Genomic DNA, 144,179 nt, shown 5'->3' on the forward strand with positions numbered 1-144,179 from the left:
AGAGATGGGGATGAGAGAGATGGGGAGAGAGAGAGGAAGGAGAGTGGAATAGAAAAATAAATCACTGTTTGTTAAGTGGATTGCCTCATTTGTTTGAATTGAAATCCCACAGAGGGAACGTGTTCATATAAAGCTCAGACAGTACAGTCAATTTGAAAGTCCTTTGTGTCTTCGAGGCAATACATCACTAATAAAATATAAATAAAAGGCTGTATCTCACCTAGGCTACTAACCTAGATAGGCCACCTGTCTCCACCATATTGCTTTCACCTAGGCTACTAAACTAGATAGGCCACCGGTCTCCACCATATTGCATCTCACCTAGGCTACTAAACTAGATAGGCCACCGGTCTCCACCATATTGCATCTCACCTAGGCTACTAAACTAGATAGGCCACCGGTCTCCACCCTATTGCATCTCACCTAGGCTACTAAACAAGATAGGCCACCGGTCTCCACCATATTGCATCTCACCTAGGCTATTAAACTAGATAGGCCACCGGTCTCCACCATATTGCATCTCACCTAGGCTATTAAACTAGATAGGCCACCGGTCTCCACCATATTGCATCTCACCTAGGCTATTAAACTAGATAGGCCACCGGTCTCCACCATATTGCATCTCACCTAGGCTATTAAACTAGATAGGCCACCGGTCTCCACCATATTGCATCTCACCTAGGCTATTAAACTAGATAGGCCTCCTGTCTCCACCATAGAAAAGTTCCGGAACTCCAATTTGAGCAGCAGCAGCTGAAAAATGAGCTCCTACAAATATTGAAATTTACATGGTTTTTAGAGTGAAGTACATCGGAAAAAAGCAAAAGAAAACTGCAAGACTGAATAGGAGAAAAAACAAGCAACAAACAAAGAAGATAGGCTTTTGAAAAATAACTATTTTTCATAAAATTGTAGTTATCTTAGCAAGCTGAATTGTTTACCAGTTGCTAAGCAGTTGCTAGGGACTCTTTTGGAAGAAGCTAGCTAGCTAACGAAGAACAACAAAGAATATCTAGTTAACAGAAGAAAAGAAAGTGAAAATCAGGACAGAAGAAAAAGGATATCAAAGTGAAACAGTTCTCTAAAGACACAGGAGACAATAATACAAGAAACAACACTTCTGTAGCTTGTCAACTATGTGTCTGTCTATCCCTGTTCTCTCCTCTCTGCACAGGCCATACAAACGCTTCACACCGCGTGGCCGCTGCCACTCTAACCTGGTGGTCCCAGCGCGCACGACCCACGTGGAGTTCCAGGTCTCCGGCAGCCTCTGGAACTGCCGGTCTGCAGCCAACAAGGCTGAGTTCATCTCAGCCTATGCTACCCTCCAGTCCCTAGACTTCCTGGCGCTGACGGAAACATGGATTACCACAGATAACACTGCTACTCCTACTGCTCTCTCTTCGTCTGCCCACGTTTTCTCGCATACCCCTAGAGCATCGAGCCAGCGGGGTGGTGGCACTGGAATCCTCATCTCTCCCAAGTGGACATTCTCTCTTTCTCCCCTGACCCATCTGTCTATCTCCTCATTTGAATTCCATGCTGTCACAGTTACCAGCCCTTTCAAGCTTAACATCCTTATCATTTATCGCCCTCCAGGTTCCCTTGGAGAGTTCATCAATGAGCTTGACGCCTTGATAAGTTCCTTTCCTGAGGATGGCTCACCTCTCACAGTTCTGGGTGACTTTAACCTCCCCACGTCTACCTTTGACTCATTCCTCTCTGCCTCCTTCTTTCCACTCCTCTCCTCTTTTGACCTCACCCTCTCACCTTCCCCCCCTACTCACAAGGCAGGCAATACGCTTGACCTCATCTTTACTAGATGCTGTTCTTCCACTAATCTCATTGCAACTCCCCTCCAAATCTCCGACCACTACCTTGTATCCTTTTCCCTCTTGCTCTCATCCAACACTTCTCACTCTGCCCCTACTCGGATGGTATTGCGCCGTCCCAACCTTCGCTCTCTCTCTCCCGCTACTCTCTCCTCTTCCATCCTATCATCTCTTCCCTCTGCTCAAACCTTCTCCAACCTATCTCCTGATTCTGCCTCCTCAACCCTCCTCTCCTCCCTTTCTGCATCCTTTGATTTTCTCTGTCCCCTATCCTCCAGGCCGGCTCGGTCCTCCCCTACTGCTCCGTGGCTCGACGACTCACTACGAGCTCACAGAACAAGGCTTCGGGCAGCCGAGCGGAAATGGAGGAAAACTCGCCTCCCTGCGGACCTGGCATCCTTTCACTCACTCCTCTCTACATTCTCCTCTTCTGTCTCTGCTGCTAAAGCCACTTTCTACCACTCTAAATTCCAAGCATCTGCCTCTAACCCTAGGAAGCTCTTTGCTACCTTCTCCTCCCTCCTGAATCCTCCTTCCCCTCCTCCCTCTCTGCGGATGACTTCGTCAACCATTTTGAAAAGAAGGTTGACGATATCCGATCCTCGTTTGCTAAGTCAAACGACACCGCTGGTCCTGCTCACACTGCCCTACCCTGTGCTTTGACCTCTTTCTCCCCTCTCTCTCCAGATGAAATCTCGCGTCTTGTGACGGCCGGCCGCCCAACAACCTGCCCACTTGACCCTATCCCCTCCTCTCTTCTCCAGACCATTTCCGGAGACCTTCTCCCCTTCCTCACCTCGCTCATCAACTCATTCTTGACCGCTGGCTACGTCCCTTCCGTCTTCAAGAGAGCGAGAGTTGCACCCCTTCTGTAAAAACCTACACTCGATCCCTCCGATGTCAACAACTACAGACCAGTATCCCTTCTTTCTTTTCTCTCCAAAACTCTTGAACGTGCCGTCCTTGGCCAGCTCTCCTGCTATCTCTCTCAGAATGACCTTCTTGATCCTAATCAGTCAGGTTTCAAGACTGGGCATTCAACTGAGACTGCTCTTCTCTGTGTCACGGAGGCTCTCCACACTGCTAAAGCTAACTCTCTCTCCTCTGCTCTCATCCTTCTAGACCTATCTGCTGCCTTTGATACTGTGAACCATCAGATCCTCCTCTCCACCCTCTCCGAGTTGGGCATCTCCGGCGCGGCCCACGCTTGGATTGCGTCCTACCTGACAGGTCGCTCCTACCAGGTGGCGTGGCGAGAATCTGTCTCCGCACCATGCGCTCTCACTACTGGTGTCCCCCAGGGCTCTGTTCTAGGCCCTCTCCTATTCTCGCTATACACCAAGTCACTTGGCTCTGTCATATCCTCACATGGTCTCTCCTATCATTGCTATGCAGACGACACACAATTAATCTTCTCCTTTCCCCCTTCTGATAACCAGGCGGTGAATCGCATCTCTGCATGTCTGTCAGACATATCAGTGTGGATGACGGATCACCAGCTCAAGCTGAACCTCGGCAAGACGGAGCTGCTCTTCCTCCCGGGGAAGGACTGCCCGTTCCATGATCTCGCCATCACGGTTGACAACTCCCTTGTGTCCTCCTCCCAGAGTGCTAAGAACCTTGGCGTGATCCTGGACAACACCCTGTCGTTCTCCACTAACATCAAGGCGGTGACCCGATCCTGTAGGTTCATGCTCTACAACATTCGCAGAGTACGACCCTGCCTCACACAGGAAGCGGCGCAGGTCCTAATCCAGGCACTTGTCATCTCCCGTCTGGATTACTGCAACTCGCTGTTGGCTGGGCTCCCTGCCTGTGCCATTAAACCCCTACAACTCATCCAGAACGCCGCAGCCCGTCTGGTGTTCAACCTTCCCAAGTTCTCTCACGTCACCCCGCTCCTCCGCTCTCTCCACTGGCTTCCAGTTGAAGCTCGCATCCGCTACAAGACCATGGTGATTGCCTACGGAGCTGTGAAGGGAACGGCACCTCCATACCTTCAGGCTCTGATCAGGCCCTACACCCAAACAAGGGCACTGCGTTCATCCACCACTGGCCTGCTGGCCCCCCTACCTCTGAGGAAGCACAGTTCCCGCTCAGCCCAGTCAAAACTGTTCGCTGCTCTGGCACCCCAATGGTGGAACAAGCTCCCTCACGACGCCAGGACAGCGGAGTCAATCACCACCTTCCGGAGACACCTGAAACCCCACCTCTTTAAGGAATACCTAGGATAGGATAAAGTAATCCTTCTAACCCCCCCCCCCCTTAAAAGATTTAGATGCACTATTGTAAAGTGGTTGTTCCACTGGATATCATAAGGTGAATGCACCATTTTGTAAGTCGCTCTGGATAAGAGCGTCTGCTAAATGACTTAAATGTAATGTAAATGTAATGATATTGCATCTCACCTAGGCTACTAAACTAGATAGGCTACCTGTCTCCACCATATTGCTTTTACCTAGGCTACTAAACTAGATAGGCCACCGGTCTCCACCCTATTGCTTTCACCTAGGCTACTAAACTAGATAGGCCACCGGTCTCCACCATATTGCATCTCACCTAGGCTACTAAACTAGATAAGCCTCCTGTCTCCACCATATTGTATCTCACCTAGGCTACTAAACTAGATAGGCTACCTGTCTCCACCATATTGCTTTCACCTAGGCTACTAAACTAGATAGGCCACCGGTCTCCACCATATTGCTTTCACTTAGGCTACTAAACTAGATAGGCCACCGGTCTCCACCATATTGCTTTCACCAATTTGCTCCAGGGTTGACCCTGGACGTGACCCCACTCTCCAAGAATGTTTCCAAGGGGGTTGGGATATGCAAAAAATGCTTTCCCCACGTGAAATAGGACAAATATAAGCACCCACCAAATGATTACTACTGTTGCTTTCACCCATCACGTTCTCTAAGATCAGTGACTATGAAGGAGGAGGAGGCAAGGAGAAGATATTTAGCACTCTTGAGGAGGCAGCAGCAGAAGGTACACCACAATCACCCCCACACCTTGTCAACACCCATCAACACTCTGGGAGGCCCTCTCTGTTGCTAGGTAACAGCAGAGGAGAGTTTCCTCCTCACCCCGTGGGCCGTGGACGCATTAGGCCACGGGCCGTGGGGCTAGGGGCCTTCCCCAGGCCCGCCTGGACCGGCGCCCGCCCCTTATGGTTAGGGAGGTTAGGGGGTTAGGGGTGGGTTAGGGGGGTAGGGTTGCCCCAAGGATCCCTGATAGCACTAACCTTTCTACCATCAAAGATAATTCATATTCATTATCGCAAGTGCAACTGAAAAAAAAGGGGGAAATATTTCAAGAGAAAGAGCTGACTGCCATTACTTAGCAGTGCTACTGAGACAAAAGAGCATCTTTATGAAAGACTTTCATAGTTGGCCTCAATCTATGCTTCTAAAAACTCAAAATAGTTTCGCTTTTAAAGACCTTTTCAAAAATAAAATATTTGCTGTTGCTATTTCTTTCAAAGTGACATTTATGGCACCCTATTCCCTATATAGGACACTGTGTGTGTGAGTGTGTGTGTGCCTGAGATGGTATGTTAATTCATGGCTATCCCCCCAACCCAGAGGAGGAGCAGGGATTAGGTAGGCCTATCTCCCAAGGACACCCTTTCAGGTGTGCGTGCATGTGACTCTCTCTATTCCCCTTTGCGTTCTTTAATCTTGTGAGGAGCGATAGTCTCATCACCCCGAAACCTCCTCAAAACACACAATACAGTATCTCCTTTGTACAACTATTTGAATTTACCATCAGATTCCCTTTATTTCCCCCAGCCCTGAGTTGTGTCAGCTACCTTAAAGCGTCCTACACAATGCTGTTTGAAGACTCTGTTCTCCATCTGTGGGTGAGGATCTGCTGCAGGATGGATCTACTGTGATATTATACAATTACCAAAGAGACAGTATATACATTGAGTACACCAAACATTAGGAACACCTTCCGATTATTGAGTTGCATCCCCTTTTGCCCTCAGAACAGCCTCAATTCCTTTCGGGGCATGGACTCTACAAGGTGTTGAAAGCGTCCCACAGGGATGCGGACCCATGTTGACTGCAATGCTTCCCACAGTTGTGTCAAGTTGGCTGGATGTCCTTTGGGTGTTGGACCATTCTTGATACACACAGGAAACTGTTGAGCATAAAAACCCAGCAGCATTGCAGTTCTTGACACAAACCGGTGCGCCTGGCACCTACAAACATACCCTGGTAGCCATTATTTTGGCTACCATGGCCATGCCTCATAGGATGACATTGTTCCCATCCATAGAGCACGAGTGGTCACTGAATGGTTTGATGAGCATGAAAACGTGTAAACTATATTCCATGGCCGTCTCAGTCTCCAGATCTCAACCCAATTGAACACTTATTGGAGATTCTGGAGCGGCGTCTGAGACAGTGTTTTCCACCACGGTTAAAAAAAACAACATTATGGTGTTGCATCCCTCTAATTGAGATCCAGGCATTTGTAGAATCTTTTTTTAAAGTTGTTTTGGCTTGTGGTGGCCCAACATGTTGATGTATTTTTGTAGTTTTATTGTCACATACACCAGATAGGTGCAGTGAAATGTGTTGCGAAATGTGTTGCTTTACAGGGTCAGCCATATTAGTACGCACCCCTGGAACAAATTAGGGTAAGTGTCTTGCTAAAAGGCACATCGAATGATTTTTCACCATCTCGGCGAGGGTATTCAAACCAGTGACCTTTCAGTAACTGGCCAGATGCTCTAACTGATATAATGTAATATTATAGAAGTATCACAGAGACAAAAGAAGAAGAAGGGTTGGTCTGTTAAATGCCACAGAAGCTGGACACTACGGGGCGATTTCGCAAACACATATTAAGCCTAAACCTAGACTAAATTGCACTTTTAAACTGGACTAACTGAAATTGCATTTCTCAGACATGGTTGAAAATAGTCTCAGATTTGCCCTAGTCTAGATTGAAAAAGTCTGATTACCAGAAGGACGATTAGAGTTAATCTAGATCTAAGTGAAGGTTTAAAGGAAACCTGGCCATCTGTTGGGGCGGTATGCAAATTGGAGTGGGTCTAGGATGTCCGGGAGGATGCTGTTGATGTGAGCCATGACCAGCCTTCAAAGCACTTCATGGCTACCGACGTGAGTGCCACGGGGCGGAAATCATTTAGGCAGGTTACCTTCGCTTCCTCGGGCACAGGGACTATGGTGGTCTGCTTGAAATATGTAGGTATTACAGACTCGGTCAGGGAGAGGTTGAAAATGTCAGTGAAGACACTTGACAGTTGGTCCGCACATTCACAAGGCCGTAGGGCCAGACGGATTACCAGGACGTGTAGTCTGAGCATGCACTGACCAACTGGCAAGTGTCTTCACTGACATTTTCAACCTCTCCTTGTCTGAGTCTATAATACCAACATGTTTTAAGCAGACCACCATAGTCCCTGTGCCCATGAACACTAAGGTAACTTGCTTAAATGAGTACTGACCCGTAGCACTCACATCTGTAGCCATGAAATGCTATGAAAGGCAGGTCATGGCTCACATCAACACCATTATCCCAGAAAGCCCCAACAGATCCACAGATGATGCAATCTCTATTGCACTCCACACTGGCCCTTTCACACCTGGACAAAAGAAACACCTATGTGAGAATGCTATTCATTGACTACAGCTCAGCGTTCAATATCATAGTGCCCACAAAGCTCATCACTAAGCTAAGGACGCTGGGACTAAACACCTCCCTCTGCAACTGGATCCTGGACTTCCTGACGGGCCGCCCCCAGGTGGTAAGGGTAGGTAACAACACATCCGCCACACTGATCCTCAACATGGGGGCCCCTCAGGGGTGCGTACTCAGTCCCCTCCTGAATTCCCTGTTCACTCTTTGTTTACATACTGTGTCCCATGGTGAGGTGGGTGTGGATGTGGGTGGGTTTGGGTGAGGGTGTGTGTGTGTCTGTTTGTGTGTGTGCGTGTGTCTGTTTCGATAAAGAATTAACACAGCATTGTACCACCACATCTAATGACGTAAATTAGTGTGACAGACACGGTGCATTAGGCCAGTGGGATTGTGAATAGAACCGCGTCGCTTCCAGCTCTGACATGGATTATAAGGAAGGCTGCTGAAACATTACATCTCTCTCTCTATTCAATACATTCACACCAAACAGCAGTATGTACTGTAGACTGCCTCACCATTGCTCCAGGGTAAGATGTTTATCCATCTACCTAATGGTTAAGGTTAGATGTAGGTGAGAGAATCTGATCCTAGATCTGTGGTTAAGGCCAATGTCGATCGCAAGCCACAGATAATGATGGTACTGAGGACAGGAGTGGTGTTCATTTACAGCCAAAATCAGATTATCAGGACATGATGTATTCCCACGACCTGAGCATGATGGATGGTTGATGCAGTCTAATCCCCTCCAGGTAGAGAGGGATGGATGGATGGGAGACAGGGATGGAGGGATAACTGCAATTATGTACTAAAACTAAACCAATTAAAACTTTGTGTAATTAAGACATCAAAGTCAGTGGGAAATGTCTGCAGACATTTGACTTCCAGGACACATATCTCTAGAATTCCACACCTAACCAGCAACTGATTTTGACGGAGTGACCATTCTTCTGTACCATGACAAGAACACTTAGAAATGAATGAATAGAGCAAGCTCAAATATGTCCATAGAAGACATGGAGACATTGTGAGATAAGCGACACATTGATTAGAGAGGAGGACGTGTTGTTGTTGTACGAGGAGAACTGTGGAGGTTAAACTACGCCAGGAACAGAGAAGGAGCTCCACTGTCCACACAAGCATTCAAATGTAGAGTTTACAAGGTTTGTTTGTGTTAGCTGAAATCAAATGCAGATCCTTTATACACGCACAGAGGAATCACAAACAGTAGCTAGTCTCTAAAGCGAGTGCATCGATCGGACAATATTGCTTTAGAATATGGAGGTGAGGGGTAAGGGAATAACAGATGTAGAATCAAAACAATGGGGTCAAGCCAGCTGAGAAAAAGTAAATCAATTTTAAATTACAAAAGAAAGATCACACATTCACACTTTTGAACAATCAATGGTTATGCTGCTTTGTATGTGTACTTTTTGCTGGCAGGTAAAATTGCTCAGCTCCTAGTTGTATACGTACGATTAGAACGGCTTTTCTTTCCTACCTGCAGTATCCTTAGATCTGACATGATCAGAGAATGCCTTAGATCTGACATGATCAGAGAATGCCTTAGATCTGTCATGATCAGAGAATGCCTTAGATCTGTCATGATCAGAGAATGCCTTAGATCTGTCATGATCAGAGAATGCCTTAGATCTGACATGATCAGAGAATGCCTTAGATCTGTCATGATCAGAGAATGCCTTAGATCTGTCATGATCAGAGAATGCCTTAGATCTGTCATGATCAGAGAATGCCTTAGATCTGTCATGATCAGAGAATGCCTTAGATCTGTCATGATCAGAGAATGCCTTAGATCTGTCATGATCAGAGAATGCCTTAGATCTGTCATGATCAGAGAATGCCTTAGAACGGTCATGATCAGAGAATGCCTTAGAACGGTCATGATCAGAGAATGCCTTAGATCTGACATGATCAGAGAATGCCTTAGAACGGTCATGATCAGTGAATGCCTTAGAACGGTCATGATCAGTGAATGCCTTAGAACGGTCATGATCAGAGAATGCCTTAGAACTGTCATGATCAGAGAATGCCTTAGAACGGTCATGATCAGAGAATGCCTTAGAACGGTTATGATCAGAGAATGCCTTAGATCTGACATGATCAGAGAATGCCTTAGAACGGTCATGATCAGAGAATGCCTTAGAACGGTCATGATCAGAGAATGCCTTAGAACGGTCATGATCAGAGAATGCCTTAGAACGGTCATGATCAGAGAATGCCTTAGAACGGTCATGATCAGTGAATGCCTTAGAACGGTCATGATCAGAGAATGCCTTAGAACGGTCATGATCAGAGAATGCCTTAGAACGGTCATGATCAGAGAATGCCTTAGATCTGACATGATCAGAGAATGGCTTAGTTGAGAGGGAATGTTAAAAGAAGAAAATATTCCACAGCCACGTCAATCGATAGAATCATACTCAAAAGTCTGAACAAGCAGCACAGCTCCAATAATGTCAGTAGCAGTCTCACAGTAGGGGCTCCATTCCACCTTTGCTAGACAGCTCTCCGCCTCGTTCGAGAATGTTGTGTTTAGGGGCTGGCTGTCTCCTGATAAAGTATCAAAGCACTGCTGTGAAACAAATCACAAAACAAGACGTGTCCATCAACACCAGACTTTTACAACGGGTCATTTCCTGTCCAGAGAGGAAGTGGAATGCAGACATCCACTAGTGCAGTGGTCGTTAGACTGAAATGGATACGGAGTCTCCTTCCTCTGGAGTCTGGACAGTCTCTGTGGTGATGTAAAGGAGTAGGATAAAGTTGACCCTTGACAGACAGATCAAAGCTCCTCTCTCCTTACCTCTCTGACCAGCTGTTTCTGTAGCAGGAAGGAGACGCATCACCATGAGAGACAGGATGGGAAGTGACTGATGGGTGTGACGGCAGACACAGGATTTGAACCAATTTAATGAGATGAGTAAGTGCTGGGCTGGATCAGAAATGTGTGCACCCTCAGGATCCCCCAAGAATAGATGGAGAAACAGTAGATTAGTTGCCAGTACTGAGAGGTGATATTACCTCAGCTATAGTTGCCAGTACTGAGAGGTGATATTACCTCAGCTATAGTTGCCAGTACTGAGAGGTGATATTACCTCAGCTATAGTTGCCAGTACTGAGAGGTGATATTACCTCAGCTATAGTTGCCAGTACTGAGAGGTGATATTACCTCAGCTATAGTTGCCAGTACTGAGAGGTGATATTACCTCAGCTATAGTTGCCAGTACTGAGAGGTGATATTACCTTAGCTTTAAACACAAACTTCTCTCTGGTCAAGGCTGTAACAGTTTGTTCTTCCAGAGGTAATGAGAGAACAGAAATCTGGAGAGAGAGAGAGAAAGACAGATGCAGAGAAAGAACATTGCCGTCCCAGATGGACTGGGAACCATGTGGCATTCCCGGGAACGAGAACAGGAATGGGATCATGGTCTGGTTCAGCCAGGATGTGTGTGTGTGTGTGTGTCCCAGCTGATCTCTGGTGCCAGATATGGGCTTACAGAAACATTCCACTGCCTGGCTATTTATACAGGAGATACACTCACTGACGTGGATACTGTAAATAAAATAAAATGTATTTAAAAGCCCTTTTTACATCAGCATGTCATAAAGTGCTTATCCATAAACCCAGCCTAAAACCCCAAACAATGAAGATGTAGAAGTACATCTGTACGATTCAAAGTGTGTGTGTGTGTATGTAACGCTCATTTATCATGAAAACCCCCAGTCTCAGTTTCTCTAACACCTTCTGAGAAGGGGGGGACTACATCTTGGAGTATATCTATATAATAGTGCATGTTAGAGTCCTGACAGGGGACAGCTCAGTCCTGACTCTGGTCCTGACTAGTCAGGTACAGACCTTTCTCCCTGTTTCAGGGACATGTATAAGAGGTCAGTCTTATCTTGCTCTCCCAAATACATAGGAAGGCGGAGATATATAGGCCTAATCTCAACCCCAACTTTTTTTTTTTTTTTATCTGGTTCCTGTTCAGTAGAGTTCATTGTAAGCTTGGGGATTTACTGTGGTCAGAACTGATACACACAAAACACTTCACAGGTAGTAAATCCAGACAGTGGTGATTGATTTGAATGGAACGACTACTGGGGGCGAGGGGGTCAAAACATTGTCAACAATAAGACAAGCCATAAGGCTGCTGAATAACTAATCAAAAATGGCCGCCGGTCTATTACATTACCCACCCCCCCATTTGTTTTTACACTGCTGCTACTCGCTGTTTATTATCTATGCATAGTCACTTCACCTCTACCTACATGTGTAAATTACCTCTAACCTGTACCCCCGCACACTGACTTGGTACCAGTACCCCCTGTATATGGCCTCGTTATTGTTATGTTACTTTTTTACTTTAGTTTATTTGGTAAATATTACTTCTTGAACTGCACTGTTGGTTAAGGGCTTGTAAGTAAGCATTTCATGGTAAGGTCTACACTTGTTGTATTCGGCGCATGTGACAAATAAAGTTTGATTTGAAATTGTTTAGAGTAATTGGGGCTGTTCCTGTTCCTCCATCCCCCTCTCTTTGTGGTTCCAACTCAAACTTCCTGTCCCCTCTACAGCCCCCCTAGATGCTGTTAACGATAAAAGACAGGAAGAGGAAGGAATCTTCCTATCGTCATCTAACCAAGTAAACTAAAGTGTCCAGCCTGTATCACAAAAAAAGATCTAGGGGAAATACTACTTTTGAATTCCACAGAATCATCTGGAGTGGAATGTTTACATCTCTCTATTAGAAACATCACGGAATATCAGGAGTGATAAAGAACAGAACACTTGGAATACTCCCCAAATACACTAAACACTAACACTGTTTCGAGGAAACAAGTGAGCAGGGAAAAAAAACCTTTCCTTTCTACTACTACTCTCAGTGGATTCATCGTTTCCCAGGAGAGGTCCAGCGTTTCACTCACTTACATTCTGGGATAAAAGAAAGGAAAACAGTGTTTCTCCTTTTTCCACTGATGATGCAGTGTGTAAAATAGCAGAACTAGGAACCTTCAAAAATAAATGCAATTAAACACTACACAAGATCTCCTCTCAAAAAACAAATTTTAATTAAAACAAAAAAGTTCAATCATTAACAAGTTTATAAAACAGTGATTTAGTTACATAAATAAATTGATATTGGTGTATCAAATCTGAATTTTAACATCATGAGCAATGTTGACACGGTTGAAGAAGTACAATCGTTTACCTATCATAATAAATAAAATGGAACATGAACGATATTTGTCTCTGGACAAAGGACCTATGGACAAACCTCTAGGGGAGGAGGGGACAAGAGACACCCCAAAACAAACAGAGGAGAAGGGCTTTTTAAAGCACAGAACACAGAACCATTCCGCTAAAAATGAAAAGACACTAAAAGTTGTAACCAAAGTCGGTTGGCTTTTTCAATTCAATGAACAAAGTTTGGTAGTCAGAACTCCCGTTTGGTTGTTTTAAAGCGTTAAGACAAGGCAAGAAAGAAGGCTGTTCTCGTTGAATAATTCTAGAGAGATAACTAAAAAGTTAAAAAAGGAGAAACATATAAAAAAGCGTAACAAAACAAAATTGAACAGTCAAGACCAACATAGCAACTTTCCGTCCTGCACAGTCAAGGAGTCGACAGAAGAGGCATGTTGTAGGTTCGTTGTAGAGGCATGTACATGTTTTCATTTGTTGTTGTGCATATAATGGAGATTCTTTTTTGTGACTTGAACACTGTGGAAGGAGACATGATGCGTGAACAAACCAAATTTCACCACAGCATATTACTATGCTAATTATTAGTAAAGAGTCAGGGATTATGTCGGATCTACATTTCACGGCTTCGTAGGCACTGGGCCGGAGTTCTCCATTTGTAATGCTAAGGCTCACTGATCGGGCTCCTGGGCAGTTTCTCTCTCTTTCTCTCCTCTTATACCACGCTGCCCAATACAACTGTGTTCAACTGGAGGATACATATATTTTGCTGGTCCATACAAAATACAACATCCATGTCATTTTTTGCAAACAGCCGGATCCTGTCAAGCAGTCCAGTGGATGTCAGTCTGTCTGTCTCTCCGGGGTCGCCCAGCTAACAGTCCTACTGAGATGACCCCTAACCTTTGACCATTGTCCTGGCCCCTGATGACGCAACGCGACACGTTTTAAAAGTCCTTCTGATATGTTTTGGTTATAAAAACCATGGTACTGCAGCTTCAAGTATTTTGCATTACATAGAATATGATTTAATAAATTAGTTAACGTATACATTTGTTTTCAATATTCAGACATATACTATCATATATACAGTACAATAAAATGCTCTCATTCTCTCTTTTTTATTTTCCTTTGCTTTTTTTGTTGAGAAATCCCTGAGAATGTATGTTGATAGTTGCTAAGTTTCCACAAGCGCAAGCACTATGACAGTATAATTGTGTTTTTCTGCAAGTGTGTGTTTACAGGTTGTTTCTGGAACTGCATGAGTTTCTGAATGTGTCCGTTACTATGTGTTTCTGCACGTGTCTAAAGCATCAGGGTAAACAACACTGCAGAGCCTCAGCAGACAGTCAGCCTGGAGTTGGTGATCCCTGTTACTAAAGCCTCAGCAGACAGTCAGCCTGGAGTTGGTGATCCCTGTTACTAAAGCCTCAGCAGACAGTCAACCTGGAGTTGGGGATCCCTGTTACTAAAGCCACAGCAGACAGTCAGCCTGGAGTTGGTGATCCCTGTTACTAAAGCCTCAGCAGACAGTCAGCCTGGAGTTGGTGATCTCTGTTACTAAAGCCTCAGCAGACAGTCAACCTGGAGTTGGTGATCCCTGTTACTAAAGCCACAGCAGACAGTGAGCCTGGAGTTGGTGATCCCTGTTACTAAAGCCACAGCAGACAGTCAGCCTGGAGTTGGTGATCTCTGTTACTAAAGCCACAGCAGACAGTCAGCCTGGAGTTGGTGATCCCTGTTACTAAAGCCTCAGCAGACAGTCAGCCTGGAGTTGGTGATCTCTGTTACTAAAGCCACAGCAGACAGTCAGCCTCGAGTTGGTGATCCCTGTTACTAAAGCCACAGCAGACAGTCAACCTGGAGTTGGTGATCTCTGTTACTAAAGCCACAGCAGACAGTCAACCTGGAGTTGGTGATCTCTGTTACTAAAGCCACAGCAGACAGTCAACCTGGAGTTGATGATCCCTGTTACTAAAGCCTCAGCAGACAGTCAGCCTGGAGTTGGTGATCTCTGTTACTAAAGCCACAGCAGACAGTCAACCTGGAGTTGGTGATCTCTGTTACTAAAGCCACAGCAGACAGTCAACCTGGAGTTGGTGATCTCTGTTACTAAAGCCACAGCAGACAGTCAACCTGGAGTTGGTGATCTCTGTTACTAAAGCCACAGCAGACAGTCAGCCTGGAGTTGGTGATCTCTGTTACTAAAGCCTCAGCAGACAGTCAACCTGGAGTTGGTGATCCCTGTTACTAAAGCCACAGCAGACAGTCAGCCTAGAGTTGATGATCCCTGTTACTAAAGCCACAGCAGACAGTCAGCCTGGAGTTGGTGATCCCTGTTACTAAAGCCACAGCAGACAGTCAACCTGGAGTTGATGATCCCTGTTACTAAAGCCACAGCAGACAGTCAGCCTGGAGTTGGTGATCCCTGTTACTAAAGCCACAGCAGACAGTCAACCTGGAGTTGATGATCCCTGTTACTAAAGCCACAGCAGACAGTCAGCCTGGAGTTGGTGATCCCTGTTACTAAAGCCACAGCAGACAGTCAGCCTGGAGTTGGTGATCCCTGTTACTAAAGCCACAGCAGACAGTCAACCTGGAGTTGGTGATCTCTGTTACTAAAGCCACAGCAGACAGTCAACCTGGAGTTGGTGATCCCTGTTACTAAAGCCACAGCAGACAGTCAGCCTGGAGTTGGTGATCCCTGTTACTAAAGCCACAGCAGACAGTCAGCCTGGAGTTGGTGATCCCTGTTACTAAAGAGAAAAAAAACAAGAAATTGAAGACTGAACTGGATAGTGAACTGTTTGTGTTGTTATTTAACTGTTAACACACACTGACTACACTGAGTGGGGGAAGGAAGGGCTAAGGACAAGGGGGGAATAAAGCTGGCTCCGTACGAGGTACTGGTCACGTCTGATGGAGTTGCTCTGTTTGGTTTTAAGCCTTGTTTGTCTCATTGTCTCTGAGCTGTGAGCATTTGAACAGAGGGGGACAGGAGTGCTATGTGGACATCTCGCCACTGGACAACATATACTCAGTGTAAAAAGATTTTATTTTTCTCTTTAGTCTCTCTCTCTCTCTCTCTCTCTCTTACACTCTTTCACACTGTCTTTATACATAAAGGGACACGCCACACACACACACACACACACACACACACACACTTCCACAACATGACAATTGTATTTTTTGTTCGCTTGTTTGTGAACTAAATAGGGTCTATACACATTAATACCGATGTGGCCTTTGTTGTTTTCAGGTTTTTCTTTCACTTTTTCCATCACTTTTTAAGTTAAAAGGGATACAAAGGCAGAATCAAGTAAAAGGGGGCGTGATCGCTCTCAATCTCCATCTCAATAGATCCATCGACCAATCACAATAGTTTTTAAGTTTAGTCTTTCGTCAACCGAACCTCTCCCGTACGAGCATCATGAGTTTCTTCTTGCCCTTGTAGATCTGTTTGAGGTTGTCTATGAACTGGGTAAACTGGATGTGTCCGTCCTGGGCCATGAGGAACGTCTCTCTGGCCTTACTGAGGAACTCTATAAACTCGCTGTAGTGGCGCGGGCTGATGTGCGTGAGGCGAGAGTGCGTGGTGTTGATGTAGGCTCCGATGGTGGCGTCCAGCAGCTGCCTGAGTGGAGCCTTGTCCAGCGACATCAGCTTCCCAGAGTTCCTGCGGCTGTGCAGCGCCACCATGCCCGGCGTGGTCAATGTGCACCGTCTCAAAATGTCTGACAGCACAGTGGCGCACTTCACACTTTTCACCACCAGGGGGATGACGGCAGCCAGCTCATTCTTCCCCAGAGAGTGACTCAGAGCGCAGGCCCACAGCACGTCGTTGATAGCTGGGTGGGTGTCCTGGTTGTAGCTGAGGTTAAGGTGGGCCATGGCTAGCGTGGCCAGCTTGTATGCCCTCATGGGATATCCTCTGTGCTCCATGTACCTGGCTATCGTAAAGAGCTGTGTGTAGCTCATCCCCGTGACGGCCGCGTCCAGAACGATCTGGTAGGCTGTCTCGAAGGCGATGTGGTCCTTCTCACAGAGGGTGAGGGCGGAGAGGGAACAGTTCTGGGGGTCCTTCATGGCACACTGGAGGGCCAGTGTCCGGGCGGAGGAGGCCAGGTTCTCCTGCTGGTGACAGTCCAGGTGCAGCCGGACGATGGTGGTGTTGGACATGACGGTGGTGGCCACGATGCTGGTGGCCTCGGTCGGGGTGAACAGGGTGAACCAACTCTGCATGATGCTGTCCAACGCATACACACCTACAGCAGTGGAGAGCAGAGGAGAAGGTGGTGAGGTCATGAAAATATGTTCTACACACACATACATCACCATACACCCCAGTTGATACACCACAGTTGACATTATGTAGATTGGAAATCGGAACCCATTCAACAACAGGATACTTCTGTTCGGCAGCCTCACACACTGGAAAACAGCATTTGAATAGTAACTCACCAACTTCTGTGGCACAGGTGACCAGCCACCGTACCATCTCTCTCCTCCTCCAGTTCAACGTGGACAGAGTCATTCTCATCACCTTCAGGGAAGAAAGGAACAGGTACAGGTTAGGGAGGTGTGTTTGTTTGCTTGCTTGCGTGCATGCATATATATGTGTGTGTGTGTGTGTGTGTGTGTGTGTGTGTGTGTGTGTGTGTGTGTGTGTGTGTGTGTGTGTGTGTGTGTATAAATAACTCAGCAAAAAAATAATAAATGTCCTTTTTCAGGACCCTCTCAAAGATAATTCGTAAAAATCCAAATAACTTCACAGATCTTCATTGTAAAGGGTTTAAACACCGTTTCCCATGCTTGTTCAATGAACCATAAACAATTAATGAACATGCACCCGTGGAACGGTCGTCAAAACACTAACAACTTACAGATGGTAGGCAATTAAGGTCATAGTTATGAAAATTTAGGACACTAAAGAGGCCTTTCTACGGACTCTGAAAAGCACCAAAATAAAAAAGCTGCCCAGGGTCCCTGCTCATCTGCGTGAACGTGCCTTAGGCATGCTGCAAGGAGGCATGAGGACTGCAGATGTGGCGAGGGCAAAAAAATTGCAATGTCCGTACTGTGAGACGCCTAAGACAGCCCTACAGGGAGACAGGACGGACAGCTGATCGTCCTCGCAGTGGCAGACCACGTGTAACAACACCTGCACAGGGCCGGTACATCCGAACATCACACCTGCGGGACAGATACAGGATGGCAACATCAACTGCACGAGTTACACCAGGAACGCACAATCCCTCCATCAGTGCTCAGACTGTCTGCAATAGGCTGAGAGAGGCTGAGGGCTTGTAGGCCTGTTGGAAGGCAGGTCCTCACCAGACATCACCGGCAACAACAACACCTATGGGCACAAACCCACCTTCGCTGGACCAGACAGGACTGGCAAAAAGTGCTCTTCACTGACGAGTCGCGGTTTTGTATCACCAGGGGTGATGGTCGGATTCGCATTTATTGTCGAAGGAATGAGCGTTACACCGAGGCCTGTACTCTGGAGTGGGATCGATTTGGAGGTGGAGGGTCCGTCAAGGTCTGGGGCGGTGTGTCACAGCATCATCAGACTGAGCTTGTTGTCATTGCCGGCAATCTCAACGCTGTGCATTACAGGGAAGACATCCTCCTCCCTCATGTGGTACCCTTCCTGCAGGCTCATCCTGACATGACCCTCCAGCATGACAATGCCACCAGCCATACTGCTCGTTCTGTGTAGGATTTCCTGCAGGACAGGAATGTCAGTGTTCTGCTACGGCTAGCGAAGAGCCTGTTGGATCGGAGGGTGAGAGCTAGGGCCATTCCCAACAGAAATGTCCGGGAACTTGCAGGTCCCTTGGTGGAAGAGTGGGGTAACATCTCACAGCAAGAACTGGCAAATCTGGTGCTGTCCATGAGGAGGAGATGCACTGCAGTACTTAATGCAGCTGGTGGCCACACCAGATACTGACTGTTACTTTTGATTTTGACCACCCTTTGTTGAGGGACACATTATTCCATACCTGTTAGTCACGTCTGTGGAACTTGTTCAGTTTATGTCTCAGTTGTTGAATCTTGATATGTTCATACAAATATGTACTTATTTTGTTAAGTTTGCTGAAAATAAACGCAGTTGACAGTGAGAGGATGTTTCTTTTTTTGCTGAGTGTATATGCAGTTGAAGTCTGAAGTGTACATACACTTAGGTTGGAGTCATTAAAACTCGTTTTTCAACCACTTCATAATATCTTTGTTAACAAACTTTAGTTTTGGCAAGACAATTAGGACATATACTTTGTGCATGACAAGTAATTTTTCCACCAATTGTTTACAGACAGATTATTTCAATGTATCACAATTCCAGTGGGTCAGAAGTTTACAAACACTAAGTTGACTGTGCCTTTCAACAGCTTGGAAAATTCCAGAAAATTATGTCATGGCTTTAGAAGCTTCTGATAGGCTAATTGACAACATTTGAGTCAATTGGAGGTGTACCTGTGGATGTATTTCAAGGCATACCTTCAAACTCAGTGCCTCTTTGCTTGACATCATAGGAAAATCAAAAGAAATCAGCCAAGACCTCAGAACAAAAATTGTAGACCTCCACAAGTCTGGTTCATCCCTGGGAGCAATTTCCAAACGCCTGAAGGTACCATGTTCATCTGTACAAACAATAGTACGCAAGTATAAACACAATGGGACCATGCAGACGTCATACAGCTCTGGAAGGAGACGCGTTCTGTTTCCTAGAGTACTTTGGTGCAAAAAGTGCAAATCAATCCCAAAACAACAGTAAAGGACCTTGTGAAGATGCTGGAGGAAACAGGTACAAAAGTATCTATATCCACAGTAAAATGAGTCCTATATCGACATAACATGAAAGGCTGCTCAGCAAGGAAGAAGCCACTGCTCCAAAACCTCCATAAAAAAGTTAGACTATGTTTTGCAACTGCACATAGAGACAAATATTGTACTTTTTGGAGAAATGTCCTCTGGTCTGATGAAACAAAAATAGAACTGTTTGGCCATAATGACCATTGTTATGTTTGGAGGAAAAAGGGGGAGGCGTGCAAGCCGAAGAACACCATCCCAACCGTGAAGCACAGCAGTGGCAGCATCATGTTGTGGGGATGCTTTGCTGCAGGAGGGACTGGTGCACTTCACAAAATAGATGGCATCATGAGGCAGGAAAATTATGTGGATATATTGAAGCAATATCAGTCAGGAAGTTAAAGCTTGGTCGCAAATGGGTCTTCCAAATGGACAATGACCCCAAGCGTACTTCCAAAGTTGTGGCAAAATAAGGACAACAAAGTCAAGGTATAGGAGTGGCCATCAAAAAACCCTGACCTCAATCCTATAGAAAATTTGTGGGCAGAACTGAAAAAGCGTGGGCGAGCAAGGAGGCCTACAAACCTGACTCCGTTATACCAGCTTATTACACCAACTTATTGTGGGAAGCTTGTGCAAGGCTACCCGAAACATTTGACCCAAGTTAAATTTAAAGGCAATGCTACCAAATACTAATTGAGTGAATGTAAACTTCTGACCCACTGGGAATGTGATGAAAGAAATAAAAGCTGAAATAAATCATTCTCTACTATTATTCTGACATTTCACCTTCTTAAAATAAAGTGGTGATTCTAACTGACCTAAAACAGGTTATTTGAACTAGGATTAAATGTCAGGAATTGTGAAAAACTGAGTTTAAAATGTATTCGGCTAAGGTGTATGTAAACTTCCGACTTCAACTGTATGTATGTATGTATGTATGTATGTATGTATGTATGTATGTATGTATGTATGTATGTATGTATGTATGTATGTATGTATGTATGTATGTATGTATGTACACTACCGGTCAAAAGTTTTAGAACACCTACATTTTTTGTTGTTGAAATTCACACAGTTTAATGTCTTAACGTACTCAAATTAAAGCATAGAACAAATAAACAAAACAATTACATGATTTATTTTTTGTTTAACAGAATGCAATCTACATTTTTGACTGAAAGTAGCCACCTTTTGCAGACACACTCGTGGCATTCTTTCTACAATGGAAATCAAATATTGCTCGGAAATTCCTTCCCAACACTGTTGCAGAAGTTCCCACAAATGTGTTGCACTTGTAGGTTGCTTTACTTTCACCCTTCTGCCCAGTTCATCCCAAACCAGCTCAATGGGGTTTAAGTCTGGAGACTGTGCAGGCCATTCCATGATTTGAAGCCTTCCGTCTTGTTCTTTTCTTCTAAGGTAGTTCTGACATAGCCTGGGGAGTATGTTCTGGGTCATTATCTTGCTGTAGGATGAACCCCTGACCAACTAGACGTACACCACTGAAAAATGCTGTGGTAGCCGTTTTGGTTCAGGGTGCCACTCACTCCGTGCAAGTCGCCGACTCTGGATCCAGCAAAGAGCCCCAGACCATCACGCTTCCTCCTCCATGTTTGACAGTTGGTGTCACACACTGAGGAACCATCCTTTCGCCTACTCAACGGCGTACCAAAACCCTGCGTGATGAACCGAAGATTACACATTTTGATTCATCAGTCCATAAGACCTTCTGCCAGTCTTCAGTAGTCCATTGGCAGTGCTTCATGGCCCAGGCAAGCCTCTTTTTCATATTTAGCAATGGCTTTCTTACTGCCACTCGACCTGTCAAACATGCAGCTCGAAGTCTTCTCTTCACAGTTGAAACTGAGACTTGATTACTTCGACCAGTGTTAAGCTGTGCTTGAAGAAGATGTCCTGTGAGTCGACTATCACCCAAGCTGTTGACTCTCAGAAACATGTCTTCTGATTCTGTTGTGGCTTTGGGTCTGCCAGACCTCTTCCTGTCAAAGTTTCAAGTGCTTTTTGATGGTGACACCTTGGCTTTCTTTGCAATTTCTCGAAAGGAAACACCTACACATTTAAGGGTTATAATGGTCTGTCTTCCTTTGTTAATTGCCTTTTTCCTCGCCATTATGATAGCAATATACTACTTCCTGTAGTACAATACTGTCCAAATAATGCTTAAGAGGGTGTAGTAACAGTCTGTTCCAACACCACTTTAATACAGACAGAGGGTTTCTAAGTAATCAACAAAAGTTGGGACACATGTAGGAATTTTTCGCATCAATTTTCAAAGCTTAATTTACTTCCATCGCTGCAGAACAGCTGTAAGTTGTTAACCCATTATTTGTTCCCTGAAAAAGGCCTTTTTAAATAACTGTGAAATGTACATTATTTTTCAGTTTTTGGTAACCTAAACATTTTTTAAACCTCTGGCAGTTTACCGCTTACCTTTGTACCATTTCAGGATATTCACTGGACTTGAACTGCATAAATGTCTATAAAACTGGGAAAATGGGGGTGGCTAAAACATTTGACCGTAGGGGAAATATGTTACCTGAAGGCCCAGCTCCAGTGAGACTTTAAGCAGTGTGAGGTCTGGCAGGCTGTCCATCAGAGTAGCGATCTTGAAGGCATCCTGAGCCAGTTTGAAGATGTGAGACGAGGAGTGGATGTTCTTCTGGATGGACTCTAACACCGTTTCTAACTTACGCCCATCACCTGAGAGACAAAAACCCAATTTAAAACCACCTATTTGCAGAAAAAAAAACATTGTCTGAGCATGTGTGTATTTTTGTGTTTGTACAGTGTGTGTGTTCGTACATACAGTACGTTTGTTTGTGTACGTACCTTTGGCTGCGGTAAGCATGGTGGAGGCCAGTTCACATTGTTGTGACTCTATGTGAGACAGAGTGAACCAGCGAGGGTAGCGGTTAGGGACCATAGATACTATATGGTGAGGTCTGGATAGATCACCTGATGGAGCCGTGGTTTCCAGGACCGGTAACCTAAAGACACACATTTAATACACTGATGTTTAATATAACTGTTTTGCTTCTAATAAGGAAGCATGGGCCTTTAAGGGGTCTTCTAAGGCTTATGGGAAATCCTGGTCTCTCTGCAAGATTCAGTACTTCTGTTAAAACAGAGTTCAGAAATAGAAAGTCTTCATGCCACTTGCTATATCTGATGCTGATTCTAGACTGGGTTGTTGAAAATAAAGATTTAAATATAATACAATTCAGAAGAGTTTAACATGGGCAAAATTAAATAAAGTTGTATAAAAGTTTCATAAGCCTCTCAACGGTCAGAAAGATACCCAAATGAAACCCCACGTCATAAACGAGTGCACAAAACATTATGGACACCTGCCCTTTCCATGACAGACTGACCAGGTGAAAGCTGGATTACTGATGCCACCTGTTAAATCCAGTGTAGATGAAAGGGAGGAGACAGGTTAAACAAGGATTTATGCTTTGAGACATGGATTGTGTGTGTGCCATTCAAATGGTAAATAGGCAAGACAAAAGATTTAAGTGCCTTTGGGAGAGACAGACAGGGAGAGAGAGGGAGAGACAGACAGGGAGAGAGAGGGAGAGACAGACAGGGAGAGAGAGGGAGAGACAGACAGGGAGAGAGGGGGAGAGACAGACAGGGAGAGAGAGGGAGAGACAGACTCTCACTGTTAACTGCGTAAATATTTGTATGAACATAACAGGATTCAACAACTGAGACATAAACTGATTGTGCGTTCCTGGTGTAACTCAGGCAGTTGTTGTTGCCATCCTGTACCTGTCCCGCAGGTGTGATGTTCGGATGTACCGATCCCGTGCAGGTGTTGTTACACGTGGTCTGCCACTGCTAGGACAACCAGCTGTCCGTCCTGTCTCCCTGTAGCGCTGTCTTAGGCGTCTCACAGTACAGACATTGAAATGTATTTCCCTTGCCACATCTGCAGTCCTCATGCCTCCTTGCAGCATGCCTAAGGCATGTTCACGCAGATGAGCAGGGACCCTGGGCATCTTTCTTTTGGTGTTTTTCCAGTCAGTAGAAAGGCCTCTTTAGTGTCCTACACTTTCATAACTGTGACCTTAATTGCCTACCGTCTGTAAGCTGTTAGTGTCTTAACGACCGTTCCACAGGTGCATGTTCATTAATTGTTTATGGTTCATTGAACAAGCATGGGAAACAGTGTTAAACCCTTTACAATTAAGATCTGTGAAGTTATCTTTGAAAGACAGGGTCCTGAAAAAGGGATGTTTCTTTTTTTGCTGAGTTGATATATAAATAAAACTGTATTATTCAACCAACCATTCTCCTGAACTCATTTTAAGTGCTGTTTAATTATTTAATAAGGATTCCAGCGAAAGGGAGCTTTGTGATTAAACAGCACCCAGGATAGCTTCCTGTCTCGTCACAGACACACACACAGAATTTGAGACTCAAATGAGGCTGAGCTCCTTTTTCAACTGAAGTGTTATTTTCTGATACAGGTTTGTGTGTGCGTTTTGTACTCACCTCATGGCTCTCAGTGCAATTTTGTACGCCAGTTCAGCGTCGTGAGGTAGTAGGGAGGTGAAGAGATACTTGGCGAAAGTATGCATGGGAACACTCTCTCTGTAGAGCAACTCTCCTAGACCACTGTATGGACCAGCTACAGGAGACAGAATACCGGGTTAGGGAGTAGAGGTAGAGAGAGAGGGTGTGGGTGTGTGTATGTGTGTGTGTATATCTCCCCCTCACCCTCTAGCAGGAAGACTGCTTGCTTGCGGAAGATCTTGACCAGGGCATCATTCAGTTCCACTTCCTGGAGCTTGGCCAATAGCTGCTCTTCGTTGCGACACACCTTCTCCTGGGCGTATAGGCCATCAGGCATCACCCTCTGCTGCCCTAAGCCAATCAGAGCCGCCTCTACAGCCAGTGCTACGAACGATTGGCCATCGTCCAGGAAGTGTTGTGCTGGGAAGAGGTGGGGCTCCGACCTTTTGGCTGAACTCACAGAGCCTGTAGAAAGAAAAAGAAAGAAACGAAACAAAAGAAACCACATAAAAAAACAGCACGTCTTTGAAATGTTACCAAATCTAATACAGTGAAACAGCAAGGTTGTGGATCAATCTGTCAGATTCAATACAGCAAGGTAGTGGATCAATCTGTCAGATTCAATCTACAGCAAGGTAGTGGATCAATCTGTCAGATTCAATCTACAGCAAGGTAGTGGATCAATCTGTCAGATTCAATACAGCAAGGTAGTGGATCAATCTGTCAGATTCAATACAGCAAGGTAGTGGATCAATCTGTCAGATTCAATACAGCAAGGTAGTGGATCAACCTGTCAGATTCAATCTACAGCAAGGTTGTGGATCAACCTGTCAGATTCAATCTACCGCAAGGTTGTGGATCAACCTGTCAGATTCAATCTACAGCAAGGTAGTGGATCAACCTGTCAGATTCAATCTACAGCAAGGTAGTGGATCAACCTGTCAGATTCAATCTACAGCAAGGTAGTGGATCAACCTGTCAGATTCAATCTACAGCAAGGTTGTGGATCAACCTGTCAGATTCAATCTACAGCAAGGTTGTGGATCAACCTGTCAGATTCAATCTACAGCAAGGTTGTGGATCAACCTGTCAGATTCAATCTACAGCAAGGTTGTGGATCAACCTGTCAGATTCAATCTACCGCAAGGTTGTGGATCAACCTGTCAGATTCAATCTACCGCAAGGTTGTGGATCAACCTGTCAGATTCAATCTACCGCAAGGTTGTGGATCAACCTGTCAGATTCAATCTACAGCAAGGTTGTGGATCAACCTGTCAGATTCAATCTACAGCAAGGTTGTGGATCAACCTGTCAGATTCAATCTACAGCAAGGTTGTGGATCAACCTGTCAGATTCAATCTACAGCAAGGTTGTGGATCAACCTGTCAGATTCAATCTACAGCAAGGTTGTGGATCAACCTGTCAGATTCAATCTACAGCAAGGTTGTGGATCAACCTGTCAGATTCAATCTACAGCAAGGTTGCTGTAGATTGAATCTGTGTACAGTAAGGTTATTATAGTAAATTAAAACTGAAACTCAACTGAAATATATATAATTAACAAAATCGGTAAAAAAATACAAATAAAAAACACACTACTATTATTATCTTTGACTCGAAAACAAAATAAAAACCATCTTGAATTATGTTCAGTTTTAGTTTTTGAGAGGCAAAAATCGAATGAGGTTTTCAAGCTTTTTCCCCTAGTGGGATTTTCAAGCTTCTGAATCTGGCGGGGCACATTGAGATTGACTTTATAATTTACTGATAGACTCAGTGAGATAACGAGCAGCCCCGCAGAGATTGGGCACATTTGAGTGGCAAGGCTAAAGAAATCAACTGTAGACAAACGTCAAGGAGTGGAGTTGGGGGAGGTGACTCTGTAACAGTCGGACACTAATGTGGTTTTCTAACAGCAAGGCTCAGATCAACATGGCAGTGTTGCCACTGTTTCTAAAAAGGTTTTCTTTATAATGTCCCACCCCCATATCACACACTGAAAGCATATTATTATTATTATGCATGTACACCATGCAGAATTAATTAGAGAGAGCCTCAAATCACATGTATTTCTATATATCCACTGTACACATAAATTAAGGAAAATTGGTCCCTGTTTCAGTCATGTGTTTGGTCACATTCGTGTGAGTCAAACAAAAAAACCCTAATGATTATTTGACAATAGAGCCTCCCACCGTGCAGGCGATGGCTGCAGGATGAAGTCCGTGAGGAGCAACTGCAGAAACTTGCAATCGACTGCAGTCAAAACTTCACCTTAGACCACATAATTTTTGTAAAGTTGATGCAGTCGACATGTCTGACAATTATTTTCCCCAGAATGCAACACACTTTAAAAAGGTGCGTCTTTTGAGATGAGCACGATGCAAGACTGCTCTCACACGGTCACACCGAGTATCTGCGCATGTGCACCGGTGCGCTTCACGCTGCTACAACCTGGTAGCTACTGAACCAAAACAGTGAAGAAGTTTAGCGTCGCGCTTCAACGCTCCTGGTTGTTGACCCACTACTACTGTTTACTTCATGTATCTACGTCATCTCACTGAGTCTACCTTTAAACCTAACCTATGAACTGACCCATCACCTTATACATTACTGCCTCACAGTGGCAAGAAGTGACATCCCCCCACAAACAGTGTATTGGATAGGCTTCTTTCTGTCACTAACATAAAAACTAAATCATATAAAAACGAAATACATTTTTATAAAGCTTTAACTCAATAAAAATGAAGAAAGTGGATCTGAAAACAAACTAAAACTAAGCTGAATTTCAAATAAAACCTTAAAAACGAATATAAATAAAAACACAAAACTATAATAACCTACAATACAGTCACCTCCATTATTATGAAATTAGCTCTGTGCTGTCCCAGAACACTACAACATGCCATTTCAGTGATGCAGAGCTACTGGGTGTCCAGGTGTTAGTTTAACCTCCAGCACCAACACACCAGATACGGATATAGTCGGATATAGTCTACAGTCTGCACCAAAATGACTTATTTCAACCAAGGCCAAAGTCTCTTAGGGCTTCACAATGATCAATGTTTGATGTGCTGGTTCCGTAATTGAGATATATACGTTGATCAAAAATATAAACGCAAGATGTAAAAGTGTTGGTCCCATGTTTCATGAGCTGAAATAAAAGATCCCAGAAATGTTCCATAGCAACAAAAAGCTTATTTCTCTCACATTTTGTGCACAAATTTGTTTACATCCCTGTTAGTGAGTACTTCACCATTGCCAAGATAATCTATCCACCTGACAGGTGTGGCATATCAAGAAGCTGATTAAACAGCATGCTCATTACATAGGTGCACCTTGTTCTGGGGACAATAAAAAGCCACTAAAATGTGCGGTTTTGTCACACAACACAATGCCACAGATGTCTCAAGTTGAGGGAGCTTGCAATTGGCATGCTGACTGCAGGAATGTCCACCAGAGCTGTTGCCAGAGGATTTAATGCTAATTTATTTACCATAAGCCACCTCCAACGTCATTTTAGAGAATTTGGCAGTACGTCCAACCGGCCTCCCAACCGCAGACCACATGAATGCCGTTGTGTGGGTGAGCGGTTTGCTGATGTCAACGTTGTGAACAGAGTGCCCCATGGTGGAGGTGGGGTTATGGTATGGGCAGGCATAAGCTGTGGACAATGAACCCAATTGCATTTTATCGATGGCAATTTGAATGCACAGGGATACCGTGACGAGATCCTAAGGCCCATTGCCGTGCCATTCATCCACCGCCATCACCTCATGTTGAGGTGTTGAGGAATGATAATGCATGGCCCCATGTCGCAAGGTACTGTGTGTGTCCAAACTTCTGAATGGTACTGTGTGTGTGTGTGTGTGTGTGTGTGTGTGTGTGTGTGTGTGTGTGTGTGTGTGTATATACATACACTACCGTTCAAAGGTTTGGAGTCACTTAGAAATGTCCTTGTTTTTGAAAGAAAATAACATTTTTGTCCATTAAAATAACATAAAATTGATCAGAAATACAGTGTAGACATTGTTAATGTTGTGTAGACATTGTTAATGTTGTAAATGACTACTGTAGCTGGAAACGGCAGATTTGTTATGGAATATCTACATAGGCGTACAGAGGCCCATTATCAGCAACCATCACTCCTGTGTTCCAATAACACGTTGTGTTAGCTAATCCAAGTTTATCATTTTAAAAGGCTAATTGATCATTAGAAAACCATTTTGCAATTATGTTAGCACAGCTGAAAACTGCTGTTCTGATTAAAGAAGCAATAAAACTGGTATTTTTTAGATTAGTAGAGTATCTGGAGCATCAGCATTTGTGGGTTCGATTACAGGCTCAAAATGGCCAGAAACAAAGAACTTTCATCTGAAACTCATCAGTCTATTCTTGTTCTGAGAAATTATGGCTATTCCATGTGAGAAATTGCCAAGAAACTGAAGATCTCGTACAACGCTGTGTACTACTCCCTTCACAGAATAGCGCAAACTGGCTCTAACCAGAATAGAAAGAGGAGTGAGAGGCCCCGGTGCACAACTGAGCAAGAGGACAAGTACATTAAAGTGTCTAGTTTGAGAAACAGACGCCTCACAAGTACTCAACTGGCAGCCTCAATAAATAGTTCCCACAAAACACCAGTCTCAACGTCAAGAGTGAAGAGGCGACTCCGGGATGTTGGCCTTCTAGGCAGAGTTCCTCTGTCCAGTGTCTGTTCTTTTTGCCCATCTTAATATTTTATTTTTATTGGCCAGTCTGAGATATGGCTTTTCTTTGCAACCCTGCCTAGAAGGCCAGCATCCCGGAGTCGCCTCTTCACTGTTGACGTTGAGACTGGTGTTTTGCGGGTACTATTTAATGAAGCACACACAGTGTCTGGTCTAGAAGAAAAGGAACACTAGTACCTGTCTGACAGAACCAATCACACCCAATCATCACTGATGACATCACTAATTTCTTCCTCAGCCATCCTCCAATCACAGCTCATGAATAAGAGATGGAGCAGAATAAAAAAAAAAACTGTAGAATTACAATGCATTACATATGCAGGAAAGAGAGTGAGAAAGTGTGTGCGTACGTGTACCTGAGAAGTCTAGGAAGGCGTTGTCCCCCTCCTCGTCTCCCCGTCCAGTGTCCAGTAGGGTGCTGAACAGAGTGCCAATAGGGTCCAGCGGGTGGCCCACCCACCCCTCCATGTTAGTGACTGACGTCATGCCTTTATGGAGCAGCTCTGGAGAGGACACGGACCACATACTGTTATTACTCTATTTACACATTTAATACACAGTTATTACTCTATAGTTACACAGTTAACACACGTATTACTCTAGCTACGCAGTTAACACACGTATTACTCTAGCTACGCAGTTAACACACGTATTATCCTACGGATTTACGTATTAGGGTACCTGAGGTTTGATTATAAACTTTGTTTGACTTGTTTGGAGAAGTTTATTGGTAACGTTTGGGATTCATTTTGAAGGAGGGAAACCGGTGGATTATTGAATGAAGTGCGCCAGCTAAATTGAGTTTTTGGGGATATAAAGAAGGACTTTATCTAACAAAACGACCATTTGTGATGTAGCTGGGACCCTTTGGAGTGCCAACAGAAGAAGATCTTCAAAGATAAGTTATTTATTTTATCGCTATTTCTGACTTTCTGCCTGGTTGGAAAATGCTTTTAATGCTTTTGTGTGCTGGGCGCTGTCCTCAGATAATCGCATGGTGTGCTTTCGCCGTAAAGCCTTTTTGAAATCTGACACAGCGGCTGGATTAACAAGTTAAGCTTTTAACTGATGTATGACACTTGTATTTTCATGAATGTTAAATATGACTATTTCTGTAATTTGAATTTCGCGCGCTGCAATTTCACCGGAAGTTGTCGAGATGGGACGCTAGCGTCCCACTGATCCGAAAGTTAACACTGTTATTACTCTAGTTACACAGCTAATACACTGTTATTACTCTATTTACACTGTTATTACTCTAGTTACACAGCTAATACACTGTTATTACTCTATTTACACTGTTATTACTCTAGTTACACAGCTAATACACTTATTACTCTATTTACACTGTTATTACTCTAGTTACACAGCTAATACACTTATTACTCTATTTACACGTATTACTCTAGTTACACCACACTACCTATTTACACTGTTATTACTCTAGTTACACAGCTAATACACTGTTATTACTCTATTTACACTGTTATTACTCTATTTACACTGTTATTACTCTAGTTACACAGTTAATACACTACTAACTCTATTTACACAGTTAATTCAATCAAATTTATTTATAAAGCCCTTTTTATGTCGGCCGATGTCACAAAGTGCTGTACAGAAACACAGCCTAAAACCCCAAACAGCAAGCAATGCAGGTGTAGAAGCACGGTGGCTAGGAAAAACTCCCTAGAAAGTCAAGAACCTAGGAAGAAACCTAGAGAGGAACCAGGCTATGAGAGGTGGCCAGTCCTCTTCTGGCTGTGCTGGGTGGAGATTATAACAGCACATGGCCAAGATGTTCAAATGTTCATAGATGACCAGCAGGGTCAGATAATAATAATCACAGTGGTTGTAGAGGGTGCAACAGGTCAGCACCTCAGGAGTAAATATCAGTTGGCTTTTCATAGCCGATCATTCAGAGTTAGAGACAGCAGGTGTGGTACACTGTTATTACATGGTTTATACATAGCTAATACACTGTTAGTACATTGATATTACAGTTTATATACCGTCCCTACAGTTAGTACACCGGTATTATATTGTTAACATACAGGTACAGACAAAGACAGGAGTGAGAGTGAGGCCGTCCTTTAGTGAAACAGTATAAATGAAACGATGAAGAACTAACTGACCTTTTTTGTGGTTGCGGAGGAGCTGTAGTTGTTTCTGTTGCTGCCGTTTGAGTGTGTTGACAATAGCAATGGCCAATCGCAAGGCTTCCCTAGGATAACCATGTGACCGCAGTGCGTCAACCCTCGCACACGCTGTTGGGACGTGCTCTGCAAGAAGGAGGGGGGATTTCAATAGACTACCAAAACCAAAGCTACTTCAACTAAATAAAACAAAAAAATCCCAAAAATGCCATCTAAATCCCTCCCCTCCTTTCGTCATTGTCAACAACAAATACACACTCACCGTGCCAGAGGGGCCAGCCGCGGGCGTCAAACAGTGCCCCTCCACTGCCGTGGTTGTCGTGTGGACAGTGTGTGTGTGTGTGTGTGTGTGTGCAGAGGTCATGTGTGATGACACACTGCAGATGTGTGTCCTGCCAGTGCAGGTCGCAGGCCTCAATGGCCCTCGTAAACACTGTCCTATGAGGACGAGACGACAAGTCTGGGAGAGAGAGAGGGGTGAGAGAGGGCGATTAGGGAGAGGGGTGAGGGTGGGTAGAAAAGGGGAGCGAAAGAAGAGGACAATGTGAGAATTTTCATTAGAAAACGTTGCTTTGATCAGCCACCTAAAGCTAAAGCTTCCTGGGTGAAATGCTCATTCACTGCACTGTTCCTACTCAGAAGCCTGATATACATTTTTTAAAGGGATTGTATTTTCTCTAATTTAGCTCAGGCAGGGACAGGGGCAGCCGTAGCGATAAGACCCCGCTTGGGTTATTGGGCTTATTCCATCAGACAGAGAAACTAATAAGAACAGCTCGTAGGGCAGAGACATGGAGAGAGGGAGAGAGTTGATTAAAAGAGAGGCATGGAGACCGAGCGAGGGATCAACAGAGAGAACATGATGAAAAGAAGGAGGCTTTTCTCGCACACGCAGTGTGGTTGTCCCACCTGGGTGGCAGGGGCGCCCTGAGGCAGTGTGTTGGTCAGGTGTGTGTGAGATGTGTGCATGTTTGTCTGTCTACGTGTGCGTTTTCTCACCTGGGTTGCCGTGCGGTAGTGCGTGTGTGAGGTTGGGTAGTTCGTTGCCATGGTTTCCGTCCTCCCATGGACACACATCGACGCTGTTCCACCGTCTAAGCTGTCTCAGCCACACACACTTCTGCTCCGACTTACAGTGGGGGTTCAGCACAATACACATCCACAGGGTGCCTACACACACAAAGGATGTTTCTGTCATTATTATTCATCCTTGAATCATGTCATTTGATTCTGTGAAAAGGGAAAAATAGATGCCATTAAAAGGTTTTGGACCTTGTGTTTATCTTTTCAATAAACACATGCCTGCCACACACACTTTGATTACCTGAAGCATGAGCTGAAAGGGAGATGGGTTATGGATGAAGGGAGTGAGGGAAGGATAGAGGCAGAGGAAAGAAGAGCGATTTAGAGAGTAAACCGAAGGTATCAAAAATAAGTATGCAGGAAAAAAAACAGGGAAAAACAGTGACAATTATGAAAAATGAACAGAAAAAGAGGACAGATGACAGAATGAGACACGAGGAGAGAGAGGTGAAGCTAGAGAACAGGAGGAGAGGGGGATGAGATGGGAAGGAGGGAAGGAAGGGGGGGAGGAGTCACTTTATTCTCTGTCTTTGTTTGCACGGCATCAAGGACAACAGAAAGAAGAGAGGAGAGGGGAGAAAACAGAGAATGGATGAGATGGGAAGGAAAAGTAGGGAGTGAAGAAAATTAAGAGAAAGAATGAAGAGGAGGAAAGATTGCAGAAAGGGAGAGAAGGAAAGAAGACAAAGGGAAGAGGAAGAGGAGAATGTGCATCCATCAAGCAGGAAGAATCTCCAAAACATTAAAAATGATTATGCATTCAAATTATCCAGAAATAAGACATGAACTATCCTTAGAACAGAAACAGAGAAAGAAACTAAAACAGACAAAGAAAGGGGGGATACACTTCCAACAATCAACTACCATGACAACAGGGTTGTGGTTATGGGATGTTGCTTGGGCAGGTTACTATTGGATGTTGTTGCTAGACTAGGGCTGAGTTCTACTGGATCTGGTTACTAGACTAGGGTCTATCTAAACTCCCCCCCCGATTAGACACTAACAAGGAATAATTCCTAAAGCCTTCCTGCTTATCGTGAATATGGACAGTGTACAGTTCAGTATTCACACACAGCTACTTCAGCTGTGGTTCATTATGACAAGAGGAAAGGAAAAGAGAGGGACTACAGAAACACATTCTACACTGTATATCCAGTGGTCTCCTTTAGCTGGCTGGCACCCACACACACGTCCGCAATGAGAAATCATGGCTTCTATTTCTCCCTCCTCTCCAACCTAAGCCAGATGAGAACCAGCGTCTCAGACTCCAAACGATCCAACACACACATTCATTAAAACAACATTGGGCTCAGCAAGATGGATTTATCTCCTGACACACACTCACACAGAAATCCACACACACACACACAAGCACACGCCATCACACTTCACCCCCTCGCTCCCACCCCCCTTTATTTCCTTGGATGGGTCTAATTTGAGCATTCAACCCACATTTCATCTGTTCTGTCAAAAGAGGGAAAGAGAGAAAGAAAGAAAAATAGAGGGAGAAAGAGAGAGAGCAAACGAGAGAGAGCAAAATACCCAGCTCACAATATCAGAACCCATTTTAGGTTGTAAAAAGCAGATTTCACAAAACACCTAGCTCACACCCTACAAATACATAACAGACTGACAATACACTCCTGATACATGGCAAACACTACCCATCATGCAATCAGTCGTCATATTACAATGTGCAGAGAGATAGTGCCTTCAGGCGATTTTTTTCTCACCATCTGCACACAATACCTCGAAATGACAAAAGTGGGAAAATGTTTAGATTTTTTTGCAACCAATGACCACTGACAGAACAAAAAAGTTCCTTGGCTGAGATGGGAGAACAACCGTCTCTGCAGCACACCAATCTGGCCTTTATGGGAGAGTGGCCAGACGGATTACACTTCTGACAAAAAGGCACATGACAGCACACCTGTAGTTTATAAAAAAGGCACATGACAGCACGCCTGGAGTTTATAAAAAAAAAGGCACATGACAGCACACCTGTAGTTTATTAAAAAAAAGGCACATGACAGCACACCTGTAGTTTATAAAAAAAAAGGCACATGACAGCACACCTGTAGTTTATAAAAAAAGGCACATGACAGCACGCCTGTAGTTTATTAAAAAAGGCACATGACAGCACACCTGTAGTTTATTAAAAAAGGCACATGACAGCACGCCTGTAGTTTATAAAAAGGCACATGACAGCACGCCTGTAGTTTATAAAAACAAGGCACATGACAGCACACCTGTAGTTTATAAAAAAAGGCACATGACAGCACACCTGTAGTTTATAAAAAAAGGCACATGACAGCACACCTGTAGTTTATAAAAAGGCACATGACAGCACGCCTGGAGTTTATAAAAAGGCACATGACAGCACGCCTGTAGTTTATAAAAAGGCACATGACAGCACGCCTGTAGTTTATAAAAAAAGGCACATGACAGCACACCTGTAGTTTATAAAAAGGCACATGACAGCACGCCTGGAGTTTATAAAAAGGCACATGACAGCACGCCTGTAGTTTATAAAAAGGCACATGACAGCACACCTGTAGTTTATAAAAAGGCATATGGCAGCACACTTGTAGTTTATAAAAAGGCACCTGACAGCACACTTGTAGTTTATAAAAAGGCACCTGACAGCACACTTGTAGTTTATAAAAAGGCACATGACAGCACACCTGTAGTTTATAAAAAGGCACATGACAGCACACCTGTAGTTTATAAAAAGGCACATGACAGCACACCTGTCGTTTATAAAAAGGCACATGACAGCACGCCTGTAGTTTATAAAAAGGCACATGACAGCACACCTGTAGTTTATAAAAAAGGCACATGACAGCACGCTTGTAGTTTATAAAAATAGGCACATGACACCACACCTGGAATTTTTTTTTTTAAAAGGCACATGACAGCACACCACATGACAGCACACCTGTAGTTTATAAAAAGGCACATGACAGCACACCTGTAGTTTATAAAAAAGGCACATGACAGCACACCTGTAGTTTATAAAAAAAGGCACATGACAGCACACCTGTAGTTTATAAAAAAAGGCACATGACAGCACACCTGTAGTTTATAAGAAAGGCACATGACAGCACACCTGTAGTTTATAAAAAAAGGCACATGACAGCACACCTGTAGTTTATTAAAAAAAGGCACATGACAGCACACCTGTAGTTTATTAAAAAAAACGCACGACAGCACACCTGTAGTTTATAAAAAAAAGGCACATGACAGCACACCTGTAGTTTATTAAAAAAAAGGCACATGACAGCACACCTGTAGTTTATTAAAAAAGGCACATGACAGCACACCTGTAGTTTATAAAAAAAGGCACATGACAGCACGCCTGTAGTTTATAAAAACAAGGCACATGACAGCACGCCTGTAGTTTATAAAAAAAGGCACATGACAGCACACCTGTAGTTTATAAAAAAAGGCACGACAGCACACCTGTAGTTTATAAAATAAAGGCACATGACAGCACACCTGTAGTTCATAAAAAAAGGCACATGACAGCACACCTGTAGTTTATAAAAAAGGCACATGACAGCACACCTGTAGTTTATAAAAAAAAGGCACATGACAGCACACCTGTAGTTTATAAAAAAAAAGGCACATGACAGCACACCTGTAGTTTATAAAAAAAGGCACATGACAGCACACTTGTAGTTTATAAAAAGGCACCTGACAGCACACTTGTAGTTTATAAAAAGGCACATGACAGCACGCCTGTAGTTTATAAAAAGGCACATGACAGCACACCTGTAGTTTATAAAAAGGCATATGGCAGCACACTTGTAGTTTATAAAAAGGCACCTGACAGCACACTTGTAGTTTATAAAAAGGCACCTGACAGCACACTTGTAGTTTATAAAAAGGCACATGACAGCACACCTGTAGTTTATAAAAAGGCACACGACAGCACACCTGTAGTTTATAAAAAGGCACATGACAGCACACCTGTAGTTTATAAAAAGGCACATGACAGCACACCTGTCGTTTATAAAAAGGCACATGACAGCACGCCTGTAGTTTATAAAAAAGGCACATGACAGCACACCTGTAGTTTATAAAAAAGGCACATGACAGCACACTTTTAGTTTATAAAAAAGGCACATGACAGCATACCTGTAGTTTATAAAAAAGGCACATGACAGCACACCTGTAGTTTATAAAAAGGCACATGACAGCACACCTGTAGTTTATAAAAAAGGCACATGACAGCACGCTTGTAGTTTATAAAAATAGGCACATGACAGCACACCTGTAGTTTATAAAAAAAAGGCACATGACAGCACACCTGTAGTTTATAAAAAAAAAGGCACATGACAGCACACCTGTAGTTTATAAAAAAAGGCACATGACAGCACACTTGTAGTTTATAAAAAGGCACCTGACAGCACACTTGTAGTTTATAAAAAGGCACATGACAGCACGCCTGTAGTTTATAAAAAGGCACATGACAGCACACCTGTAGTTTATAAAAAGGCATATGGCAGCACACTTGTAGTTTATAAAAAGGCACCTGACAGCACACTTGTAGTTTATAAAAAGGCACCTGACAGCACACTTGTAGTTTATAAAAAGGCACATGACAGCACACCTGTAGTTTATAAAAAGGCACACGACAGCACACCTGTAGTTTATAAAAAGGCACATGACAGCACACCTGTAGTTTATAAAAAGGCACATGACAGCACACCTGTCGTTTATAAAAAGGCACATGACAGCACGCCTGTAGTTTATAAAAAAGGCACATGACAGCACACCTGTAGTTTATAAAAAAGGCACATGACAGCACACTTTTAGTTTATAAAAAAGGCACATGACAGCATACCTGTAGTTTATAAAAAAGGCACATGACAGCACACCTGTAGTTTATAAAAAGGCACATGACAGCACACCTGTAGTTTATAAAAAAGGCACATGACAGCACGCTTGTAGTTTATAAAAATAGGCACATGACACCACACCTGGAATTTTTTTTTTTAAAAGGCACATGACAGCACACCACATGACAGCACACCTGTAGTTTATAAAAAGGCACATGACAGCACACCTGTAGTTTATAAAAAAGGCACATGACAGCACACCTGTAGTTTATAAAAAAAGGCACATGACAGCACACCTGTAGTTTATAAAAAAAAGGCACATGACAGCACACCTGTAGTTTATAAGAAAGGCACATGACAGCACACCTGTAGTTTATAAAAAAAGGCACATGACAGCACACCTGTAGTTTATTAAAAAAAAGGCACGACAGCACACCTGTAGTTTATTAAAAAAAAGGCACGACAGCACACCTGTAGTTTATTTAAAAAAGGCACATGACAGCACACCTGTAGTTTATAAAAAAAAGGCACATGACAGCACACCTGTAGTTTATTAAAAAAAAGGCACATGACAGCACACCTGTAGTTTATTAAAAAAGGCACATGACAGCACACCTGTAGTTTATAAAAAAGGCACATGACAGCACACCTGTAGTTTATAAAAAAGGCACATGACAGCACACCTGTAGTTTATAAAAAAAGGCACATGACAGCACACCTGTAGTTTATAAAAAAAAGGCACATGACAGCACACCTGTAGTTTATTAAAAAAAGGCACGACACCACACCTGTAGTTTATTAAAAAAGGCACATGACAGCACACCTGTAGTTTATTAAAAAAGGCACATGACAGCACACCTGTAGTTTATAAAAAAAGGCACATGACAGCACACTTGTAGTTTATAAAAAAGGCACATGACAGCATACCTGTAGTTTATAAAAAAAGGCACATGACAGCACACCTGTAGGTTATAAAAAAAGGCACATGACAGCACACCTGTAGGTTATAAAAAAAGGCACATGACAGCACACCTGGATTTTTTTTTTTTAAAGGCACATGACAGCACACCACATGACAGCACACCTGTAGTTTATAAAAAGGCACATGACAGCACACCTGTAGTTTATAAAAAGGCACATGACAGCACACTTGTAGTTTATAAAAAAGGCACATGACAGCACACTTGTAGTTTATAAAAAAGGCACATGACAGCATACCTGTAGTTTATAAAAAAAAGGCACATGACAGCACACCTGTAGGTTATAAAAAAGGCACATGACAGCACACTTGTAGTTTATAAAAAAGGCACATGACAGCACACCTGTAGTTTATAGAAAAGGCACATGACAGCACACCTGTAGTTTATAAAAAGGCACATGACAGCACACCTGTAGTTTATAAAAAAAGGCACATGACAGCACACCTGTAGTTTATAAAAAGGCAAATGAAAGACTCAGGCAAAAGATTCTGTGGTCTGATGAGATGAAAATGTATCTCTTTGGCCTGAATGTAAAGTGCAATGTCTGGAGAAAACCAGGCACAGCTCATCACACCATCATGCTATGGGGATGCTTTTCAGCGGCAGGGCCTGGGAGACTGGTAAGGATAGAGGGACCAATGAATGGAGCCAAATACAGGCAAATCCTTGATGAGAACCTGCTCCAGAGTGCAAACGACCTTAGACTGGCGCAAAGATTTACGTTCCAACAAGACAATGACCCCAAGCATACAGCCAAAGCAATGCTGGAATGTCTTCAGAACTAGAATGTGAAAGTCATTGGGTGGCCCAGCCAAAGCCCAGACTTGAATACCGATGAAAAATATGTGGAAAGACTTCAAGCTTGCTGTTCACCACGCTCCCCATCCAACTTCACCCCCTAGAGTCGATGTCCGCGCCTCCATGGAAATCTAAATAGTATAATAAAAACATCCCCATTAAAATCGATCTGTTTAAACTAGAGATGTCATTTCTATTGCATGGGCTGCGTCTCAATCCCCCAAGTCTGCCAATGGCGTCACGGGCCGCGTCTGAAGTCGGTACCACCAATCTGCGTCTGTAGTGTCAGAACAGTTTGGGCAACACACTAATATTGTTTTGCTCTAGGACACCCACAAGCCTCACAAGACTCGTCTGAAGGTAGCCCAGTACCAATTTGAAAAATATACAGTACCAGTCAAAAGTTTGGACACACATACTCAATCAAGTTTTTTTTATTTATATCTTTACTATTAAGAATAGTGAAGACATCAAAACTATGAAATAACACATATGGAATCATGTAGTAACCAAAAAAGTGTTAAATCAAAATATATTTTATATTTGAGATTCTTCAAGTAGCCACCCTTTGTCTTGATGACTGCTTTAAACACTCTTGGCATTGTCTCAACCAGCTTTATGAGGTAGTCACCTGGAATACATTTCAATTAACAGGTGTATCTTGTTAAAAGTTCATTTTTGGAAGTTCGTTCCAACTTAATGAGCTTGAGCCAATCAGTTGTGTTGTGAAAAGGTAGGGGTGGTATACAGAAGATAGCCCTATTTGGTAAAAGACCAAGTCCACATTATGGCAAGAACAGCTCAAAATAAGCAAAGAGAAATGACAGTCCATCTTTAAGAAATCTGGAAAATGTTAAGAACTTTCAAAGTTTCTTCAAGTGCAGTCGCAAAAACCACCAAGCACTACGATGAAACTGGCTCTCGTGAGGACCGCCACAGGAAAGGAAGACCCAGAGTTAACTCTGCTGCAGAGGATAGGTTCATTAGAGTTAACTGCACCTCAGATTGCAGCCCAAATAAATACTTCACAGAGTTCAAGTAACAGACACATCTCATCCTCAACTATTCAGAGGAGACTGTGTGAATCAGGCCTTCATGGTCGAAGTGCTGCAAAAGAAACCACTAATAAAGGACACCAATAACAAGAAGAGACTTGCTTGGGCCAAGAAACACAAGCAATGGACATTTGACCGGTGGAAATCTGTCTTTTGGTCTGATGAGTCCAATTTGAGATTTTTGGTTCCAATCGCCGTGTCTTTGTGAAACGCAGAGTAGGTGAACGGATGATCTCTGCATCTGTGATTCCCACCGTGAGGCATGGAGGATGAGGTGTGATGGTGTGGGGTGCTTTGCTGGTGACAGTCTGTGACTTATTTAGAATTCAAGTCACACTTAACCAGTCTGGCTACCACAGAATTCTGCAGTAATACGCCATCTATCTGGTTTGGCATTAGTGGGACTATAATTTGTTTTTCAACAAGACAATGACCCAACACATCCAGGATGTGTAAGAGCTATTTGACCAACAAGGAGAGTGATGGAGTGCTGTGTCAGATGACCTGGCCTCCACAATCACCCGACCTCAACCCAATTGAGATGGTTTGGGACGAGTTGGCTGCTTTTCCTTCACTCTGCAGTCCAACAAGTGCTCAGCATATGTGGGAACTGCAATACTGTTGGAAAAGCATCCAGGTAAAGCTGGATGAGAGAATGCCACTTGGCTACTTTGAAGAATCGAAAATCTATTTTGATTTGTTTTACACTTTTTTTGCTTACTACATGATTCCATATGTGTTATTTCATTAGTTTTGATGTCTTCACTATTATTCTACAATGTAGAAAATAGTAAAGATAAAGAAAAACCCTTGATTGAGTATGTGTGTCCAAGCGTTTGGCTGGTACTGTATATGGAAGCAGTTTAGTGCCATTTTTTCGTTCGTTAAATATGAGTAAAAAAAACTAACTAAAACATCCTGATCTTTCTTATATGTCTCAGATATAGGACACACACTTTAAAACAAACTCCCTTTTGATATTTTTTGCACACGTATGAATCTGTTATTCAATGAGTTTCTATGGGACAATAGCAGTAAGGCCAAATTCAATGTTTCATCAAATAATTGTATGTATACATCTTTTTTTATACCTAAAGGGGTCCTAAAACTCTAAATCAAATAGCTAAATTATCCCTGGTATGACAATCTTAAAACAATTCCATATGTTAGCTTAGTAGAACCCAGCAAAGCTGATACAGACATACCCAAGACGACTCACCGCTGTAATCGCTGCCAAAGGTGCTTCTACAAAGTATTGACTCAGGGGTGTGTATACTTACTGTATGTAAATGAGATATTTCTACATTTAATTTTCAATAAATGTGCACTAATTTCTAAGAACATGTTTTCACTTTGTCATTATGGGAGAGTGTGTGTAGATGGGTGCAATTTTTTATTTATTTAAATCACTTTTGAATTCAGGCTGTAACACAACTAAATGTGGAGTAAGTCAAGGTGTATGAATACATTCTGAAGGCACTGTAGGTCTAACACCACTGACCAACACAGAATCAAACAGTACCAGGTTCACAACGACACTCATATGTGTGCATGTGTATTCTCTTCAGCGCCTAGTTCTTCCAAGTGATGTCGGTCCTTGTGTGTGTGTGTGTGTGTGTGTGTGTGTGTGTGTGTGTGTGTGTGTGTGTGTGTGTGTGTGTGTGTGTGTGTGTGTGTGTGTGTGTGTGTGTGTGTGTGTGTGTGTGTGTTGTGCATTGCCTCTTACCTAGCTCATCCCACAGCTGTCTGTATTTGTCGGTCATGGTGGTTCCCTGTTGTCTCCACAGTGCCAGACGAGGGTCGCCCATAAACTGTTCTGTGATCAGCGTTAACATCCTGGCACCGTTGGAGTCACGCATCTTCAACATCTCTCTCACCTAGAGGAGAGAGGGAGGGAGAGGGGGAGAGAGCGGGGGGGGGAGAGGTCAGCAAAGAGACAAGGGCTGTGTTTGTTTGTGTGTGTGTGTGTGTGTGTGTGTGTGTGTGTGTGTGTGTGTGTGTGTGTTACCTTGCTGAACAGCAGGTTGAGTTGTTTCCCAGAGCCATGGTATCCTCCCTGTGAAAGGAAGAGTTTCACCTGCTCCTGGACCTGCTCCTCATCCAGGTGCCAACAGTTCTCATCATCTACACTGGCCCCTGCCGTGGGGTCTGGGGCCCCTACACACATGGAGACAGAGAGAGGTTAGTCTCACACACACAGCTCATTATTTAGATTGAATGATTTTCCATGTCTCAGCGAAAGCATTGGGCTCTCTCAGACAAACAAAAACCAAACAAGATGAAAATAGCCCTCATATGACACCAGCTTAAGTAAAGTATCATCACATCAAGTGGCTGAAACCATCTCACCAGAGAAAGCATCCAAGCTAGCGAAACAGTGCCCCTCTGTCTTACTATATGTAGGTCATGTATCTGATTCTGTCTGGCCAAAAAGAGTCCAGAGAGCATCAGATACATGGGCTACACACACTATATATTTACATTTTTAACATTTTAGCAATTTAGTAGACAAGCAACTTACAGTAGTGAGTGCATACATTTTCATACTTTGGGGAATTCCCCCATGGGAATCGAACCCACAACCCTGGCTTTGCAAGCACCACGCTCTACCAACTGAGCCACATGGGACTAGAAATACAAACGTGCTGAAGGGGGTAGCTCGTAAAAATAGTCTGTCCTTGGCTGCTACACCCACTACCAAATTACAAACTGCCTCTGGAAACAACATCAGCGCAAGAACTGTTTGTCGGGAGCTTCATGGAATGAGTTTCCATGGCCAAGCAGCCACACACAAGCCTACGATCACCATTCGCAATGCAAAGCGTCAGCTGGAGTGGTGTAAAGCTCGCCACCATTGGACTCTGGAGCAGTGGAAACACGTTCTCTGGAGTGATGAATCACGCTTAATCATCTGGCAGTCCAACGGACAAATCTGGGTTTGGCAGATGCCAGGAGAACGCTACCTGCCCGAATGCATATTCCCAACTGTAAAGTTTGGTGGAGGAGGAATAATGGTCTGGCATTCTAGACAATTCTGTGCTTCCAACTTTGTGGCAACAGTTTGGGGAAGGCCCTTTCCTGAACTTGATTGGCCTGCACAGAGCCCTGACCTCAACCCCATCAAACACCTTTTGGATTAATTGGATTGCCGACTGCGAGCCAGGCCTAATCACCCAACATCAGTGCCCAACCTCACTAATGCTTGTGGCTGAACGGAAGCAAGTCCCTGCAGCAATGTTCCAAGATCTAGTAGAAAGCCTTCCCAGAAGAGTACAAGCTGTTATAGCAGCAAAGGGGGGACCAAATCCATATTAATGCCCATGATTTGGGAATGAGATGTTCAACGAGCAGGTGTCCACATAGTGTACATGATCTCTGCCTTGACGATTGCAGTATTATCAGCAGCACCTGTCTTTTTACTAAAATAATGTGTTAATTTAGGTCATTTTTTGGTTACAATTACATCTTTCTTTTTCTCTTCACTGCCCTGCTCTGAAAGCACCACATTGCTGCAGCTTCATTCAATGTAAGTCAAGTTTGCAATCATATCTGGTAGGGATTCACTGGAGCCAGCCAATCATATCAGCCAGGGGGAAATCTATTCCAGAAACACACACACACACACACACACACACACACACACACACACACACACACACACACACACACACACACACACACACACACACACACACACACACACACACACACACACACACACACACACACACACACACACAACCAACCAACCAACCCACCCCACTCACCATGGACCTGGTTGATCTCAGAGTTTGTTGACAGAATCTCATCAGCTAGTTTCTGAGCAGTGGGCAGCACCTCCGTGTGGTGTACTGTTATCAGGTACTGAACAAATTTCTGCAGCTGGTCTCTGTTCATCTGGAACAGTGTCTCTGAGATGGGCAGGTGCAGTTTGACCTGCTCGGGCTTCCGTACGCGGTACAGGGCCAGCGCTACCACATGCGCGCAGTAGAAGATGTCCTTGTTGCCACAGCTGCATGTGACCGCGGTGATCTTGCAGCGGTCGAAGCTGACACTCACGCTGCAGACGAGCTCGGATTCCGACGGCGTGGCCGGTTCTGTTACCGTTCCGCTGAGGTGGAACCCTGAGAAAGAAAAGAGGAGAACCATTAGACGATCAGTCAGTCAATCAATCAGGAAGTCAATCAAATTGTATTCATGTAGCCTAATAGATTAACACAGAAGTGCGTAACAAAGTCATGTTCGGAATATTTGAACACCCCAATGGCATTCATGTTGTTGTCATTAACCTGTGGGTGTGTGGCTCAGCATCCTATACGTGCAGAAGACCCACTGTACCAGCTAGCTACTAGTCAGATTATAATGGTAAGGGGGGGAAAGAAAGAGCAGTCCCTGAAGCGAAGAGAGGGGAACATATCTCTTCTTTCTCTCTCTGGGGAAAATGTTAAACTGCTGATCTCTAGAGTCCCTCAGTGTAACGAGTGATGCCCTCCTAATGTAACAGAGCTCAGCCGTCACTCACTCACGCATGATCCCCCCACCCACACACCTATTTTCTGTAAACATGACATTCTCTGGCTAAGAGGTCACTCATTAGTTCCCCCCCCCCCCGCTAACCACACCAACAGCCAGGACTTTTGGGAAAATGTCTGGGAGGAAGCCCTTTCCTGCCGATAACGTAGCAGGCCTCTGAAATCCACACCGACAGCCAGGACTTGTGGGAAAATGTCTGGGAGGAAGCCCTTTCCTGCCGATAACGTAGCAGCCCTCTGAAAACCACAGGCGTAATACAGACATCACTGAGAGGCCCTCAAAATGGCAGCCATATATCCTGTCTGGTTGGGCCTGGGATCAAATCAGTTGGCTCTAAACGGCCATGTTAGAGAGGATTTAAAAAGGGATGATATTGTGCAAACTGATACGCAAGTAGGCTACATTTACTGAGTACATCTCTTCTCAAAAACATCCTGCTCAAAGTCTGAATTCAGGTTTCCTTCTGTTGACATCACAGATCTGCACAAAATAAGAAAATCATAGCCCCAACAGTAAAATAACAAATTCACATAATGTACAAGCTCTTTACTGCTACAGCTGTGTTCCCTCCACTGTATTTAAACCTCATTTTTCGTAAACAACAGAGAAAAGAAAGATAATAACACAAGGGGGAAAAAACACAATGAGTAACGATAACTTGGCTCTACACGGGGTACCAGTACCGAGTCAATGTGCAGGGGTACGAGGTAACCGAGGTAGATACTGTATGTACACATTAGGTAGGGGTAAAGTGACTAGGCAACATTATAGATAATAAACAGTAGCAGCAGCGTATGTGATGAGTCCAAAGATTTGGTGCAAAGGGGGGGGGGTTCAATGGAGATAATAAAATAAACATATTTAACTGAATCTTTATTTAACTAGGCAAGTCAGTTAAGAACAAATTCTTAATTACAATGACAGCCTGCTCTGGCCAAGCCCTCCCCTAACCCGGACGACGCTGGGCCAATTGTGCGCTGCTCTGTGGGACCACCAATCATGGCTGGTTGTGATACAGCCCGGGATCGAACCCGGGTCTGTAGTGACACCTCTGGCACTGCGATGCAGTGCCTTACATTGCTGCGCCACTCAGTCCCCGAAATAGCTACCCGACTAACTATTTAGCAGTCTTTTGGCTTGAGGAGAAAGGGGAAGTCCAAACAAAGGTATCCATTTTATTTTGGGCTTTCTCAAAGTACACACACATAGACACAGGAGGAGAGGTTCTGCTACCCAGTACTGGAGGCTCTGGATCAGGTTCTCCCCACTATGATATGCTAATCTGTCACATTGCTACTTTTCCTGACTGTCTCCCGAGAATCCTCTGTGAGCCTGATATTGATGGGCTGAAATGGTGTATCTACACAACATAACCAAAAGTATGTGGACACCTGCTTATCGAACATTATTATGGGCATTAATATGGAGTTGGTCCCCCTTTGCTGCTATAACAGCCTCCACTTTTCTGGGAAGGATTTCCACTAGATGTTGGAACATTGCTGCAGGGACTTGCTTCCGTTCAGCCACAACAGCATTAGTGAGGTCGGGCACTGATGTTGGGTGATTAAGCCTGGCTCGCAGTCGGCGTTCCAATTAATCCCAAATGTGTTCGATGGTGTTGAGGTCAGAGGTCTGTGCGGGCCAGTCAAGTTCTTCCACACCGATCATGACAAACCATTCCAGTATGGACCTCGCTTTGTGCACGGGGTCATTGCTTTGTTGAAACAGGAAAGGGCCTTCCCCAAGTTGGGCCAGAAAGTTGGAAGCACAGAATCGTCTAGGATGTCATTGTTTGATGTAGAGTTGAGATTTCCCTTCACTGGCACTAAGGGGCCTAGCCTGAACCATGAAAAACAGCCCCAGACCATTATTCCTCCTCCACCAAACTTTACAGTTGGCACTATGCATTCGTGTGGGTAGCGTTCTCCTGGCATCCGCCAATCCCAGATTCATCCTTCAGACTGCCAGATGGTGAAGTGCGATTCATCACTCCAGAGAACGCGCTTCCACTGATCCACAGTCCAATGGCGGCGAGCTTCACACAACTCCAGTCGACACTTGGTATTGCATTTGGTGATCTTAGGCTTGTGTGCAGCTGCTTGGCCACGGAAACCCATTTCATGAAGCTCCCAACGAACAGTTCTTGTGCTGATGTTGCTTCCAGAGACAGTTTGGAACTCGGTAGTGAGTTGTTTTTTTACACGCTACACGCTTCAGCTGTCCCGTTCTGTGAGCTTGTGTGGCCTACCACTTCGCGGCTGAGCTGTTGTTGCTCCTAGACAATTCCACTTCACAATAACAGCACTTACAGTTGACCGGGGCAGCTCCAGCAGGGCAGAAATTTTATGAACTGACTTGTTGGAAAGGTGGCATCCTATGACGGTGTCACGTTGAAAGTCACTGAGGTCTTCAGTAAGGCCATTTTACTGCCAATGTTTGTCTATGGAGATTAATGGCTGTGTACTCGATTTTCTACACCTGTCAGAAACGGTGTGGATGAAAAAAAAAAATCTGTGCTTAAGCAGGGGACAAATAGTCCTTTGGTCTGAGATAGATTTTATAAGAATTCAATAACTGTCACAGGGGAGGTTTGGGAGACAGCACACACACACACACACACACACACGTTTCGCTACGCGACAGGCTTTTGCTCAATCAAAATACAGGAAACTCACACGTGACTAACAGAAGACGGGGGAGAGAGAGGGTGAGTGACAAAGAGAGCAGCGAGCAAAGAGAGAGGTATAGGCGAGAGGAGAGAGAAAGAGGGAAAACCCCTCCTTTCACTCCTCCATTTCCTTCCTACCAACCAGCTGACACAACGACACAGGGGATCACCTTTTACACACACGCTTGCGTAAGTACATCCCCCGGTTGGCAGTTGCTTGCTAATGTACTAGTTCACACACACACTAACACTGAGGGCACTCCCCTGTATTATATGGCCCAACCCAGGTCATGCATGGCCCACAGCTGAACTACTGACGTCAGAGAAGAGGAAGGGAAAGAGAGAGAGGGAGGAGGGAGAAAGAGAAGGGAGAGGCAGAGAGAACTCCAAAACAGGGGAGGAGACTGCTGGGCTGGTGGGAAGCTTGGAAAGCCCTCAGCTGAGTGTGTGTAGAGATATTTGGCGACGTGCCAGAGCCCTGAGCTCAGCATTCTGTAATGCACTTCCCCTCTTCTGCTCTGTAGCTTGCATAATACTGCTTAGCGCTGCACGACAACCAGACTTAACCCTTACTTACCAAAACAACGAGACAACCCTTAACTACCACTACAGACCATAATACTGCCTAGCGCTGAGCGGCTACCAGACTTAACCCTTAACCTCTTAGATGTAATAGCAAAATGTAGATTGCTGCCTAAATAGACACACCCAAAAGTAAATGCTATTCATGTGTGATTACATGATTCTGACATGCCAAAACTTGGTATATTTGGAAAGATGATATCTGGGAGATTATGAGGAAATTATCAGAAGATCGATAAGAGTTGCATAGTTCAGAAAACACAAGATCAAGCACACACAAAACAACTCTTTGTTTTTTTTATTTTGAAAGTTATATTTGACTGACAAGTTAAAAGTGAATTACTGAAGCCAAGAGCTGGAAACACATCAGATGGCTTCCACAACATGTGAACAATATCAGGAAATAGAAATGGGATTGACACACCTAACTAAACTCAGCAAAAAAAGAAACCTCTTACTGTCAACTGAGTTTATTTCAGCAAACTTAACATATGTAAATATTTGTATGAACATAACAAGATTCAACAACTGAGACATAAACTGAACAAGTTCCACAGACATGTGACTAACAGAAATTGAATAATGTGTCCCTGAACAAAGGGGGGGGGGGGGGGGGGTCAAAGAAAGTAACAGTATCTGGTGTGGCCAACAGCTGCATCAAGTACTGCAGTGCATCTCCTTCTCATGGACTGCACCAGATTTGCCAGTTCTTGCTGTGAGATGTTACCCCACTCTTCCACCAGGGCCCCTGCAAGTTCCCAGACATTTCTGGGGGGGAACGGCCCTAGCCCTCAGCCTCCGATCCAACAGGTCCCAGACGTGCTCAATGGGATTGAGATCCAGGCTCTTCACTGGCCATGGCAGAACACTGACATTCCTGTCTTGCAGGAAATCACGCACAGAACGAGCAGTATGGTATGACTGGGGGCATTGTCATGCTAGAAAGTCATGTCAGGATGAGCCTGCAGGAAGGGTACCACATGAGGGAGGAGGATGTCTTCCCTGTAACACACAGTGTTGAGATTGCCTGCAATGACAACAAGCTCAGTCCGATGACGCTGTGACACACCGCCCCAGACCATGACGGACCCTCCACCTCCAAATCGATCCCACTCCAGAGTACAGGCCTCGGTGTAACGCTCATTCCTTCGACGATAAACACGAATCTGACCATCACCCCTGGTGAGACAAAACCACGACTCGTCAGTGAAGAGCACTTTTTGCCAGTCCTGTCTGGTCCAGCGACGGTGGGTTTGTGCCCATAGGCGACGCTGTTGCCGGTGATGTCTGGTGAGGACCTGCCTTACAGGCCTACAAGCCCTCAGTCCAGCCTCTCTCAGCCTATTGCAGACAGTCTGAGCACTGATGGAGGGATTGTGTATTCCTGGTGTAACTCGGACAGTTGTTGTTGCCTTCCTGTACTTGTCCCGAAGGTGTGATGTTCGGATGTACCGATCCTGTGCAGGTGTTGTTACACGTGGTCTGCCACTGCGAGGACGATCAGCTGTCCGTCCTGTCTCCCTGTAGCGCTGTCTTAGGCGTCTCGCAGTACGGACATTGCAATTCATTGCCCTGGCCACATCTGCAGTCCTCATGCCTCCTTGCAGCTTGCCTAAGGCACGTTCACACAGATGAGCAGGGACCCTGGGCATCTTTATTTTGTGTTTTTCAGAGTCAGTAGAAATGCCTCTTTAGTGTGCTAAGTTTTCATAACTATGACCTTAATTGCTTACCGTCTGTAAGCTGTTAGTGTCTTAACGACCGTTCCACAGGTGCATGTTCATAAATTGTTTATGGTTCAATGAACAAGCATTGGAAACAGTGTTTAAACCCTTTACAATGAAGATCTGTGAAGTTATTTGTATTTTTACGAATTATCTTTGAAAGACAGGGTCCTGAAAAATGGGCATCTCTTTTTTTGCTGAGTTTAGAAATGGGCAGATGTTTTAGTAAACGGTGTCGGGTGTGGTCTCGGGATGTTTCCAAGTGTCCCTAAACCTCTCCAAAGTGGCATAATGTCTGTTAATTAGATCATTCCAGTGCTATTACAGTTGAAGTCGGAAGTTTACATACACTTAGGTTGGAGTCATTAAAACTTGCTTTTCAACCACTCCACAAATTTCTTGTTAACAAACTATTGTTTTGGCAAGTCGGTTAGACATCTAATTTGAGCATGACAAAAGTAATTTTTCCAACAATTGTTTAGAGACAGATTATTTCACTTATAATTCACCGAATCACAATTCCAGTGGGTCAGAAATTCACATCCACTAAGTTGACTGTGCCTTTAAACAGCTTGGAAAATTCCAGAAAATGATGTCATGGCTTTGGAAGCTTCTGATAGGCTTGGCATCAGTTGCTGGGACTGCTACTCTCTATTCAATGATCCTGCCGACCAAGGACAGGTCTGAGAAACTATTTGGCGTTGCGGCTAGCCTAGCTGCTAGCTGCATATCAAGCTAGCAGGGCTTGAACGCAGCCTGTGACACGGTTAGCCTTTGTGGCTGGGACCGGGGATTGTCCCAGGTTTGTGGCTGTCTAGATCCCTGCTGTTTGTTGTTTTCAATCTTGTGACCTGCCCTGTCTGGAACTGCGAGGAGTAACAGCGAAACATACGTTGCTAGCTACAATGACAAAGACCAAAGCCGGCGGGAGTCCCGTTGAGGACAGTGGTGTGACTCTACCACACGTGAAGTGTCTTTTAAAAGAACAAAAGAGTTCTACAAGCAGTTTTTACAACAACAAGAAAATAGCTTCAAGTGTTTTGTCCAAATACTGGTGGAGTCAACTAATAAAAGAATGGACGACCTGACCAGAGAGGTCCAGGACCTGAAGAACAGTATGTAGTTCTCCCAGGGTCAGCTCGATGAGTTGAAACAGGAGAACGGCAAGAGGACAACAATCTGTAAGTCATTGAGAGAGGACATCAGTTCTGTGTGTGAATCCATGAAGTCGGATTTATCCGTCATTGTTATCTCAAGGGACAATCAAGGCGGAACAACATGTTTGTGGACGGAATTGCAGAATCTCAACGTGAGACCTGGACGGAGTCTGAGGACAAAGTGAAGGAAATTCTCTCTGAAAAATTGAAGATGGACCACAGGGAGATTGAGGACTATCCTGAAGCTGTCCGCCAGAAGAGGAAAGAACTGATCCCAGCCATGAAAGCTGCCAGAGCGCGTGGGGACATTGCTTACATCTGCTATGACAGGCTCATTGTCCACCCTCCCTCCCAAAAGCCTGGAAGGAATGAGAAAGCCAAGCCTATGGGTTCGTAGCTTCAAACCCGCAGCACACACACACACACACACACACACACACACACACACACACACACACACACACACACACACACACACACACACACACCAATTGATTAATGGACTGCTGAATGTATATATTTTTCTCTTGCTTGGTTTGCTCTTTTCAGTATTATGTCCATCTCTGATAAGCTACCCAGGAAAGGGCTGAAAACAGCCCATATTAATATATGTAGCCTTAGAAATAAGGTTCATGAAATCATTAACTTGCTCCTGCATTTGATGATACAGCAGTAGCAATACAAGGATATTACATCCATCAAAGAGACAGAAATGCATATGGGGAGGTGCTGCTGTGTGTGTGTGTGTGATATATATATATATATATATATATTCAGAACCATATCCCTGTAATGCTTAGAGAAGATGTTATGTCAAGTGTTATTGAAGTGTTGTGGTTGCAGGTTCACCTGGCACATCTAAAGCCTTATCATTTGGGGTGTTGCTATAGGCCACCAAGTGCTAACAGTCAGTATCTAAATAATATGTGTGAAATAGTTGATAGTGCATGTGATGTAAACAGAGAAGGTCTACTTTCTTGGGGACCTGAATATTGACTGGTTTTCATCAAGCTGTCCGCGCAAGAGAAAGCTTCTCACTGTAACCAGTGCCTGTAATCTGGTTCAGGTTATTAATCAACCTACCAGGGTTTTTACCAACACTACAGGAACAAGATCATCCACATGTATAATCACATTTTTATTAATACTGTAAAACTTTGTTCTAAAGCTGTATCCGTACCCATTGGATGCAGTGATCACAATATTGTGACTATACCCAGGAATGCCACAAAGTTCCAACAGTTGGGCCTGAAATAGTGTATAAGATATCATACAAAATATTTAGCTGTGACTCATGTGGATGTTAAAAATATTTGTTGTTCTGATGTGATTAATAAGGAGCATCCAGATGCTGCACTTGATGAATTTATGAAATTGCTTCTTCCAATTATTGATAAACATGCACCTGTTAAGAGTTCTAACAGTCAGTTTCTTAAGGCTCCGTGGATTGATGAGGAATTGAAAAACTGTATAGTTGAAAGAGATGGGGCAAAAGGAGTGGCTAATAAGTTTGGCTGCACATCTGACTGGCTGACTTACTGCAAATTGAGAAATGTGACTAAACTCAACAAGAAAAAAGAAGAAACTGTATTATGAAGCAAAGTTCAATGATATAAAGAACGATGGAAAAATAATTGAGTACTTTAAATTATAGGCAGAAAGACTAATTCAACTCCATCTTTTATCGAATCAGATGGCTTATTCATCACAATCATTTGATGTTGCCAATTATTTATATTTGGCAAACCTTAGGCAGGAAATGCCAACGAACGAGCCATCGTATTTATGCATAAAAAAATAATCATGAAGAAAAGCATTGCAAGTTTGAATTTTGGAAAGTTAATGTGGGAGAGGTGGAAACATTATTGTTATCAATCAATAATGATAAACCTCCTGGCATTGACAACTTAGATGGAAAACTACTGAGGATGACTCTATGGCCACTCCTATCTGTCATATATTTAATCTGAGCCTAGAGGAAAGTGTTGTCCTCAGGTCTAGAGGGAAGACAAAGTCATTCCGCTACCCAAAAGTGGTAAAGCGGCCTTTACTGGTTCTAACAGCAGACCTATAAGCTTGCTGCCAGCTCTTAGCAAACTTTTGGGAAAAAATGGTGTTTGACCAAATACAATGCTATTTCTCTGTAAACAAATTAACAACAGACTTTCAGCATGCTTATAGAGAAGGGCACTCAGCATGTACTGCACTGACACAAATGACTGATGATTGGTTGAAAAATTTTTTGAATAAGAAGATTGTGGGAGCTGTACTGTTACATTTTAGTGCAGCCTTTGATATTATTGACCATAACTTGTTGGTGAAAAAAAAACTTGTTTTACGGCTTTTCAACCTCTGCCATATCATGGATTCAGAGATATCTATCTAATAGAACTCAAAGGGTTATCTTCAATGGAAGCTTCTCTAATGTCAAACATGTAAAGTGTGGTGTACCGCAGGGCAGCTCTCTAGACTCTACTCTTTTCTATTTTTACCAATGATCTGCCACTGGCAATAAACAAAGCATGTGTGTCCATGTATGCTGATGATTCAACCATATAAGCATCAGCAACGACAGCTAAGGAAGTCACTGAAACCCTTAACAAAGAGTTGCAGTCTGTTTTGGAATGGGTGGACAGTAATAAACTGGTCCTGAACATCTCTAAAACTAAGAGCATTTATTTGGTACAAATCATTCCCTAAGTTCTAGACCTCAGCTGAATCTGGTAATGAATGGTGTGGCTGTTGAACAAGTTGAGGAGACTAAATTACTTGGTGTTACCTTAGATTGTAAACTGTCATGGTCTAAACATATAGATTCAATGGTTTTAAAGATGGGGAGAGGTCTGTCCGTAATAAAGAGATGCTCTGCTTTTTTTTACACCACACTCCAAAAAGCAAGTTCCGCAGGCTCTAGTTTTGTCTAATCTTGATTATTGTCCAGTCGTGTGGTCCAGTGCTGCAAGGAAAGACCTAGTTAAGCTGCAGCTGGCCCAGAACAGAGTGGCACGACTTGCTCTTCATTATATGCGCAATGCGCAGACCAGCTTGCTGGTGTGTTCACAGATATAGTCAATCTCTCCCTATCCCAGTCTGTTGTCCCCACATGCTTCAAGATGGCCACCATTGTCCCGGTACCCAAGAAAGAAAAGGTAACTGAACTAAATGACTAATCGCCCCTTATCACTCACCTCTGTCATCATGAAGTGCTTTGAGAGAATAGTTCATTTTACTTCCACCTTACCTGCCACCCTAGACCCTCTTCAATTTGCTTACCGCCCCAATAGATCCACAGACGATGCAATCACCACCACACTGCCCTGTCCCATCTGGACAAGCGGCATAACTATGTAAGAATGCTGTTCATTGACTATAGCTCAGCCATCAACACCATAGTACCCTCCAAGCTCATCAAGCTCGAGGCCCTGGGACTGAACCCTGCCCTGTGCAGCTGGATCCTGGACTTCCTGACGGGTCGCCCCCAGGCGGTGAAGGTAGGAAACAACACCTCGTTGCTGATCCTCAACACTGGGGCCCCACAAGGGTGCGTGCTCAGCCCCCGCCTGTACTCCCTGTTCACCCATGACTGCGTGGCCAAGCACGCCTCCAACTTAAATCATCAAGTTTGCAGACGACACAACAGTAGTAGGCTTGATTACCAACAACGATGAGACAGCCTTCAGGGAGGAGCTGAGGGCTCTGGGAGTGTGGTGCCAGGAAAATAACCTCTCACTCAATGTAAACAAAACAAAAGGAGATGATCATGGACTTCAGGAAACAGCAGAGGGAGCACCCCTCTATCCACATCGGTGGGACCACAGAGGAGAAGGTGGAAAGTTTCAAGTTCCTTGGCGTACACATCACTGACAAGCTGAAATGGTCCACCCACACAGACAGTGTGATGAAGAAGGCGCAACAGCACCTCTTCAACCTCAGGAGGCTAAAGAAATGTGGCTTAAAACCTAAAACCCACAAACTTTTACAGATGCACAATTGAGAGCATCCTGTCGGGCTGTATCACCACCTGGTATGGCCACTGCACCGTCCACAACCGCAAAGCTCTCCAGAGGGTGGTGCGATCTGCCCAACGCATTACCGGGGACAAACTTCCCGCCCTCCTGGACACCTACAGCACTCTAAGCCATAGGAATGCCAAAAGATCATCAAGGACGTCAACCACCCAAGCCACTGGCTGTTCGCCCCGTTATCATCCAGAAGGCGAGGTCAGTACAGGTGCATCAAAGCTGGGGCCAAGAGACTGAAAAACAGCTTCTATCTCAAGGCCATCAGACACACTAGCACATCAGGGGCGGCTGCTTCTAAACCGATAGGAGTCACTGGCCACTTTTAGAAATGGATCACTAGCCACTGTAATAATGTTCCGTATCTACCATTACTCATCTCATATGTATAAACTGCACTCCAAACTATTCTATGGTATCTTAGTCACTTGTAAATTGTGTTTACATATTGGATCACCCATTTCATATGTATATACTGTAGTGCACTCTATGACTGTTAAACAGTAATCTCTAGCACCTAATCTATGCCTATAGACATAGATTATGAATCACGGAAATGAAACACTTGCCACTTTAATAATGTCTCCGTATCATCGTTTTTTTTCTATTATTTAACTAGGCAAGTCAGTTAAGAACAAATTCTTATTTTCAATGATGGCCTAGGAACAGTGAGTTAACGGCCTTGTTTAGGGGCAGAATGACAGATTTTCACCTTGTCAGCTCGGGGATTCGATCTTGCAACCTTTTGGTTACAAGTCCAACGCTCTAACCACTAGGCTACCTGCCGCCCCCACATTACTCGTCTCATGTGTGTAAACTGTACTCTATACTATTCTACGGTATCTTAGTCACTTTAATTGTTTGTAAATGTTGCATCACCCATCTCATATGTATATATTGTACTCTATATTATACCACTGTATCTTAGTCCAATGCCGCTCTGACGTGTGTGTGTCGGTATATATATATATATCTTAATCCATTCCTTACTTAGCTTTATGTGTTTTTCAACTCCACAAAGCGAGTGACGTCACCGATTGAAACACTATTAGCTCGCAACCCACTAACTAGCTAGTCATTTCACATCAGTTACACAAGTCATTTTTCCAATAATTGTTTACAGACAGATTATTTAACTTATAATTCACTGTATCACAATTCCAGTGGGTCAGAAATGTAAGTTGTATACAGTTGAAGTCAGAAGTTTACATACACTTAGGTTGAAGTCATGAAAACTCGTTTTTCAACCACTCCACAAATTTCTTGTTAACAAACTATAGTTTTGGCAAGTCGGTTAGGACATCTACTTTGTGCATGACAAGTAATTTTTCCAATAATTGTTTACAGACAGATTATTTCACTTATAATTCACTGTATCACAATTCCAGTGGGTCAGAAGTTTACATACACTAAGTTGACTGTGCCTTTAAACAGCTTGGAAAATTCCAGAAAATGATGTCCTGGCATTAGAACCTTCTGATAGGCTAATTGACAAAATTTGAGTCAATTGGAGGTGTACCTGTGGATGTATTTCAAGGCCTACCTTCAAACTCAGTGCCTCTTTGCTTGACATCATGGGAAAATCAAAAGAAATCAGCCAAGACCTCCACAAGTCTGGTTCATCCTTTGGAGCAATTTCAAAACGCCTGAAGGTACCGCGCTCATCTGTACAAACAATAGTACCCAAGTATAAACACCATGTGACCATGCAGCCGTCATACCGCTCAGGAAGGAGACGCGTTCTGTCTCCTAGAGATTAACGTATTTTGGTGCAAAAAGTGCAAATCAATCCCAGAACAACAGCAAAGGACCTTGTGAAGATACTGGAGGAAACGGGTACAAAAGTATTTATATCCACAGTAAAGCGAGTCCTATATCGACATAACCTGAAAGGCCGCTCAACAAGGAAGAAGCCACTGCTCCAAAACCGCCATAAAAAAGCCAGACTACAGTTTGCAACTGCACATGGGGACAAAGATTGTACTTTTTGGAGAAATGTCCTCTGGTCTGATGAAACAAAAATAGAACTGTTTGGTCATAATGACCATCGTTATGTTTGGAGGAAAAAAGGGGAAGCTTGCAAGCCGAAGAACACCATTCCAACCGCGAAGCACGGGGGTGGCAGCATCATGTTGTGGGGGTGCTTTGCTGCAGGAAGGACTGGTGCACTACACAAAATAGATGGCATCATGAGGATGGAAAATGATGTGGATATATTGAAGCAACATCTCAAGACATCAGTCAGGAAGTTAAAGCTTGGTCACAAATGGGTCTTCCAAATGGACAATAACCCCAAGCATACTTCCAAAGTTGTGGCAAAATGGCTTAAGGACAACAAAGTCAAGGTATTGGAGTGGCCATCACAAAGCTCTGACCTCAATCCTATAGAAAATGTGGGCAGAACTGAAAAAGCATGTCCGAGCAAGGAGGCCTACAAACCTGACTCAGTTACACAAGCTCTGTCAGGAGGAATGGGCCAAATATTCACAAAATGTATTGTTGGAAGCTTGTGGAAGGCTACCCAAAACGTGTGACCCAAGTTAAACAATTTAAAGGCAATGCTACAAAATACTAATTGACTGTATGTAAACTTCGGACCCACTGGGAATGTGATGAAAGAAATAATAGCTGAAATAAATCTCTCTACTAGTATTCTGACATTTCACATTCTTAAAATAAAGTGGTGATCCTAACTGACCTAAGACAGGGAATTTTTACTATGATTAAATGTCAGGAATTGTGAAAAACTGAGTTTAAATGTATTTGGCTAAGGTGTATGTAAACTTCCGACTTAAACGGTATATGTTGTGAAACTGTTAGGTATTACTGCACTGTCGGAGCTAGAAGCACAAGCATTTCGCTCCACCTGCAATAACATCTGCTAAACACGTGTATGTGACCAATAAAATGTGATTTGATTTTGATTTGTAAAATCAGGGGGCTGATATTAATACTATGTATGCCAGTCTCTCTTTGCTAAGAGTTGAGTAGAGACTGACTGCATCACTTCTTTTCATAAGAAACATTGATGTGTTGAAAATCCCAAAATGTTTGCATAGTCAACGCTCTGACACACACACCCACCAGACATGCCACCAGGGGTCTTTTCACAGTCCCCAAATCCAGAACAAATTCAAGAAAGTGTACAATATCATATAGAGCCATTATTGCATGGAACTCTGTTCCATCTCATATAGCTCAAGTGAACAGCAAACCTGGTTTAAAAAAAACAGATAAAGCAACACCTCACAGCACAACGCCTCTCCCCTTTTTGACCTAGATAGTTTGTGTGTATGCATTGATATGTAGGTTACATGTGCCTTTAAAAAATGTTTTATGTAGTTCTGTCCTTGAGCTCGTCTATTAAATGTTCTGTATTATGTCAAGTTTCATATGGACCCCAGGGGCCGGATTCACGAAACATTACTTATGAAAAAAACGTAAGAAGTTTAAGGAAAAAAATAGGAAGTTCATAAGAGTTCGTAAATGCAATTCCTCAAAATGTTCTTAGGAATTTGTAAATATCTTTAAGATCTTCGCAAATATCTCCTTATGTAGCATTGACAATAGTGACGTGCTTGAAACCAATAAATAAGCCTGTGACAGGGAAGGCACTTTTTTTTTTGTGGTTATTTTTCACACATTATAGCCATCTGACTAGCTATATCAAAATCAAAAATGCATAAAAAGAGATTGAAGTCATGGTGGAGGAAATAGCAGCCAGGAAAAGGTTGATGTTGGGGAGACTTGATAACTGCGGGGTCACTGCAGAGACCAAAAAGAAAGGACGGGCGAGAGTGGCCGAGTCGGTCTATGCCATCGGGGGTATGGCCGTAAAAAATAAGTGGTTCGACATCAAGTCAGCTACTAAGAAGAGAGTTGAGAGACCATTCATGTGGACCAGATGGAGGAGAAGGTGTCGTCCATCATAGAGATGGTGGTAGAGGGACTGTGCGACCAGTAAGTTAGTTAGCTACGTTAACTAGCTAACATGTAAAGACATTATAGCCAACATTAGCTAACGTTAACGTCGTTAGCTAAGTCAGCCAAGTTCTTCTTTGCAAATTGATGAGATAGCGCTAGCTGTTTAACACTTCTAGAATACTGTAATATATTGTTAATTACTAGCTAGCTAGATAATGCGTGTATAATTTGTATTCTTTCTGTATTTAAATATCCGGTAGCCAACTGTGTCTGCAGCGCAAGAAAATGTTCATGGTTACAAAAGTATCCATTTATCTCAAGACAAGAGTTTAGCTGTCCTAAAGTTAAAGCATTATTTTCAAGAATCCTATTTATTCTTCCCTTTTTTCTTAGGAAGAAACTTAGGAAAACCCTTAAGAACATTTCCAATAACTTTATTAAGGAATAGCAACTTTGCTTAACTTTCTTCTTAAGTCTATAGTTAAGGAAAAAATGGCAGTTAAGAAATTTCTTCTTAAAACTTCTTCGGGGTCGGTGTCCCTTCCACGGGATGGTTGAGCTAACGTAGGTTAATGAGATTAACATAAAAGATTTAGATGCACTATTGTAAAGTGGTTGTTCCACTGGATATTATAGGTGAATGCACCAATTTGTAAGTCGCTCTGGATAAGAGCGTCTGCTAAATGACTAAAATGTAAATGTAAAAAAATGTTGCAAGTAACAAGACAATTTCCCAGGATATAGACATATCTGCTATTGGCAGAAAGCTTCAATTCTTGTTAATCTAACTGCAATGTCCAATTTACAGTAGCTATTACAGTGTTTGAGGAGAGTGCACAATTTTGAACATTTGGCCAGTCTTGATACAACATTTTGAACAGAAATACAATAGTTCATTTGATCAGTGTAAAACTTTTCACATACACTGCTGCCATCTAGTGGCCAGAATGTATATTGCACCTGGGCTGGAATAGTACATTATGGCCCCTCTTGCATTTCAAAGACGGTACAAAAAAAAATACAAAAGAACGGTTGGTTTTTTCTTTGTATTATCTTTTACCAGATCTATTGTGTTATATTCTCCTACATTCCTTTCACATTTCCACAAACTTCAAAGTGTTTCCTTTCAAAATGGTACCAAGAACATCCTTGCTTCAGGCCCAGAGCTACATGCAGTTAGATTTGGGTATGTCATTTCAGGCGAAAATTTAAAAAAAAGGGGCGGATCCTTAAGAGGTTGTTAAGAAGGTTTTGTGAATCCGGCCCCAGGAGAGTAGCCGCTGCTATTGCAACAGCTAATGGGGATCCTAATAAAATACAAAAAAAGACCAACTACCATTACAGAACATAATACTGCCTAGCAGTGCACGGCAACCAGACTTAACCCTCAACTACCACTACAGACTATATACACATACTCACTATCTAGAGCTGCATTAACCCTCAACTACCACTACAGACTATATACACATACTATCTATCTAGAGCTGCATTAACCCTTAACTACCACTACAGACTATATACACATACTATCTATCTAGAGCTGCATTAACCCTTAACTGCCTACCACGGCAACTAGGCTTAACTACCATTTTAAAAAGGTAGACTGTGATATGACGTAGATTTAGAAAGTAATCAGCATAGTGGGTCAATTTCCGCAACAACTAAGAGCAATGAAGCGCGAGGCTCGACTTCTCTGTTTTGGTCCCGTGACTACCACCCTGGAAGAGCGTAAAGCGAACCCGTGCACATGCGCAGATGCTGTGTGAGACTGTGTAAGAGCGAAGTCTTGCATCTCGCTGATGTCAATATCTGTGGTGCTGCTCTGAATTAGAGGAATCAATGTTATCACTCCACATACAATGGAGTCAACGGATGATTAACTATAGGTCCAGTAAATGGAAAACTGAGAAGGGCTTTTAGTGGGGCATAATAAGGGTCAGCCCATCATGGCCTGTGAGAGAGCAGTGGCACCCTATGGGGCGGTCTGTCCAGTTGGTTGCCCGTCGAGACGGCTGGCTAGAGGGGCCATTCTGGTTCTCACAGCACTGTGACAAAGACCGCCTTTAACTGTGTAGTTATTAGACAATGGCTAGCTACCCTCCCATTCCTTACCTCTGCCACACAGCCAATAGGAATAGAGCATGCTCTGTAGACAACAACAAGAGGTGTGGGGAGGGTGTGAGAGGGAGTGCATGAGGGGGGAACAGGGTGTAGGGTGGAGAGGCGTGTGTCTGTGTGTGTGTGTGGAGGAGGATGCTCCACAAAGCTCTGAATTGGGTCAATGAGGATTTGAGTAAAGTAGGCCAATCTGTGTCCCTCTGAAGACGTCTCCTCATATGGAGCGTCTCCTCACTGTACCAACACACACTCACCAATTAACAGAAGGTTATATCTGACAACACTGCCGCTGTCGCTACGTGTGGTGCCGTAAAACCAAGGTGCACGAACTGACAATTTAAACCTTTCAACTCAGAGCTTCCGTCATCCCATATACGCGATGAAAACGGCAGATTTTGTAATTGATGAGTGCCTAATGCAGTGGCTGTACAGTAACATGCTATAAGTTATGTCAGAGCTCTATTGGTTTTGACTGACAGTCGTTCTGAACTTGAGGACTGCGCTCAACAAGAAGATGCTCCCATCCCTCCAGCTAATTGGGCCACTTTTGCACATTTGTTGTTGTCGGAGTGAGGACAATGCTTTAAATCATGAGGAGTCGATGTGTTCTGAAAGATGAGATTTGTATTTATTATGGATCCCCATTAGTTCCTGCCAAAGCAGCAGCTATTCTTCCTGGGGTCCAGCAAAATGAAGGCAGTTTATATAATTTTAAAACACTACAATACATTCACAGATTTCACAACACACTGTGTGCCCTCAGGCCCCTACTCCACCACTACCACATATCTACAGTACTAAATCCATGTGTATGTATAGTGTGTATGTTATCCTGTGTGTGTGTGCGTGCATGTATGTATCTGTGTCAATGTTTGTTTTGCTTCACAGTCCCCGCTGTTCCATAAAGTTTTTTTTTAATCTGTTTTTTAAATGTAATTTTACTGCTTACGTCAGTTACTTGATGTGGAATAGAGTTTCATGCAGTCATGGCCCCATGTAGTACTGTGTGCCTCGCATAGTCTGTTCTAGACTTGGGGACTGTAAAGAGACCTCGTGGCATGTCTTGTAGGGTATACATGGGTGTCGGAACTACTGGCACACAGCTCAAACAGACAGATCTGATGTTGAGGAGTATAATAAATATCGCATTGATGTCATACAAGCAAACCACACACCCATGAGTCTAAAGGTGCACTTCACATTTCCATTTCCAGTGTCAACGTTTATGGTCTCCACATTGGCAGTAGAATAAAGCTTTCAAATGATGCCCACTTGACACAGATTGCGATTTATAATGGAACTTTTTGGGATTGCGTAAACAGCAACAGTAATTGTGTGATTCTGGGGACGCAAGGCTGTGTTCCAAACAAAAGACTACAAGTGTGTTTGTTTCAGTTCCTCAATGGCAAAGCTAAGAGAGCTCAAAAAAGCCCCTTATCATTGAAGGCTCTTTCCTTGAGTCATAAAGGTGCATTAACATGACGTAGGAACTGTACACAGTTGGAAGAAGTGTGACCACTTGGAGACTCCAGTTAGAGCTCGTACTCAATCCCTTCTAATAGTTTCTCCCCCCTCATCTTGCACCTACTCCAAATATTTTTATCATGTTACGGAATGTATCCAGAGTATTTTCAGATTTCATTATCAATAAATGCTGTGAAAAGTACAGTACATGTAAAATGCACATCAAATCAACAGTGTAATGTTTGGATTCAGTCTTGTGTCATGTGACCTGTTGTGTCCTCACCTTTTGGTCTGATAATTTCCCCATAATGTCCAAAGTGTTCTTTTTTAATTGCTATCATGGTCATGCATATGATTTGTATAGTTCTTCTGTTAGAAACATTTCAATTTGCCCATTTCCACAATGTAAGGGATTCCCATGTGGCTCAGTTGGTAGAGCATGCTGCTTGCAATGCCAGGGTTGTGGGTTCGATTCCCCCAGGGACCAGTACAAAAATATATGCACTCACTACTGTAAGTCGCTCTGGATAAGAGTGTCTGCTAAATGACTAAAATGTAAATATAAAGGGGTTACTGACTACAATTCATTGGACTATTCAATAACTATAAGGATCATTTTTTCTTGAACTTCAATGTCTAGGTTTTCCTTTATGCCACTAAAGCCAGTAGCAGACTGTATACATACTGTATACCTCAGAGAAGAAGAGATTCTTCCCAACCAGACACCCTGCAGCTCTGTCTGAAAACAACATGAATTGACCTCAGGAAAAAGGACAGACACCCTATACAACAAGAGACTCAAACCCACACAGCAATGGTTTAAAACTACCTCAGAAAAACAGAGAGACCTTGGAAAAAGGAGAGAAAGAAAGGTCCTTAACAACAGTGGAGGAGGTGTAAAGAGTCTGGCAGCTCAGACTGGACACTATTGTAGCTGTGTTTATGGCGTCCATTTCACTGGCCACAAAAGGGACCGATATGTGTGTGTGCCGTCACGCGTTAAGTTAGCTGGTGTAGGCCGCTCTCTTTTTCTCTGTTTATGGCCTCCAACAGTGACACAGTCACACACGCACACTGATCCACCAAAATGTACTATGCATTGGAGAACTTCTACTTATTTAGTTTCTTTCTTGTTTTGGCTGTTTTTGATATTCTTCTCCTCCTCAATTTTTCTCCATCTTGTATTTCAGTTGAAGTGTTCAGAGCAGTCACTGCATTGCAAACAGCAATCATCCCTTTCCTATGCTCACTGACTTAAGACTTGAAAACAGAGAGAAGGGGATGGCGTTTAAAAAGCACACTTTAGGGAGGGAGAAAGGGACAGACGGAAAGGCATGGTGATTGCCTACGGAGCTGTGAAGGGAACGGCACCTCCGTACCTTCAGGCTCTGATCAGGCCCCCCTACCTCTGAGGAAGCACAGTTCCCGCTCAGCCCAGTCAAAACTGTTCGCTGCTCTGGCACCCCAATGGTGGAACAAGCTCCCTCACGACGCCAGGACAGCGGAGTCAATCACCACCTTCCGGAGACACCTGAAACCCCACCTCTAAGGAATACCTAGGATAGGATAAAGTAATCCTTCTAACCCCCCCCCCCCCCCTCCCCTTAAAAGATTTAGATGCACTATTGTAAAGTGGTTGTTCCACTGGATATCATAAGGTGAATGCACCAATTTGTAAGTCGCTCTGGATAAGAGCGTCTGCTAAATGACTTAAATGTAATTGTAAATGTAATGGATGAACAGATTTTACAGAAAGTACAGAAAGAGCGAATCTGGCTGCTTTTAAGTGAGAGGGGACGCGCAGACAAGCATAGTACACTATAGTTACCTCAGAGAGGGGTAAGTTGCTTTTCTATTTTTATTGATAATTAGTAGCAGTTAAGTAGCAATTAGTTGTACTTCTATAACAAACAATTGTATTTATTTCTCATAAGTGTATGGAAAAATCAAGGAAAGCTGAAAAGGACAGAGGGCAAGGGGGAAAGATGAAGAGTTGATTATGATCCACAGCTAACAAACACATTCCCTCTCCTAAGAACAGCACAACACTGTAACCCAAATCTGTCACACACATACACACTGACTGCACTGATTACCAGTCCAACTCCTGGAAGCAAAGACCTGCTGAGAAATTAAACTGTCAGAGTAACAGGTGGAGGGAAAATAAAAATGGCTGGCATTACATTTGTTCTCTTTTTAATTTCAGTAGCGTTCCCTGACGTATACTGTCCCAAATCATTTCTTTAGCCTCACACACACACACACACACTGCTGGGAGCACAAATAGTTATCTTTCCCAAAGGTCTCTCGTTCCCACCACTCGGATAAACAACTCCAGACAAAAGATCCATTCTGCTGGTGTTGGCAGAGGGAGCATGTTAAAGAAACTAAACTAGCTACACAGCTTCAAACTATAACAGATGAATGGCACCTCAGAACAACAGTGTGACCAAGCTGTGCTACACAGCCAGGAGGTTTCAATGAGGCTGGGAAACATTTACTCAACAGGATAGACACCATTCATTACTGAAAATGAAGGAATTACATAAAGGTGTGAGAGAAAGACAGTGAGAGACTGACAAAGAGAGACCGAGAGAGAGAGAGAGAGAGAGATGGGAAAAGGATGCAGCTCTGGGTTCTATTACAGAGATGTGTTTGCTAAACCCCTCCAGTGTTGAGCTGTGGAACATGATGGAGCTCTCACAGCCTCTCACAGCAGAGCAGCCTTCCAGTGAGCCAAGTTTGGTCAGCTGTTATAATGGCCAGCTGCAGAGCGGTGTGTGTTACCGTCCATAACCTCTGGTTCCGTCCTAATGTTTAAAAAGAGAGTAACACACACACACCTGCATTTGGAGGAGGGGGGGGGGGGGGGGGGTCACCCAGATGGCCTTTAACATTTCAACTCCAACAGTTGTACATTAACAGAGAATCCATCCCAGTGTAGGTGACGAGGGCAGCACGTGACCTCCTTCCACCTGTCAGTAAACAGCACCTTTCCCTTGCCCCGTCACGTACTTCTACCATGCAAGCTCATACACGCTTACTTCAGTGTTAGGGTCTAGCCTCTTCCTCCTCTTTGTCTAACATTACACCAACATCCTGGTTCTGACTGGTAGGGTCCTGTTGTAGCAGAAACCCCCAACCCTAACTAACCCTCAACGAGCAGGAAATTCATGAGTAACTGATTTATGGCAATGACACACTCTTACCCACAAACATCACACACACACACACCTTACGCCATGGTACACGACAGAGAGAGGTAGTAACACTCCTATGACTCAGACATTCTGACTGCTGGTGTGTGTGTGTGTGTGTGTGTGAAGTTGTAAGAGTCAGTGTGGGAGTGGGTGTTACTGATAACTGAGGGAGTTGTTGTACAGTAATGTTCAGTGGAACAATAACTGCCAGTCAGTTAGATGACAAAATAACAGACAGCAGATGTGGAAATCCTTTATGGCTTTTGAGTGTGACTAAGAATAACCGCTTCAGCTGTGTGTGTTTGTCAGGGCCATAGGCTACAGCCCTGCTTGTCTGTTCTGGAAAATCAGCAGACCAGCTCAGCACTTCCTCTCCTCGCTGCTTTACTCAGCACACGCACCTACTGATACGCTTGCCCCTCTGCTTGCCCCTCCCTGACCTTTCCCCTACTCTCCATTTCCCTCCCCCTCACCCTGTACCAGTGAACCAGTTTCCCTTCAGGCTGGTCTGGTTCTCTGCTTCATTCGTTCAGATGGATTTGGCCATCACACACACAGAGAATACCCGTTCAGAGAAACCACACAGGAAAGCCAGGTAGGGCATGTGTGAGCCTGTGTAGGACCCAGAGGGCTGTGTGTGTTAGTAGTCTGGCTGCTATGGTAACCAGAGGGGCCCACTAAAGCCCCTAATCTCTAATTTGTCCGTCATTAGTCAGACAGAGACAGGGAGGAGAGAAAGAGAGAGGGAGGAGAGAAAGAGAGAGAGGGAGGAGAGCAAGAGAGAGAGAGAACAAGAGAGAGCAGGATAGGGGAGAGAGAGAGAACAGGATAGGGGAGAGAGAGAGAACAGGAGAGAGAGCAGGATAGGGGAGAGAGAGAGGAGAGAGAGCGGGATAGGGGAGCGAGCAGGATAAGGGAGAGGGGGAATGTAACCCAACCCAGAGAGTCCCTGAAGGAAGTGGTGCGTTAAAGCAGGAAGCAGCAAATGCCTGATAATAGGTGACTGGGGGTTCAGGAGGTCAGTGAGCCACACACACACACACACACACACACACACACACACACACACACACACACACACACACACACACACACACACACACACACACACACACACACACACACACACACACACAGCCCATTACGTCTCTCTACAGGTTCAGTAGAAGTGTTCTATAAAACAGAGAGCAGGCCAAGGTCCAAACACAGGGTATTACCCTGGGAGCCTACCTAGTACCTAGCATCCTGTCTGGCCATCCCTGTCCCTTCCTCAGGATGCTGGCTAAACACACCGGACATACGGCTGACACCCCGACGTGTGTGACGCACAACCAGAGTGTCCCACAGATACACACAGTGTGGTAGAGCTCTGGCACCTCAACATGCTAACACTATTTATATTCAGAGATGGGCTAGGTGAGGAGAAGAGGGGACGGGAGGGGAGATGTGTGAATGTGTGGGTCTGTCTGACATCTCATTAAGAAAGGTACGTACAGCACATAGAAGCTCTCATCTGTAGACGAGGTATTTTCCGTCTTCTAATGACCCTTGGACTAGCTAGGCCTCTCCTCTGCCTTAATCTGACTCACTGAAGAAAATAAGATTTAGGAAACATGGCAAGTAGCAAAGCAGTGTGTTTTGGGTGTTAGAATGTTCTAGAAGTATCAAGCATGGTGTGTTTGGAATGTTACAGGCAGGCAGGTAGTTGTTGGCTCAGGGGACTGGTTCCTAATAGTTCCATGCTGCCAGAGTTTTGTTGGGTGTTGCGCTGAGCAACAGTAATCCCATGATGCTTTGGGAGCAGCAGGCTTTGACTTGATCAGAGCTCTATGGGTACAAATAATCCTTTACAGACACATCCCCTTTAAGGGAGGCCACTGGGTGTGTGTGTGTGATAGATGTGGTCTGTACGGCTGATAAGAAGAAAGATAAAGCCAAATTGGGGTATGTGGCCATTTGTGTTTCAAGTTTCATTAGTCGTATGTACGGGATATGCATGGTATACATCGTCCAACAAAATGCTTCTTGCAGGTTCCTTCTCGACAATGTAACAACAATAATGTGTGTGTGTGAGTGAGTGAGTGAGTGTCTACTTTTGCTCATGTCTGTATTTTTCCTCCTGAATCCAGGGGTAAATTATGTAGTTTGCGAATTTCAGCCGCACGGAGCTGGAAAATACCTAGGCAGAACTCCAGGACTTAGAACAACAGGAAAACTAGACAGGATTTACACACGGGACATGAGAAACGACACCAGAGGAAACATTTCACCTCTACCGCGGCGACCTCTCTTCCCACCCTTCACCATACTGCTTTAGTTTTCAACCTCTCTCTACCATCCCTGTCAACCTCCCTCTCCAACTACCACTACCGCAGAACCACTACAATACTACAACATATTTTACAATCTTATGAAATATTTACCAATCTGTACACCATACTAAGAAAAGCCTAAATAGGCCTACATCCCCGCCTATTGATAAACTACGTCAGACTAACTCTGATATCTCGAAAACGCTTCATATTCATGTAGGCTGTACAGATCTGGACTTCTCTGCTATAATGTGTGTGATACCCTTTGTGTGGTGCAGTGCTGCCTTGGTTCACTGCCTAGCCATACTGCAGCACCAATAAAAATAGATAATGTGAGGCAGAAACAGTCGCCATTTGCTCTCACTTTTATACTGATAAACAACGTCGAGCCCAGTAGAGAGACAGAGTGTGAGTGAGTGAGTGCACGCGATCGTTCAGGAGAACGCCGGAACATTGATTGGGTATAGGATTGCAGATGAGATAGCCAGCATTAAAATCAGTGCCTAAATCTGGTAGGGCCTTGGGGTTTCACGTGCACTGCAGTGACTGAGTGTTACATTAGCGCCAGTAAACAAACATATTCTACTTGCATTCTGTTCAGTACAATTCTATTGTGCGTGTTCAACACCATCACTTCAGAATCAAACTCCTCCCTTTACCACAGTGGAATTCACCAACAGGCTAGGCCACATCTCTCACATAACAGACATGAGTCTATAAAGCCTAGCCAGCCTCCCCATAAGGCATTGTCAGGTGTGTAAACCATAACCAGCTGTACAGAACTCCACCATATGTACAGACCCTATGTTTTATGGAGAATACATATGAACATTCACCATCTCACACTTCAAAGCACACGGGTCAAGGTGTGTGTGAATATATATATACTGTGTGTGTGTCTAACTGAGATGATGATGATAGGAGGGGAAAGATCAACATTGGTCTTACTGAGCGACAATGGAGGTTATGAATGTGTTATTATTACTCAACGTGTCATTATCCTACCATTATTACCCTGAACACTCGTCTGGTAGCTGGAGATCATGTCAGGCCTGTTCTGCCGTCCTTCGCGCAACCTTTACACTTGCTTTATCTGGAACAAAACCCGGCCTTCTGGTACACTATAGTGAATGTAGCCAGAAGTAGTGTCCTGTGCTGTAGTCTGGTTGTAACAGAGGGAGGGACATCAAAGCCCTGTGTGAGAGTCTGATCTGAGGCAGGGTGAGATTTGACTGTGTGGTGACACTCTGCCATCCCCACGCCAGGACCAGACCACAGCCATCAGCTCTAACCACTGACCAGCAGGATGCACCTGTAATGAGGAAGAAGACTTGCTCTATCACTCTCCTGCGCTCCTCCTCCTTCATGTCTCTGAAACATGAGTAGACGAGCAGCTATAAGAGCTCAGGCTTTGATACTGACTTACCCTTAAGTATACCGTCTTCCTTCCCTCCCCTCAGCCCAGTGTCCCTAGAGCCTCTACAGCAACAGGCCCATGCCAAGTATTCAATTCTGCACTCTGATGGTGAAAGCCTCGGCAACACTAATCTCAGTGATGTTGTAATGAAGTTAGCCTAGGTTGAACAGAAATAGCTTTAAATAGAGGTCAACTGCTGTAAATGGAGGTAAATGGCTGTAAATGGAGGTAAATGGCTGTAAATAGAGGTAAATGGCTGTAAATGGAGGTAAATAGAGGTAAACGGCTGTAAAATCCAGAATAGTGACAGAAGCTCTAAATACAGAAGCATCCAGAAACACTTGACACACAAACCCTTTGCATCGTGTCCTCTACTTAATCTGTAATGATCTGAAAAGAGTTGGAAGAAATAGTGAAAGTAACATGGCGGAAGCCCCTCGTGGCTGTCTTTCACCTGCTCAACTCTCTCATATCAGTACCGAAGGAGGAGAGGAGACAGAGGACCAGAGAAACAGTTAGGCAGTGAAGCCTAGGTTCTGTAGACCTTGGCCCTGATATGCACATTCTGTCATGCATGACTAGCAGTGTGTATGGCCTGCATGGTTCTAATGAACGCAGCCCACTAAACAGTGTTGGGGCTCACACAAAGAAAATTAACATGTCCAGCTCCCTGTCTGATGATAGACTGGGTCTACGTCGCTCACATATCTTATGGCAGACAGTCTTAATGCCAATCATATCTGGATTAAGTTGCAGCCACAACATTCTCCTTCCTGGCCCAGTGTCATATGGTCAGAGGCAACGTTGTTGTACAAACATGACATCAGGTTATACTGGGGTGCTTGTATCTTTATCTAGCAGCATATTCATCTGGTATGTTATGTCATGTTAAATGGCCAAACTGTCCTGTCAACACTAGATACTGGTCAGTGAATGACAGAGCAAGACAGTTCACACCAGCCTACATTCTGGTCGACACAAATACACTCTGACTTCCCTCAGTAGAGAGAGTAAAACCTTTGATATCTTTGATAATCATAACCAGAAGACAGCATCTCTCCCATCCCCCAAAACAACACATACAGGCAGACACGCACGCATGGATCCGCGCGCACACACCATAACATCTCACTCAAATCCTCCAAAGTCCTGTCTCAGCAATAAGACACTCACAGCTAATAGGATCAGTGCTGACGAACTCTGACCTCATAGAACAGAGACTGATGGAAACAGACAGACAGGGGGGAGGAGATCGTGAGAGATGGGGTCACCGAGGTAAAGGAGAGGGGGAGGGGTTGAACTTGACCCCGTTGGGGTGCCGTGGGAGGGGTTTAGGAGCTGCTTTACAAGCTGGATCAATGTTGACACGACACGCGCTGCTAGAGGACAGGATAATGCATTTATAAAGGGGATAATGAATATTAACGTCTAATAATGAGGTTATGAATGCATGATACATAAGACACTACATTAAGGTCTGTGAATAGAAAGACATGGTTATAAACGTGTAATAGGCCTACACCATTTATAACCAGTTATTGGAGGATGACAACACATTGCATAATAATAACAACCTTGTAGGCACGTATGAAGACATTGGTTATAAAAAAGGCAAATATTTATTTCCCTTGACTTTTCTACGTCTGCCTTATCACGGTTCTGTATTCCACATGCCCATATGGAAAAGGACTCTGCCTTGCCTGCACCTGCTTGCACAGTGAAATGTGTATTTATCCACACAGAAAGGACGGACACACACACACACACACACACACACACACACACACACACACACACACACACACACACACACACACACACACACACACACACACACACACACCACACACACACACACACACACACACACACAGCAACGTGTCAGTGTTTATAGACCGCTAACAGCAGTGATAGATCCCTGTGAGAGAGAGGAGTGCTAGCCATAGCCCATCCTGTGTGTGTGTGTGTGTTTCTCTCTCGTCCAGGCAGTCATGTCCATGACATGTTTACTATGGGCTGGCTATCAGATAAGTAGCTTTCCAAGCAGCAGGACCTGAGCAGGCTAGATAGGTAGGGCCTCTAATTTGGCCTTGGGATAAAACAGACCGACTGGGACAGCTGCCAGTGACAGACAGTTCAGCAGAGACATAAACAACAGTATGTTTTTCATCCAAAACAACATTGAGGAATATGATATGTAACACTTGACTTAATACCCAGTGTCGTAACACAGTCATAACCATGTCATAATAGCTAACATAACATGGTCATAACACTGTAATGACCCATATTTTTACACCTGCTGTGACATATATTGTGTTATTTTATGACTGGATATGACACCTAAAGTAAAAAAATAAAAATAAACATTTATTCAAATTAGCCTACGTGTCAACAGTATGTTTCTGATATATTTATACACACACAGTACCAGTCAAAAGTTTGGTCACACCTACTCATTCAAGGGTTTTTCTTTATTTTTACTATTTTCTACATTGTAGAATAATAGTGAAGACATCAAAACTATGAAATAACACATATGAAATCAAGTTACCTCTGCTGCAGATAAGTTCATTAGAGTTAACTGCACCTCCAATTGCAACGCAAATAAATGCTTCAGAATTCAAGTAAAAGACATCTCAATATAAACTGTTCAAAGGAGACTGCATGAGTCAGGCTTTTGTGGGTGAATTGCTGCAAAGAAACCAATACTAAAGGACACCAATAATAAGAAGAGACTTTCTTAGGGCAAGAAACGCGAGTAATGGACATTAGACCGGTGGAAATCTGTCCTTTGGTCTGATGAGTCCAAATTTGAGATTTTTGGTTCCAACCGCTGTGTCTTTGTGAGATGCAGAGTAGGTGAACGGCTGATCTCCACGTGTGGTTCCCACCTTGAAGCATGGAGGAGGAGGTGTGATGGTGCTTTGCTGGTGAGACTGTCTGATTTATTTAGAATTCAAGGCACACTTAACCAGCATGGCTACCACAGCATTCTGCAGCGATATGCCTTCCCATCTGGTTTGCGCTTAGTGGGACTATCATTTGTTTTTCAACAGGACAATGGCCCAACATTGTGTGGCTGTGTAAGGGCTATTTGACCAAGAAGGAGAGTGATGGAGTGCTGCATCAGATGACCTGGCCTCCACAATCACCCGACCTCAACCCAAATGAGATGGTTTGGGATGAGTTGGACCACAGAGTGAAGAAAAAGCAGCCAACAAGTTCTCAAGCCAACAAGAACTCCTTCAAGACTGTTGGAAAAGCATTCCTTATGAAGCTGGTTGAGAGAATGCCAAGAGTGTGCAAAGCTGTCATCATGGCAAAGGGTGGCTACTTTGAAGAATCTCAAATATATTTTGATTTGTTTAACACATGACACAGTGAGTTATTTCATAGTTTCGATGTCTTCACTATTATTCTACAATGTAGAAAATAGTAAAAAAAAAATATATATATATAAATAAATGGATCGAGTAGGTGTGACCAAACTTTTGACTGGTTCTGTGTATAGAAATATATCAGAAACATACTGTTGATACATAGGCTATGGTGTAATGGAATGTTTTGTCTTGTGTGGTAGGTTGACACTTATGTAGATGTCATAACCAGCCATAAAATAAAACAATATATATCACAACAGGTCTAACTATATGTCAGTGTTATGACCATATTATAAAAACAGGTTATGTCAGCTGTTATGACATGTTATGACCGTGTCATAACGTGTTGGGTGTCAAGTAAATTTTTATCATATGATTTTGACCTTCATTAAGGTAATAATAATTAGGTTAAGCAGGCAGTTAACCTACATGTCACATATACTGTGTGTGTATGTGTACTTCCTGTGTAGAGAGGGTGTGTACTGTATACCACACTGTACATATGCATGTGTGCCAAACAGATCTGTAACGGATCCTCTCCCCCAGGTCTGTTCACAACGAACCCCCCTCTCCTATTCTTCCCCCTCTTGCTGAAGCACGTGTGGGAAGATTGCATGTTTTATTTATCAATTCTTGGCTCCATTCTTCCAGTAAATTCCAGGCTGTGGTGCAAGCAGCCAAGAAACCCTCCCTGGGTTTTTTATGCTGTCATTCCCCATTGCTAGCATGCAGATTGAGCCCTACGCACACGCTTATACACACACAAAGGAGAGAGGCATGCTCATCTCTGCCAGATAAAAAGGGAAAATCGGCAGCAAACCCCGTGGAAAACAAGGAGAAAGGAGAGCCTCTTGATAGAGGAGGAATCATTTATCTTCTTTCTTTCCCAATATGAGCAGAAAGACTAGAGGATATACAGCAGGGTCGGAGATAATTGACACTCTTGATAAAGATGAGCAAAAATGACTCAAATAAATCATTTAAATATTGAGCTATAATGTATGCACAAAGGGGGAAATTATATTTTATACTAATACAATTTCTCAGAGAAAGAGATTTTATTTAACAAGTCAACAAACAAAAACATTTCTCCAAAAAAAGGTAGGGGTCAAAATGATTGACACCTCTGTTTCCAATACCTCCTGTTGTGAGGAGAACGGCACTGAGCATTTTTCTAAAATGTTTGAGGAGTTGACGAACATATTGGGAGAGATCTTAGACCATTCCTCCATACAGAACCCTTCCAGATCCTTGAAATCCTTCATCAGTCCTTATGGACTGCCCTCTTTAATTCAAACCACAGGTTTTCAACGGGTTTCCAGTCTGGAGACTGAGATAGCCATTGCAAAATGTTGAGACCAATTAACCATTTTTGTGGATTTTGATGAGTGCTTGCAGTTATGTCTTGCCGGAAAATCCACTTACGAACAACTTTCAGCCTCCAGGCAGAGGTAACCAGGTCTTCGGATAAAATGTCCTGGTTCTGGGTAAAGTTCATTATGTCGTTGACCTCAACAAAAGCCCCAGGACCAATGGAAGCAAAATAGCCCCATAACATAAAAGATCCACCACCATATTTTACAGTAGGTATGGGTTTATTTTCTACTAATGCATTCTAATTTCAACATTAAACCCAACACTGGTGTGATTGGCCAAAGAGCTCTATTTTAATGTCATCTAACAAATGTAAACGCATGGATATTGCTAAAACGACATTTTGCACAGATTGGAACCAGTGCTTTGGTCAGATTAAATGAAAATAGAGCACTATGGCCACACCCACCTATGTTCGGTTTAGCGTACAAATTGGAATGCATAAGCTAAAAAGAGCCCCATACCTACTGTGAAATATGGTGGTGGATTTTTGGATGAAAGGGCAGTCCATAACAGCAGACGAAGGATTTCAAGGATCTGGAAGGATTCTGTATGGATGTGTTTTCCAACTCTTTTAGAAAAAGGGTCAGTGCCATTATCCTCTAAAGGTGTGTTATTGAAAATGTATTGAAAACAGGGGAGTCAATAAAAATATTACCTTTTACTAAATATTACAAAAAATATTTCTCTGAGCAATTGTATTAGTAAAAAATATAATTTCCAAATTATTTTGAGCATACAATAGAGCTCAATATTTGAATTATTAATATTATACAGTCATTTGCTCATCTTTATCAAGGGTGACAATTTCAGACCCGCTGTAGCGGTGCTCTACCTATAAACTAGATAAAGACACAGGCCTGGGTCTATAGTATAATGTGTTAGATAGTCAGCAGCCTGGAGCTCTGTTGGCACTGTGGCTAGGGCACAAAGCCCAGCCCATCCACTGCGTTCAGAGGGAGGAGGGGACAGGGAGGGAGGAGGGGACAGGGAGGGATGGATTGCCATGCAGAAAATTACTTTTGCATATTGTATTACAATTCAGATTAACCACGCAGAGTAATGGGATTAGAACGCTCAACGCTTTCCAAAGGCGGGGGATGGAGAGCTCTAATGAACTCACAACAAAGGTGGCATATGAGTTGGAATATGGAGGGAGCCCCGCAGGTATCTCAGCGTCCGCAGGGGGGTACATTACGTGACCATGCGTTCATTAGAGTATGTAAGGATACATTTTGGTAGGCCTGCTAATGATTATTACAATGACGTGTCTCAGTTATTTCCATCCTGGCGTCAGAACATTTGCTAAAATAACAAGGAAATAAGCACACTTGACCCAATTAGCAGCAAATTGGTGCATATCAAGGTCCATAAAAAAATAGTCTATGTGGCTTTAAATCGCGATTACTTCCACTCCTTTCCACAAGCAGTGAAAATAAATAAAAACACGCCTTTGTTTGCCTTCCTTTTGGAGGGTGACAGAAAGCTGAAAAGACAAATGAACATGAAAATGGGAACAAAGTACCAAGGCTTTCAATGGGAATGCCTCACGGCTGTTCGATATGCGCACTGGGTAGGCTACAATACGATCCTCGGTCAAAGCTGTGTTACCAAAACTGCTATTTCTCAGTTACTCAAATATCACATGATTTGATTGCATAACAGTCGTTTTAGTCTACATATTTCTAGTGAAGAAATAGGATGGCACGTACGTAGAAACTGTCAATTCAGCTGAGAGCTATGTTCTAGCTGGTTAAACCAGAAAACCTCCCCAATGCCTTTCACTTCGGAAAATAAACACAGTCGACAAGGTTCAGCCCTGAACCTTATTACGCGACACACTCACTGCCCAGAAAAGCATCGCCTTTTTCAGTTCAAAGTATGAAAATAGGCTATTAGCCTATTTGTGGCAGGCTAAATGAAAATATGAACCAAATGTTCGAATGCGAGTCAAGTATATGGTCACATTTATTAAATCCCCCATCTACTTCCGTAATGGTTACGCTATTTTTCAACAGACAAAATCCCTTCAAGCATAGCACATGTATTATGGTACATAGACATAGCCAACTGTGTATTATAATAGCCGTTATATTGTTAGAAAAATATAATTCGGATTTTAGTAAAAAAGGACCATCGTATAGCCAACACACATAGCGCCAACGCAGCTCGGCGATTTAACCCTCCCCCCTTTTGTCGCCTCATTCCCCTTTGTTCAAACCTAATTCAACACACTTCCTTTTTCGTTTCTCGCTGCTTTAGTAATATATTTCAAACTATGTTGTTTCGTGTTCTAGTTTTGACCATAACTCAAATAAAATAAAATGTTATTTTTCCTCCGCTTGGGTCCTTCTACTCACCGACTTGCAATACGTTGTCCACACAGCCGCTCTCCAACAGAGCGATGCCTCGTCTGAAAGGCAGCCGCGTCTCATCACTATTTTCCCCGCTAGTTCCACTCTCCTCTCCCCCTGTACTGAACGAAGAATACATGCAGATCTCCCGTTCACTCCGTGGAAAAGACCAGTAAACGATCCGTCTCTGTACAGGCTCCGGGATCCGTTCGAAGCGCTCCTCTACCCGTTGAAACGGCCACTTCTCAGCCACTTTCCGGGCCGAGATGTCCAACAGAGACTCCGGGGTCTGGCTTTTGCTCGACCCGCCTTGGGCCGCACCCGAACCGCCACATAACGTACCCCCGGCCCGTTGTCCCTGTCTACAATTCGTGTTATAACCCGGTCTACAGCAGAGCCGTTTGGCTGGGGGCTGCTGAACGCGCTCCGCCATGATAGCAGTGCTTTAACATCGACGGCGGAAGTCAACGTACCATATAAACGGGATAAGGAAGGGAAAAGGTTACCCTTGAATCGATTGTATGCCGTGTATGGGCAAATGGACCTTATTTGGGCATGGTGGGCGGTCCGTTTACAATGTTGTCAAATCCCTTTGTGTTGACAAATGAAGAAAGGGGCGGGGCCTATCTGGTTCTAAAAAGGGAATGAAAGGCGGAATTCCCGAACGTCGGCAAATCCTTTGTGAGGCCGCTCGTTCGAACAGGACGAGTTGGGAAGGGGCCGGGAAACTTGTATATATGTTTTTCAGGATGAACAGGCATTGTAATGAAAATGATGGGCGACCATTGACATTTCTCTCGCGATTGACGGACTGAGAAGGTAGTCGTGGCCGCAAAACACGACAAATGGGGGTAAAGGAGGGGTTGGATCCGTTGGGTGGTGATTGTAACTGTCAGTTGGCCGGGCCTCGTGGCTCGGGGAGAGGGGGACGGGCGTGCTGGAATACAGAGACGCCCTATGTGACGTACAGTTCCAAAGGAATGTGGTGGGCATGAAAAGAGGTAAAGGTTGAGAGAGAAGGAGTAAGAAAGGAAAAAGAGGGGGGAGAGAGAGCCATAAAAATGGGGTAAAGGTAGAGAGAGAGAGAAGGGTAGAGATAAATATGCAGAGTGGAGGTTAATTTAATCTGATGTGGGAGTCTCAGTGGTGTTCAGTAAAACCCTGCAGCCTGGAGGCAGGCTTAATTGATTAGAAAATGTGATGTATTATTGCATCTAAAATGGAGAGTGTTGTAATCTTTGGACAATCAATGCAATGTCATTCATTGCAACAGATTCAGACAAGTCAGCTCGTTCCCCCTCTATCTTAGATTTTATTCTCTTTGATTTATTTTCATAATTTTTGTTATTTTAGGGGTATTATTCCTATCCACAACATTGTTATTACAGTAGGACAGATCTCTCATGTCACATTTTCTCCCCTTATTGAGAGGAGTAATTACACAGGAACAAGACAGACCAAGTCCCTCAGCCCAGCTGCTGTCAATGGGCCTTAACGGACTGCCCTGCCTCAATGCTCCCCTGAAGGCAGGCAGGAATCCACTGTGCCAAAGAGGTAATTTCTCAGTGTGATTCATGTCTCGATAGAGTGGGGAGAGAGCTCGGGGGAACCCAGAAGTGTCCTTCTGTTTTGTCCCCAGGGGATAAATAAAGTTGTGTTTAATTGTTTAGGTGTTGGTGACATGGGTCAGCCAAATGAAAGCCATACAGCAAAAAAAAATAAAAAGGGGGAAAGTGTGTGTGGTTTTTTCATATTTAAAAAAGTGTGTGAGCATAAGTGTGTTTGGGTCCAACTCGGCCTCTGAAACACCACCACGGGTTACTTCTGGTGACTCTGAAACATCACCACGGGTTACTGCTGGTGGCTCTGAAACACCACCACGGGTTACTGCTGGTGGCTCTGAAACACCACCACGGGTTACTGCTGGTGGCTCTGAAACATCACCACGGGTTACTGCTGGTGGCTCTGAAACACCACCACGGGTTACTGCTGGTGGCTCTGAAACACCACCACGGGTTACTGCTGGTGGCTCTGAAACACCACCACGGGTTACTGCTGGTGGCTCTGAAACACCACCACGGGTTACTGCTGGTGGCTCTGAAACATCACCACGGGTTACTGCTGGTGGCTCTGAAACACCACCACGGGTTACTGCTGGTGGCTTTGAAACACCACCACGGGTTACTGCTGGTGGCTTTGAAACACCACCACGGGTTACTGCTGGTGGCTCTGAAACATCACCACGGGTTACTGCTGGTGGCTCTGAAACATCACCACGGGTTACTGCTGGTGGCTCTGAAACATCACCACGGGTTACTGCTGGTGACTCTGAAACATCACCACGGGTTACTGCTGGTGACGCTGAAACATCACCACGGGTTACTGCTGGTGGCTCTGAAACACCACCACGGGTTACTGCTGGTGGCTCTGAAACACCACCACGGGTTACTGCTGGTGGCTCTGAAACATCACCACGGGTTACTGCTGGTGGCTCTGAAACACCACCACGGGTTACTGCTGGTGGCTCTGAAACACCACCACGGGTTACTGCTGGTGGCTCTGAAACACCACCACGGGTTACTGCTGGTGGCTCTGAAACATCACCACGGGTTACTGCTGGTGGCTCTGAAACATCACCACGGGTTACTGCTGGTGGCTCTGAAACACCACCACGGGTTACTGCTGGTGACGCTGAAACATCACCACGGGTTACTGCTGGTGGCTCTGAAACACCACCACGGGTTACTGCTGGTGGCTCTGAAACATCACCACGGGTTACTGCTGGTGGCTCTGAAACACCACCACGGGTTACTGCTGGTGGCTCTGAAACACCACCACGGGTTACTGCTGGTGGCTCTGAAACACCACCACGGGTTACTGCTGAGCTGGCCACTGATGTGCTAAGTGTGTTTGATTTCTTCATTGTTAGAAAGGCAGCCATGTTTGTTTACAGACCCTGTCGGTTTTTCTGTCATCTGCCATTTTGACATTCTGTTTGACTTTACTGTCTTACTGGTACTTACTTAAAATTATTTTATTTGACTGAAGTATACCTGGCACAATATGGTCCATAGTGATGCTTATGCAATAGTTATTATCATCAATGTTGGTGTTGGCATACCTCTGGTATATCTTTGTATGTTTCTCTTTCTCCTCTGATCAGCTTAGTTGTTTCTCTTTCTACCGTAGGCAACAATTTCCCGCATATATCCATTTACACTTACATTACCACCTGCCGATGCTTCCCCATCTTCCCCATTCTAATGAACAGTAGTTGCTCCACGCTGGGTGAGTGATATGAGGCTGGTGGCTGAATATGTTTTCCATTGTCTCATCTCACCATGCAGTGACAGGCAGATACAGTCAAGCAGCCTCTGGGATAACTGAGCCTATTCTCTCAGCATGGGAGGAGCAGCGGGGGTCTGGGGAGATATATACATTAATACACACACACAGATACATGCAAACACACACACATCACATACACAAACAGTACAGTACATATGTGTTGTCTAATGTATATGCTGTAAATGTATAGTGACACAAATCAAATCTCTTTAGTTCTATTGATTTGTGAAATAAAATAATAGAACTCAACATTGATTGCGAAATATTGGTCCTTTCATGAGTCACATAAATGCAGACAAAATGACAGTTTCTACTGTAGCTGGAGAAGAAATACTGCCCTTCATGTTTTAAATATGATTCTGTATTTCCATGTCATTGTACAGTCTCTCAATTTATATTTTATAACTCATTATAGTAATGTGGTTCTTATCATCTATTTTCCACCCTGTATCTTTTCATCAGGCTGAAATCACATTGAGTAAACCATGTTCTCTCTCAATTCAATTTAAGGGCTTTATTGGCATGGGAAACATATGTTTACATTGCCAAAGCAAGTTAAATAGACAATAAACAAAAGTGAAATAAACTATATATTTTTTACAGTAAACATTTTACTCACAAAAGTTTCAAAAGAATAAAGACATTTCAAATGTCATATTATGTGCAAATAGTTAAAGTACAAAAGGGAAAACAAATTAACATAAATATTGGTTGTATTTACAATGGTGTTTGTTCTTCACTGGTTGACCTTTTCTTGTGGCAACAGGTCACAAATCTTGCTGCTGTGATGGCACACTGTGGTATTTCACCCAATAGATATGGGAGTTTATCAAAATTGGGTTTGTTTTCGAATTCTTTGTGGGTCTGTGTAATCTGAGGGAAATATGTGTCTCTAATATGGTCATACATTTGTCAGGAGGTTAGGAAGTGCAGCTCAGTTTCCACCTCATTTTGTAAGCAGTGTGCACATAGCCTGTCTTCTTTTGAGAGCTAGGTCTGCCTACAACGGCCTTTCTCAATAGCAAGGCTATGCTCACTGAGTCTGTACATAGTCAGAGCTTTCCTTAAGTTTGGGTCAGCCACAGGTATTCTGCTTAGGTAGTCTCTGTTTAGGGCCAAATAGCATTCTAGTTTGCTCAGTTTTTTTGTGAATTCTTTCCAATGTGTCAAGTAATTATCTTTTTGTTTTCTCCTGATTTGGTTGGGTCTAATTGTGTTGCTGTCCTGGGGCTCTCTGGGGTCTGTTTGTGTTTGTGAAGAGAGCCCCAGGACCAGCTTGCTTAGGGGGACTCTTCTCTAGGTTCATCTCTCTGTAGGTGATGGTTTTGTTATGGAAGGTGTGGGAATTTAACGTCTCTTTTATGGATTTTGATAATTAGCAGGTATCGGCCTAATTTTGCTCTTGATGCATTATTTGGTCTTTTACGTTGTACCCGGAGAATATTTTTTGCAGAATTCTGCAAAAAGTCTCAATTTGTTGTTTGTCCCATTTTGTGAATTCTTGGTTGGTGAGCGGACCTGAGACCTCACAGCCATTAAGGGCAATGGGTTCTATAACTGATTCAAGTATTTTTAGCCAGATCCTAATTGGTATGCCTCGCAGATCGTTCACAGCTTTGTGGAAATGACCTGTGGCACTGATGTTTAGGCCGAGGTATGTATCGTTTTTTTTTGTGCTCTAGAGCAACGGTGTCTAGATGGAATTTGTATTTGTGGTCCTGGCAACTGGACCGTTTTTGGAACACCATTATTTTTGTCTTACTGAGACTTACTGTCAGGGCCCAGGTCTGACAGAATCTGTACCGAAGATCTAGGGGACAGAAGCAACAGATCATCAGCAAACAGTAGACATTTGACTTCAGATTCTAGTATGGTAAGGCCTGGTGCTGCAGACTGTTCTAGTGCCCTTGCCAATTCGTTAATATATACAGTGCCTAAGGAAAGTATTCAGACCCCTTGACTTTTTCCACATTTTGTTAGGTTACAGCCTTATTCTAAAATGTTTTAAATAAAATAATTTCCTCAGCAATCTACACACAATACCCCATAGTGACAAAGCAAAAACGGGTTTTTAGAAATGTTTGCAAATGTATTAAAACCAAAAAACAGAAATACCTTATTTACATAAGTATTCAGACCCTTTGCTATGAGACTCGAAATTGAGCTCAGGTGCATCCTGTTTCCATTGATCATCCTTGAGATGTTTCTACAACTTGATTGGAGTCCACCTGTGGTAAATTCAATTGATTGGACATGATTTGGAAAGGCTCACACCCGTCTATATAAGGTCGCACAGTTGACAGTGCGTGTCAGAGCAAAAACCAAGCCATGAGGTTGAAGGAATTGTCCGTAGAGCTCTGAGACAGGATTGTGTTGAGGCATAGATCTGGGAAAGGGTACCAAAACATTTCTGCAGCATTGAAGGTCCCCAAAAACACAGTGGCCTCCATCATTCTTAAATGGAAGAAGTTTAGAACCACCAAGACACTTCCTAGAGCAATGGGGGGACAAAGACCTTGTTCAGGGAGGTGACCAAGAACCCAATAGGCACTCTGACAGAGCTCTAGAGATCCTCTGTGGAGATGGGACAACCTTCCAGAAGGACAACCATCTCTGCAGAACTCCACCAATTAGGCCTTTATGGTAGAGTGGCCAGACGGAAGCCACTCCTCAGTAAAAGGTACATGACAGCCGGCTTGGGGTTGCCAAAAGGCACATCAAGACTCTTTAACAACACTCTCTGGTCTGATAAAACCAAGATTAAACTCTTTGTCATGAATGCCAAGCGTCACATCTGGAGGAAACCTTGTACCATCCCTACGGTGAAGCATTGTGGTGGTAGCATCATGCTGTGGGGATGTTTTTCAGCGGCAGGGACTGGGAGACTAGTCAGGATAGAGGCAAAGATGAACGGAGCAAAGTACAGAGAGATCCTTCATGAAAACCTGCTCCAAAATGTGATATTTTAATAAATTACCAAAAAAATGTGTTTTCTTTGTCGTAATGGGTTATTGTGTGTAGATTAATGAGGGGGAAAAAAACTATTTTATCAATTTTAGAGTAAGGCTGTAACCTAACAAAATGTGGAAAAAGTCTAGGGGCCTGAATACTTTCTGAAGGAACTGTATGTTGAAGAGGGTGGGGCTTATTAAGCTGCATCCCTGTATCCATACCCATTGGATGCAGTGATCACAATATTGTGGCTATATCTAGGAAGGCCAAAGTTCCAAAATCTGGGCCTAAAATAGTGTATAAGAGATCATACAAAAGATTTTGCTGTGACTCTTATGTGGATGATGTAAAAAATATTTGTTGGTCTGTTGGAGCATCCAGATGCTGCACTTGATGAATTTATGAAATTGCTTCTTCCAATTATTGCTAAACATGCACCTTTTAAGAAACTGACTGTTAGAACTGTTGAGGCTCCAAGGATTGATGAGGAATTGAACAAATGTATGGTTGAAAGAGATGGAGCAAAAGGAGTGGCTAATAAGTCTGTCTGCACATCTGACTGGCTGACTTACTGCAAATTGAGAAATTGAGAAAACTCAACAAAAAAAAGAAGAAACTGTATTATGAAACCAATATCAATGATATAAAGAACGATGGAAAAAAAACTTGAGTACTTTAAATTATAGGCAGAAAGACAAATTCAACTCCATCTTTTATTGAATCAGATGGCTTATTCATCACAAAACCAGTTGATGTTGCCAATTATTTTAATGATTACTTCATTTGCAAAGTGGGCAAACTTAGGCAGGAAATGCCAACAATGAACAGTGAGCCATCGTGTTCATGCATAAAAAAACAAACAATGAAGAAAAGCATGGCAATGACTTTCGTAAAAAGCTTTGCTTTGAATTTCGTAAAGTAACATGCTGACCAGACTGCACGAGCGCAAGTTGATTTTGTCCACCCACACCAGATGTGATCAGGACACGCAGGTTGGAATATCAAAGCAAACTCTGCACCAATTGTATTAATTTGAGGACAAGTTGAAAAGCATTAAAGATTTATGGCAATTTAGCTAGCTAGCTTGCTGTTGCTAGCTAATTTGTCCTGGGATATAAACATTGGGTTGTTATTTTACCTGAAATGCACAAGGTCCTCTACTCCGACTATTAATCCACAGATAAAACGGTCAACCAAGTTTCTTTCTAGTACTCTCTCCTCTTTCCATCAGGCTTCTTATTTTTCTTTGGACTTTATATGGCAGTTGGCAACCAACTTTAAGGTGCATTACCACAACCGACTGGAGTGTGGACCTCAGTTCATCTTTCAATCACCCACGTGAGTATATGCTCCTAAAAACCAATAAGGAGATGGGAGAGACAGGACTTTCAGTGCGTCGAGCGTCACAAATAGAACCATGTTCTATTTTAGCGCCTGGCTACCTAGACCCTCGGGAGCAGTGTGGATGCAATGATTGAATAACAGGTATGTGTACATTTATTTTGCAATGATCGCGCACGCAACGTGTCTGGTCTGATCAGCATGTTAGTGTGGGAGAGGTGCAAAAATTATTGTTATAGATCAATAATGATAAACCTGGCATTGACAACTTAGATGGAAAGCTACTGAGGATGGTAGCTGACTCTATAGCCACTCCTATCTGTCATATCTTTAATCTAAGCCTAGAGAAAAATATTTCTCCTCAGGCCTGGAGGGAAGCCAAAGTAATTCTGCTACTTTGTGGTAAAGCGGCCTTTACTGGTTCTAACAGCAGACCTATAAGCTTGCTGCCAGCTCTTAGCAAACTTTTGGAAAGAATTGTGTTTGACCGAATACAATGCTATTTCTCTGTAAACAAATTAACAACAGACTTTCAGCATGCTTATAGAGAAGGGCACTCAGCATGTACTGCACTGACACAAATGACTGATGATGTCACGTCCTGACCAATATTTAGGTATTATTTCTATTATATTTGGTCAGGACGTGGCAGAGGTATATTTGTTTTGTATTATGGGGTTTTGTGTGTGGTGTAGTGGGGTGTATTAGTTTGGTATAGGTTCTAGGTTTGTTTTTCTATGTGTAGTTTTGGGTGCTGGACTCTCAATTGGAGGCAGGTGTTTCTAGTTGCCTCTGATTGGGAGTCCCATAAGTAGGTGTGTGTTTGTTTGGTTTTCGTGGGTAGTTGTTTTTGCACTGCGTGTTGTGTGCCTGCAAAACTGTTCCTGTCGTGTATATTGTTTTCCAGTGGATGCGTTACTCTTTTTTTGAATTAAAACATGAGCATCCATATTCCCGCTGCAGTTTGGTCTATTCAACACGGCTCTTTTTGTGACAGAACTACCCACCACCAAAGGACCAAGCAGCGGAGAAGAGGACAGAGGCAAGTGAGGGAGGAATGTTGGAGGCAGCCCCAATCATTTTTTAGGGGGGGGCACAAGGGCTATTTGGCGGGGCGAGATTACAGCCCCAGGCCAGCTCCCCGTACCCTTGTAGGGCAGACTGGACAGGTCCCGTGCTTTGGGGTTGGGGCTGTGGTGAGGCCTGGGATTTTCAGGCCGGTAGGCAAGGTACCAGCGCCCCGCATGTGCCAGGGCGAAGTAGGCATCGAGCCGGAAGGGGTGATGCCAACCCTGCGCTCAAGACCGCCAGTGCGCCCTTTCGGTCCGGTGTTTCCCGCCAGACGCACTAGCATGGAGGTGCGTGTCTCCAGGCTGGCACGTCCTATACCAGCCCCACGCATCAGGAGTCTAGTGTGTCAACCCAGCCTCGCCAGTCAACAGTCGCCAGAGCTGCCCGCCAGTCAACAGTCGTCACCAGAGCTGCCCGCCAGTCAACAGTCGTCACCAGAGCTGCCCGCCAGTCAACAGTCGTCACCAGAGCTGCCCGCCAGTCAACAGTCGTCACCAGAGCTGCCCGCCAGTCAACAGTCGTCACCAGAGCTGCCCGCCAGTCAACAGTCGTCAGAGCTGCCCGCCAGTCAACAGTCGTCAGAGCTGCCTACCAGTCAACAGTCGTCAGAGCTGCCCGCCAGTCAACAGTCGCCAGAGAGGTCAGACTGCGCTGAACTGCCGGAGTGGCCAGACTGCGCTGAACTGCCGGAGTGGCCAGACTGCGCTGAACTGCTGGGGTGGCCAGACTGCGCTGAACTGCCGGAGTGGCCAGACTGCGCTGAACTGCCGGAGTGGCCAGACTGCGCTGAACTGCCGGAGTGGCCAGACTGCGCTGAACTGCCGGAGTGGCCAGACTGCGCTGAACTGCCAGAGTGGCCAGACTGCCCTGACCTGCCGGAGTGGCCAGACTGCCCTGACCTGCCGGAGTGGCCAGACTGCCCTGACCTGCCGGAGTGGCCAGACTGCCCTGACCTGCCGGAGTGGCCAGACTGCCCTGACCTGCCGGAGTGGCCAGACTGCCCTGACCGTCCCGAGTGGCCAGACTGCCCTGACCGTCCCGAGTGGCCAGACTGCCCTGACCGTCCCGAGTGGCCAGACTGTCCCCCGGCCCAGCCCGAGGGGCCCTCCTGCTCTCCGGCCCAGCCCGAGGGGCCCTCCTGCTCTCCGGCCCAGCCCGAGGGGCCCTCCTGTCCCCCGGCCCAGCCCGAGGGGCCCTCCTGTCCCCCGGCCCAGCCCGAGGGGCCCTCCTGTCCCCCGGCCCAGCCCGAGGGGCCCTCCTGTCCTCCGGCCCAGCCCGAGGGGTCCGTCTGCCTGGCGCAGCTATCGGCTCCATTCGAAGTGGGCGACGCCGAGGGTGGAGCAGGGTCCACGTCCTGCACCGGAGCCACCTCCAGGATAGGTGGGTTGGGGAAGGAGGGTGTAGCACAGTGCCGTCGTTGACGGCAGCCACCCTCCCTTCCCTCCCTTATTGTTTAGGGGGTATTGCTTTTTGGTTTTGTTGGGGTAATGGGGATTTTTTGTGTTTTCTTTTAAGGTGCATTCCGGGGTCTGCACCTTTAGGGGGGGGTAATGTCACGTCCTGACCAATATTTAGGTATTATTTCTATTATATTTGGTCAGGACGTGGCAGAGGTATATTTGTTTTGTATTATGGGGTTTTGTGTGTGGTGTAGTGGGGTGTATTAGTTTGGTATAGGTTCTAGGTTTGTTTTTCTATGTGTAGTTTTGGGTGCTGGACTCTCAATTGGAGGCAGGTGTTTCTAGTTGCCTCTGATTGGGAGTCCCATAAGTAGGTGTGTGTTTGTTTGGTTTTCGTGGGTAGTTGTTTTTGCACTGCGTGTTGTGTGCCTGCAAAACTGTTCCTGTCGTGTATATTGTTTTCCAGTGGATGCGTTACTCTTTTTTTGAATTAAAACATGAGCATCCATACTCCCGCTGCAGTTTGGTCTATTCAACACGGCTCTTTTTGTGACAGATGATTGGTTGAAAGAAATTGATCATAAGAAGATTGTGGGAGCTGTGCTGTTAGATTTCAGTGCAGGCTTTGATATTATTGACCATAACCCGTTGTTGAAAAAATGTATGTGTTATGGCTTTTCAACCTCTGCCATATCATGGATTCTGTCACGTCCTGACCAGTAAGGGGGTCATTTTGTTATTATAGTATGGTCAGGATGTGGCAGGGGGTGTGTTTGATTTATATGTCTTGGGTTTTTGGGTATGTTCTATGTTGTCTATTTCTATGTTTGAATGTCTATTTAGTCTATTTCTATGTTCAGGTTTGGTTTGGCCTTCAACTGGAAGCAGCTGTTCTTCGTTGCTTCTAATTGGAGGCCAAATTTAAGTAGGGGGGTTTTGTCACTGTGTTTGTGGGTAGTTATGGTCCATGTATAGCTGTGTAGCCTTACAGGACTGTTTTTCGTCGTCGTCTGTTATTTTTATTAAGTGTTCACGTGTATCCAAATAAAAAAAGGAAGATGAGCACGAGACCCGCTGCGCCTTGGTCCACTTTTTACGACGCACCTGACAGAACTACCCACCAAACGAAGACCAAGCAGCGGGGATTGGAGCACCAGGGAGAGGGATGGACTTGGAGTGATGAACGACGATTCTGGGAGGACAAACTAAGGGAGCTAGAGGAAACCAGGAGGCATCCCCCAAACATTGTTTTGGGGGTGCACATGGGGAGTTGGGCAGAGTCAGGATGCAGACCTGAGCCAACTCCCGGTGCTTATTACAGGGAGCGACGGATCAAAAAAGCACCGAGCTATGCGGAAATGCGTACTATATTACCCAGAAGCATTCAAAGGCTGGTGCGATTGGTTAAAGCTCCTCAGTATGGCCAGGCGATGTTGAGCACTCAGCCAGGAAGGGTTGTGCAGGCTGTATGCTCCAGACCTCCAGTGCGTCTCCAGGGTCGAGTTTACCCTGTTCCTGCTCCTCGCACTAGCCCTGAGGTGCGTGTTACTAGGCTGGCGCCGCCAAAGCCAGCCCCACGCATCAGGCCTCTAGTGCGCCTGCCCAGTCCAGTACGTCCTGTTCCTGCTCCTCGCACTAGCCTTGAGGTGCGTGTCACCAGTCTGGCGCCTCCAAAGCCAGTCCCACGCATCAGGTCTCTAGTGCGCCTACCCAGTCCAGTACATCCTGTTCCTGCTCCTCGCACTAGCCTTGAGGTGCATGTCACCAGTCTGGCGCCTCCAAAGCCAGCCCCACGCACCAGGCCTTTAGTGCACTTGCCCAGTCCAGTACGTCCTGTTCCTGCTCCTCGCACTAGCCCTGTGGTGCGCGTCTCTAGTCTGGCACCTCCAAAGCCAGCCCCACGCACCAGGCCTTTAGTGCGCCTGCCAAGTCCAGTACGTCCTGTTCCTGCTCCTCGCACTAGCCCTGTGGTGCGCGTCCCTAGTCTGGCGCCTCCAAAGCCAGCCCCACGCACCAGGCCTTTAGTGCGCCTGCCCAGTCCAGTACGTCTTGTTCCTGCTCCTCGCACTAGCCCTGTGGTGCGTGTCCCTAGTCTGGCGCCTCCAAAGCCAGCCCCACGCACCAGGCCTTTAGTGCGCAGTCCCCGTCTAGAGCTTCCGGCAACAGTCCCCGTCTAGAGCTTCCGGCGACAGTGCCCCGTCTAGAGCTTCCGGCGACAGTGCCCCGTCTACAGCTTCCGGCGACAGTGCCCCGTCTAGAGCTTCCGGCGACAGTGCCCCGTCTAGTGCTTCCGGCGACGTCCCACAGTCCGGAGCCGACAGAGACGGCCCACAGTCCGGAGCCGACAGAGACGGCCCACAGTCCGGAGCCGACAGAGACGGCCCACAGTCCGGAGCCGACAGAGACGTCCGCCAGTCCGGCGCAGCCAGAGTCGTCCGCCAGTCCGGCGCAGCCAGAGTCGTCCGCCAGTCCGGCGCAGCCAGAGTCGTCCGCCAGTCCGGCGCAGCCAGAGTCGGCCGCCAGTCCGGCGCAGCCAGAGTCGGCCGCCGGTCCGGCGCAGCCAGAGTCGCCCCTCAGCCCAGAGCCTTCAGCGGACAGGTTAGGTTGGGGACTAGGGCCAGAACCAGAGCCACCTCCATAGGGGGGAGTTTGGGGAAGGGGGGGTGTTTGCACAGGAACCGTCGGTGACGGTGGCCACCCTCCCGTCCCTCCCTTTAGTTTTTTGTTGTTGTTGTTGTGGGTTATTGTTGGGGTCTTTTGGTTAAGGTGCATTCGGGGTCTGCACCTTTGGGGGGGGGGGGGGGGGGTACTGTCACGTCCTGACCAGTAAAGGGTCATTTTGTTATTATAGTATGGTCAGGACGTGGCAGGGGGTGTGTTTGATTTATGTGTCTTGGGTATGTTCTATGTTGTCTATTTCTATGTTTGAATGTCTATTTAGTCTATTTCTATGTTCAGGTTTGGTTTGGCCTTCAATTGGAAGCAGCTGTTCTTCGTTGCTTCTAATTGGAGGCCATATTTAAGTAGGGGGTTTTTGTCACTGTGTTTGTGGGTAGTTATGGTCCATGTATAGCTGTGTAGCCTTACAGGACTGTTTTTCGTCGTTGTTTGTTATTTTTGTTAAGTGTTCACGTGTATCCAAATAAAAAAGGAAGATGAGCACGAGACCCGCTGCGCCTTGGTCGACTTTTTACGACGCAGCTGACAGATTCAGAGATATCTATCTAATAGAACTCAAAGGGTTATCGTTAATGGAAGCTTCTCTAATGTCAAACATGTAAAGTGTGGTGTACCGCAGGGCAGCTCTCTAGACTCTTTACTCTTTCCTATTTTTACCAATGATCTGCCACTGGCAATAAACAAAGCATGTGTGTCCATTTATGCTGATGATTCAACCATATACGCATCAGAAACGACAGCTAATGAAATCACTGAAACCCTTAACAAAGAGTTGCAGTCTGTTTTGGAATTGGTGGCCAGTAATAAACTGGTCCTGAACATCTCTAAAACTAAGAGCATTGTATTTGGTACAAATCATTCCCTAAGTTCTGGTAATAAATGGTGTGGTTGTTGAACAAGTTGAGGAGACTAAATTACTTGGTGTTACCTTAGATTGTAAACTGTCATGGTCTAAACATATAGATTCAATGGTTGTAAAGATGGGGGGAGGTCTGTCCGTAATAAAGAGATGCTCTGCTTTTTTGGCCCCACATTTCAAAAAGCAAGTCCTGGAGGCTCTTTTGTCTTATCTTAATTATTGTCCAGTAGTGTGGTCGAGTGCTGCAAGGAAATAACTAGTTAAGCTGCAGCTGGTCCAGAACAGAGCGGCAAACCTGGTTTCAAAAAACAGATAAAGCAACACTTCACGGCACAACGCCTCTCCCCTATTTGACCTAGATAGTTTGTGTGTGTTGGTATTGGTATGTAGGCTGCCTGTGCCTTTTTAAAATAACATTTTTATTGATGTAGTTCTGTCCTTGAGTTGTTCTCGTCTATTAATGTTATGTATTATGTAATGTTTCATGTTTTGTGTGGACCTCAGGAAGAGTAGCTGCTGCTTTTGCAACAGCTAATGGGGATCCTAATATAATACCAAATACCCCACAGCCCTGTGGAAAGGAAGTGTGTGTTTTTTGCATACTTGTTGTTTGTGTACATGGATTTTATGTCATGTTTTTCCCCCACCACCACTTTCCATCAACTTCTATAGCAGACCCTCATGCCAAATTGAGTCAAAAGCTTTTTTGAAATCAACAAAGCATGAGAAGACTTTGCCTTTGTTTTGTTTCTTTGTCAATTAGGGTGTGGAGGGTGAATACGTGGTCTGTCGTACTGTAATTTGGTAAAAAGCCAATTTGACATTTGCTCAGTACATTGTTTTCACTGAGGAAATGTATGAATCTGCTGTTAATAATAATGCAGATGATTTTCCCAAGGTTGCTGTTGACACATATCCCACGGGAGTTATTGTGGTCAAATTTGTCTCCACTTTTGTGGATTGGGGTGTTCAGTCCTTGGTTCCAAAATACTGGGGAAGATGCCAGAGCTAAGGATGATGTTAAAGAGTTTTAGTATAGCCAATTGGAATTTGTGGTCTATATATTTAATTATTTTCTTTAGGATACCATCAACACCACAGGCCTATTTGGGATGGAGGGTTTGTATTTTGTCCTGTAGTTCATTCAATGTACTTGGAGAATCCAGTGTGTTCTGGTAGTCTTTAATAGTTGATTCTAATATTTGTTTAAGATCATGTATATGTTTTTGCTGTTTGTTCTTTGTTATAGAGCCAAAAATATTGGAGAAGTGGTTTACCCATTCATCTCCTTTTTGGATAGATAACTCGTCATGTTGCTTTTTGTTTTCCAATTTTTCCAGAAGTGGTTCGATTCTATGGATTCTTCAATTACATTGAGCTGATTTCTGACGTGCTGTTCCTTTTTCCGTAGTGTATTTCTGTATTGTTTTAGTGATTCACCATAGTGAAGGCGTAGGCTCAGGTTTTCTGGTTCTTTATGTTTTTGGTTGGATAGGTTTCTCAATTTATTTCTTAGGTTTTTGCATTCTTCATCAAACCATTTATCATGGTTGTTCATTTTCGTAGGTTTTCTGCTCGTCTCTCTCTCTCTTTCTCTCTCGCTCTCTCTCTCTCCAAGAATTTCACTTGCAATAAGAACATGGCTGACATGACTCTTGGAACTTCATAAATCATGGAAATGTGACAGAAATACTGCATAAAATCGGAATATATACAAAACTCATAGTCCTATAAGTTTGATAGACTTAATTGTAGATGGATTCCTATTCCTACCTGACACTGTTGCCCATTATTGAATAAGGACTTATACAGCATCTTCCATTGAACATATAAGTATTTTCATCTTATTCAGTCATAAAGGTTCCTCTCAAAGCTACGATAACATGATTTCTATAGCCAGACCTCTCTAACGCAGAGGCTAAGACGGCAACTGAGGAAGATAACGGACGACACTGCTGCTAGCACCAGGGGATCACACACACACACACTTTTCTTTCTCTCACTCACTCACTCACACACACACACACACACACACACACACACACACACACACACACACACACACACACACACACACACACACACACACACACACACACACACAGATCCTGTCATGCCAGGCTCATTTGCATCCTCATCAGTATGCATGAAATCTCAGGCTGAACTGTAATACCCTAACTGCTGCATAATACACTCTAATGAGTATGAAAGTGAGCATGACAATTAAAACTCACATTAATCACTAAACGCTACTCTCAAGGAAGATGGCAGATAGAGAGGGAGAAGGGAGGACGGGAGTAAGGAGGGATAGCAGAGAAGCAGTAGAGGGCAGGACGGGAGTAAGGAGGGACAGCAGAGAAGCAGTAGAGGACAGGAGTAAGTAGGGATAATAGAGAAGCAGTAGAGGGCAGGAGTAAGGATGGATAATAGAGAAGCAGTAGAGGACAGGAGTAAGGAGGGATAATAGAGAAGCAGTAGAGGACAGGAGTAAGGAGGGATAATAGAGAAGCAGTAGAGGGCAGGAGTAAGGAGGGATAATAGAGAAGCAGTAGAGGACAGGAGTAAGGAGGGATAATAGAGAAGCAGTAGAGGACAGGAGTAAGGAGGGATAATAGAGAAGCAGTAGAGGACAGGAGTAAGGAGGGATAATAGAGAAGCAGTAGAGGACAGGAGTAAGGAGGGATAATAGAGAAGCAGTAGAGGACAGGACGGGAGTAAGGAGGGACAGCAGAGAAGCAGTAGAGGACAGGACGGGAGTAAGGAGGGACAGCAGAGAAGCAGTAGAGGACAGGAGTAAGGAGGGATAATAGAGAAGCAGTAGAGGACAGGAGTAAGGAGGGATAATAGAGAAGCAGTAGAGGACAGGAGTAAGGAGGGATAATAGAGAAGCAGTAGAGGGCAGGACGGGAGTAAGGAGGGACAGCAGAGAAGCAGTAGAGGGCAGGACGGGAGTAAGGAGGGATAATAGAGAAGCAGTAGAGGGCAGGAGTAAGGAGGGATAATAGAGAAGCAGTAGAGGACAGGAGTAAGGAGGGATAATAGAGAAGCAGTAGAGGACAGGAGTAAGGAGGGATAATAGAGAAGCAGTAGAGGGCAGGAGTAAGGAGGGATAATAGAGAAGCAGTAGAGGACAGGAGTAAGGAGGGATAATAGAGAAGCAGTAGAGGACAGGAGTAAGGAGGGATAATAGAGAAGCAGTAGAGGACAGGAGTAAGGAGGGATAATAGAGAAGCAGTAGAGGACAGGAGTAAGGAGGGATAATAGAGAAGCAGTAGAGGACAGGAGTAAGGAGGGATAATAGAGAAGCAGTAGAGGACAGGAGTAAGGAGGGATAATAGAGAAGCAGTAGAGGGCAGGAGTAAGGAGGGATAATAGAGAAGCAGTAGAGGACAGGAGTAAGGAGGGATAATAGAGAAGCAGTAGAGGACAGGAGTAAGGAGGGATAATAGAGAAGCAGTAGAGGACAGGAGTAAGGAGGGATAATAGAGAAGCAGTAGAGGGCAGGACAGGAGTAAGGAGGGATAATAGAGAAGCAGTAGAGGACAGGAGTAAGTAGGGATAATAGAGAAGCAGTAGAGGACAGGAGTAAGGAGGGATAATAGAGAAGCAGTAGAGGGCAGGAGTAAGGAGGGATAATAGAGAAGCAGTAGAGGACAGGAGTAAGGAGGGATAATAGAGAAGCAGTAGAGGACAGGAGTAAGGAGGGATAATAGAGAAGCAGTAGAGGACAGGATTAAGGAGGGATAATAGAGAAGCAGTAGAGGACAGGAGTAAGGAGGGATAATAGAGAAGCAGTAGAGCACAGGAGAGAGGGGATATAAGAGGGGTAAAGAGATGGAGGACAAGGGAGGGTGCTGAGGATAGGGGGATCATGGAACACACTGGAGAGAATGGAGAAAGAGAAGAAGGGGTGGAGGAATAAGATGTAAGGGATGGAGAAGAAGTTAGGTAAGAGAGATTGTTAGAAAGATTGATAGAGAGATTGATAGAGAGATTGTTAGCGAGATTGATAGAGAGATTGTTAGAGAGATTGTTAGCGAGATTGATAGAGCGATTGTTAGCGAGATTGATAGAATAAGAAAGTGACAGACATTTTCATGTATTACATGATTTTCTTTCTTCATAACGCATTCTATACATTTTTTTGCGTGCTTCTTACAAATTTACAATAAGCAATTTGTGTCCCTTTCACAATAATCTGAGATACTGGGTTTGCTACCCTCCTCCTATCTCTCTTTTTCTTTCCCACTTTCTCCATCCTGTTAAAATAGAAATACCTAAAACAGCACCATTGTGTAATGAAACCATGAAAAGTAGTGCACCTAAGCTGAGATCTGGTGTTCAGAGGCGTATGTGGCAGGGGCTACTAACAATCACAGATTACAAAAAGAAAGCCAGTAATGTTGTGGACGAGCTAAAAACCTTTTTCTCCCGCTTCGAACATAACGACTCTGAGCTGCCGAGGAGAGCCGCTGAGGAAAACGAGGTCTTCACAGAGGACGTATGTAAGTCATTCAACTTTGTTAACCTTTGCTAGGCTGCCGGCCCTAGCCGCGGCCTCAGAGCATGTTCAGAGCAGCTTGCTGTTGTGTTTTTCTGACATTTTCAATCTCTCTCTAGTCCAGGCTGTTATTCCCAGCAGCTTCAAGATGTCCACTATAATCCGGTGCCCAAGAAAGGGAAAGTAAAAGGACATGTTTTACCAAATTGCCACGCACGCTGCCCAAATTGCGGGCTTCCCAAATAGGCATAGGCCTACACTTACAGCTATTTTTTAAAAGAAGCTATTGATCCTCTGTGGCTAAATCATATACTCTCTGGTGAAGCATTTTGAATGCTTTTATTTAGAAGTTAATAACTATATAATTTGGGCAGAGCATCCTAACAGTGCACTGTGCACCCGCCAACTTTCCTTTACCATTCACAAGAGGCTGAAACCAGTGATCTGTATATAATGAGGAGATGCTCATGACTCCGACCTAACAATGGGAGTTGTTGTCCCAAAGGCGGGAAGGCAGGCGACAAGCTTAGGTTCTGCATATTATGCCCATAGAAACATATTGGGCTTATTTTTGGAGAGAATGAGCCCTCTTGCTTTGAAATTCTCTCACCGGAGAAAGCATCCTAGTGAGCAAAACAGCACCCTTCTGTCTTACTATATGTATCCCATGTATCTGATGTTGTCTGGCCAGAAAGAGTATGACATGCCATACTTTTTTTGTTCAGACATTTTTGTCCAGATAAAGCATGTTTACATGGTTTACACATGGTGAGACAGAGGGGTGCTATTTCACTCGCTCTGATGCTTTATCTGAGACTGATGCGTCTTTCTGTTGGCGCGCGTCTCGTTCAAATAAATGATAAATATTTCAATATTTTATTTGGACGGGCAAGGAAGTACGGTAGGGCGGGCCAGGCCCCTTAAGGCCCACCCACAACGTCAGCACTGTTGGTCACTCAGGAATATTCGCTGTATTCTTGGTAAGCAACTCCAGTGTAGATTTGGCCTTATGTTTTAGGTTATTCTCCTACTGGAAGGTGAATTCATTTTCCAGTGTCTGGTGGAAAACAGACTGAACCAGGCTTTCCTCTAGGATTTTGCCTGTGCTTGGCTCCATTCCATTTCTTTTTTATCCTGAAAAACTCCCCAGTCCTTAACAGTTACAAGCATACCCATGATGCAGCCACCACAATGCTTAAAAATATGGACAGTGGTACTCAGTAATATGTTGTATTGGATTTGCTTTGTATTGGATTTGCTTTGTACACTTTGTATTTAGGACAAAAAGTGAATTGCTTTTCCACATTTGTTGCAGTATTACTTTAGTGCCTTGTTGCAAACAGGATGCATGTTTTGGAATATTTTTATTCTGTACAGGCTTCCTTCTTTTCACTCTGTCAATTAGGCTAGTATTGTGGAGTAAATACAATGTTGTTGATCCGTTCTCAGTTTCTACAGTCACAGCCATTAAACTCTTAACTGTTTTAAAATCACCATTGGCCTCATGGTGAAATCCCTGAGCACTTTCCTTCCTCTCCGGCAACTGAGTTAGGAAGAACGCCTGTGTCTTTGTTGTGACTGGGTGCATTGATACACCATCCAAAGTGTAATTCACAATCAAATCAAATGTTTATTAGTCACTTACAAGCCCCTAACCAACAATGCAGTTTAAAAAATATGAATAAGAACAAGAAATAAAAGTAACAAGTTGTTAAAGAGCAGCAGTAAAATAACATTTACATTTACATTACATTTAAGTCATTTAGCAGACGCTCTTATCCAGAGCGACTTACAAAATGGTGCATTCACCTTATGATATCCAGTGGAACAACCACTTTACAATAGTGCATCTAAATCTTTTAAGGGGGGGGGGGGGGTTAGAAGGATTACTTTATCCTATCCTAGGTATTCCTTAAAGAGGTGGGGTTTCAGGTGTCTCCGGAAGGTGGTGATTGACTCCGCTGTCCTGGCGTCGTGAGGGAGCTTGTTCCACCATTTGGGTGCCAGAGCAGCGAACAGTTTTGACTGGGCTGAGCGGGAACTGTGCTTCCTCAGAGGTAGGGGGGCCAGCAGGCCAGTGGTGGATGAACGCAGTGCCCTTGTTTGGGTGTAGGGCCTGATCAGAGCCTGAAGGTATGGAGGTGCCGTTCCCTTCACAGCTCCGTAGGCAATCACCATGGTCTTGTAGCGGATGCGAGCTTCAACTGGAAGCCAGTGGAGAGAGCGGAGGAGCGGGGTGACGTGAGAGAACTTGGGAAGGTTGAACACCAGACGGGCTGCGGCGTTCTGGATGAGTTGTAGGGGTTTAATGGCACAGGCAGGGAGTCCAGCCAACAGCGAGTTGCAGTAATCCAGACGGGAGATGACAAGTGCCTGGATTAGGACCTGCGCCGCTTCCTGTGTGAGGCAGGGTCGTACTCTGCGAATGTTGTAGAGCATGAACCTACAGGATCGGGTCACCATCTTGATGTTAGTGGAGAACGACAGGGTGTTGTCCAGGATCACGCCAAGGTTCTTAGCACTCTGGGAGGAGGACACAAGGGAGTTGTCAACCGTGATGGCGAGATCATGGAACGGGCAGTCCTTCCCCGGGAGGAAGAGCAGCTCCGTCTTGCCGAGGTTCAGCTTGAGCTGGTGATCCGTCATCCACACTGATATGTCTGACAGACATGCAGAGATGCGATTCACCGCCTGGTTATCAGAAGGGGGAAAGGAGAAGATTAATTGTGTGTCGTCTGCATAGCAATGATAGGAGAGACCATGTGAGGATATGACAGAGCCAAGTGACTTGGTGTATAGCGAGAATAGGAGAGGGCCTAGAACAGAGCCCTGGGGGACACCAGTGGTGAGAGCGCATGGTGCGGAGACAGATTCTCGCCACGCCACCTGGTAGGAGCGACCTGTCAGGTAGGACGCAATCCAAGCGTGGGCCGCGCCGGAGATGCCCAACTCGGAGAGGGTGGAGAGGAGGATCTGATGGTTCACAGTATCAAAGGCAGCAGATAGGTCTAGAAGGATGAGAGCAGAGGAGAGAGAGTTAGCTTTAGCAGTGCGGAGAGCCTCCGTGACACAGAGAAGAGCAGTCTCAGTTGAATGCCCAGTCTTGAAACCTGACTGATTAGGATCAAGAAGGTCATTCTGAGAGAGATAGCAGGAGAGCTGGCCTAGGACGGCACGTTCAAGAGTTTTGGAGAGAAAAGAAAGAAGGGATACTGGTCTGTAGTTGTTGACATCGGAGGGATCGAGTGTAGGTTTTTTCAGAAGGGGTGCAACTCTCGCTCTCTTGAAGACGGAAGGGACGTAGCCAGCGGTCAAGGATGAGTTGATGAGCGAGGTGAGGAAGGGGAGAAGGTCTCCGGAAATGGTCTGGAGAAGAGAGGAGGGGATAGGGTCAAGTGGGCAGGTTGTTGGGCGGCCGGCCGTCACAAGACGCGAGATTTCATCTGGAGAGAGAGGGGAGAAAGAGGTCAAAGCACAGGGTAGGGCAGTGTGAGCAGGACCAGCGGTGTCGTTTGACTTAGCAAACGAGGATCGGATATCGTCAACCTTCTTTTCAAAATGGTTGACGAAGTCATCCGCAGAGAGGGAGGAGGGGGGGGGAGGGGAAGGAGGATTCAGGAGGGAGGAGAAGGTAGCAAAGAGCTTCCTAGGGTTAGAGGCAGATGCTTGGAATTTAGAGTGGTAGAAAGTGGCTTTAGCAGCAGAGACAGAAGAGGAGAATGTAGAGAGGAGTGAGTGAAAGGATGCCAGGTCCGCAGGGAGGCGAGTTTTCCTCCATTTCCGCTCGGCTGCCCGGAGCCTTGTTCTGTGAGCTCGTAGTGAGTCGTCGAGCCACGGAGCAGGAGGGGAGGACCGAGCCGGCCTGGAGGATAGGGGACAGAGAAAATCAAAGGATGCAGAAAGGGAGGAGAGGAGGGTTGAGGAGGCAGAATCAGGAGATAGGTTGGAGAAGGTTTGAGCAGAGGGAAGAGATGATAGGATGGAAGAGGAGAGAGTAGCGGGAGAGAGAAAGCGAAGGTTGGGACGGCGCAATACCATCCGAGTAGGGGCAGAGTGAGAAGTGTTGGATGAGAGCAAGAGGGAAAAGGATACAAGGTAGTGGTCGGAGATTTGGAGGGGAGTTGCAATGAGATTAGTGGAAGAACAGCATCTAGTAAAGATGAGGTCAAGCGTATTGCCTGCCTTGTGAGTAGGGGGGGAAGGTGAGAGGGTGAGGTCAAAAGAGGAGAGGAGTGGAAAGAAGGAGGCAGAGAGGAATGAGTCAAAGGTAGACGTGGGGAGGTTAAAGTCACCCAGAACTGTGAGAGGTGAGCCATCCTCAGGAAAGGAACTTATCAAGGCGTCAAGCTCATTGATGAACTCTCCAAGGGAACCTGGAGGGCGATAAATGATAAGGATGTTAAGCTTGAAAGGGCTGGTAACTGTGACAGCATGGAATTCAAATGAGGAGATAGACAGATGGGTCAGGGGAGAAAGAGAGAATGTCCACTTGGGAGAGATGAGGATTCCAGTGCCACCACCCCGCTGGCTCGATGCTCTAGGGGTATGCGAGAAAACGTGGGCAGACGAAGAGAGAGCAGTAGGAGTAGCAGTGTTATCTGTGGTAATCCATGTTTCCGTCAGCGCCAGGAAGTCTAGGGACTGGAGGGTAGCATAGGCTGAGATGAACTCAGCCTTGTTGGCTGCAGACCGGCAGTTCCAGAGGCTGCCGGAGACCTGGAACTCCACGTGGGTCGTGCGCGCTGGGACCACCAGGTTAGAGTGGCAGCGGCCACGCGGTGTGAAGCGTTTGTATGGCCTGTGCAGAGAGGAGAGAACAGGGATAGACAGACACATAGTTGACAAGCTACAGAAGTGTTGTTTCTTGTATTATTGTCTCCTGTGTCTTTAGAGAACTGTTTCACTTTGATATCCTTTTTCTTCTGTCCTGATTTTCACTTTCTTTTCTTCTGTTAACTAGATATTCTTTGTTGTTCTTCGTTAGCTAGCTAGCTTCTTCCAAAAGAGTCCCTAGCAACTGCTTAGCAACTGGTAAACAATTCAGCTTGCTAAGATAACTACAATTTTATGAAAAATAGTTATTTTTCAAAAGCCTATCTTCTTTGTTTGTTGCTTGTTTTTTCTCCTATTCAGTCTTGCAGTTTTCTTTTGCTTTTTTCCGATGTACTTCACTCTAAAAACCATGTAAATTTCAATATTTGTAGGAGCTCATTTTTCAGCTGCTGCTGCTCAAATTGGAGTTCCGGAACTTTGCAACAATAGCGAGACTATACACAAGGGGTACCGGTACAGAGTCATAGTGCGGGGGCACCGGTTAGTCGAGGAAATTGAGGTAATATGTACATGTAGGTAGAGTTATTAAAGTGACTATGCATAGATAATAACAGAGAGTAGCAGCAGAGTAAAAGAGCCATTATGTTCAGGAGTCTTATGGCTTGGGGGTAGAAGCTGTTTAGAAGCTCTCGATGGTGCAGCTGTAGAACCTTTTGAGGATCTGAGGACCCATACCAAATATTTTCAGTCTCCTAAGGGGGAATAGGTTTTGTCGTGCCCTCTTCACGACTGTCTTGGTGTGCTTGGACCATGATAGTTTGTTGGTGATGTGGACACCAAGGAACTTGAAGCTCTCAACCTGCTCCACTGCATCCCTGTCGATGAGAATGGGGGCGTGCTCGGTCCTCCTTTTCCTGTAGTCCACAATCATCTCCTTAGTCTTGATCACATTGAGGGAAAGGTTGTTGTCCTTGTACCACATAGCCAGGTCTCTGACCTCCACCCTATAGGCTGTCTCGTCATTGTCGGTGATCAGGCCTACCACTGTTATGTCGTCAGCAAACTTAATGATGGTGTTGGAGCCGTGCCTGGCCGTGCAGTCATGAGTGAACAGGGAGCACAATAGGAGACTAAGTACACACCCGTGAGGGGCCCCAGTGTTGACGATCAGCGTGGCGGATGTGTTGTTACCTACCCTTACCACCTGGGGGCGGCCCGTCAGGAGGTCCAGGATCCAGTTGCAGAGGGATGTGTTTAGTCCCAGGGTCCTTAGCTTATTGATGAGCTTCGTGGGCACTGGTGTTGAACGCTGAGCTGTAGTCAATGAACAGCATTTTCACATAGGTGTTCCTTTTGTCCAGGTGGGAAAGGGCAATGTGGAGTGCGATTGAGATTGCGTCATCTATGGATCTGTTGGGGCGGTATGTGAATTGGAGTGGGTCTAGGGTATCCGGGAGGATGCTGTTGTTCTGAGCCATGACCTGCCTTTCAAAGCACTTCATGGCTACCGATGTGAGTGCTACGGGGCGGTAATCATTTAGGCAGGTTACCTTTGCTTCCATGGGCACAAGGACTATGGTGGCCTGCTTGAAACATGTAAGTATTACAGACTCAATCAGGGAGAGGTTGAAAATGTCAGCGAAGACACTTGCCAGTTAGTCCGCGCGTGCTTTGAATACACGTCCTAGTAATGCGTCTGGCCCAGCGGCTTTGTGAATGTTGACCTGTTTAAAGGTCTTGCTCACATCGGCTACCGAGAGCGTTATAACACAGTCATCCAGAACAGCTGGTGCTCTCATGCATGCTTCAGTGTTGCTTGCCTCGAAGTGAGCATGAAAGGCATTTAGCTCATCTGGTAGGCTCGCGTCACTGGGCAGCTCGCGTCTGGGTTTCCCTTTGTAGTCCGTAATAGTTTTCAAGCCCTGCCACATCCGACGAACGTCAGAGCCAGTGTAGTAGGATTCAATCTTAATCCTGTATTGACGCTTTGCTTGTTTGATGGTTCGTCTGAGGGCATAGCGGGATTTCTTATAAGCGTCCGGATTAGTGTCCCGTTCCTTGAAAGCAGCAACTCTAGCCTTTAGCTTGATGTGGATGTTGCCTGTAATCCATGGCTTCTGGTTGGGATATATATGTACGGTCACTGTGGGGACGACGTCGTCGATGCACTTATTGATGAAGCCGATGGCTGAGGTGGTATACTCTTCAATGCATTGGATGAATCGCGGAACATATTCCAGTCTGTGCTAGCAAAACAGTCCTGTAGCATAGCGTCCGCGTCATCTGACCACTTTCGTATTGAGCGAGTCACTGGTACTTCCTGCTATAGTTTTTGCTTGTAAGCAGGAATCAGGAGGATAGAATTATGGTCAGATTTGCCAAATGGAGGGTGGGGGAGAGCTTTGTATGCATCTCTGTGTGTGGAGTAAAGGTAGTCTAGGATTTTTTTCCCTTGGTTGCACATGTGACATGTTGGTAAAATGTAGTAAAACAGATTTAAGTTTGCCTGCATTAAAGTCCCCGGCCACTAGGAGTGCCCCTTCTGAGTGAGCATTTTCTTCCTTGCTTATGGCATTATAGAGTTGGTTGAGAGCGGTCTTAGTGCCAGCTTCGTTCTGTGGTGGTAAACAGACGGCTACGAATAATATGGATGAGAACTCTCTTGGTAGATAGTGTGGTTTACAGCTTATCATAAGGTACTCTACCTCAGGCGAGCAATACCTCAAGACATCTTTAATATTAGACATCACGCACCAGCTGTTATTGACAAATAGACACACACCCCCGCCCCTCGTCTTACCAGACTTCTCTGTCCTGTCAGTGCATGGAAAATCCCGCCAGGTCTATATTATCCTTATCATCGTTGAGCCACGTCTCTGTGAAACATAACATATTACAGTTTTTAATGTCCCGTTGGTAGGATAATCTTAATCGTAGGTCATCAATTTTATTTTCCAATTATTACACGTTAGCCAATAGTTACCCATTATTACCTAGACAGACTCACAGCTGTAATCGCTGCCAAAGGTGCTTCTACAAAGTATTGACTCAGGGGTGTGATTACTTATGTAAATTAGATATTTCTCTATTACATTTTCAATAAATGTGTAAAAATGTCTAAAAACATGTTTTCACTTTTTCATTATGAGGTATTGTGTGTAGATGGGTGAAAAAAACACTAATTTAATCCATTTTGAATTCAGGCTGTAACACAACAAAATGTAGAATAAGTCAAGGGGTATAAACTTTCTGAAGCCACTGTATACCACAATAAACATCAAAGTTGAAATGCTTTTGATCAAGAAGTTGGCGTGAAATCTCCGCTGCTCTCTATCAGCACCATGGACAGCACCCTACACACTAAAGTTCGATTTTGATAAAAGCCAACCATCTAGATTGTTTCTTACCTTTTCAGAAGAGTTGGAGCCTGCTTGATACTTGGTGGAAATTCTTGATTAATCGATCATTCCTTCTTTTTTTTTACTCCAAATACAAACTTATAGATAGGAACAACAACTTACATATGCAGAGAAACAACTACTACATGTTATCTGCCCAAACCCACATGCTCACACTGTCACGGATCCCTCCGGAACTTTCATTATGCACACCTGGCCCTTATTCCCAGTGATTAGTAATTGTATAAGTGTGCCTTTGGTTTACCAATGTCTTGTCGATTATTGTTACGATGTCCGTTAGTGCGTGTGAGTACCTGTGCTGTGTGTTTTGGCTTTCGTGCCATTGTGGATTGCGCAGATGATTACGGGTCTCGTCCCATGTGTTAATCATCGTGCGCTTGTGTTATTTCTTCGAGGTACTCCTGGCTCTTTTGTTTGGGTTTCAACCCTATATTTCGTATGGTGTTTGTTTGGTCTTCGTCCCCGTGCCTTTACACGGCACGCAGTAATTTGGGGTAAAGAAATAAAAAAAACTATTACGCATTCCTGCGCCTGTCTCCCGATCCCTTCATACCAACGTGACACACACCCCCATCCCGAGTGACTGCATTATTGTTTTGCCGCTTGGTCTTAAATTGTACCAATTCTTGGTCACCCATGCTATTTTAATAATAAATCATTCGATTTTTACATTGTGTTAATGATTGATTGATTTCCAAGTTTTTAGTGTATGTTTTTTCAAGATGATTTTTGAGAAGAGAATCGTCCAGCCCATTGGGTATCGCACTACACCCCCATATGCCATGTCTTGAAATATGTAGACAGACAGTTTAAAAGTACTGTCACGTCCTGACCAGTAATAAGGGTTATTGTAGTTTGGTCAGGACGTGGTAGGGGGTATTTGTTTTATGTGGTTCGGGGTGGTTGTGTGTTTAGTGGTGTGTTTGATTTATTATTCTGGGGTTTTGGGCACTGTTCTATGTTAATGTATTTCTATGTTTAGTCTAGTTCTTTGTATTTCTATGTTTAGTTTATTGGGGGTTGAACCCTCAATTGGAGGCAGGTGTTTTCTCGTTGCCTCTGATTGAGGGTTCTATAAATAGGTATGTGTTTGTTTTAGTATTTGTGGGAGATTGTGCTGTGTATAGCTTTGTGCCTTACCGGCCTGTTATTAGTCGTTGTGTTTTTTTGTGTACATGTTGTTTTGGTTCACCTTCTTGTTCATTTAATAAAAAGAAGATGAGTGCACATTTCCCCGCTGCGTCTTGGTCCACTTTACCCTACGACAACCGTGACAGAATCTCCCACCAACCAAGGACCAAGCAGCGGGGTAAGGAGCAACGGGAGAATCATATGGACTATCGGGAGTTTTGGACGTGGGAGGAGATTTTGGCCGGAGAGGGCCCATGGAGGAAGTCTGGTGAGAACCGGGAACGCTACTGGGGAACACGGCTGGCGTTCAAACTGGAGAGGCAGCCCCAATAAAACATTTTTGGGGGGCACATGAACAGATCGGCGGAGCCGAGGATGGAACCAGAGCCAGTCGGGGTAAAATTGGAGGTGAGCGACGCAGAGACTATTTTAGGAGTTGATGGGAAAATTGGAGATGAAAACTATGAGAGAGCTACTGTGTTGGTGTATTAGGCACTACATTCGCCCTACAGAGCGTGTCTGTAAATTTATGTCACCTGAGTCAGCTCTACATACGTGTCCTGAGTTGCGTGCTAGCCGGCTGGTGAAGACAGTACCAGCACCACGCACCAGGCCTCCAGTACATCAGCCCAGTCCAGTATGTCCTGTTCCCGCTCCACGCACTAGCCCTGAGGTGTGTCTCCAGTCTGATACCTCCAGTACCAGCCCCACGCACTAAGCTTCCAGTGCATCAGCCCAGTCCAGTACGTCCTGTTCCCGCTCCTCACACTAGTCTTGGGGTGCGTGTCCCTAGTCTGATACCTCCAGTACCAGCCCCACGCACTAGGCTTCCAGTGCATCAGCCCAGTCCAGTACGTCCTGTTCCTGCTCCCCGCACTAGCCCTGAGGTGCGTGACCCCAGGCTGGTACCTCCACTACCAGCCCCACGCATCAGGCTTCCAGTGCGTCAGCCCAGTCCCGAGCTTCCGATGACAGTGCCTCGTCCAGAACTTCCGGCAACAGTGCCTTGTCCAGAACTTCCGGCAACAGTGCCTCGTCCAGAACTTCCGGCAACAGTGCCTCGTCCAGGACTTCCGGCAACAGTGCCTCGTCCAGATCTTCCGGCAACAGTGCCTCGTCCAGGACTTCCGGCAACAGTGCCTCGTCCAGAGTATCCGGCAACAGTGCCTCGTCCAGAGTGTCCGGAACCAAGAGAGACGGCCCACTGTCCGGAACCAAGAGAGACGGCCCACTGTCCGGAACCAAGAGAGACGCCCCACTGTCCGGAACCAAGAGAGATGGCCCACTGTCCAGAACCAAGAGAGACGGCCTACAGTCCGGAGCCGGGTGAGTCTGCCTGCAGTCCGGAGATGAGTGAGTCTGCCTGCAGTCCGGAACCGAGTGAGTCTGCCTACAGTCCGGAACCGAGTGAGTCTGCCTACAGTCCGGAACCGAGTGAGTCTGCCTGCAGTCCGGAACCGAGTGAGTCTGCCTGCAGTCCGGAACCGAGTGAGTCTGCCTACAGTCTGGAGCTTCCAGAGTCGGCTTACAGTCTGGAGCTCCCAGAGACACTCTACAGCCCTGAGCATTCAGCAGGGGTGGACAGGTTGGGTGGGGGAAGTAGACCTGAGCCTGAGCCACCTCCAGTATAGGTTGGTTGGGGAGAGGGGGGGTGTAGCACAGGAGCCATCGTTGACGGCAGCCACCCTCCCTTCCCTCCCTTTAGTTTAGGGGATTTATTTTTGTTTTGGGGTTATTTTGTTAATTTGTGTGAGGTGCATCCGGGGTCTGCACCTTTGGGGGGGGGGATACTGTCACGTCCTGACCAGTAATAGGGGTTATTTGTTATTGTAGTTTGGTCAGGATGTGGCAGGGGGTATTTGTTTTATGTGGTTCGGGGTGGTTGTGTGTTTAGTGGTGTGTTTGATTTATTATTCTGGGGTTTTGGGCACTGTTCTATGTTAATGTATTTCTATGCCTTACCGGCCTGTTATTAGTCGTTGTGTTTTTTTTGTGTACGTGTTGTTTTGGTTCACCTTCTTGTCCATTTAATAAAAAGAAGATGAGTGCACATTTCCCCGTTGCGTCTTGGTCCACTTTACCCTGCGACAAATGTGACAAGTACATTTACATTGTACTTCTGACAGCCAACTTTCTACCTCCGCCCATAACTTTCGGACTTCACAGCATGGATTATTGAGCGATTATTAGTTTTACACTTAAAACATGACTCTGCCGTTGTGCTGTAGAATTTGTGAATTCTGTACATTAGTTTGTACTGGATTAAGCGTACATTTTGGTTAACTGTAATTTCGTTAGTTAAGCTCCAACTTTCCCTCCATCTAGTGCCAACATCAGTTCTTTTTATGTCTTGGTTCCAATAATTAATATTTTTTCAGTTGGATATGCTTAATCGATCATTCCATTCTCCCCGAAAATGTATTGTAAGATCTCTCTCAGATGCCAGTTGTTATAGTTGAGTTTTCCTCAGGTGTAGCATGCTTCTTTTGTACTGACTGAACACGTTTGTTACGTCCAATGTCCCACAGTGGTTGCTGGTTTGAAACAAGGAACTCAACAATGTCCACAATCACTGACCCATGCGATATCTTGCCAGCTGCCCATCATTAAGAAGTGTTGATACCTCAGTACAGCACTTTAAACTTTTTCTTTCCACAGGGCAGTGTCACGTCCTGACCCTAGTAAGATGTCATTTTCTATAGTAGAGTAGGGCAGGGCGTGACAGGGGGTGTTTTGGGCTAATCTATGTTTTCTATTTAAATGTTTAGGTACTAGTTTGTCTATTTCTATGTTGGGATTGTTTGGGGTTGATCTCTAATTGGAGGCAGCTGATCCTCATTGCCTCTGATTAGAGATCGTATTTAAGTAGGGGTTTTTCTCATTGTTGTTTGTGGGTTATTATCTTTTGTGAGTGTGTGTAACGGCTGTCTTCTGTGGAAATGGACCAAGGTGCAGCAAGTATGTGAATACTCATCTTTAATAAAAATAAAGGAGTAGAGCATCCACTTAACAATACAAACAAAATATAAGACAGGAACAGTTTTGCAGGCACACAACACGCAGTGCAAAAACAACTACCCACAAAAACAAGTGACAAACATACTCCTACATATATGACTCCCAATCAGGAACAACGATCCCCAGCTGTTCCTGATCAGGAGTCACAAGACCAACACAGAACACAAGACTGCCACGTCCTGACCCCAAAACTACAACAACAGCTCCATCTGCTGGTCAGGACGTGACAGTACCCCCCCCTCAAGGTGCAGACCCCGGAATGCACCTAACAACGAAAAAACACCAACAAACAAAATCCCCAACAAAACCCATAAACAATAACCCCTAAACAATAAGGGAGGGAAGGGAGGGTGGCTGCCGTCAACAACGGCACTGTGCTACACCCTCCCTCCCCAACCCACCTATCCTGGAGGTGGCTCCGGTGCAGGACGTGGACCCTGCTCCACTCTCGGCGTCGCCCACGTCGGTGGAGCCGATAGCTGCGCCAGGCATACGGACCCCTCGAGCCGGGCCGGAGGACAGGAGGGCCCCTCGGGCTGGGCTGGGGGACAGGAGGGCCCCTCGGGCTGGGCCGGGGGACAGGAGGGCCCCTCGGGCTGGGCCGGGGGGCAGGAGGGCCCCTCGGGCTGGGCCGGAAAGCATGCGGGCCACTCGGGCTGGGCCGGAAGGCATGCGGGCCACTCGGGCTGGGCCGGAAGGCATGCGGGCCACTCGGGCTGGGCCGGAAGGCATGCGGGCCACTCGGGCTGGGCCGGAAGGCATGCGGGCCACTCGGGCTGGGCCGGAAGGCATGCGGGCCACTCGGGCTGGGCCGGAAGGCATGCGGGCCACTCGGGCTGGGCCGGAAGGCAGGAGGACCACTCGGGCTGGACCGGAGGGCAGGAGGACCACTCGGGCTGGACCGGAGGGCAGGAGGACCACTCGGGCTGGACCGGAGGGCAGGAGGACCACTCGGGCTGGACCGGAGGGCAGGAGGACCACTCGGGCTGATCCTGACAGGCCGGGCACCCTGGCAGATCAGGGCAGGCGGGCACCTCTGGCAGAACCGGGCAGTCTGGCCACTCTGGCAGAACAGGGCAGTCCGGCCACTCTGGCAGAACAGGGCAGTCCGGCCACTCCGGCAGAACAGGGCAGTCCGGCCACTCCGGCAGTTCAGGGCAGACCGGCCACTCCGGCAGTTCAGGGCAGTCCGGCCACTCCGGCAGTTCAGGGCAGTCCGGCCACTCCGGCAGTTCAGCGCAGTCCGGCCACTCCGGCAGTTCAGCGCAGTCCGGCCACTCCGGCAGTTCAGCGCAGTCCGACCACTCCGGCAGTTCAGCGCAGTCCGGCCACTCCGGCGACTGTTGACTGGCGGGCAGCTCCGACGACTGTTGACTGGCGGGCAGCTCCGACGACTGTTGACTGGCGGGCAGCTCCGACGACTGTTGACTGGCGGGCAGCTCCGACGACTGTTGACTGGCGGGCAGCTCCGACGACTGTTGACTCCTGATGCGTGGGGCAGGTATTGGACGTACCAGCCTGGAGACACGCACCTCCATGCTAGTGTGTCTAGCGGGAAACACCGGACCGAAAGGGCGCACTGGCGGTCTTGAGTGCAGGGTTGGCATCACCCCTTCCGGCTCGATGCTCCCCTTGCCCTGGCACCTGCGGGGCGCTGGTACTGGGCGCACTGGGCTGTGCGTCCGTATAGGCGAGATGGTGCGCACCTCAGCGTAACATGGCGCCCTCCACCTCGTACGCACCTCCCTGTAGTCACGGGTAGCTGGCTTACGGCTCTTCCCTGGCCTGGCCAAACTACCCGTGTGCCCCCCCCAAAAAAAATCTTGGGGCTGCCTCTCGGGTTTCCTAGCCAACCGTGTTCCAGCGTAACTTTCCCGATGGTTCCTCTGTCCAGCTGCCTCCACTCTCCTGAGTGCCTCCACCTGTTCCCATGGGAGGCGATCCCTTCCGGCCAGGATCTCTTCCCAGGTGTAGGCTCCCTTGCCGTCCAGGACGTCCTCCCATGTCCATTGTTCCCTTTTCTTCTCCTGTGGCTTCCTCCTCTTCTGCTGCTTGGTCCTTTGGTGGTGGGTAGTTCTGTAACGGCTGTCTTCTGTGGAAATGGACCAAGGTGCAGCAAGTATGTGAATACTCATCTTTAATAAAAATAAAGGAGTAGAGTATCCACTTAACAATACAAACAAAATATAAGACAGGAACAGTTTTGCAGGCACACAACACGCAGTGCAAAAACAACTACCCACAAAAACAAGTGACAAACATACTCCTACATATATGACTCCCAATCAGGAACAACGATCCCCAGCTGTTCCTGATCAGGAGTCACAAGACCAACACAGAACACAAGACTGCCACGTCCTGACCCCAAAACTACAACAACAGCTCCATCTGCTGGTCAGGACGTGACAGTGTGTTTGTTCCTCCTGCGCCACGGTTTGTTGTTTTCCTATTTTCAAGTTATTTATGTATTGCATTAAGTTTCACGTTTAAATAAATATGTGGAACTACGAAAACGCTGCATCTTGGTCCGCTCCTTCGAACAGCCGTGACAGAATAACCCACCAACGAAGGACCAAGCAGCGTGGAATGGAGCAGCAGGAGAAATGGACTTGGGAGGAAATTTTGGACGGGAAAGGACCCTGGAGTCAGGCTGGGGAGTATCGCCGACCGAAGGAGGAACTTGAGGCAGCGAAGACAGAGCGACGATACTACGAGGCGTTATATGCACCGAAAGGCAAGACTGAGATGCAGCCCCCCAAAAAACTTTGGGGGGGGGGGCATACGGGGAGTTTGGCTAGGTCAGGGGGGAGCCCTGACTTAACTTCCCGGGCGTACAGGAGAGACCCGTGGAGCAAACCGGAGCCAAGAATGGAGTCAAGCACGGAGCTTGACGTGAGATTCCGGAGGGAAGTACTGGCGGAGAGGGCACGACTGAGCAGGCGTGCAGAGAGGCAAGCGATGTATTGCGCACTATCTCGCCCATCCGCACGCACAGTCCGGTGCGGTCGGTACGGGCTCCGCAGCGTTGCCATGCTAGAGTTGGCACTCAGCCAGGAAGGAGTGTGCCGGCTCAGCGCATCTGGCCGCCAGTGCGTCTCCTCGGCCCAGTTTATTCTGCGCCTGCTCTACGCACAGCAGCCCTCATTCCCCAGCACAGCTCAGTTCGCCCTGTGCCAGCGCTCCGCCCGTGCTGGGCTACAGTGACCATCCAGCCAGGACGGGTTGTGCAGGCCGTGCGCTCCAGACCTCCAGTGCGCCTCCAAGACCCAGTGTACCCTGTGCCTGCTCCGCGCACTCTACCTCCAGTGCGCCACCATAGCCCAGTACGCCCTGCTCCCTGCACTAGCCCGAAGGTATGTGGTACTAGCCTGGCGCCTCCTATACCAGTCCCACGCAGCAGACCTCCAGTGCGTCACCAGAGCCCAGTACGTCCTGTTCCTGCTCCCCGCACTCGCCCTGAGGTGCGTGTTACTAGTCTGGCGCCTCCTATGCCAGCCCCACGCATCAGGCCTCCAGTGCGCATCCATAACCCGGTACAGCCAGTGCCTGCTGTGAGCACTCGGCCCTTAGTGCATCTCCCCAGTCCGGTGAGACCGATTCCTGCTCCTCGCACTCTCCCTCCAGTGCGCGTCCATATCCCGGTACAGCCAGTGCCTGCTGTGAGCACTCGGTCCTCAGCGACGCTCCTCAGCCCGGAGCCTCCGGCGGCGCTCCTCAGCCCGGAGCCTCCGGCGGCGCTCCTCAGCCCGGAGCCTCCGGCGACGCTCCTCAGCCCGGAGCCTCCGGCGACGCTCCTCAGCCCGGAACCTCCGGCGACGCTCCTCAGCCCGGAGCCTCCGGCAACGCTCCTCAGCCCGGAGCCTTCGGCGACGCTCCGCAACCGGTGTCTTCGGCGGCGGTCTGCAACCCAATGTCTTCGGCGGCAGCCTTTAGCCCAGAGTCTTCAGCGGCAGTTGGCGGTCCGAAGCCTCTGGCGATGATCCATGGTCTGGTTCCTCCGGACATACAGAAGCGGGGGGATCAGCGGGTGGTCGGGGTACTATGCCCGGAACCAGAGCCGCCGCCATAGACATTAGTCACCCACCCTGTGTGTTTTATGTGTTTTTTGGTTTTTTTTTTTGTCTGTGTGCATTTGGAGTCTGCACCTTTGGGGGGTGGGGTACTGTCACGTCCTGACCCTAGTAAGATGTCATTTTCTATAGTAGAGTAGGGCAGGGAGTGACAGGGGATGTTTTGGGCTAATCCATGTTTTCTGTTTCTATGTTTAGGTTCTGGTTTGTCTATTTCTACAGAGAAAAAAAATGTATGAAATGAGATGAAATTAAATGTATGCATTCACTACTGTAAGTCGCTCTGGATAAGAGCGTCTGCTAAAATGACTAAAATGTAAAATGTAAAACGTGGGATTGTTTGGGGTTGATCTCTAATTGGAGGCAGCTGATCCTCATTGCCTCTGGGGCATTCCCTGTAGCTCAGTTGGTAGAGCATGGTGTTTGCAACGCCAGGGTTGTGGGTTCGATTCCCACGGGGGGCCAGCACAGAAAAAAAAAATGTATGAAATGTATGCATTCACTACTGTAAGTCGCTCTGGATAAGAGCGTCTGCTAAATGACTAAAATGTAAAATGTAATTAAAGATTGTATTTAAGTAGGGGTTTTTCTCATTGTTGTTTGTGGGTTATTATCTTTTGTGAGTGTGTTTGTTCCTCCTGCGCCACGGTTTGTTGTTTTTCTATTTTCAAGTTATTTATGTATTGCATTAAGTTTCACATTTAAATAAATATGTGGAACTACGAAAACGCTGCATCTTGGTCCGCTCCTTCGAACAGCCGTGACAGGCAATGCATTTCAAATGCTCTTTGCTTGACGCGTGCTTAGCGAATACTTTGGTACTATCAATATCATGCTTCCAGTTAGAATACCTAGCTTGGGTGAAGTCCTTGTCTGCGTTAACGTTAGACCCAACAAATCAAATCAAATCAAACTTTATTTGTTACATGCACCGAATACAACAAGTGTAGACCTTACCGTGAAATGCTTACTTACAAGCCCGTAACCAACAGTGCAGTTCAATAGGTAAGAAATGATTTACCAAATAAACTAAAGTTAAAAAATATATATATAAAAAGTAACACTAACACACTAATACAAAATAACGAGGCTATATACAGGAGGTACCGGTACCGAGTCAGTGTGTGGGGGTACAGATTAGTTGAGGTGGTTTGTACATGTAGGTAGGGTTGACGTGAGTATGCATAGATAATAAACAGCGAGTAGCAGCAGTGTACAAAACAAATGGGGGGGAGGGGGGGTCAATGTAATAGTCCGGTGGTAATTTGATTAATTGTTCAGCAGTCTTATGGCTTGGGGATAGAAGCTGTTAAGGAGCCTTTTGGTCCTAGACTTGGTGCTCCGGTACAGCTTGCCGTGCGGTAGCAGAGAAAACACATGCAGCATCTGCAATAACCAAGTATTCCAGCCACTCTTCCTATGAACCAGTTGCTATTAAATGAAAATGTTTGGACAGTAAACCTGTCAGGAACATTTGTAGGTGGAGGGGCTGTGGAGCTGTTATCCTGGTGGCGCTTGTAGAAGGGTGGGTAGGCTCTGCACGCGGAGCTAGCTGGAGCTCGGCAGCATCATCGCTGCTGTGCTTGGCGGTGGCCTTGGTGGTTTGATGCTGCTGCTCATCCCTTTCCTTCTCCTTTTTGCTTTATTTGGGTACTTTGGCGAAGCTAATTTCTGAAACCCATCGTGACAGTGTTAGCCTAGTTAGCTAGCTCGAACTAGCTAATCTAAGGCTGATAACACTAACACTTTTTTATAACTAGCTAAGAAGCTAACTGAACTTGTAGTGGGGCATGAGGCAGAGTTCAGTGAATGAGTTTCAATGGTAAACTTGACCCTGCCTTTATAAATCAAAATCAAATATTACAGGCAGAGGCGTACCACGTTATTCACTTAGCCTACAACAAATGAGAAGTGTTTTTTTAACCACCCCAGTGCCTTTCCTTAGCCCCCCTACACACACACCGTGTTGCGCCCTGTCCAGTGCGCTGACACAGCGCAGCGGAGATACAGATTTTGCGCCAACCTGTCACTCAATGGTTTGTACTTTTTTGCCATTTTTATGGACATAAAACTAAAACTGAGGGGGCACAAGTTTCAAATGAGGGGGCTAAGCCCTATTTTGCCCACTTGTGGAGCCGGTCCCGGTTAAGGTTTAGGATAGGGTTAAAACAAAAAACTATTCAAACAGGTGCCTAGCACTGGGATTGAACCCGTGATCCTCAGAGCTGGAGCTCACCGATGCTCCTAGTGGCAGGTATTGAAGCCCTCTCCCAACGTCCTAGGGACCTGGACGGATGTTGAATATTGCATTGGATCTGGAGTGACCTTGCTGGATACAAATAGTCTTCATCTCAGTGTGCAGAGAGAGTGTCAGAGAAGTCACAAACACATCCACACACACATGCACACACACACATTCACACTCACACGCACTATTACATTGCATTACCGTAGTAACGACCACCGTAAAAACTAACATTGTAAAGTCATAAGACCATCATGCTTGATTGAATTAAGTCCAGGCACAACAGAATGAAATTACATTTTTTTGCATCTACTAATCAATTTTTTGTTTTAATGGTATTTTGGGCCATTAATATTAGTAATTTTAAAAAGTAAACATAAAAATATCAAACATTTGATGAAAATGTATAATTTCTTTACTTTATTATACTACCATCATTAAAATGTAATGAATTTTCACCACTTTTTAAATGGACATACAGTACCAGTCGAAAGTTTGGACACCTACTCATTCAAGGTTTTTTTTCTTTATTTGTACTATTTTCTACATTGTAGAATAATAGTGAAGACATCAAAACTATAAAATAACTCATATGGAATAATGTAGTAAGAAAAAAGTGTTAAACAAAACAAAATATATAGTATGGCGTATCGCTGCAGAATGCTGTGGCAGCCATGCTGGTTAAGTGTGCCTTGAATTCTACATGTAAATAAATCACAGACAGTGTCACCAGCAAAGCACCCCCACACCATGACACCTCCTCCCCCATGCTTCAAGGTGGGAACCACACATGCAGAGATCATCCGTTCACCTACTCTGCATCTCACAAAGACACAGCAGTTGGAACCAAAAAGATCTTTCAGAAAATAGGGCTATCTTCTGTATACCACCCCTACCTTTTCATAACACAACTGATTGTGTCAAACGCATTAAGAAGGAAATAAATTCCTCAAATTAACTTTTAACAAGGCACACCTGTTAATTGAAATGCATACCAGGTGACTACCTCATGAATCTGGTTGAGAGAATGCCAAGAGTGTGCAAAGCTGTCATCAAAGCAAAGGGTGGCTACTTTGAAGAATCTCAAATATAAAATATATTTTGATTAGGTTAACACTTTGTTGGTTACCACATGATTCTATTTGTGTTATTTCATAGTTTTGATGTCGTCACTATTATTCTACAATGTAGAAAATAGTAAAACTAAAGAAAAACCCTTGAATGAGTAGGTGTGTTCAAACTTTTAACTGGTACTGTACAGACATATTTTAAGATGTCAAAGCTCACAAAAATTGAATCCCACATAATTTAAAAGCCCATTTCATACAAAATGCTACAAATTGAAATATACACTCAGTGGCCAGTTTATTAGTTGCGCCCATCTAGTACTGAGTCGGTCCCCACCGTAGCCATGGAGGGATGCACCTGGTCAGCAACAATGTTCAGTTATGCTGTGGTGTTCAAACTTTGGTATCAAGGGACCTAACGTGTGCCAGGAAAACATTCCCCACACCATTACACCACCGCCACCGGCCTGTACCGTTGACACCAGGCAGGATGGGGCCATGGACTCATGTTGCTTATGCTTAATCCTGACGCAACAGGAACTGGGATTTGTTGGACCAGGCATTGTTTTTCCACTCCTCAATTGTCCAGTGTTGGTGATCGCGTGCCCACTGGAGCCGCTTCTTCTTGTGTTTAGCTGATAGGAGTGGAACCCGGTGTGGTCGTCTGCTGCAATAGCCTATTCGTGACAAGGATCTACGAGTTGTGCATTCTGAGATGCCGTTCTGAACACAACTGTTGTATTGCACCTTTATTTGCCTGTTTGTGGCCCACTTGTTGGCTTGCACGATTCTTACCATTCTCCTTCAACTTCTCTCACGAACGACCTGTTATCGCCCACAGGACAGCCGCTGACTAGATGTTTTTTGTTTGTCGCACCATTCTCGGTAAATCCTAGACACTGTCCTGAACCATTTTCATGAATGGGTACCTAATAAACTGGCCACTGAGTTTATGTAGTAACTTACTTTAAAGATATTTAGTTTAAATAGGCGTCTGGCGTTTGCTAAGTGTTCTGCCATGGCCAGCGAAGAGCCCGGATCTCAATCCCATTGAGCACGTCTGGGACCTGTTGGATCGGAGGGTGAGGGCTAGGGCCATTCCCCCCAGAAATGTCCAGGAACTTGCAGGTGCCTTGGTGGAAGAGTGGCGTGACATCTCACAGCAAGAACTGGCAAATCTGGTGCAGTCCATGAGGAGATGCACTGCAGTACTTAATGCAGCTGGTGGCCACACCAGATACTGACTGTAACTTTTGATTTTGACCCCCCCCCCCCCCTCCCCCCCCTTTGTTCAGGGACACATTATTCAATTTCTGTTAGTCACATGTCTGTGGAACTTGTTCAGTTTATGTCTCAGTTGTTGAATCTTGTTATGTTCATACAAATATATAGAGGACGTTTCTTTTTTGCTGAGTTTATATAGTACATTTTGTGTGGTTACCTTTAAATATATTCTCCAGACTTTCACAGAGGCATATGTTGTCAAATTTTTATTATCTTCAGAAAAATGTGTTCAGTATTTTACAGATAGAAAGATGGAAAAAGTTTTTTTCACCAATCTTCTCTGTAAAAGTTCAGTCCTGGAGTGTCCCAACAAAATAAAACCAAAATATTGGTTGAATTTCATCCAGTGTTCAGAAAAATGTATTTGCAGCATATGCAAATATTCACATATTTAATGCGATATCCCCTCATTTGCATATTTTAATACAATATCTCAGAAAAATTGTAATACAAAAAAGTATTGTATTTGTGTCTACATTCAACTGGAAAAAATGTATTCAATCAATTAAGTTGGAATCCCTTTGTTGCTATTGTGTGCATGGTGTGTATGTTACTAATGCCTCATTATACAATTCCACCATGTGTCCGTCAAGACAGAAGCATTTACAGCTCTCTTTGTTTCTCCGCAATATGCCTCGGCACACATACACACACACACACTCCTTTGTCCTACAGATCTGCAATTGCACAGAGGTGTGTGTGATTACATGTGTGCGTTCCTGCATGTATGTGTGTGTGTGTGTGTGTGTGTGTGTGTGTGTGTGTGTGTGTGTGTGTGTGTGTGTGTGTGTGTGTGAGTGTGTGTGTGTAGGGAGGGGTTGGGGCACAATAAAAGCCCCATCTGCATTTCCCTAAATCAGAGGGCAAATTTGTCCGATCCAGCCGAGTGGCCCAAGAGCAAGGCCCTGGGCCTAGTGTGTGTGTGTGTGTGTGTGTGTGTGTGTGTGTGTGTGTGTGTGTGTGTGTGTGTGTGTGTGTGTGTGTGTGTGTGTGTGTGTGTGTGTGTGTGTGTGTGTGTGTGTGTGTGTGTGTGTGTGTGTGTGGACCTATAGGGCCTCATAAGCCAATCATTGTCACAGCAGCCACATGTCATCATAAATTCTGCATGCAGTTTATGTTTAAAACATATTTTCTTCAGCCCCTCTTCCTTCCATCCCTCCACCCGTCTTTCTACCCTGCCCCCACAAACAGATGGAGACATAGTGCACACAATATGAACACATGCAGACATGCCTACACATTCTGTCCCGTCGTTCTCTTTCTCGACGTCTCTCCTTCTCTATCTTATTCCATCTATCTTTTTCTCTGTGATAAGTGATAGAGGAGTTGATTGCTATGGTGACCTGGCCTGCATGCGACCCTATCTTTAGATAGATAACAGGTTGGTGCCAAACCAGGCCCACCATGGACACACCAAACGTAACCATCCACGGACACACACTGTCCATTCAACTTCAGCAGGAGGGACAACTGCACAGAGAAGACAATGAAAAACATAGAGCGAGTGAGAGAAAGAGAGCGAGTGAGAGTGAGAGACAGAGAGAAAGAGAGACTGACAGAGAGAGAAAAAGACAGATAGAGACAGAGAGAGAGACAGAGACAGTGAGAGAGACAGAGAGAGAGAGACAGAGAGAGAGAGACACTGAGAGAGACAGAGACAGAGACAGAGAGAGAGAGAGACAGAGAGAGACACTGAGAGAGACAGAGACAGAGAGAGAGAGAGACAGAGAGAGAGAGAGAGAGAGAGAGAGAGAGAGAGAGAGAGAGGGGGGGGGGCAGCAAGAAAACGTATTGTGTTGGAGGCTGATACAGGGAAAGGGTAAAGTGCTGCAGAATTCTGCTTAAATTAGTCTGTTAAACATTGATGGAAACCAATCTACTGGGGAAGCAGACAATGTGGATGTGAGGGGGAGAATCTACTGGGGAAGGATGTAGACAATGTGGATGTGACTTGGAGAATCTACTGGAGGAGGAAGTAGACAATGTGGATGTGACTGGGAGAATCTACTGGGGAAGGACGCAGACAATGTGGATGTGACTGGAAGAATCTACTGGAGGAGGAAGTAGACAATGTTGATGTGACTGGGAGAATCTACTGGAGGAGGAAGTAGACAATGTGGATGTGACCGGAAGAATCTACTGGAGGAGGAAGTAGACAATGTGGATGTGACTGGGAGAATCTACTGGAGGAGGAAGTAGACAATGTGGATGTGACTGGAAGAATCTACTGGAGGAGGAAGTAGACAATGTGGATGTGACTGGGAGAATCTACTGTGCAAGGAAGCAGACAATGTGGATGTGACTGGGAGAATCTACTGTGGAAGGAAGCAGACAATGTGGATGTGACTGGGAGAATCTACTGAGGAAAGAAGTAGACAATGTGGATGTGACTTGGAGAATCTACTGGAGGAGGAAGTAGACAATGTGGATGTGACTGGAATAATCTACTGGGGAAGGATGTAGACAATGTGGATGCGACTGGGAGAATCTACTGGGGAAGGAAGCAGACAATGTGGATGTGACTGGAAGAATCTACTGGGGAAGGAAGTAGACAATGTGGATGTGACTTGGAGAATCTACTGGAGGAGGAAGTAGACAATGTGGATGTGACTGGGAGAATCTACTGTGGAAGGAAGCAGACAATGTGGATGTGACTGGGAGAATCTACTGGGGAAGGAAGTAGACAATGTGGATGTGACTGGAAGAATCTACTGGGGAAGGATGTAGACAATGTGGATGTGACTTGGAGAATCTACTGGGGAAGGATGTAGACAATGTGGATGTGACTGGGAGAATCTACTGGGGAAGGAAGCAGACAATGTGGATGTGACAGGGAGAATCTACTGGAGGAGGAAGTAGACTATGTGGATGTGACTGGGAAAATCTACTGGATGAGGAAGTAGACTATGTGGATGTGACTGGGAAAATCTACTGGAGGAGGAAGCAGCCAATGTGGATGTGACTGGGATAATCTACTGGGGGAAGCAGAGAATGTGGATGTGACTGGAAGAATCTACTGGAGGAGGAAGTAGACAATGTGGATGTGACTGGGAGAATCTACTGTGGAAGGAAATAGACAGTGTGGATGTGACTGGGAGAATCTACTGTGGAAGGAAATAGACAATGTGGATGTGACTGGGAGAATCTACTGGAGGATGAAGTAGACTATGTGGATGTGACTGGGAGAATCTACTGAAGGAGGAAGTAGTCAATGTGGATGTGACTGGAAGAATCTACTGGAGGAGGAAGCAGACAATGTGGATGTGACTGGAAGAATCTACTGGGGAAGGAAGCAGACAATGTAGATGTGACTTGGAGAATCTACTGGGGCAGGAAGCAGACAATGTGGATGTGACTGGGAGAATCTACTGAGGAAGGAAGCAGACAATGTGGATGTGACTGGGAGAATCTACTGGAGGAGGAAGCAGACAATGTGGATGTGACTTGGAGAATCTACTGGAGGAGGAAGTAGACAATGTGGATGTGACTGGGAGAATCTACTGGAGGAGAAAGTAGATGATGTGGACGTGACTGGGAGAATCTACTGGGGAAGGATGTAGACAATGTGGATGTGACTGGGAGAATCTACTGGAGGAGGAAGTAGACAATGTGGATGTGACTGGGAGAATCTACTGGAGGAGGAAGTAGACAATGTGGATGTGACTGGAAGAATCTATTGGAGGAGGAAGTAGACAATGTGGATGTGACTGGGAGAATCTACTGTGCAAGGAAGCAGACAATGTGGATGTGACTGGGAGAATCTACTGTGGAAGGAAGCAGACAATGTGGATGTGACTGGGAGAATCTACTGAGGAAAGAAGTAGACAATGTGGATGTGACTTGGAGAATCTACTGGAGGAGGAAGTAGACAATGTGGATGTGACTGGAATAATCTACTGGGGAAGGATGTAGACAATGTGGATGTGACTGGGAGAATCTACTGGGGAAGGAAGCAGACAATGTGGATGTGACTGGAAGAATCTACTGGGGAAGGAAGTAGACAATGTGGATGTGACTTGGAGAATCTACTGGAGGAGGAAGTAGACAATGTGGATGTGACTGGGAGAATCTACTGTGGAAGGAAATAGACAGTGTGGATGTGACTGGGAGAATCTACTGTGGAAGGAAATAGACAATGTGGATGTGACTGGGAGAATCTACTGGGGGAGGAAGTAGACAATGTGGATGTGACTGGGAGAATCTACTGGAGGAGGAAGTAGACAATGTGGATGTGACTGGGAGAATCTACTGGAGGAGGAAGTAGATGATGTGGATGTGACTGGAAGAATCTACTGGAGGATGAAGTAGACTATGTGGATGTGACTGGGAGAATCTACTGAAGGAGGAAGTAGACAATGTGGATGTGACTGGAAGAATCAACTGGAGGAGGAAGCAGACAATGTGGATGTGACTGGAAGAATCTACTGGGGAAGGAAGCAGACAATGTAGATGTGACTTGGAGAATCTACTGGGGAAGGAAGCAGACAATGTGGATGTGACTGGGTGAATCTACTGAGGAAGGAAGCAGACAATGTGGATGTGACTGGGAGAATCTACTGGGGAAGGAAGCAGACAATGTGGATGTGACTGGGAGAATCTACTGGAGGAGGAAGTAGACAATGTGGATATGAGGGAAACAATCTACTGGAGGAGGAAGTAGACTATGTGGATGTGAGTGGGAGAATCTACTGGAGGAGGAAGTAGACAATGTGGATGTGACTGGAAGAATCTACTGGAGGAGGAAGTAGACAATGTGGATGTGACTGGGAGAATCTACTGGAGGAGGAAGTAGACAATGTGGATGAGACTGGAAGAATCTACTGGAGGAGGAAGTAGACAATGTGGATGTGACTGGGAGAATCTACTGTGGAAGGAAGCAGACAATGTGGATGTGACTGGGAGAATCTACTGTGGAAGGAAGCAGACAATGTGGATGTGACTGGGAGAATCTACTGGGGAAAGAAGTAGACAATGTGGATGTGACTTGGATGATCTACTGGAGGAGGAAGTAGACAATGTGGATGTGACTGGAATAATCTACTGGGGAAGGATGTAGACAATGTGGATGTGACTGGGAGAATCTACTGGGGAAGGAAGCAGACAATGTGGATGTGACTGGAAGAATATACTGGGGAAGGAAGTAGACAATGTGGATGTGACTTGGAGAATCTACTGGAGGAGGAAGTAGACAATGTGGATGTGACTGGGAGAATCTACTGTGGAAGGAAGCAGACAATGTGGATGTGACTGGGAGAATCTACTGGGGAAGGAAGTAGACAATGTGGAAGTGACTGGAAGAATCTACTGGGGAAGGATGTAGACAATGTGGATGTGACTTTGAGAATCTACTGGGGAAGGATGTAGACAATGTGGATGTGACTGGGAGAATCTACTGGGGAAGGAAGCAGACAATGTGGATGTGACTGGGAGAATCTACTGGAGGAGGAAGTAGACAATGTGGATGTGACTGGGAGAATCTACTGTGGAAGGAAATAGACAGTGTGGATGTGACTGGGAGAATCTACTGTGGAAGGAAGCAGACAATGTGGATGTGACTGGGAGAATCTACTGGAGGAGGAAGTAGACAATGTGGATGTGACTGGGAGAATCTACTGGAGGAGGAAGTAGACAATGTGGATGTGACTGGGAGAATCTACTGGAGGATGAAGTAGACTATGTGGATGTGACTGGGAGAATCTACTGAAGGAGGAAGTAGACAATGTGGATGTGACTGGAAGAATCTACTGGAGGAGGAAGCAGACAATGTGGATGTGACTGGAAGAATCTACTGGGGAAGGAAGCAGACAATGTAGATGTGACTTGGAGAATCTACTGGGGAAGGAAGCAGACAATGTGGATGTGACTGGGAGAATCTACTGAGGAAGGAAGCAGACAATGTGGATGTGACTGGGAGAATCTACTGGGGTAGGAAGCAGACAATGTGGATGTGACTGGGAGAATCTACTGGAGGAGGAAGTAGACAATGTGGATGTGACTGGGAGAATCTACTGGAGGAGGAAGTAGACGATGTGGATGTGACTGGGAGAATCTACTGGAGGAGGAAGTAGACAATGTGGATGTGACTGGGAGAATCTACTGGAGGAGGAAGTAGACAATGTGGATGTGACTGGAAGAATCTACTGGAGGAGGAAGCAGACAATGTGGATGTGACTGGAAGAATCTACTGGGGAAGGAAGCAGACAATGTAGATGTGACTTGGAGAATCTACTGGGGAAGGAAGCAGACAATGTGGATGTGACTGGGAGAATCTACTGAGGAAGGAAGCAGACAATGTGGATGTGACTGGGAGAATCTACTGGGGAAGGAAGCAGACAATGTGGATGTGACTGGGAGAATCTACTGGAGGAGGAAGTAGACAATGTGGATGTGAGGGAAACAATCTACTGGAGGAGGAAGTAGACTATGTGGATGTGACTGGGAGAATCTACTGGAGGAGGAAGTCGACAATGTGGATGTGAGGGATAGACAATGTGGATGTGACTGGAAGAATCTACTGGAGGAGGAAGTAGACAATGTGGATGTGACTGGGAGAATCTACTGGGGAAGGAAGCAGACAATGTGGATGTGACTGGGAGAATCTACTGGGGAAGGAAGTAGACAATGTGGATGTGACTGGAAGAATCTACTGGGGAAGGAAGTAGACAATGTGGATGTGACTTGGAGAATCTACTGGGGAGGAAGTAGACAATGTGGATGTGACTGGGAGAATCTACTGTGGAAGGAAGCAGACAATGTGGATGTGACTGGGAGAATCTACTGGGGAAGGAAGTAGACAATGTGGATGTGACTGGAAGAATCTACTGGGGAAGGAAGTAGACAATGTGGATGTGACTTGGAGAATCTACTGGGGAGGAAGTAGACAATGTGGATGTGACTGGGAGAATCTACTGTGGAAGGAAGCAGACAATGTGGATGTGACTGGGAGAATCTACTGGAGGAGGAAGTAGACAATGTGGATGTGACTGGGAGAATCTACTGGAGGAGGAAGTAGACAATGTGGATGTGACTGGGAGAATCTACTGGGGAGGAAGTAGACAATGTGGATGTGACTGGAAGAATCTACTGGAGGAGGAAGTAGACAATGTGGATGTGACTGGGAGAATCTACTGGGGAAGGAAGCAGACAATGTGGATGTGACTGGGAGAATCTACTGGGGAAGGAAGTAGACAATGTGGATGTGACTGGGAGAATCTACTGTGGAAGGAAGTAGACAATGTGGATGTGACTGGGAGAATCTACTGGGGAGGAAGTAGACAATGTGGATGTGACTGGGAGAATCTACTGGAGGAGGAAGTAGACAATGTGGATGTGACTGGGAGAATCTACTGGAGGAGGAAGTAGACAATGTGGATGTGACTGGGAGAATCTACTGGAGGATGAAGTAGACTATGTGGATGTGACTGGGAGAATCTACTGAAGGAGGAAGTAGACAATGTGGATGTGACTGGAAGAATCTACTGGAGGAGGAAGCAGACAATGTGGATGTGACTGGAAGAATCTACTGGGGAAGGAAGCAGACAATGTAGATGTGACTTGGAGAATCTACTGGGGAAGGAAGCAGACAATGTGGATGTGACTGGGAGAATCTACTGAGGAAGGAAGCAGACAATGTGGATGTGACTGGGAGAATCTACTGGGGAAGGAAGCAGACAATGTGGATGTGACTGGGAGAATCTACTGGAGGAGGAAGTAGACAATGTGGATGTGAGGGAAACAATCTACTGGAGGAGGAAGTAGACTATGTGGATGTGACTGGGAGAATCTACTGGAGGAGGAAGTAGACAATGTGGATGTGACTGGGAAGAATCTACTGGAGGAGGAAGTAGACAATGTGGATGTGACTGGGAGAATCTACTGGAGGAGGAAGCAGACAATGTGGATGTGACTGGAAGAATCTACTGGGGAAGGAAGTAGACAATGTGGATGTGACTTGGAAGAATCTACTGGGGAAGGAAGCAGACAATGTGGATGTGACTGGGAGAATCTACTGTGGAAGGAAGCAGACAATGTGGATGTGACTGGGAGAATCTACTGGGGAAGGAAGCAGACAATGTGGATGTGACTGGGAGAATCTACTGGAGGAAGGAAGCAGACAATGTGGATGTGACTGGGAAGCAATCTACTGGGGAAGGAAGTAGACAATGTGGATGTGACTGGGAGAATCTACTGGAGGAGGAAGTAGACAATGTGGATGTGACTGGGAGAATCTACTGTGGAAGGAAGTAGACAATGTGGATGTGACTGGGAGAATCTACTGGGGAGGAAGTAGACAATGTGGATGTGACTGGAAGAATCTACTGGGGAAGGAAGTAGACAATGTGGATGTGACTTGGAGAATCTACTGGGGAAGGAAGCAGACAATGTGGATGTGACTGGGAGAATCTACTGGGGAAGGAAGCAGACAATGTGGATGTGACTGGGAGAATCTACTGGAGGAGGAAGTAGACTATGTGGATGTGACTGGGATAATCTACTGGAGGAGGAAGTAGACAATGTGGATGTGAGGGGAACAATCTACTGGAGGAGGACGTAGACAATGTGGATGTGACTGGGAGAATCTACTGTGGAAGGAAGCAGACAATGTGGATGTGACTGGGAGAATCTACTGGAGGAGGAAGTAGACAATGTGGATGTGACTGGGAGAATCTACTGGAGGAGGAAGCAGACAATGTGGATGTGACTGGAAGAATCTACTGGGGAGGAAGCAGACAATGTAGATGTGACTTGGAGAATCTACTGGGGAAGGAAGCAGACAATGTGGATGTGACTGGGAGAATCTACTGGGGAAGGAAGCAGACAATGTGGATGTGACTGGGAGAATCTACTGGGGAAGGAAGCAGACAATGTGGATGTGACTGGGAGAATCTACTGGAGGAGGAAGTAGACAATGTGGATGTGAGGGAAACAATCTACTGGAGGAGGAAGTAGACTATGTGGATGTGACTGGGAGAATCTACTGGAGGAGGAAGTAGACAATGTGGATGTGACTGGAAGAATCTACTGGAGGAGGAAGTAGACAATGTGGATGTGACTGGGAGAATCTACTGGGGAAGGAAGTAGACAATGTGGATGTGACTTGGAGAATCTACTGGAGGAGGAAGTAGACAATGTGGATGTGACTGGGAGAATCTACTGTGGAAGGAAGCAGACAATGTGGATGTGACTGGGAGAATCTACTGGGGAAGGAAGTAGACAATGTGGAAGTGACTGGAAGAATCTACTGGGGAAGGATGTAGACAATGTGGATGTGACTTTGAGAATCTACTGGGGAAGGATGTAGACAATGTGGATGTGACTGGGGTGGATGTGACTGGAAGAATCTACTGGAGGAGGAAATAGACAATGTGGATGTGACTGGGAGAATCTACTGTGGAAGGAAGCAGACAATGTGGATGTGACTGGGAGAATCTACTGGGGAAGGAAGTAGACAATGTGGATGTGACTTGGAGAATCTACTGGAGGAGGAAGTAGACAATGTGGATGTGACTGGAAGAATCTACTGGGGAAGGATGTAGACAATGTGGATGTGACTGGGAGAATCTACTGGGGAAGGAAGCAGACAATGTGGATGTGACTGGAAGAATCTACTGGGGAAGGAAGTAGACAATGTGGATGTGACTTGGAGAATCTACTGGAGGAGGAAGTAGACAATGTGGATGTGACTGGGAGAATCTACTGTGGAAGGAAGCAGACAATGTGGATGTGACTGGGAGAATCTACTGGGGAAGGAAGTAGACAATGTGGATGTGACTGGAAGAATCTACTGGGGAAGGATGCAGACAATGTGGATGTGACTTGGAGAATCTACTGGGGAAGAATGTAGACAATGTGGATGTGACTGGGAGAATCTACTGTGGAAGGAAGCAGACAATGTGGATGTGACTGGGAGAATCTACTGGGGAAGGAAGTAGACAATGTGGATGTGACTGGAAGAATCTACTGGGGAAGGATGTAGACAATGTAGATGTGACTTGGAGAATCCTCCGGCGGAAGGATGTAGACAATGTGGATGTGACTGGGAGAATCCACTGGTGAAGGAAGCAGACAATGTGTATGTGACTGGGAGAATCTACTGGAGGAGGAAGTAGACAATGTGGATGTGACTGGGAGAATCTACTGGAGGAGGAAGCAGACAATGTGGATGTGACTGGGATAATCTACTGGGGGAAGCAGACAATGTGGATGTGACTGGAAGAATCTACTGGAGGAGGAAGTAGACAATGTGGATGTGACTGGGAGAATCTACTGTGGAAGGAAATAGACAATGTGGATGTGACTGGGAGAATCTACTGGAGGAGGAAGTAGACAATGTGGATGTGACTGGGAGAATCTACTGGAGGAGGAAGTAGACAATGTGGATGTGACTGGGAGAATCTACTGGAGGAGGAAGTAGACAATGTGGATGTGACTGGGAGAATCTACTGGAGGAGGAAGTAGACAATGTGGATGTGACTGGGAGAATCTACTGGAGGAGGAAGTAGACAATGTGGATGTGACTGGAAGAATCTACTGGGGAAGGAAGCAGACAATGTAGATGTGACTTGGAGAATCTACTGGGGAAGGAAGCAGACAATGTGGATGTGACTGGGAGAATCTACTGGGGAAGGAAGCAGACAATGTGGATGTGACTGGGAGAATCTACTGGAGGAAGGAAGCAGACAATGTGGATGTGACTGGAGAATCTACTGGAGGAGGAAGTAGACAATGTGGATGTGACTGGAAGAATCTACTGGGGAGGATGTAGACAATGTGGATGTGACTGGGAGAATCTACTGTGGAAGGAAGCAGACAATGTGGATGTGACTGGGAGAATCTACTGGGGAAGGAAGTAGACAATGTGGATGTGACTGGAAGAATCTACTGGGGAAGGATGTAGACAATGTGGATGTGACTTGGAGAATCTACTGGGGAAGGATGTAGACAATGTGGATGTGACTGGGAGAATCTACTGGGGAAGGAAGCAGACAATGTGGATGTGACTGGGAGAATCTACTGGAGGAGGAAGTAGACAATGTGGATGTGACTGGGAGAATCTACTGTGGAAGGAAATAGACAGTGTGGATGTGACTGGGAGAATCTACTGTGGAAGGAAGTAGACAATGTGGATGTGACTGGGAGAATCTACTGGAGGAGGAAGTAGACAATGTGGATGTGACTGGGAGAATCTACTGGAGGAGGAAGTAGACATGTGGAGTGACTGGGAGAATCTACTGGGGAGAAGTAGAATGTGGAGTGACTGGGAGAATCTACTGGAGGATGAAGTAGACTATGTGGATGTGACTGGGAGAATCTACTGAAGGAGGAAGTAGACAATGTGGATGTGACTGGAAGAATCTACTGGAGGAGGAAGCAGACAATGTGGATGTGACTGGAAGAATCTACTGGGGAAGGAAGCAGACAATGTAGATGTGACTTGGAGAATCTACTGGGGAAGGAAGCAGACAATGTGGATGTGACTGGGAGAATCTACTGAGGAAGGAAGCAGACAATGTGGATGTGACTGGGAGAATCTACTGGGGAAGGAAGCAGACAATGTGGATGTGACTGGGAGAATCTACTGGAGGAGGAAGTAGACAATGTGGATGTGAGGGAAACAATCTACTGGAGGAGGAAGTAGACTATGTGGATGTGACTGGGAGAATCTACTGGAGGAGGAAGTAGACAATGTGGATGTGAGGGAAACAATCTACTGGAGTCGGAAGCAGACAATGTGGATGTGACTGGGAGAATCTACTGAGGAAGGAAGCAGACAATGTGGATGTGACTGGGAGAATCTACTGGGGAAGGAAGTAGACAATGTGGATGTGACTTGGAAAATCTCCTGGAGGAGGAAGTAAACAATGTGGATGTGACTGGGAGAATCTACTGTGGAAGGAAGCAGACAATGTGGATGTGACTGGGAGAATCTACTGGAGGAGGAAGTAGACAATGTGGATGTGACTGGAAGAATCTACTGGAGGAGGAAGTAGACAATGTGGATGTGACTGGGAGAATCTACTGTGGAAGGAAGCAGACAATGTGGATGTGACTGGGAGAATCTACTGGGGAAGGAAGCAGACAATGTGGATGTGACTGGGAGAATCTACTGGGGAGGAAGTAGACAATGTGGATGTGACGGAATCTACTGGGGAGGAGTAGACAATGTGGATGTGACTGGGAGAATCTACTGGGAAGGAAGCAGACAATGTGGATGTGACTGGAAGAATCTACTGGGGAAGGAAGTAGACAATGTGGATGTGACTGGGAGAATCTACTGGAGGAAGGAAGTAGACAATGTGGATGTGACTGGGAGAATCTACTGGGGAAGGAAGCAGACAATGTGGATGTGACTGGAAGAATCTACTGGGGAAGGAAGTAGACAATGTGGATGTGACTTGGAGAATCTACTGGGGGGAGGAGGATCTACTGTGGAAGGAAGCAGACAATGTGGATGTGACTGGGAGAATCTACTGGGGAAGGAAGTAGACAATGTGGATGTGACTGGAAGAATCTACTGGGGAAGGATGTAGACAATGTGGATGTGACTTTGAGAATCTACTGGGGAAGGATGTAGACAATGTGGATGTGACTGGGAGAATCTACTGGGGAAGGAAGCAGACAATGTGGATGTGACTGGGAGAATCTACTGGAGGAGGAAGTAGACAATGTGGATGTGACTGGGAGAATCTACTGGGGAAGAATGTAGACAATGTGGATGTGACTGGGAGAATCTACTGTGGAAGGAAGCAGACAATGTGGATGTGACTGGGAGAATCTACTGGAGGAGGAAGTAGACTATGTGGATGTGACTGGGATAATCTACTGGAGGAGGAAGTAGACAATGTGGATGTGAGGGAACAATCTACTGGAGGAGGACGTAGACAATGTGGATGTGACTGGGAGAATCTACTGTGGAAGGAAGCAGACAATGTGGATGTGACTGGGAGAATCTACTGGAGGAGGAAGTAGACTATGTGGATGTGACTGGGAAAATCTACTGGAGGAGGAAGCAGACAATGTGGATGTGACTGGGATAATCTATGGGGGAAGCAGACAATGTGGATGTGACTGGAAGAATCTACTGGAGGAGGAAGTAGACAATGTGGATGTGACTGGGAGAATCTACTGTGGAAGGAAATAGACAATGTGGATGTGATTGGGAGAATGTACTGTGGAAGGAAATAGACAATGTGGATGTGACTGGGAGAATCTACTGGGGGAGGAAGTAGACAATGTGGATGTGACTGGGAGAATCTACTGGAGGAGGAAGTAGACAATGTGGATGTGACTGGGAGAATCTACTGGAGGAGGAAGTAGACGATGTGGATGTGACTGGGAGAATCTACTGGAGGAGGAAGTAGACAATGTGGATGTGACTGGGAGAATCTACTGAAGGAGGAAGTAGACAATGTGGATGTGACTGGAAGAATCTACTGGAGGAGGAAGCAGACAATGTGGATGTGACTGGAAGAATCTACTGGGGAAGGAAGCAGACAATGTAGATGTGACTTGGAGAATCTACTGGGGAAGGAAGCAGACGATGTGGATGTGACTGGGAGAATCTACTGAGGAAGGAAGCAGACAATGTGGATGTGACTGGGAGAATCTACTGGGGAAGGAAGCAGACAATGTGGATGTGACTGGGAGAATCTACTGGAGGAGGGAGTAGACAATGTGGATGTGAGGGAAACAATCTACTGGAGGAAGAAGTAGACTATGTGGATGTGACTGGGAGAATCTACTGGAGGAGGAAGTAGACAATGTGGATGTGAGGGAAACAATCTACTGGAGGAGGAAGCAGACGATGTGGATGTGACTGGGAGAATCTACTGAGGAAGGAAGCAGACAATGTGGATGTGGCTGGGATAATCTACTGGGGAAGGAAGTAGACAATGTGGATGTGACTTGGAAAATCTCCTGGAGGAGGAAGTAAACAATGTGGATGTGACTGGGAGAATCTACTGTGGAAGGAAGCAGACAATGTGGATGTGACTGGGAGAATCTACTGGGGAAGGAAGTAGACAATGTGGATGTGACTGGAAGAATCTACTGGGGAAGGATGTAGACAATGTGGATGTGACTTGGAGAATCTACTGGGGAAGAATGTAGACAATGTGGATGTGACTGGGAGAATCTACTGTGGAAGGAAGCAGACAATGTGGATGTGACTGGGAGAATCTACTGGAGGAGGAAGTAGACTATGTGGATGTGACTGGAAGAATCTACTGGAGGAGGAAGTAGACAATGTGGATGTGACTGGGAGAATCTACTGTGGAAGGAAGCAGACAATGTGGATGTGACTGGGAGAATCTACTGTGGAAGGAAGCAGACAATGTGGATGTGACTTGGAGAATCTACTGGAGGAGGAAGTAGACAATGTGGATGTGACTGGAAGAATCTACTGTGGAAGGATGTAGACAATGTGGATGTGACTGGGAGAATCTACTGGGAAAGGAAGCAGACAATGTGGATGTGACTGGAAGAATCTACTGGGGAAGGAAGTAGACAATGTGGATGTGACTTGGAGAATCTACTGGAGGAGGAAGTAGACAATGTGGATGTGACTGGGAGAATCTACTGTGGAATGAAGCAGACAATGTGGATGTGACTGGGAGAATCTACTGGGGAAGGAAGTAGACAATGTGGATGTGACAGGAAGAATCTACTGGGGAAGGATGCAGACAATGTGGATGTGACTTGGAGAATCTACTGGGGAAGAATGTAGACAATGTGGATGTGACTGGGAGAATCTACTGGGGAAGGAAGCAGACAATGTGGATGTGACTGGGAGAATCTACTGAGGAAGGAAGCAGAAAATGTGGATGTGACTAGGAGAATCTACTGGGGAAGGAAGCAGACAATGTGGATGTGACTGGGAGAATCTACTGGAGGAGGAAGTAGACAATGTGGATGTGAGGGAAACAATCTACTGGAGGAGGAAGTAGACTATGTGGATGTGACTGGGAGAATCTACTGGAGGAGGAAGTAGGCAATGTGGATGTGAGGGAAACAATCTACTGGAGTCGGAAGCAGACAATGTGGATGTGACTGGGAGAATCTACTGAGGAAGGAAGCAGACAATGTGGATGTGGCTGGGAGAATCTACTGGGAAAGGAAGTAGACAATGTGGATGTGACTTGGAAAATCTCCTGGAGGAGGAAGTAAACAATGTGGATGTGACTGGGAGAATCTACTGTGGAAGGAAGCAGACAATGTGGATGTGACTGGGAGAATCTACTGGGGAAGGAAGTAGACAATGTGGATGTGACTGGAAGAATCTACTGGGGAAGGATGTAGACAATGTGGATGTGACTTGGAGAATCTACTGGGGAAGAATGTAGACAATGTGGATGTGACTGGGAGAATCTACTGTGGAAGGAAGCAGACAATGTGGATGTGACTGGGAGAATCTACTGGAGGAGGAAGTAGACTATGTGGATGTGACTGGGATAATCTACTGGAGGAGGAAGTAGACAATGTGGATGTGAGGGGAACAATCTACTGGAGGAGGACGTAGACAATGTGGATGTGACTGGGAGAATCTACTGTGGAAGGAAGCAGACAATGTGGATGTGACTGGGAGAATCTACTGGAGGAGGAAGTAGACTATGTGGATGTGACTGGGAAAATCTACTGGAGGAGGAAGCAGACAATGTGGATGTGACTGGGATAATCTACTGGGGGAAGCAGACAATGTGGATGTGACTGGAAGAATCTACTGTGGAAGGAAATAGACAATGTGGATGTGATTGGGAGAATGTACTGTGGAAGGAAATAGACAATGTGGATGTGACTGGGAGAATCTACTGGGGGAGGAAGTAGAGAATGTGGATGTGACTGGGAGAATCTACTGGAGGAGGAAGTAGACGATGTGGATGTGACTGGGAGAATCTACTGGAGGAGGAAGTAGACAATGTGGATGTGACTGGAATAATCTACTGGAGGAGGAAGCAGACAATGTGGATGTGACTGGAATAATCTACTGGGGAAGGAAGCAGACAATGTAGATGTGACTTGGAGAATCTACTGGGGAAGGAAGCAGACGATGTGGATGTGACTGGGAGAATCTACTGAGGAAGGAAGCAGACAATGTGGATGTGACTGGGAGAATCTACTGGGGAAGGAAGCAGACAATGTGGATGTGACTGGGAGAATCTACTGGAGGAGGGAGTAGACAATGTGGATGTGAGGGAAACAATCTACTGGAGAAAGAAGTAGACTATGTGGATGTGACTGGGAGAATCTACTGGAGGAGGAAGTAGACAATGTGGATGTGAGGGAAACAATCTACTGGAGGAGGAAGCAGACGATGTGGATGTGACTGGGAGAATCTACTGAGGAAGGAAGCAGACAATGTGGATGTGGCTGGGAGAATCTACTGGGGAAGGAAGTAGACAATGTGGATGTGACTTGGAAAATCTCCTGGAGGAGGAAGTAAACAATGTGGATGTGACTGGGAGAATCTACTGTGGAAGGAAGCAGACAATGTGGATGTGACTGGGAGAATCTACTGGGGAAGGAAGCAGACAATGTGGATGTGACTGGGAGAATCTACTGGAGGAGGGAGTAGACAATGTGGATGTGAGGGAAACAATCTACTGGAGAAAGAAGTAGACTATGTGGATGTGACTGGGAGAATCTACTGAGGAAGGAAGCAGACAATGTGGATGTGGCTGGGAGAATCTACTGGGGAAGGAAGTAGACAATGTGGATGTGACTTGGAAAATCTCCTGGAGGAGGAAGTAAACAATGTGGATGTGACTGGGAGAATCTACTGTGGAAGGAAGCAGACAATGTGGATGTGACTGGGAGAATCTACTGGAGGAGGAAGTAGACTATGTGGATGTGACTGGAAGAATCTACTGGAGTAGGAAATAGACAATGTGGATGTGACTGGGAGAATCTACTGTGGAAGGAAGCAGACAATGTGGATGTGACTGGGAGAATCTACTGTGGAAGGAAGCAGACAATGTGGATGTGACTTGGAGAATCTACTGGAGGAGGAAGTAGACAATGTGGATGTGACTGGAATAATCTACTGGGGAGGAGTAGACAATGTGGATGTGACTGGGAGAATCTACTGGGGAAGGAAGCAGACAATGTGGATGTGACTGGAGAATCTACTGGGGAAGGAAGTAGACAATGTGGATGTGACTTGGAGAATCTACTGGAGGAGGAAGTAGACAATGTGGATGTGACTGGGAGAATCTACTGGAGGAAGGAAGCAGACAATGTGGATGTGAGGGAAATGTGACTGGGAGAATCTACTGGGGAAGGAAGTAGACAATGTGGATGTGACTGGAAGAATCTACTGGGGAAGGATGTAGACAATGTGGATGTGACTTGGAGAATCTACTGGGGAAGGATGTAGACAATGTGGATGTGACTGGGAGAATCTACTGGTGAAGGAAGCAGACAATGTGTATGTGACTGGGAGAATCTACTGGAGGAGGAAGTAGACAATGTGGATGTGACTGGGAGAATCTACTGGAGGAGGAAGCAGACAATGTGGATGTGACTGGGATAATCTACTGGGGGAAGCAGACAATGTGGATGTGACTGGAAGAATCTACTGGGGAAGGAAGTAGACAATGTGGATGTGACTGGAAGAATCTACTGGGGAAGGATGTAGACAATGTGGATGTGACTTGGAGAATCTACTGGGGAAGAATGTAGACAATGTGGATGTGACTGGGAGAATCTACTGTGGAAGGAAGCAGACAATGTGGATGTGACTGGGAGAATCTACTGGAGGAGGAAGTAGACTATGTGGATGTGACTGGGATAATCTACTGGAGGAGGAAGTAGACAATGTGGATGTGATGGGAACAATCTACTGGAGGAGGACGTAGACAATGTGGATGTGACTGGGAGAATCTACTGTGGAAGGAAGCAGACAATGTGGATGTGACTGGGAGAATCTACTGGAGGAGGAAGTAGACTATGTGGATGTGACTGGGAAAATCTACTGGAGGAGGAAGCAGACAATGTGGATGTGACTGGGATAATCTACTGGGGGAAGCAGACAATGTGGATGTGACTGGAAGAATCTATTGGAGGAGGAAGTAGACAATGTGGATGTGACTGGGAGAATCTACTGTGGAAGGAAATAGACAATGTGGATGTGATTGGGAGAATGTACTGTGGAAGGAAATAGACAATGTGGATGTGACTGGGAGAATCTACTGGGGGAGGAAGTAGAGAATGTGGATGTGACTGGGAGAATCTACTGGAGGAGGAAGTAGACAATGTGGATGTGACTGGGAGAATCTACTGGAGGAGGAAGTAGACGATGTGGATGTGACTGGGATAATCTACTGGAGGAGGAAGTAGACAATGTGGATGTGACTGGGAGAATCTACTGGAGGATGAAGTAGACTATGTGGATGTGACTGGGAGAATCTACTGAAGGAGGAAGTAGACAATGTGGATGTGACTGGAAGAATCTACTGGAGGAGGAAGCAGACAATGTGGATGTGACTGGAAGAATCTACTGGGGAAGGAAGCAGACAATGTAGATGTGACTTGGAGAATCTACTGGGGAAGGAAGCAGACGATGTGGATGTGACTGGGAGAATCTACTGAGGAAGGAAGCAGACAATGTGGATGTGACTGGGAGAATCTACTGGGGAAGGAAGCAGACAATGTGGATGTGACTGGGAGAATCTACTGGAGGAGGGAGTAGACAATGTGGATGTGAGGGAAACAATCTACTGGAGAAAGAAGTAGACTATGTGGATGTGACTGGGAGAATCTACTGGAGGAGGAAGTAGACAATGTGGATGTGAGGGAAACAATCTACTGGAGGAGGAAGCAGACGATGTGGATGTGACTGGGAGAATCTACTGAGGAAGGAAGCAGACAATGTGGATGTGGCTGGGATAATCTACTGGGGAAGGAAGTAGACAATGTGGATGTGACTTGGAAAATCTCCTGGAGGAGGAAGTAAACAATGTGGATGTGACTGGGAGAATCTACTGTGGAAGGAAGCAGACAATGTGGATGTGACTGGGAGAATCTACTGGGGAAGGAAGTAGACAATGTGGATGTGACTGGAAGAATCTACTGGGGAAGGATGTAGACAATGTGGATGTGACTTGGAGAATCTACTGGGGAAGAATGTAGACAATGTGGATGTGACTGGGAGAATCTACTGTGGAAGGAAGCAGACAATGTGGATGTGACTGGGAGAATCTACTGGAGGAGGAAGTAGACTATGTGGATGTGACTGGAAGAATCTACTGGAGTAGGAAATAGACAATGTGGATGTGACTGGGAGAATCTACTGTGGAAGGAAGCAGACAATGTGGATGTGACTGGGAGAATCTACTGTGGAAGGAAGCAGACAATGTGGATGTGACTTGGAGAATCTACTGGAGGAGGAAGTAGACAATGTGGATGTGACTGGAAGAATCTACTGTGGAAGGATGTAGACAATGTGGATGTGACTGGGAGAATCTACTGGGAAAGGAAGCAGACAATGTGGATGTGACTGGAAGAATCTACTGGGGAAGGAAGTAGACAATGTGGATGTGACTTGGATAATCTACTGGAGGAGGAAGTAAACAATGTGGATGTGACTGGGAGAATCTACTGTGGAATGAAGCAGACAATGTGAATGTGACTGGGAGAATCTACTGGGGAAGGAAGTAGACAATGTGGATGTGACAGGAAGAATCTACTGGGGAAGGATGCAGACAATGTGGATGTGACTTGGAGAATCTACTGGGGAAGAATGTAGACAATGTGGATGTGACTGGGAGAATCTACTGTTGAAGGAAGCAGACAATGTGGATGTGACTGGAAGAATCTACTGGGGAAGGAAGTAGACAATGTGGATGTGACTTGGAGAATCTAGTGGCGGAGGAAGTAAACAATGTGGATGTGACTCTGAGAATCTACTGTGGAAGGAAGCAGACAATGTGGATGTGACTGGGAGAATCTACTGGGGAAGGAAGTAGACAATGTGGATGTGACTGGGAGAATCTACTGTGGAAGGAAATAGACAATGTGGATGTGATTGGGAGAATGTACTGTGGAAGGAAATAGACAATGTGGATGTGACTGGGAGAATCTACTGGGGGAGGAAGTAGAGAATGTGGATGTGACTGGGAGAATCTACTGGAGGAGGAAGTAGACAATGTGGATGTGACTGGGAGAATCTACTGGAGGAGGAAGTAGACGATGTGGATGTGACAGGGATAATCTACTGGAGGAGGAAGTAGACAATTTGGATGTGACTGGGAGAATCTACTGGAGGATGAAGTAGACTATGTGGATATGACTGGGAGAATCTACTGAAGGAGGAAGTAGACAATGTGGATGTGACTGGAAGAATCTACTGGAGGAGGAAGCAGACAATGTGGATGTGACTGGAAGAATCTACTGGGGAAGGAAGCAGACAATGTAGATGTGACTTGGAGAATCTACTGGGGAAGGAAGCAGACGATGTGGATGTGACTGGGAGAATCTACTGAGGAAGGAAGCAGACAATGTGGATGTGACTGGGAGAATCTACTGGGGAAGGAAGCAGACAATGTGGATGTGACTGGGAGAATCTACTGGAGGAGGGAGTAGACAATGTGGATGTGAGGGAAACAATCTACTGGAGAAAGAAGTAGACTATGTGGATGTGACTGGGAGAATCTACTGGAGGAGGAAGTAGACAATGTGGATGTGAGGGAAACAATCTACTGGAGGAGGAAGCAGACGATGTGGATGTGACTGGGAGAATCTACTGAGGAAGGAAGCAGACAATGTGGATGTGGCTGGGATAATCTACTGGGGAAGGAAGTAGACAATGTGGATGTGACTTGGAAAATCTCCTGGAGGAGGAAGTAAACAATGTGGATGTGACTGGGAGAATCTACTGTGGAAGGAAGCAGACAATGTGGATGTGACTGGGAGAATCTACTGGGGAAGGAAGTAGACAATGTGGATGTGACTGGAAGAATCTACTGGGGAAGGATGTAGACAATGTGGATGTGACTTGGAGAATCTACTGGGGAAGAATGTAGACAATGTGGATGTGACTGGGAGAATCTACTGTGGAAGGAAGCAGACAATGTGGATGTGACTGGGAGAATCTACTGGAGGAGGAAGTAGACTATGTGGATGTGACTGGAAGAATCTACTGGAGTAGGAAATAGACAATGTGGATGTGACTGGGAGAATCTACTGTGGAAGGAAGCAGACAATGTGGATGTGACTGGGAGAATCTACTGTGGAAGGAAGCAGACAATGTGGATGTGACTTGGAGAATCTACTGGAGGAGGAAGTAGACAATGTGGATGTGACTGGAAGAATCTACTGTGGAAGGATGTAGACAATGTGGATGTGACTGGGAGAATCTACTGGGAAAGGAAGCAGACAATGTGGATGTGACTGGAAGAATCTACTGGGGAAGGAAGTAGACAATGTGGATGTGACTTGGATAATCTACTGGAGGAGGAAGTAAACAATGTGGATGTGACTGGGAGAATCTACTGTGGAATGAAGCAGACAATGTGGATGTGACTGGGAGAATCTACTGGGGAAGGAAGTAGACAATGTGGATGTGACAGGAAGAATCTACTGGGGAAGGATGCAGACAATGTGGATGTGACTTGGAGAATCTACTGGGGAAGAATGTAGACAATGTGGATGTGACTGGGAGAATCTACTGTTGAAGGAAGCAGACAATGTGGATGTGACTGGAAGAATCTACTGGGGAAGGAAGTAGACAATGTGGATGTGACTTGGAGAATCTAGTGGCGGAGGAAGTAAACAATGTGGATGTGACTCTGAGAATCTACTGTGGAAGGAAGCAGACAATGTGGATGTGACTGGGAGAATCTACTGGGGAAGGAAGTAGACAATGTGGATGTGACTGGAAGAATCTACTGGGGAAGGATGTAGACAATGTGGATGTGACTTGGAGAATCTACTGGGGAAGGATGTAGACAATGTGGATGTGACTGGGAGAATCTACTGGTGAAGGAAGCAGACAATGTGTATGTGACTGGGAGAATCTACTGGAGGAGGAAGTAGACAATGTGGATGTGACTGGGAGAATCTACTGGAGGAGGAAGCAGACAATGTGGATGTGACTGGGATAATCTACTGGGGGAAGCAGACAATGTGGATGTGACTGGAAGAATCTACTGGGGAAGGAAGTAGACAATGTGGATGTGACTGGAAGAATCTACTGGGGAAGGATGTAGACAATGTGGATGTGACTTGGAGAATCTACTGGGGAAGAATGTAGACAATGTGGATGTGACTGGGAGAATCTACTGTGGAAGGAAGCAGACAATGTGGATGTGACTGGGAGAATCTACTGGAGGAGGAAGTAGACTATGTGGATGTGACTGGGATAATCTACTGGGGGAAGCAGACAATGTGGATGTGACTGGGAGAATCTACTGGAGGAGGAAGTAGACTATGTGGATGTGACTGGGAGAATCTACTGGAGGAGGAAGTAGACAATGTGGATGTGACTGGGAGAATCTACTGGGGGAAGAGACAATGTGGAGTGACTGGAGAATCTACTGGGGAAGGAAGCAGACAATGTAGATGTGACTTGAAGAATCTACTGGGGAAGGAAGCAGACAATGTGGATGTGACTGGGAGAATCTACTGGGGGAGGAAGTAGAGAATGTGGATGTGACTGGGAGAATCTACTGGAGGAGGAAGTAGACAATGTGGATGTGACTGGGAGAATCTACTGGAGGAGGAAGTAGACGATGTGGATGTGACAGGGATAATCTACTGGAGGAGGAAGTAGACAATTTGGATGTGACTGGGAGAATCTACTGGAGGATGAAGTAGACTATGTGGATGTGACTGGGAGAATCTACTGAAGGAGGAAGTAGACAATGTGGATGTGACTGGGAGAATCTACTGTTGAAGGAAGCAGACAATGTGGATGTGACTGGAAGAATCTACTGGGGAAGGAAGTAGACAATGTGGATGTGACTTGGAGAATCTAGTGGCGGAGGAAGTAAACAATGTGGATGTGACTCTGAGAATCTACTGTGGAAGGAAGCAGACAATGTGGATGTGACTGGGAGAATCTACTGGGGAAGGAAGTAGACAATGTGGATGTGACTGGAAGAATCTACTGGGGAAGGATGTAGACAATGTGGATGTGACTTGGAGAATCTACTGGGGAAGGATGTAGACAATGTGGATGTGACTGGGAGAATCTACTGGTGAAGGAAGCAGACAATGTGTATGTGACTGGGAGAATCTACTGGAGGAGGAAGTAGACAATGTGGATGTGACTGGGAGAATCTACTGGAGGAGGAAGCAGACAATGTGGATGTGACTGGGATAATCTACTGGGGGAAGCAGACAATGTGGATGTGACTGGAAGAATCTACTGGGGAAGGAAGTAGACAATGTGGATGTGACTGGAAGAATCTACTGGGGAAGGATGTAGACAATGTGGATGTGACTTGGAGAATCTACTGGGGAAGAATGTAGACAATGTGGATGTGACTGGGAGAATCTACTGTGGAAGGAAGCAGACAATGTGGATGTGACTGGGAGAATCTACTGGAGGAGGAAGTAGACTATGTGGATGTGACTGGGATAATCTACTGGAGGAGGAAGTAGACAATGTGGATGTGATGGGAACAATCTACTGGAGGAGGACGTAGACAATGTGGATGTGACTGGGAGAATCTACTGTGGAAGGAAGCAGACAATGTGGATGTGACTGGGAGAATCTACTGGAGGAGGAAGTAGACTATGTGGATGTGACTGGGAAAATCTACTGGAGGAGGAAGCAGACAATGTGGATGTGACTGGGATAATCTACTGGGGGAAGCAGACAATGTGGATGTGACTGGAAGAATCTATTGGAGGAGGAAGTAGACAATGTGGATGTGACTGGGAGAATCTACTGTGGAAGGAAATAGACAATGTGGATGTGATTGGGAGAATGTACTGTGGAAGGAAATAGACAATGTGGATGTGACTGGGAGAATCTACTGGGGGAGGAAGTAGAGAATGTGGATGTGACTGGGAGAATCTACTGGAGGAGGAAGTAGACAATGTGGATGTGACTGGGAGAATCTACTGGAGGAGGAAGTAGACGATGTGGATGTGACAGGGATAATCTACTGGAGGAGGAAGTAGACAATTTGGATGTGACTGGGAGAATCTACTGGAGGATGAAGTAGACTATGTGGATGTGACTGGGAGAATCTACTGAAGGAGGAAGTAGACAATGTGGATGTGACTGGAAGAATCTACTGGAGGAGGAAGCAGACAATGTGGATGTGACTGGAAGAATCTACTGGGGAAGGAAGCAGACAATGTAGATGTGACTTGGAGAATCTACTGGGGAAGGAAGCAGATGATGTGGATGTGACTGGGAGAATCTACTGAGGAAGGAAGCAGACAATGTGGATGTGACTGGGAGAATCTACTGAGGAAGGAAGCAGACAATGTGGATGTGACTGGGAGAATCTACTGGGGAAGGAAGCAGACAATGTGGATGTGACTGGGAGAATCTACTGGAGGAGGGAGTAGACAATGTGGATGTGAGGGAAACAATCTACTGGAGAAAGAAGTAGACTATGTGGATGTGACTGGGAGAATCTACTGGAGGAGGAAGTAGACAATGTGGATGTGAGGGAAACAATCTACTGGAGGAGGAAGCAGACGATGTGGATGTGACTGGGAGAATCTACTGAGGAAGGAAGCAGACAATGTGGATGTGGCTGGGATAATCTACTGGGGAAGGAAGTAGACAATGTGGATGTGACTTGGAAAATCTCCTGGAGGAGGAAGTAAACAATGTGGATGTGACTGGGAGAATCTACTGTGGAAGGAAGCAGACAATGTGGATGTGACTGGGAGAATCTACTGGGGAAGGAAGTAGACAATGTGGATGTGACTGGAAGAATCTACTGGGGAAGGATGTAGACAATGTGGATGTGACTTGGAGAATCTACTGGGGAAGAATGTAGACAATGTGGATGTGACTGGGAGAATCTACTGTGGAAGGAAGCAGACAATGTGGATGTGACTGGGAGAATCTACTGGAGGAGGAAGTAGACTATGTGGATGTGACTGGAAGAATCTACTGGAGTAGGAAATAGACAATGTGGATGTGACTGGGAGAATCTACTGTGGAAGGAAGCAGACAATGTGGATGTGACTGGGAGAATCTACTGTGGAAGGAAGCAGACAATGTGGATGTGACTTGGAGAATCTACTGGAGGAGGAAGTAGACAATGTGGATGTGACTGGAAGAATCTACTGTGGAAGGATGTAGACAATGTGGATGTGACTGGGAGAATCTACTGGGAAAGGAAGCAGACAATGTGGATGTGACTGGAAGAATCTACTGGGGAAGGAAGTAGACAATGTGGATGTGACTTGGATAATCTACTGGAGGAGGAAGTAAACAATGTGGATGTGACTGGGAGAATCTACTGTGGAATGAAGCAGACAATGTGGATGTGACTGGGAGAATCTACTGGGGAAGGAAGTAGACAATGTGGATGTGACAGGAAGAATCTACTGGGGAAGGATGGAGACAATGTGGATGTGACTGGGAGAATCTACTGTTGAAGGAAGCAGACAATGTGGATGTGACTGGAAGAATCTACTGGGGAAGGAAGTAGACAATGTGGATGTGACTTGGAGAATCTAGTGGCGGAGGAAGTAAAAAATGTGGATGTGACTCTGAGAATCTACTGTGGAAGGAAGCAGACAATGTTGATGTGACTGGGAGAATCTACTGGGGAAGGAATTAGACAATGTGGATGTGACTGGAAGAATCTACTGGGGAAGGATGTAGACAATGTGGATGTGACTTGGAGAATCTACTGGGGAAGGATGTAGACAATGTGGATGTGACTGGGAGAATCTACTGGTGAAGGAAGCAGACAATGTGTATGTGACTGGGAGAATCTACTGGAGGAGGAAGTAGACAATGTGGATGTGACTGGGAGAATCTACTGGAGGAGGAAGCAGACAATGTGGATGTGACTGGGATAATCTACTGGGGGAAGCAGACAATGTGGATGTGACTGGAAGAATCTACTGGAGGAAGGAAGTAGACAATGTGGATGTGACTGGGAGAATCTACTGGGATGGATGTGACTTGGAGAATCTACTGGGGAAGAATGTAGACAATGTGGATGTGACTGGGAGAATCTACTGTGGAAGGAAGCAGACAATGTGGATGTGACTGGGAGAATTTACTGGAGGAGGAAGTAGACTATGTGGATGTGACTGGGATAATCTACTGGAGGAGGAAGTAGACAATGTGGATGTGATGGGAACAATCTACTGGAGGAGGACGTAGACAATGTGGATGTGACTGGGAGAATCTACTGTGGAAGGAAGCAGACAATGTGGATGTGACTGGGAGAATCTACTGGAGGAGGAAGTAGACTATGTGGATGTGACTGGGAAAATCTACTGGAGGAGGAAGCAGACAATGTGGATGTGACTGGGATAATCTACTGGGGGAAGCAGACAATGTGGATGTGACTGGAAGAATGTATTGGAGGAGGAAGTAGACAATGTGGATGTGACTGGGAGAATCTACTGTGGAAGGAAATAGACAATGTGGATGTGACTGGGAGAATCTACTGGGGGAGGAAGTAGAGAATGTGGATGTGACTGGGAGAATCTACTGGAGGAGGAAGTAGACAATGTGGATGTGACTGGGAGAATCTACTGGAGGAGGAAGTAGACGATGTGGATGTGACTGGGATAATCTACTGGAGGAGGAAGTAGACAATTTGGATGTGACTGGGAGAATCTACTGGAGGATGAAGTAGACTATGTGGATGTGACTGGGAGAATCTACTGAAGGAGGAAGTAGACAATGTGGATGTGACTGGAAGAATCTACTGGAGGAGGAAGCAGACAATGTGGATGTGACTGGAAGAATCTACTGGGGAAGGAAGCAGACAATGTAGATGTGACTTGGAGAATCTACTGGGGAAGGAAGCAGATGATGTGGATGTGACTGGGAGAATCTACTGAGGAAGGAAGCAGACAATGTGGATGTGACTGGGAGAATCTACTGGGGAAGGAAGTAGACAATGTGGATGTGAATTGGAGAATCTACTGGAGGAGGAAGCAGACAATGTGGATGTGACTGGGAGAATCTACTGGGGAAGGAAGCAGACAATGTGGATGTGACTGGGAGAATCTACTGGAGGAGGGAGTAGACAATGTGGATGTGAGGGAAACAATCTACTGGAGGAGGAAGCAGACGATGTGGATGTGACTGGGAGAATCTACTGAGGAAGGAAGCAGACAATGTGGATGTGGCTGGGATAATCTACTGGGGAAGGAAGCAGACAATGTGGATGTGACTTGGAGAATCTCCTGGAGGAGGAAGTATACAATGTGGATGTGACTGGAAGAATCTACTGTGGAAGGATGTAGACAATGTGGATGTGACTGGGAGAATCTACTGGGAAGGAAGCAGACAATGTGGATGTGACTGGAAGAATCTACTGGGGAAGGAAGTAGACAATGTGGATGTGACTTGGATAATCTACTGGAGGAGGAAGTAGACAATGTGGATGTGACTGGGAGAATCTACTGTGGAATGAAGCAGACAATGTGGATGTGACTGGGAGAATCTACTGGGGAAGGAAGTAGACAATGTGGATGTGACAGGAAGAATCTACTGGGGAAGGATGGAGACAATGTGGATGTGACTTGGAGAATCTACTGGGGAAGAATGTAGACAATGTGGATGTGACTGGGAGAATCTACTGTGGAAGGAAGCAGACAATGTGGATGTGACTGGAAGAATCTACTGGGGAAGGAAGTAGACAATGTGGATGTGACTTGGAGAATCTACTGGCGGAGGAAGTAAACAATGTGGATGTGACTCTGAGAATCTACTGTGGAAGGAAGCAGACAATGTGGATGTGACTGGGAGAATCTACTGGGGAAGGAAGTAGACAATGTGGATGTGACTGGAAGAATCTACTGGGGAAGGATGTAGACAATGTGGATGTGACTTGGAGAATCTACTGGGGAAGGATGTAGACAATGTGGATGTGACTGGGAGAATCTACTGGGGAAGGATGTAGACAATGTGGATGTGACTTGGAGAATCTACTGGGGAAGAATGTAGACAATGTGGATGTGACTGGGAGAATCTACTGTGGAAGGAAGCAGACAATGTGGATGTGACTGGGAGAATCTACTGGAGGAGGAAGTAGACTATGTGGATGTGACTGGGATAATCTACTGGGGGAAGCAGACAATGTGGATGTGACTGGGAGAATCTACTGGAGGAGGAAGTAGACTATGTGGATGTGACTGGAAGAATCTACTGGAGGAGGAAGTAGACAATGTGGATGTGACTGGGAGAATCTACTGTGGAAGGAAGCAGACAATGTGGATGTGACTGGGAGAATCTACTGTGGAAGGAAGCAGACAATGTGGATGTGACTTGGAGAATCTACTGGAGGAGGAAGTAAACAATGTGGATGTGACTGGGAGAATCTACTGTGGAATGAAGCAGACAATGTGGATGTGACTGGGAGAATCTACTGGGAAAGGAAGCAGACAATGTGGATGTGACTGGAAGAATCTACTGGGGAAGGAAGTAAACAATGTGGATGTGACTTGGATAATCTACTGGAGGAGGAAGTAAACAATGTGGATGTGACTGGGAGAATCTACTGGGGAAGGAAGTAGACAATGTGGATGTGACAGGAAGAATCTACTGGGGAAGGATGCAGACAATGTGGATGTGACTTGGAGAATCTACTGGGGAAGAATGTAGACAATGTGGATGTGACTGGGAGAATCTACTGTTGAAGGAAGCAGACAATGTGGATGTGACTGGAAGAATCTACTGGGGAAGGAAGTAGACAATGTGGATGTGACATGGAGAATCTAGTGGCGGAGGAAGTAAACAATGTGGATGTGACTCTGAGAATCTACTGTGGAAGGAAGCAGACAATGTGGATGTGACTGGGAGAATCTACTGGGGAAGGAAGTAGACAATGTGGCTGTGACTGGAAGAATCTACTGGGGAAGGATGTAGACAATGTGGATGTGACTTGGAGAATCT

The 144,179-nt window shown here is 45.4% G+C and overlaps 1 protein-coding gene across 1 annotated transcript; it reads right to left on the reverse strand.

The window, feature by feature from the left end:
- Positions 1-12,577: 12,577 nt before the first annotated feature.
- Positions 12,578-76,475, reverse strand: LOC106568302 (zinc finger SWIM domain-containing protein 6). Its single transcript, XM_014138514.3, has 14 exons — positions 75,975-76,475; positions 43,504-43,860; positions 41,745-41,893; positions 41,463-41,613; positions 31,976-32,146; positions 31,239-31,436; positions 30,956-31,102; positions 29,177-29,323; positions 24,295-24,555; positions 24,070-24,205; positions 22,402-22,559; positions 22,109-22,272; positions 17,194-17,275; positions 12,578-16,997 (listed from the first exon to the last, which is right to left on the reverse strand). Exons 1-14 carry the CDS (start codon positions 76,399-76,401, stop codon positions 16,135-16,137), a joined length of 3,411 nt encoding a protein of 1,136 aa, XP_013993989.2. The 5' UTR covers positions 76,402-76,475; the 3' UTR covers positions 12,578-16,134.
- Between the last annotated feature and the right edge of the window lie 67,704 nt (positions 76,476-144,179).

The sequence above is a fragment of the Salmo salar genome, chromosome 13 (genome assembly GCF_965601325.2).
Source record: "Salmo salar chromosome 13, fSalSal1, whole genome shotgun sequence".
NCBI lineage: Eukaryota > Metazoa > Chordata > Actinopteri > Salmoniformes > Salmonidae > Salmo > Salmo salar.

What these genes read in the sequence shown, in the direction of transcription:
- LOC106568302 (XM_014138514.3), bottom strand. Translation starts at nt 76,401, where the DNA reads ATGGCGGAGCGCGTTCAGCAGCCCCCAGCCAAACGGCTCTGCTGTAGA. An exon ending in TCAACCTGCTGTTCAGCAAG is followed by an intron (nt 41,614 to 41,744) that starts GTAACACACACA and finishes TCTCTCCTCTAG; the next exon opens with GTGAGAGAGATGTTGAAGAT. An exon ending in CCTCCGCAACCACAAAAAAG is followed by an intron (nt 29,324 to 30,955) that starts GTCAGTTAGTTC and finishes TGTCCTCTCCAG; the next exon opens with AGCTGCTCCATAAAGGCATG.